At 48.0% G+C, this 144,179-nt stretch overlaps 2 protein-coding genes across 4 annotated transcripts; both read right to left on the bottom strand.

Annotated features, from left to right (window-relative positions):
* Positions 1-27,427: 27,427 nt before the first annotated feature.
* Positions 27,428-95,782, bottom strand: LOC127056494 (BTB/POZ domain-containing protein KCTD8-like). The gene is made up of 4 exons (XM_050964400.1): positions 95,707-95,782; positions 71,985-72,041; positions 49,491-49,616; positions 27,428-28,556 (listed from the first exon to the last, which is right to left on the bottom strand). Exons 3-4 carry the CDS (start codon positions 49,597-49,599, stop codon positions 28,039-28,041), a joined length of 627 nt encoding a protein of 208 aa, XP_050820357.1. The 5' UTR covers positions 49,600-49,616; positions 71,985-72,041; positions 95,707-95,782; the 3' UTR covers positions 27,428-28,038.
* Positions 95,783-121,765: 25,983 nt separating this feature from the next.
* Positions 121,766-128,114, bottom strand: LOC127056487 (BTB/POZ domain-containing protein KCTD12-like). Of its 3 annotated transcripts, none has more exons than XM_050964389.1 (2): positions 128,018-128,114; positions 121,766-123,777 (listed from the first exon to the last, which is right to left on the bottom strand). In XM_050964389.1, exon 2 carries the CDS (start codon positions 123,751-123,753, stop codon positions 122,875-122,877), a length of 879 nt encoding a protein of 292 aa, XP_050820346.1. In that variant the 5' UTR covers positions 123,754-123,777; positions 128,018-128,114; the 3' UTR covers positions 121,766-122,874. The 3 variants fall into 3 exon arrangements, with proteins under 3 accessions (XP_050820346.1, XP_050820344.1, XP_050820345.1); XM_050964387.1 differs by lacking the exon at positions 128,018-128,114 and adding an exon at positions 127,897-128,011; XM_050964388.1 differs by lacking the exon at positions 128,018-128,114 and adding an exon at positions 127,440-127,862.
* Between the last annotated feature and the right edge of the window lie 16,065 nt (positions 128,115-144,179).

Raw genomic sequence — 144,179 nt, forward strand, 5'->3', positions numbered from 1 at the left:
CCACAGCTCCCATTGTCTACGAACAGCGAACGACGGCTACTGGGAGCTGCGGGGGGCCGTGCCTGCGAATGGGCAACGTCAGCAAAATTTCTCGTGGTCTGCAATCAGCTTACCCTGATGGGTCGCATGTGGTCCACGGGCTGCAGGTTGCCAACCACTGCTCCAGAGGCACATGCTAGTGAAGCAAACAGATGCACAGACAGAATATGCAGTATTCTAAACACAATTACTCTTTACTTGGGTAGCATGAGAGATGCACAGACCTAGGCCAGATAATAAATGAACCTGCACACATTACCCTGCCTCAGTTTCCTCACTGCAGAGTTCTTTGGGCTTGGGCAAAGTCCTCTGGGGTGCCCTGGATTCTTCCTCTCTCCCCTGCTGTCCTGCACTTGGCTTCTTATCCAGAACATGGAGTCTCTGGTCTCCTTGTCTTTTCTTTCTCTTCAAAGTGGCTGATGAAACCTTCTCTTGTATAACATTTGCCCTCTGTCAGATAACTCTCTGATCAGCCTTATCAGGTGATCCATTGCATAGTTACTTTTACCTCCCCATGGAGTTCAGACTTGAAAAACTGGTGTGCCCTGGGCAGCAGCCGACTCATGGTCTCAGGCTGCTCCATTTGAATGGGCGCTCATTCAGGTTAACAGGGTCAGCCCTGTGTCATCACTCCTTGGAATTTCAGTTCAGCATGGAAGGCTGTGCAAGGCACCAGAGAAAGCAAACCAGTGGCATGTTCAAAAAGGAGCTTGCAGCTTGATAACAATACATACAGAATTCATCAGCTGACACAGAATTCATAAATTGTACGTAGATTCCCCAAATTACCACACCACGGCTGTGAAAACACCTACTTCCTCCTGAGCCCACCCAGAAGCCTGAAGCCCAGTCTATCAGATAAAGATCTGGCCACAGAGGGTTACCCATTTGAGTCCTCCAGGCACAGCTGTTGCCATTTATTATATCTGGGAATGAAGCCAAACAGCCTAAAAAAGTTCCAAAGGGTACAAAGCACAGCAGCCCATCTGCTCAACAATAACACAGGTTGTCATGAACATATCACCTAGTGCTCTGTGTTCTGCTTGCTGGCTCTCCAGCAAATGCAGAGCGTAGTTTTCGGTGTGTTGGAATGTCCACAGGTACTGGTTTTGCTGTGATAAGTACAATGAGTCCTGCCTTCTTCCATATGACACAGAAAGGTGTTAGTGGAATGAGTCCAGGGCTCCTGCCTCATTGATTATGTCTGGGACAGTTCAGAGACCTGGATTCTGCCAAGATTGGATGATAACATGAATAATGTAGCTGGAAATGACGTACCTTTGGTCGTCTTATTGCAGTGTCTACACTGCGCTGGGTTAATGAGAGAAACTCTCCCATCGACTTACCTTACACTTTTTGTTCTGGTGGAGTACCGGAGTTGATGGGAGAGTGATCAGTGGCTGATTTAGTGGGTCCAAGACCTGCTAAATCAATCCCCGGTGACTCAATTGCCATGCATCGATCCCCTGGTAAGTGGAGACAAGCCCTAAGACATGATCACACAGTAAATACTGAGGATGAAAAGAAAAACTGCCCATTTGCTTCATTCCCTAAGTATGATCTATCCAGGGCACTCAAAAAGGGAAAAAATAGTATATGATCAAGTAAGAAATGAATAAATTCATTATTATGCAAACACAGTAAGGGCACAGATAAGGTTATGTGGGCAACCTTAACTGCTCTTTCCCTAACATATGAGTTCTTCTCCTTCCAATCCTAATACATTTAATTAGTGTTATTATTAATGCAGATAGTGACTTATCATAGCACATGGAACTTTCCAGTAGGTAAAATGTGCTAATCAAAGAACACAGGGCTTGATTGTCTCTTCTGGCTGCTCTATAATTGACAAGGGAAAGGAGAATGGAGTGGTTCAAAGGTGGTTTTAACCCACTTGGGCATTCCCCATAATTGCAGTCCAGGCTGGGGCTAGCTCCCAGCATAAATTAGACAGGTGGCTAGGCTGCTCTAATTTACACCAGATGTGCACTGTCTGCAGCTGTTGTGCACCTCCAGCAGCATAAAGGAGTAACAAAGGATCATGTCCAGAATTATTGCCAGTCCCAAACGTTCAAAATTATGAGTCAAAGCTCAAAAACCACAAGATTTGCTTTCTCATTTCTGAGCCGTTAGGTCACCCTCAGGTCACATTTTCAAGCTTTTCTCTGCAACCAAAAGAGCTAGAAAGTTACTTTAAAAAATATGAACACTGAAATTTTTATGTAATCACTTGACCCCAAGAACTTGGGCTTTAATGCAATATCACAATAACTAGCAGCATGACATCTGCAGGCAGCCTGTTCATATTATGCTTGATGGTGGTTGCAATTGTCTGTTTTGTGCACGTTAGCTGTGGCCCTCAGGCTCCTGGCAAACTAGGAAGTTGGCATTTTAGCCCTCCTGTGGGCAATATTTGGGATGATGCACTGATGTTGTGCTTGAAAGCCACAATGAGCACCTCCATATTAAATTTCCCTGCCGCTGGGTCATGTCAGGGAAGGTATAGGTATATACAGATTATATATAAAGAGAAACAGGAATAAAACATGCTGGGGAAGCAGATAAAAACACCATGCTGCTGAGGTTGGCCTCCAAAAGATCAAAGCTGTTTATCCATAACAAGTGAGTATGGAAAGAGCATTAAACAAGCAGAAGAGAAGCTTAATTTTCCTGCAGCATTAAGATCAGCTCTGCCCGTAAGTAATGGCGGGTTAGTTACAGGCCGTAATACATTTTCCTTATGTAGGCAAATTCCCTCTGGGTGTTAATATAATGGGAGCTAAATTGTTTCATTCTTGCCAAGCAGGAGGCAGGAGATGGAGATGAACATACCTCTTGACGCTCCCTCTTATGAGGTGCATCCATCATTCTAGAAGCCATATTTACCTCTGTCCTCACGCCCCCATGCACCTGCTAGGGCCTCTCTGTTTATCACCATGAGCTACTGCCATTGGAAAGGCAGCCTGCAGAAACAAAAGACACAGGAACCTTTGTACCTGGGAAAGGAATGAATGCTCCATTCTACGCTCACCCCTTTTCCTCTTCTGGCCTTTTACGTGCCCCCCTGTTTGGAGCCCAATCCTTCCAAGTGCTTCCACCCTCAGTTCCCACTGACTCGACCTTTTCTAAGTGCTCCACTGCGCAGCCCTACAGTACTTTATGATGATGGTCCAAACCACTAGGGCCCAGGTTCTGGCCTCCGCAGCATGCCAGAGATATTAGCTCTGTGTGTCCAGGGGTCTGCAAAGCTCATTTACTGGCTGCTGGGGAACAGCACTGGTTTTTAGAAGGTTACCAGGTGGCACAGAGCTGGTGTAATGCAGAGGTGGGGCAGGGAGCTGCCCAAACCCAGCAGGCAAAAGGAGTGGAGGACCAAGGTGGGGCTGAACCAGGCACTCCTTCTCCCCAAGGAGGGGAATGTTAGGGCTGAAGGATTTCCTACCCCCGAGTGGATCTCCCCAGCACTCAGGGGCATGAGTTTGCCCTTTACAGCTGGGTGTTCTCAGAGAGGCATTCAGCACCTTGCAGGATTGGGGTGTGGGGTCATTGCCACATGCGATGGATCTGCAGAGCTGAAAGCCAGGGCAGGATTGCAGTGATGGAGGAGTTACCATCAGAGATGAAGCTACAGTGAACACACAAGCATACAATATACACAGGGGGGCTCAGGCACCAGGGTGGGGAGCATGGAATCAGGACCAGCTCCAGCTCCAAAATTGGACTGATTCCCATGGAACTGGATCAGATATCATGACTGGAGAGGCAGAATGAAACCTATGGCTGGGTTTCCCAAGGACAACAAGCTATACCTGGCGTTCGATGTGTTGTGCCTCCTTCCTAAGCCTTTTTGAGGCCTCTTGGTTAACTCCATGGCTTGGCTGCCTGGTTGGCTAACTTGGTGGCCACTGCTAATGTGGCACTAAGTCCCCAGTCTTGGGGAGTTAACTCACAGCCTGTGCATGCAAAGCAAGGTGGTATCTTCTGAATGTAAATGAATCCTGTGGTCGTGATACAATTGCCAACTCTCCAGTACCCAGATGGAGCCGAATTTCACAGTGAGCACCTGATGTTTTATATTCTGTGTGCAGATCAGTCAGGGCCAAATGTCTGGTTTTTCACATAAAGCCAGTTGAAACAGATTTATCATCAGCTGATGGGAAGAAAAGAGGTTATCATTTGCAGTCAATACATTTTCTCCCTTGACTTTTTTCTCCTGACAGAACTAGGTACTGCATTCACCCTTGTGGTGGGAATTCTCATCTAAACAAGACTCATTCAGGGGCAAAGAGGTAAGGAGGGAGCCCTGATGGAAAACAAGAGAGAGGCTGCAGATTATAGACATGTGGGGAGCTCAGGTGTGGAATAGCAGGGAAGGTTGAGGGTGCAGGTCAGGACTGCGCTGTGGCTGTGAAAAGCATGTGGTGCTGTGGCAGGTCATAGCTGGGGGATGTTAGCAGAACTGCATGGGGGAAACTCGTTTGAGCACCAGACCCAGCTGCAATCTGTGCTCTCTCCGGCTGAGATTTACAAAGCTGGCTGGCTGATTTAAACACACAGCTTTGTTCCTAAATTCCTTAGGCACCTTGGAAAACCTCAGCCTTGGGCGCTCTCTTTTCCAGAGCAATCAGCTTCATTCAGACATTTTTTAAAAGGGAACAAGCTGGAGGAGAAGGCAACATGATCCAGGCCTCATTGCCCCTGCGCGGGGCGCACACAGACTAGCCTCTGGCTACTGTATTTACCCTCTTTTGCAAGCCCTTTGCTGCTGTCGGCTGGATTCAATCCCCTGGAAAATTCTCTGAGAAGGTTAAAATGCAAAGAGCAAGAAATAGCTCCCCCTCCCCCTCCCTGACCAGCTCTTGATTAAGATGGGAGGATCTCCTTGCCTGCAACATCTTTCACTGAAACAGCTTATGGATGCCTGCGGAAAGAGGAGGAAAGTGAATTCATACGCAGTACCACGGCAGAGATATCCTTCCTAGATGGACCAGGAGTGGGAGCGGGGCTGATGGACGGGCAGATTAGGAGCAGCTCACCATAACCTTTAAAAATAGAGATATTTATATAGGAGGCTCTGGCTGGAAGGCTAATTATTTCAGCCTCTTCCTTTTGCATTAACATAGGTCTCCCCTCCCCCCCACCTGCCTTTTGTATCCACTTCTAGTTGTGCTGCTAGTTTAAAATAAAAATATAATCCATTTAAAATCTCCCCTTACAGCCATTAAATGCTACTTTGAGAAAGGCTATTATTCATGCTTGGCTGGTAGATAGTTCAGAGGAGTGAGAAGGTTTAACTCCTTCATGGCTGGGCAGAGAAGAGGGCACCGAGCAGCAGAGAACCTGCTCTCCCGGGTGTGCGGGTTACATTGGGTCTGAGCAGCGCCTGGCACGAGGGGGTCCTAGTCTGGGGGGGGAGAGCTGTTCTCACATCCTACAGCATTACAAATAAATAACATCGTCATCATTCTTATTAATGACTTGTATTATCGTAGCACTGAGAAGCCATAGTGCCAGGCACTATGCACAGACAGAAAAGAGGCGTGCGGTCTAATTTGGGTTTCTAGCTTTGGAGAGGGCATGTGATGAGAGCCAGTGGAGAGTTGCAGGTCCACATTTCTCAGAAAGACTCAGCACCTGCAGCTGGGCCCAGATTGTGTAGCCTAACCTAGTGGGAACCATTGCAAGAAGCCGCCAGGCAGCCCTACCTGCTTCCGGCTGCAGACAGCAGAGCATCACTGTAAATCTCATGCACACACAGAGAGCCAGAACGAGAGCCCTGCTCCCTTAGCTGCCAATGCACAGGCAATGGAGAGTTCCTTTCGGGGAGCCCAGTGCAGCCCTAGACCCTAGGTGGTGCCATCACTCACAGAGTTAGCTAGTAACTACTTAGGCATACCCCACCCTCCCCCACTGGAATGGAGAGCGCCTACATCGCCACAGGGAGAAGTACTTTGGGGATGCAGCATGGGCACACAGTCAGCATTCCAGCTGCTCCACTCCCATGTGATGTTCAGCTTCCTGTTCCCAGCTGGGCAATCAGTTGCACTGGCTGGTTCTTCTCACCAGCTCAGGTAAGGAAGCAGCTGCCCTGCTCTTGGGAGCCCTCTACAGGTCAATAGGGGTAAGCGCACATACTGTATAGGGTGCAGCACCTCCTAGTTAGCCTGACTGCATCCAGGAAGGAGGGGGAAGAAACGGCAACCACAGAAAGAAGAGACCAGAATCGCCCATGATCGGATACCCCGTGGGGCCAACATGGCAGATATGGAAAGCATCTGTGGTGCCAGCCCGTTCATTCTCAAACCGTCAGAAGAGGTGATTTCTTTATACACCGAGGGCCAAATTCATGCAGGGAGTAACTCCATGAAAGAGAACTCTGGAGAATGAAATAGTGGGAGGTAAGAAACCTAGAGCATACGGGAGGTGAGAGAGCTTAGTTCCCAATTAGCTGTACCCGTCATTTCCCAGGCCACACGCATCATCGTCCATTTTTGGATTGATTCTCCAAGGATGAGAATTTCACCTACTCGGCAGATGATTGCTACGCATCGTTATTAGAAACGTGTACTGGGTGTTCAATTATTTGGTCTGAAGTAGCTCATGGCATTTGTTACAGGTCATACAATGGTCTTGATAATTAATTGGCATTTAATTAATTAAGGGAAAATGGCACTCAATTATGCCATATCAGTGTGGCAGGGTAATTAATGGTTGTCTGCTGCTGCGCAAGTGCCCACTCAAAAGGGAGGCGTTCATGGAAAACAAACACTGAGGAGAGATAGGTGTTTATTTCCACAGCAGGACATTGTTCTGTGCCAGTGGCCTCTATTCCTCTTGCCCTGTGCAACTGATGTAGTCGTGGTATCTGCTGGACATTGGGGCCGGAGCGGAACAGTTGCTAGTTATACCGTTCTTGCCCTGTGGCACTCAGATTGGCTCAGGGAACAGCTAGTGTCTGACTGGTGGAAACATTTTCTGTGCAGCTCAGCGGTTATAACATTCATCCAGTCCAGGGAATGTCTGGGGCTGCTTCATTTATCTCCCACCATCTTTTTAAGGATCCTGATGGGCCTCATTTGCCCAGACTCTAGGCAGAAATCAGAGGGGAGATTATGATCGTTTCAGTAATAGGCAGCCCTTTTCATCAGTAGGTCTCAAAGTACTTTTCACCATCCCAGTTTTACAGCTAGGGAAACTGAGGCACGTTCATCATGTTCCTCCAATGCTTGGTCTTCACAAATATAGCACAAATCTTCTTTTCTCCTATACCCCTTTACATTTATTGTGTTCCACACATTAAATTTCTGCCAGGCCCATCTGTTTAGGATTTCTGAAGACTTGCCCAAGATCAAACAACAGGCCACTGGCAGAGTGAGGGATAGAGGTCAGGTCGCCAGAGTCCAGTGCTCTAAACACTAGGCAACATATTTTTAGGGACATGGAAAACTCATTCAAAAGATACAAGCATGCTTTAAAAAGTCCTGTTGTCACCACTGCCAGATTCTTTCTCAGCAGTGACACATATGCTTCTCTCAGCTGTGGGGATTTTTCCCCTCCAGGACCTTAATGTCTGAATGAGTTTATCACGAAACATTGTCATTAACATCCACTCTGAGCAAAAAAGACCCAACTCTGACAGTTTGCACTCCCTGTTCATCACTCTGAGCACTTGATCCACTGGGCTGCTTGCTCCTGGAAAAGGCAGAACGAGTTCTGCTCGGTGTATCTATATGACCTTGAACATACATAACTAAACCCCCAAATTTGGATTGATGAAATAATAAACTGGGACATTTAACATGTTCCAAAAGGAATTCCTGGGATACTGAGACATTACAGGAAAAGAGAGACTGTGCAAATAAACCCACAACAATCACTTTACAGAGAGGAGGACAAAGCCTGAAAGTGTTTCCCTGGTAAACAGATTCTAAAGAACGAGTAATTTGGCCAGTTATGTCTAGCTGTCCTATAGCTGGATAATGAATGTGGAATGAGCATACATATTTCAAGTTTTAGTGTCTATCTGTTCCTAGAATTTAGTGAAAAGACAAGATCAGCAATGTGGATATTCATAGCTGAACCCAGCAACCTCCTCCAGCAACACTGGTTTTGGTGGCTTTCTTGGTACAGACATGGATGGAAGACCAATGAATTATGCAGCATGTTTTCCAAGGAATGCTGCTACATGGCCAGCGATCACCTGGTCTCCAAAAAGCTTTGATAGTGCAGTAAGATCACCAGTGACGGACACAAATGAAATAATCAGCCAGACCCCCTTAGGGACTTAGCTAGAGATCCACCTGAAGGAGGGCACTAACTCCCTTTGGCGTTTGCCATGGTGACGATGATGAATGAAAAACCAGGAGCAACATTTCCTTCTTGATAGGAATTAAGCTTGTAAGATCTGTGGGGAAAGGCCCATCTTTTTGTTGTGTGTGTATACTGCCTAGCACAGTGGGGGGCTGGTCCATACCTAGGCACTCTCATAATACTAATAATAATGAACTTGCCTGCTAATAGCTGTAAGAGCCTTCTGAGACTCTCAGAGACAATTTGCAATTTACCACCCAGCTGCTGGCCTCATCGTTCCTTCATTTAGGAACTGGACTATTGCTAGGAGGAATGGGTTAAATGCCCTTGTAAAACTAATGGGCAGCAAGAAGAGACCTTGGGGTGGAGGAAGATGTTGTCTCTAGGGAATGGGAGATGAAAGCCATCATTTGCTTAGGACACAATGGAGGGGAATGAGAGCTTGGCTGAGCTCTGGAAGGGTGTGAAGTTTTCCACACTTTGTGTTCTCCAGCAGGGTCACAATGGCGAGACAGTCAAGCAGTGCATAGGGTCACCAACCCCAAATGCTCAAAAATCATGAATAAGCCCCCAACCCCATCACGAGGTTAGCTTAAAAATCATGAGGTTTATTTTTAAGAACACATTAGGGGTTCTTTTGTCTGCTGATTTTTCAACCTTTAGGTCACACTAGGATTATATTTTTTGTGCAACTATGAAGGCTAGAAACTTTTTTTAAACAATGGAACTTGAGAGTCTCAATAAATAACATGACTCCAGCAGTGGGGTCTTGGAGAAAAGTGCCAAATACCATGACACTCAGGATAAAAGCAGTGAGAAGCCTTATATTACAAGATCAAATAGTCATTGATTGATGTATCATGTGGTAGGGGCACAGTTTCTAATAGCATGCAGAGCCCTTACAAATGGACCTGTCTATGGGTGTCACAGATCAGTAGGGGAGATGGAGCATGAGTTAGGATCACAATGCCAGCGACAAAGAGATGGCTGTCATCAGCTGTGGTCAGCCCCTAGTGCCCTTTTCTGCTCACTAGAGCAGGACAGAGTGCCACTCCAAACAGGCATGGGTTACCCCAGCATTCTCTGCCTCAGTTTCCTTCTCCGTAGTTGGTCTCCTCAGCTCTCCACCTGCATTCAGTGCTGGAGATGTCGCTTGGCTCTCCAGCCAAGTCTCAAAGAAACTTAGCAAAAACCCAGCTAACAAGTCTCAACAGACAAAAAGACTCTTCTGCCCTTTGGGAGCATCTCCTCAGCCCACCCTCTTGGATCTCTATTCCTTGCGTCTTTTCTTGCTCTAGTACAGAGCACTGGACCCCCAGGCTGGTTCCCCTGGGGTATCTGGCCTCTGGCAGACCCTGGCCATCCCTAGCCCTCAGGACACATCCCCGTTTCAACACCCAGCATCCAAACCCCAGAGGGAATCTGAATCCTGCCTGGCACATTCTGGGCATGTCATTCCACCCCCTGGCCTGGAGTATTTAATGGGGAGCAATTTCCATGGGGAAGTTTGTTTTCCCCTGGCTGCACCTATGCTTCATCCTAGGAAATCTAAAGCCAGACAGGCCCAGACTCCTGAATGAGGCCAGATCCGTACCTGGAAAGGGGACACCACAGGAGAAAGGCTGGCAGCCCGAGAGCTTTCTCCAAACATCTGCTGCACCAACCCACAGAAAAGCTCAACACCACTGTCCCTGCCCCCAAGAAGCCTGAATCCCCTTTGGATGACATGAGTGCCTGTCTCTGGCTCAGAACAAGGGGAAGGAAGCTGGTGAACACAGCTGGTTTGCCCCCAGTGGGCAAATCAGTGATCATCTCCAGTGCTCCATGGGATGCGGGGTGGAGGATGTGACCCCCTGCTCCTGGATAGGGTATCAGATCTCTTATTCAAAGCTGCAGCCAAAATACCTCCCAAGAACAGACATACTTCAAAGTCTCCTGCCTCTCCCGCATCAGAGCAGTGTATGCGTCGATGTCCCTTTAAGGGCAGCTCTCCAGGGGGTGCCAGCACCAGATTGTAAAGATGCAGAATGGGCCCCCTCCCCACCAACATAAATAAATCATATTTCCCTGCAGACACTGTGGCCTATATCTGAATATGCTTTTAATTGCCAATCCGCTGTTTAAATGCTACCAGATGGAACAGGAGGAATGCTCACCATCCCGCTGAGCACCCTGGGGGCAGCATGGGATTGCCACTTCTTTTACAGCCAGGGGATTTGACTTATTTAAAGTGGGACACTGCAAGCACGGAAGCCTTGTGATTAGAGACGGGCCTGCCCAAAGTTCTGGATCGGAGCACCACTGAATGCTGCCAGAGCTCAGATCAGGGGTCCAAGCTCCTGGACTTCCAGATCCTCAAAGGTATTTAGGTGCTTAATTCCCATGGGCTCTGGGGCCCAATGAATTATGGATGAAGCAATGAGATGGTAGTTCAAAGCCCATGGGAGTCTTTCCATTGACTTCTATGGGCTTTGGATCAGGCCTTAAATCTTGCAGGGAAATGGACAGCTCTGGGAATTCATGGCAGGATACAAAGCCTTTTGTGCCCAGCCTGGCTTTGTAGAGACCCACCTCCCAGTGACAGTCAGTGAACCAGATGCAAAGCCTGTGGAATTCACAAACACCTGACATTCTTAGGCTCCTTTGACAACCCAAGCCACAATGATCAAAGGTCTCGTCTACCTGCTGCCTGCTCGGTAGCCCAGGCCGTCAGCCAGGCATCTCAGCCCACTGCTACTGGTCAGATGGCACTAATTGGCACAGCCTCCACCCGCCCAGACTCACACATGGGGTGCAATGTGTGACAAAGATGCCAAATGAGAGGCACAGAAAAAAATCAGTGAGGCAAGAGACTGAAAATGCTGCGGGATCCCTTCCTTTACTGCAACCAGCTCCCTCTCCGATCTCTGCACAGTGATCCATTGCTTCTCTTATCACCAAGTCCCCCCAGGCCTCTGAGAGTGAGGGCAAGTTCAAGCTGGTTCTAATTCTAGCCAGCCCAGTTTGCCCACTCCTCCTCCTTGATGCCACCTGCTCGGGGGTCCCCAGGGCACCTTAGACCAAGCTCGGACATCAGGCCGCTAGAGAACTTAGGGGGAGGCCTGACTGTGAGACACTCCTTTGTCCTGACAGAGGGGAGCACGCAGGGTAGCTCTGTGACTCATTGTGAGGTGTGCCATGCAGATGGGCTTTGAAAGACGTCCGATCCTGCCTTCAGTAGCTGGAGGACCATGACCACAACTTGGGATACAGAGGTGGGAGGATACATGTAAGGGAAAGGAAGGGGGGAGGGAGATACTCTACTTTTCCCACAGGATTCCCCCCTTGGAGGTACCCAAGCAGATCAGCCCCTGCTGAGTTATTTCTGTCTCAGTACTGAAATCAAACTAATTAGGGGAGGACAGAGAGGAGGAGCAGGGAGGAACATACAGAGGATGGAGGTGGAGGGAAGGGCACAGACAGATCCTGTTGCAGTTTCTTGTTCAGTGCAATGGACTGATCTCAGTCACTGGCCCCTGCCTCTTCACCCCCTCCCCCTCCTCAGCCCTATCACAGAAATACCATCCAAGGAGGTGGTATCAGCACTGCAAAGAGGAGCTTCTTGGCCAAAGACAAGTGCCTCCTGCCCTTGCAGGTCCCCAGAAAGGAGAGGTTTGGAGCAGCTGTCTTTCCCTTCACTGTGGCAAGGGCTTGAATTCTTTCCCTGGGCTCACTGTGTCCCTCTCAGAAGGGCTCAGCTGCCCAGCTACGAATTGTTTGGCCCAGAGTGACTCTTTAAACACATGGCTGGGAGAACGTGATGCTCAACGAATGTAAGAGCAGGTAGGGCTTGCTAAAGCCAGCAGTGGGGTAAGTGGGTGCTGATTGATCAAGGCAGCAGCACACCATTCTGCTGATGTGCCTCAGCCCTGACCCACAGCCCCCCTTCTAGGCTTGTCTTAGGCTTGCCATACATGCAAACAGTTTGGTCACTGCACCTTTATCCTGACTTGCCTCCTCTTCCCCCCACTACTTCCGTCCCAGGCTCCTGCCACAAACACACAGCTCTGCCAATGGACCTGAATGCTGATCCCCAGCCCTGGTGCTATTCCAGTCCTAGGCTGGCCGGGCACACCCACAGAGCTCTGTCAATGGACCTTGATGCTTCCTGACCTGCAGCCCCTCTGCTGTTCTAGTGTTGGGCTCCTCTACACACACAACTCTGACCGTGTGCCCACATCCTAGCAAGCATTCACAAAGCACCACAGCTGCTGTAAATCCTTCACTTCTGCTTCAGCAGCTGCTGGGATATGAGGCGTTAACAGTTTGGTGAGCAACCAGAGGCAGGGCCGGCTTGATGACCCATGGGGCCCGATTGGAATACTTGGCGTTGGTCTGGGGCTTCAGCAGCACTTCAGAGGCGGGGAGTCCACTCCAGGTCTTCAGCAGCACTGAAGGACCCCCTACTGCTGAAATGCCACCGAAGACCCCCAGAGCGGACCCCCCGCTGCCGAAATGCTGCCAAAGACCCCCAGAGCAGGGCCCTCTTAGGCGTGGGCACGGGGCCCTCTTCGGCGTGGGGCCCAATTCCAGGGAATTGGGGGAATTGGCGTAAAGCTGGTCCTGGCCAGAGGAACAGGCAGAGATCTGGGTTGCAGACTGGAGACCATCAGCACACTTGGTAAGGAGAACTGCATGATATGAGAGATCTAGATGGCAGCTGCTTGTTAATAAGCCCCTCCACATGCTAGTCCCTGTCACTGCTCCCCATAGCACATGCAAGCCCAGCAAACAGCTCTTGATTTGGTCTTTTGGGCCATTGTGAGGAGAAGGAGGAAAGAAAAGGCTGCCAGCCTCAATCAGTCAGGGAGTTCCCAGGTGTGATTTCCAGACTGGCACCTGGGAGTGAGGCTGCGCTGCTCTGCAAGAGGGATTCTTGGGGCAGGTTTTCTGACAAGCGCCAAGCCAGACTGACAAGGGCTCAGCACAGTCACAAGCAGGGCAGGTTTTCTACAGGGCTCCACTTCTCCCATGAACGCAGCCTGCGGAGCACTTTGGAAAAGTCTGTGCTGGAAGGGATGGATCCTTCCCAGTGATGCGTTGGGAGTCTTGCCATTGACTAAAAGAGGAGCCTAAAAGCAAGAGAGGGAGTTGCATTCTCAGCTGACTCTCCTACTCCTGCCTGGGGTTCTCATGCATCAACCCCTCTTCCTTCCTTTCCCTCCTAAAAACTCACTTCTTCCACAGAGTTTAGTTGCCCTCAAGATTGTCCCTATTCGGCAAAGCACTTCCACATTGAGGGACTTCAACCTGTTGAAAGCAGCATCTGCTTAAGGCCCTGATCCTCAAAGGTATGTAGCCACCTAATTCATGTCAGTTTCCACGGGAGTGAGGAACTGAAATACCTTTGAGGAGCCAGGCCTAAGTGCCACGCTGGATCAAGTCCTAAGGGAGGAGCAGAAATGCTAATGATCTTTCACCTTCTGCATTTCCCCTTCTCAAATAAGATGTGGCCAAGCCACTTCTGTTCACCACACTCTAGAGGAGGAGATGAAATATCAGCTGCAGTTAGCTCAGGACAAGAACCCAGAGGCTGTTTGGATCTGTAGTTGTTTGCCATGGGGTACAGTTAGAGCTCATCATGTGCTGTGCTAGAGCCCAGGGGATTTCAATAGATTGGAGTTAAAAGTGAGCTGATGTTTATCTCAAGTCAGGGTCAGATGGCTATACCTAGAGAGAGATGAAAACTCAGCACTCCATGAAGCTTGAATCAATCAGGGGTCCCAGGTGGTGGTAGTAGCTCAGGATCTGGAGTGCTGGAGACAGAGAGAGCCCCCAGCATGATCAGTCAGGAGAGGATGAAGTCCCAGTGGAACTGATGCAGATTTTGGATCCAGACATCAGAACCCTTACTTGAGCATGGGTAGGGGTTTTTGTAGAGAAACACTGGTTCAAGGGAGAACACTAGATTTGTTTATATGTAACGTTCAAGGTCGTATACCAAAGTTGTTTTGTTCAGGCTAAGACAATAGGAACTGATCATTCCTGGCTATGGGCGGTGTTCCTTCCAGGGAGCTCACAATGCAATTAGGCAGCTTCAGTATTTCAGATACCAGTAAAGGATTTATTACTGGAATTGGTCTGATAACTACTGAGCTGGGTGTGTATAGGTGTGGGTTGATTAACATCTGGAGCAGAGATCCCCCATCATGCAGTGCTTCCCCGCTTTTTTGGTCCCAGAGTTTAGTGCAGTTCTTGTGTTGGATTCCCTGTTCTCCATTCTGTATGCTAATACAGATGCCTTCCTGTCCCATCTTCGATGCAAATGAGGCTAGGAGAGTTTCCTGAATCCTGTCACCCTTGTCCGGAGGGGTTTAGGTGTGTCTCCCACTGTCTTTTCATTGCTTTTTGTAAGTCTTTCTTTGGTTCAAGCAGAGGCTTGGGGGGCAGGAGGGAGGTGTCCTTCGTGAGTCAAACAGGTTGGATACTGCACCCTGTTCCCCAAGAACAAGGAGCTGACAGGTAACAGTTACATACTGACTCTAGCTGAGGAAGAACATCCCAAGCTTCAGAGACTTCCCAGTTGAAATCCTGGACAAGGCCCTACTTGTAACCCCAACAGACCCTGCTCATCAGCGGGTGGGATTGAACCTGGGACCTCTGGAGCTTAATGCATGAGCCAAAAGCCAATTGGCTGTTAGCTAAGCCGGTAAAGCAAACTCATTAATCTCTCTCTCTAAGTAGTTTCAGTGCCACTAGATGGGGCAGAACACCATGTGACGTGCAGTCTATACGGGTTTATAAAAATATGGTAATAAGTGAACATAATGTAACTGGAATATGCTTCATGCAAAAGGTCTCCTGTAAGATATCATTACAAAGCTTATAATCTACTAAGTGTGATCATCCTATTGGTATAAATGTACCACTCTTGTATCTGGGAGTAGAAATATGAAATATAACTCTGAGGGCCTATTGTAATTATGCAAAGTGTGGGCCATTAATGGTGGTTTGGAATCTTAATGGCTCTCATAAACCAGGACAATTAACTGGGGCTCTGTTTGCAAGCAAGCCTTTCTGTGAGTCAGGCTGGGAGGAATGAAGGCTTGGGGGTCTTATAGTGACATGTGATCATGTCACATGAACTGGAATTCATCTTTAACCTGGTGCTTTTCCAGTGAAGGGAGGTGGAAACCCAGAGAGAGACAAAGGATTCCTGCCTTATGCAAAAAATATATAAAGGGGTGGAACAGAACAAAGGGGAGAGAGGAGCCATCATGAAGGATCCCCTAGCTATCACCTGAGTTGGAACAAGAGCTGTGCCAGGGAAAAGAATTGTGCCCAGGCCTGGAAGGTGTCCAGTCTGAGAAAAAAAAACTTACTGAAGCATCTCTAAGGGTGAGATTATTTGTATTCAGTTTGATTAGACATAGATTTGCACATTTTATTTTATTTTTCTTGGTGACTTACTTTGTTCTGTCTGTTACTACTTAAATCCTACTTTCTGTATTTAATAAAACCACTTTTTACTTATTAACTAACTCAGAGTATGTATTAAAACCTGGGGGAGCAAACAGCTGTGCATATCTCTCTATCAGTGTTATAGAGGGCAAACAATTTATGAGTTTACCCTGCATAAGTTTTATACAGGGTAAAACAGATTTATTTGCGTTTAGACCCCATTGGGAGTTGGGTATCTGAGTGCTAAAGATAAGCACACTTCTGTGAGCTGTTTTCAATAAACCTGCAGCTTTGGGGCAGGTAATTCAGACCCTGGGTCTTTGTTGGAGCAGATGGGAGTATCTGGGTCAGCAAGACAGGGTGCTGGAGTCCTGAGCTGGTAGGGAAGACAGGAGCAAAGGTAGCCTTGGCACATCAGTTGGCAGCTCCCAGGCAGGTTTCTGTGATCCAACCCATCACGCACCACATCCAGGAGGTGTGTGGGTTACATACTTCCCCTAGCTGAGGAAGCACATCCTTAGCTTCAGAGACTTCCTAGTTGAAATCCCAGATGAGCTTCCACTTGTAACACCGACAGACCCTGGTCATCGTCAGATGGGATCGAACCTAGGACCTCTGAAGCTTAGTGTATGAGCCTCTACCGCATGAGCTAAAACCAAACCGGCTGTTAGTTAAGGCTGTAGAGCAAATTCTCTCTCTCTCTCAGTTAAGGGTCTGTCTACACTGCAGTTCAAGGGGTGATTGAATCACAGGTAGATAGACCTATGCTAACTTAACCCATGTTAGCATGGCCCAAACAATAAGGTGAGTACATACCCAGTCTCCGTCATACTCGTACAGCCCACACTGAAGCCTGTACCACCCCGTCTACACAGCTATATTTTAGCCGTGCTAGCACGGGTGGAGTTAGTGTGAGTATGTCTACCTGGGCTGCAATCACATCTCAGACATACCCACAGTGGGTTTAAATGACTCTTTCTAGATGCCAGGCTTTGTGCTGTCCCTCTACACAAGGATGAATTTACTCTCAGCCCAGATCTTCAAAAAACAGTTGGCCAAGGACAGGGTAAAGGACAGGATACACGCTCTAAATGCCGTGGCTAAATGACCAGTGGCTTGTTTAGCTTTCATAGCAATTTGCTGCATATTTTTCCAGAAAGTGCGAATCCATTTTTGCTCAAAATTGATGCTCCCAGTTGAAAAATGTAAATCAGTTGAGAAAAAATGCAAATTGGCCTTTCACAAGTTGATGTCTGGTGCCTCCTCTGAAGGAATTGCTTGCTAGCTCTAATTGTTTTGCCCAAGAGTTTAATGATGCCATTAATAATTAATTGTTCCTTACTCTTGCTTATTTATTACATTGCATTTTAGCTATTTTTGGCATCTCCTGTATCACCCTTCTTCCCCTCCCCCTTCAGCCTTTACCTGGCTGGAATTTGTAAGAAAAGCAAAATGCAGAAAGCTGTTAACTGCCCTGCCTTGCTAGACTTTTGGTCTCATTTCATTGTCTTGAAAAATGTCAGATCGCTTCCCAGTGCAGATCAGCAAGTGGCAGTTTTCACAGGGAAGAGGCGATCATGATGAGTTCAATAATGCATCAGCTTCCTCAGTTCTTTCCCAATGGTGTTATGCAACAGGACAAAAGACGCAAGGAAACTCCTGGATATAAGAAAAGGGAGGAAGCATTACACTAAGAAGTTATGTGCTAAGCATTGATGCTAATAATTGTTTCTGTGCCCATAAGCTTTTAAATATATAAAATATTTCCACAATGTCATTCATGTATTTCACAATGTCATTGTTCAGAAAGGCCCTGATCCTGCAAAGCACTTTAGCATGTGCTTGAGTATGTGTGCTCCCATGCTTTCTCTTGTGTGTAATTCCATTAATTTCAATAGGGCTACTCACATGATCGATGTTACCCACATACTTAAGAGCTTTGCAAGATCTGGAGCTAAAAGCAAGTTGTGTTTAACAATGTTCTGAATTATTGCTCAGCTGTCATGCTCCACTACAGTAGGATAAAGCAGATGGGTCTTGTCTTGCTGTTATGTGTGGGGAAACAGTCATTGATGTGGGGATATCATAGTATAATTCCCAAATCTGGACCTTAGCGTCCAGGATATGGGTACTAGCATGAATTCCCCTAAGCTTAATTACCAGCTTAGGTCTGATAGGCTGCCACCAATCAGGACTTAGAGTAGAGTGCTTGATAGATTCTGGTCTCCCACAAAAACCTTCCCTGGGGGTCCCAAGACCCAAATTCCTTGAGTCTCACAACAAAGGGAAATAAATCATTCCCTTCCCCCTCCATTCTCCCTCCCAGCTCCTTCCCGCCCTGGGAACAATAGGAGATCGCCTGATTCAACTTTTTGAATCACCACACCGAGAGGAGTGTTACCTTCCCCCTCCCTTCTTCCCCCTCACCCAGAGGCCATACAGATTCAAGCTGCGTGAGTCTAACACAAAGAGAAAAGTTATCCTTCCCTTCTCCCCACCAATTTCCTGGTGAATACAGAAACAATTCCCTTGAACCTTAACTAGGAGAAAAAAAATTAAACAGGTCTTAAAAAGCAAACTTTTTATAAAAAAGAAAGAAAAAGTAAAAGGTGTATCTCTGCACTTTAGATGGTAAAAAGGTACAGGGTCTTTCAACTTATAAACAATAGAAAGAAACTTTCTCCAGCAGAAACACAATTTAAGCTACTTCCAGCAAGTACACATATATAAATGAAAAAAAAAACAAATTAAAAGACTATGACCACCTTTTCTTACTTACAATTCTGAATAGATAAGAGATTGTAGCAGGGAGATTGGCAGAAACCTGGTTGCACCTCTAGTCCCATCCAGGACCTAGAGAGAACAAAGCCAAACCCAAAACCCACAAACAAAGGCTTCCCTCCCATGAGGTTTGAAAGTATCTTGTCTTCTGATTGGTCCTCTGGTCAGGTGTTTGGGGTCCCTGTTTGTTAACCCTTTTCAGGTAAGAGAGACATTAACCCTTAACTATCTGTTTATGACAGGGGGCAAGAGCCCTAATAGTCTGCCCCACACACCTCTGCCCTGCTTGGCCTTCTGTTGGAAAGTTGCAATGAAAGAGGCTGCTTTTGACTTTTCAAAAGTGGCCTTGTAAAATCTCCCTTGCTGCAAATGCTACAGCCTGATGCATTGGTAACTTGGGATCTCCTGCAGGGGGAAAGCAACTCTGTGGTGTGGGGGCATGAGTAATGCTTTTTGGGGGGACAGATTGCAAAGTGGTCATGGGAGCCCTCTACTGCTTCTGGAGCATTTCAGGTTGGGGTTAAGCTCTCAGCATGGGAGGATGATGTGATTGGAGTCAGTGCATTGTAACAGGATGCCGTGATCTCAGCTCCAGAGCCTCCACACCCAAAGAATATCATCTACACCAGGGCCGGTGCAACTATTTAGGCAACCTAGGCGGTCACCTAGGGCACTAGGATTTGGGAGGCGCCATTTTCTTCGGCAGCGACCGGATCTTCGGCCGCCTCAGTCGCTGCGGTAGGGGAGCGTGGGAAGGGCCGCCTGCAGCAAGTATGGCGGGAGGCTGCATGCAGGGGAACTCCCCGCTCCAGCTCCCCCTGCCCCGCCTCCTCCCCGACCATGCTGTGACTGCTTCACTTCTTCCGCCTCTCAGGCTTGCAGTGCCTAAGCTGATTGGCGCCGCAAGCCTGGGAGGCGGGAGAAGTGAAGCAGCAATGGCATGCTTGGAGAGGAGGCAGGGCAGGGGTGAGCTAGGGTGTGGGGGGGTGCCTCAGGGCAGAGGGTGGAGGGTTCGGAGCTGCTACGGGGGGGCACCTCAGGGTGGGGACGCGGGGGGGAGGGGAGGGAGCAAGGTGGAAGTTTCGCCTAGGGCGCGAAACATCCTTGCACCGGCCCTGATCTACACTAACTGAAACACTTAATGAAAACCAGATCTTGACAAATTAGTGAACTGGTCTGAAATCAATACAATGAAATTCAATAGAGACAAGTGCAAAATAATACATTTAAGAAGGAAAAATCAAATGCACCACTACAAAATAACTGGCTAAGTGGTAATCTGCTGAAAAGGATCTCGGGGTTATAGCAGATCACAGACTGAACATGAGTCAACAGTGTGATGCAGCTGCAAAAAAGGTGACTATCAGTCTGGGGAGTATTAACAGGAATGTTGCGTGTAAGACATGGGAGGTAAATGTCCTACTCTACTTGGCACTAGTGAGACCTCAGCTGGAGTACTGCAGCCAGGTCTGGATGCCCACTTCAGGAAAGATGTGGACAAATTGAAGAGAGTCCAGAGGACAGCAACAAAAATGATTGAAAGTTTAGAAAACCTGACCTATGAGGAAAGGTTAAAAAAATTGGGCATGTTTAGTTTCAAAAAAAGAGACTCAGGGGAGGGGGGTGATAATAGTTTTCAAACATGTTAAGGAGTGTTGAGGATGGTGATCAATTGTTCTCCATGTCCACTGAAGCAATGGGCTTAATCTGCAGAAAGGGAGATTTACATATTAGGAAAAACTTTCTAGCCCTAACGGCAGTTAAGCTCTGGAACAGGCTTCCAAGGGAGGTTGTGGAAACTCTGTCAATGGAGCTTTTTAAGAGCAGGTTAGACAAACACCTGTCAGGGATGGTCTAGGTTTACTTGGTCCTGCCTCAGCACAAGGGGACTGGACTTGATGACCTCTTGAGGTCCCTTCCAGCCCTACATTGCCCTCATTCTGTGATTTTACCTAAATGAACAGAAATCATTCAAGCTAAAGACCTGAGCATCACTGGGGAAAGTTTCACAAGAAGTTATGCTCAGCCTGACATGTCTAGCCACTCTTATTCAGCATGCAAGAATAAGGGGCATTCAACAGCACTGAATGGCAATGCATTTCACATTTGAGACAAGGGAATTTTTTTTTACACATGCATACGTGACCTGGGGAACTTCCTGCCACTTGATGTCATTGAATCAAAGTGCTGAGTAGGACTTTTAAAAGGCTCAAGCAGGTACATGGATAATGAGAACATCCCATTACAATAAATTATTATACTATTAAACTATTATAAGGTATTTAAACCCGCCTGCTTCAGGACATCACCCAACTGGGGTGAGGAAGCCACTTCACCCCATAGGAAGATTATTCCATAATTATCTACTAGAGGAGTTTCTTGCAGCTTCCTCTGTAGCAGCTGGTGCTGTCCATTTTTGGAGACAGAGGGCTGGACTAGATGCACTTGGTCTGATCCCCTCTGGCAATTCCTGTGCTCTTGTGCCTGGGTCTGGCTCCTCCCTGCAGCTGAATAGCCTGCCCTGGGATTCAGGGTGGCATGATTTCCCCTGCACTGAGGCTTTTGCTGTCTTCCAGCTCCACTGCAATGAGCCCATAGTCACAGGTTCATCCTGCATTCCTCTAGCCGCCTGGGTTCTTGTAAACATGCTCCTCCCACCCAAGGCCGCTGCTTATAAAAGGAAGAAGAATGCAGCTAAACACCCTCCCCCACCCCCAGTTTCCTGACAAGCCAATAAATGCCTCACTCCCAACAATGCCTCAGCAAAGCCAAGAGTTTAGCTGGTTGGTTTTTTTTAATTTAAAAAGGGAACCACTATTTCTCTGTGTATGTCAGCCAGGCCAAGGAAGCAGCTTTGGTGTGGACATGCTTGATCTTTTATACTGAAGAGTGCAGCCTGGGTAAATTGTTTGTAATGAGGCTGGAACTGCTAGCAAAATTTGGGGCAATTCTTTTCTGGCTTGCTGTGATCGCCCCACCCCCTGCTTCCCCACAAGGAGTTGCAAACACAAGCTGTTGTCCAGGAGGGTGGTGGGGGAGGCGAGGAGGGAGGAAGCAAAACTGTGCTTTCCATTTGGGAAGCATGCAAGGCACAGTATGACTGCAAGGGGTCACTGATGAGATGTGTGTTACTTCAGAGACTTCTCCCATGGGGAGAAGAAGTGGGTATTTATTTTCTACCTCCCCCACACCCCGCTTTATATGTCAGATAGCCCTCCTCCCCAAAAAAGTATCAGACATGACACAGACCCTGCAAATACACCACTCTCCCTTATATATGCTATGACCCTCACTTGAGCAAAAGAGATTTTAAATATGTAAGCAATAAAATTCATGGCAAGGTGTAAGGTCATCAATATTGTCAGCCCCAAGAATTTGTAAATCCTGAATCAGGCTATGAAAAATCCTGAGATTGGCTTCAAAATCATGAGATTTTTTTTTAAAATATGATATGTCTTTTTCCCTTTACCGTCTGGTTTCTGCACCTTTAGGCTGAACCTGAACCAGGTTTCTAAGATCTTCTCCATAACCATCAGGCCTAGAAACATACTTTGATAAAGTAAACGAAAACAGTCTCAACTAATCATGTGACTCCCGGAGCTGGGGCTTGAACAATAACTATTGCAAGAGCTGGCAGCACTGGGTTGTAGCTGTTCATCAAATAACTTTGCTGAGTTACAAGGTGAGAGGCAAAGCTGCCTCCAGCTGCATGGAGTTCCAGTGCAGTTGCTCTTATTATCCCAATCCCCCCTCCGATCCACTTCCTTTCAGTCTCTCATCAGCATTTTCCTTAGACTGCACCTGGGTCCCTGTGCAATGCTTTCTAATAATACCATTGTACTGCAAGGTCCGACACAACAGGCGGACAATACCAGCCTGTTGGTGTAGCAGACAGGAGATGCTACACAGGCCTTCTCTTGATCCTATAAGAACTTAGATGTGCATCATGGAAATTAGATGATAAAACTCTCCTAGGCGGAATGCTGAAACTTCTACACTAAAATGAGAAACACTCTTAAGTCATTGCCAAGAGGCTGGAATATGTTTGATAGTTTATACCTGGTGTCATTCTTGGCTCTTCTTAACCAGAGACTGTCTAACATCCCAGTTCCCAACCCCAACCCATCTGTCTAAAATCCTGTGGAGAACACCATGTTTCCTCAGATACATCATATTCCTGGAGGAAAAAGAGGTCTCACTTTCATGATCTACTGAGGGTATATTTCTGACTATAAAACTTCTTCAGCTGAAGTAGCATCTGTGATGCTGTCTACTCAGGTGCCAGCTCAGGATAGGACTGTAGGCTAATTAACTCATATGCTAATACAAATCAAAGGAGTGTCAAGAGATAGTGTAGTGTCTGGCCAATTCACTCGTGTGTTAGTTTAGTTCAAAGGAAATGTTAAGGGTATTATCTTCACTTATTATAACCTGTTGATTGCGGTCACATTATATTATGTATACCCCTGTAGCTAGTTAACCCTAGATCAGAAGTGTGTGCTAGTGTTCCAATGAGAATGTGCATGATATGTAAACTTCATGAAAAGTAATGGAGGATTGTTGTTCGCTATTACCTTTCACATTGTGTCTATCCCTGTAATTAACTTACCCATCAAATGTGATTAGAGCCCTGAAAATGTAAAGGAAGAAGAGTGCTAACTTCAAAGCAAGGGCCATTGTGTTTGACAATGGAAATTCACCAGCCCACATGTGTGAAGACTGTCAGATTGTCTTCTGTGAACAGAAACGATAAATACTGATCCAAAGGACTGTTTGGATTATAACAGGGTGGAATAGCTAGACAAGACAGAGATCCCTAGACTTATACTGGGTAACCTTGAAAGACTTTGGGGAAACTAGCAGATTACTACATCTCTGCTACCATTTTGGACTTACAAACTTTCATTCACCTGTTAATATATTTTACCTGCTTTAACCTCTCAATAACCTTCATTTATTTTCTTGGCTAATAAATCTTTAGTTGACTAAGAATTGGCTGCCAGGGTTGATTTGGTGTGAGATCCAGAGTACCAAATTGATCTGGGGTAAGTGACTGATCCTTTGGGATGGGGAGGAACCTGATGTGGTGTAATTTTTGGCTTATATGACCTTTTATCATCAAATGCAGTTTGTCTGGGTGGCAAGATAGGCTTGAAAGCCAAAGAAGACTGTCTGTGACTCTATGGTAAGACTGGTATAGTGATGCAGTTCATGTGTGTTGCTGGCTTAGTGAAATCTAAGAACATACCATAAGTTTGAGGTGCCTGTTTTCTGATCGGAGATTGGCACTCACAGCTGTGAGCCACTCCAGACAGCGTGACAGCATCCCCAAGTCCCATGGTCCAGATGGGACTGCTACATAGCAACACAGGGAAAACAGTTTTCAAAATGGAGAGAGGTAAATAGTTGTGTCCCCCGGGGTCTGAACTGGGACCTGTGCTGTTCAACATATTCATAAATGATCTGGAAAAAGGGGTAAAAACAGTGAGGTGGCAACAGAGGTGAAAGTAAGCCGGTGCGGTCCGGTACGGCATACTGGCAAGAGCCAGTACGCCGTGCTGGACTGCATCGACTTCCACGGCGGGGATTGAAAGGGCTCTGGGCTTCCCGCAGCTGCGGGCAGCCCAGAGCCCTTTGAATCCTGGCCATGGCTGAGATTTAAAGGGCTCAGAGCTCCCCACCGCTGCGGGCAGCCCAGAGCCCTTTGAATCCCGGCCGTGGCTCCGGCGGCTGGACAGGGGCGGGGATTTAAAGGGCTCAGAGCTCCCCGTGGCTGCGGGCAGCCCAGAGCTCTTTGAATCCCGGCCACGGCTCTGGCGACCGGGCTGGGACCAGGATTTAAAGGGCTTCGGGCTTCCCTCAGCGGCAGGAGCTCTGGGCCCTTTAAATCCCTGACCCAGCCCCGCAAATCTCGGGGTTCCCCCTGGTGGCCAGAGCCCCAGGCCCTTTAATTTGTCCCTGAGCCCCGGGGGCTCCCAGCCACCTCTGCAGCTGGGAGACCCTGGTTGATTTAAAGGCTCTGGGTCTCCCAGCCACAGCTGGTTCCCCGGGGCCTTTAAATCTTGAGAAGCTACGCCTCTTGCAGATGAGGCCACGCCCCCCCTCAGGACTCCGGCAGTACCGTTAAGTCTTGTAAGTTACTTTCACCCCTGGGTGGCAAAATTTGCAGATGGTACAAAACTATTCAAGATAGTTAAGTCCTAGGCAGACTGGGAAGAGTTACAAAGGGATCTCACAAAACTGGGTGACTGGGCAACAAAATGGCAGATGAAATTCAATGCTGATAAATGTAAAGTAAACCACCCTGTAAAATATAATCCCAAGTATACATATAAAATGATGGGGTCTAAATTAGCTGTTACCACTCAAGAAAGAGATCTTGGAGTCAATGTGGATAGTTCTCTGAAAACATCCATTCAACGTACAATGGCAGTCAAAAAAGTGAACAGAATGTTGGGAATCATTATTGCTACTATATAAATCCATGGTACACCCACATCTTGACTACTGCGTGCAGATCTGGTCACCTCATCCGAAAAATAAAAGGTATATTGGAAAAGGTTCAGAAAAGGGCAACAAAAATTATGAGGGGTATGGAATAGCTTCCGTATGAGGAGAAATTAATAAGACTGGGACTTTTCAGCTTGGAAAAGAAATGACTAAGAGGGGATATGATTAAGGTCTATAAAATCATGACTGGTTAGAAGAAAGTAAATAAGGAAGTGTTATTTACTCCTTCTCATAACACAAGGACTAGGGGTCACCAAGTGAAATAATAGGCAGCAAGTTTAAAACAAACCAAAGGAAGTATTTCTTCACACAATGCACAGTCAACCTGTGGAACTCTTTGCCAGAGGATGTTGTGAAGGCAGGGCCGACTCTAGCAATTTTGCCACCCCAAGCACGGCGGCACACCGCGGGGGGCGCTCTGCCGCTCGCCGGTCCTGCAGCTCTGGTGGACCTGCCGCAGGCATTTCTGTGGACGATCAGCTGGTCCCGCGGCTCCGGTAGACCTGCCGCAGGTGTTTCTGTGGATGGTCCGATGGTCCCGCGGCTCCAGTGGAGCTGCCGCAGGCGTGTCTGCGGCAGGTCCACCGGAGCTGCCTGCCGCCCTCCCAGCAATCGGCAGAGCGCCCCCCCCGCGGCATGCCACCCCAAGCACGCGCTTGGCGCGCTGTGGCGTGGAGCCGGCCCTGTGTGAAGGCCAAGACTATAACAGTGTTCAAAAAAGAACTAGATAAATTCATGGAGGATAGGTTCATCCATGCCTATTAGCCAGGATGGGCAGGGATGGTGTCCCTAACCTCTGTTTGCCAGAAGCTGGGAATGGGCGACAGGGAATGGATCACTTGATGATTATCTGTTCTGTTCATTCCCTCTGGGGCACCTGGCATTGGTCACTGTCAGAAGACAGGATACTGGGCTATATGGACCTTTGGTCTGACCAAGGCCTTGGCTACACTGGCGCTTTACAGCGCTGCAACTTTCTCGCTCAGGGGTGTGAAAAAAACACCCCTGAGCGCAGCAAGTTGCAGCGCTGTAAAGCGCCAATGTAAACAGTGCCCCAGCGCTGGAAGCGTGGCTCCCAGCACTGTAAGCTAATCCTCTCAGGGAGGTGGAGTATCTGCAGCACTGGGAGAGCTCTCTCTCAGCGCTGGCACTGCGACCACACTCGCACTTCAACGCGCTGCCGCGGGAGCGCTCCCGCAGCAGCGCTTTGGAGTTTCGAGTGTAGCCAAGCCCCCAGTATGGCATTCTTATGATGAAATGGAATCTGTGCAGGATTCCAATCAGTGCAGAATATAGCCTGCCCGCCTTCTCATCACTCAAGGGGGTATCTGGTACTTCACTGGTACTGCACTTGATCATTGCTGAAAGACTATGTGGTTATACTGGATACCTGCATGTTTGTGGCATGTTGGGAAGTCACAGTGATGTAAGCCACAGCTTAAACCACACAGGAAGTGATAATTTACCTGGGCAATGTCACAGCATTAAATGCTCCAATGCAACCCAATGAAAATACTCTGTAATATGATGAGCTCTTTGTGCGTTGTGAATTTATATCAGATACACATACCATTCGGGGGCCAATTTTAGTTTTCCATTCTCTAACGTCTTATTTATAGATCTGGGCTGAGGTTCTCAAAGCCGAATCTAGAACTTGTCAGAACTTTGGGTTTTTTAGGCATGGAAAATTTAAACTTACCAAAAAATTCAAAACCAAAATATTTAGGTCTAAATCTGAAATATTTCAGTTTGACAGCTGCTGTGGTGTCTCATGGGAGTTGTAGTCCAGGTGCTTCATGCTCCTCTTCTCCTCTATAGGCTGGGACCTTTGTTGGACTACACCTCCGATGATGGACATGGTCTTCCCTCCTGGTGAAAGGAAGTGGTATATTGTGGGATTTCTATGGCCATGGTGTATCATGGGAGAAGTAGTCTGCCAAGGGAGCCCAGCCCATAGCAGAGAATGAGAACATGAGGCAACCCCAACTACAACTCCCATGAAGCACCCTGAGGAATTTCCAAATCAAAAAATTTCAGTTTTTAGACAAAAAAGCAAAATCTTTTCAGTTTTTAGCATGTAGTTCTTTGACCAAAAACATATAAATAAACTCCATGGAAAGCAGAGGCTTTTTGCAAAATCATTTGTTTAGTCAATAATGCAATTTTCTGTTGAAAATCATTTTAGATGGAAAATTTTTGAACAGTCCAGCTGAATCTAGGGGATTTAGATGCACAGTTGCCATTTGCTTCAACAGGAACTATGTGTCTAAATCCCATGTTCAGCTTTGAATAGCTCGGCTCTAATACTCAATCATTTTGAAAAAAAAGAGCTGGGAAGGGACTGGAATTAGGTTTCATCGCTGGCTACATTTATTAACCCCGGGAGCTCCAATCAAAGTCATGCTGTCATAAAGGCAGGAATGTCCATGTTGCTTGTGCGTAGGTTTATCCCTACAGACACAACCCGAACCAATATCAGTTTCTTCCTTCCCATCCTGACTCAAATATTTTCACTTCGAGGATTTGTACAGCTCCTTTCATGCACATTTTGCCCTTGATTGACCTGGGAACAAGCAGGCCTCTGCCTGTGGAGCACCAATTCCTGGAATGACGCATTGACCAAGAAACCACTGCTTTTTGTTTTGAATACATGGACCAATCCCTGTTGTCGACTACCCCTGAGTGACCTAGGTAAAGTCAATGAGGTCAGACAGGATGCAAATCAGTTAGTCCCAGTGGTTTAAAGTAAGAGGCTCTCACAAGTCCCTCTTCAAAGAGGGCTCAAGCCTGCAAGATGCTGAGCTGCTACTGGCCATCAATGAGGGCCGAGGACACCCAGCACCTGGAAGGCTGGCCCATCATGGACAGGATGCAGAGGAAGGTGCCTCTTGTGGCTGTGGAAGCCAGTGGGAGGCTTCAGTCCTGGGTGGTGGGAGGCTTCAGTCCCAGCCCCTCCCCTCAGACGTGGTATTTTTTCAGTAGTTCGCTTTGCCACTGCCGCTTCTTGTTGGGGAAGGAGACGGGGATCTTGAGCTTTCTGAAGTCTTCGATGCACTTCCCCAGCTCCGACTCCAGTGCCCTCCTCTCCTCGCTGATGGGAGGTGCCTCAGGGCATCTCTCCACCCCGTTCTCCTGGATGTTCAAGTGGTCACTGTTCCTCCTCTGCCCCATCTGCTTCACCTCCTCCAGGAATTTGAGGGAGTTGGAGAAATCCAGGGTGTTAGGCCGAGGCGGACATTCCTCTGGCAACTCTGGCCAGGGCAAGGAGGCTGTGGGGCTGGGGTCACCAGCCTCTGACTGGGGACATTTGTCTGGGAGACTGTCTCCAGTGGCCAGAGCCAGGTCAGGTTCACAATGGCTGTCCAAGCTGGAGGTCGAAAAGTCGTAGCTGCTGTCCAAGCCGGTCGAGTCCTTGTGTGTCTCCAGGGTTGGGTTTGGCTCTTCTGTCACCGTTGGGGCACTGTCTGCTGCTGGCACTAGAGGGGAAAAATCAGAGACTGACATTAGGGATAGGTGGCTGCCATAAGGGCACATTCAACATTATGGGCCAAATTTGGTGCCCCGATATGCCACACAACCACACTGAGCTCAGTGGAAGCCCCAGAAGCCAGCACAGAGTTTAGCTCTTTTGCTGCCATTCCTTCAGCTACTGCTCTGAGGGGAAGAGAGCACAAGGAAAATGCTGACGTATGGCTAGCTGTCATCAATGTACGGTGTTTAATCCTTTATTTAACCATTTCCTTTGGCTTCTCAGTTCATCCCACCTCCCTCCCACCTCCGCCTTTTCTCTCAACTGCACACAGAAAGAGACCAATCCACATGCCCCCCGTGCTAGGTGGATCACAGCTAGGGAACCACTGCTGTAGGCCAAACACAACCAAATAGCAGCCGTAGCATGAAATCCAGACCCAACTGACAAAACTCTCATTTACCTCAGTGAGGACTGAGTTTCACCCATAATCCTTGCTGGGAGGGGAGATTCAGTTGGTAACAGAGCCCCGTACAAGTGCTTGGCTGTTTTTCATTTTCTATACCCTCTGGTCAAACCCCACAAGATGGGACATATTCAGCATGGTGTGTAGAGCTGGGCTCAGCTCTTGCTTTGAAACAGGATTTGGGTTACATATTGGGCCATTCATGAATCATTCAGCAAGCCTGAGGCTAAATACTGGGCAAACCTGGAAGCTGATCTATGGGTTAGGGTGGAAATTTTGTAAAGCTCACTGGTTTCAAAGGTTTTGGGACACTGAACACTGCCATTGTTAGGAGCTGAGTGAAACTTGTTATAGATTGAGTTAAAACACCATTGAGATTGGTAGGGGAGTACTCACCCTTCAGTTAACATAACTGTAAGCATAAACTCCCACTTAAGAAAAAAGATGTGGGTGAACCCACCCAGGAGCTTTTGGCTGAATATTGTTTTGGGTAAGGGTGTTGGGGCGGGGTGGGGGGAAAGAGATCACACAGAAACTGCAATCAGGCAAGAACAGAGAGAGAGAGAGACTGAGGCGAGTTAATAAAGCCAAGTAGGACCCTGTAAGCACAGTGTGACTCTGGAAATAACTAGAGCGAGAGCTTTGGTGTTGACTAACGAGGCTTGGAGGCTGTAAGCCAAAGAACTGCTGCTTTGTTCTTGGTTCCTTCTGCATTCAGAGACACAGGACTTTGTACACTCTTTGTAAATAAACAAGACTGCATCAAAGAAAACAGCAGCTGCCATCAACTTCTATTTCCAACTGGAATGTCCCCAGGGCCCCAAACTTTGACTAGCTGCCCAGGTCGAAAAGTGGTAACAATATTCAGCATGATGCGCAGAGCTCAGCTCTTGCTTTGAAACAGGCTTTTTGTTACACACTGGACTGTGTTTGTGAATCATTCAGCAAGCCTAGGGCTAAACTTTGGCCAAGCCTTAGGGGCTGATCTATGGGTTGCAATAGAAATTGTGCAAATCTTGCTGATTTCAGGCTGAGCTTTGGGGTGATTCAATCATGAAACCAAGATGAATGGAAACTGGAAAGTGAAAAATAAGTTGCATAGTTTCCTACATCGCTAGCTGCTGAGTTGGTCTGAAACAGTCAGGGTGCATCTCTGTTTGCTAGCATTAGTGGAAAACAAGCAGTGACTCTGTATTGGAAACAGCCACTATGTTTCAATTTCTAGCCACAGGAACAAATCATGCAAAGGAACTTTAATAGAAACTGATACTAAACCATTTAGCAAGGTCAGCCCTGTCCCCTTGCCCTCAGTTAGTGAAAAACAGCATATGCAGCCACAGCAGAACCCAAGGGAGTAGGTCTTTTACTGATCCCTGTGCCCAGCAAGGCAGAGAGATTACAGGGCTAATTCCCTAAATGCATCTAACGGCTGCAGACTGCAGATTATCATGGCAGTGCCATCCCTGAGGTTCTCTTGTGGGTAGAAAAAACCCCATGGGCAACTCATTTTGCATAAGGAAACATTTTTCCATCATGCATGTATCTAGTCCAACTGCATGCTGGTGTGTGCATGCAGGGCCGGCGCTACCATTTAGGCAGCCTAGGCAATCGCTTAGGGCGCCACAATAATTGGTGGGGGTCATTTTGCCGGAGGGGGTGGCAGGCAGCTCCAGTGGAGCTGCCGCAGTGGTGCCTGCGGAGGGTCTGCTGGTCCGCGGCTCCGGTGAAGCCGCTGCAGTCCTGCGGACAATCGGCTCCTCGTACGGCTCCGGTGGACCTCCCGCAGGCACCACTGTGGCAGCTCCACCAGAGCCACGGAGCACCGGACCCTCCGCAGGCACCACTGCGGCAGCTCCACCAAAGCCGCAGGACCAGCGCGCGGGGCACCGAAATGGCCGGCTGCCTAGGACACTCAAACCCCTAGCGCCAGTCCTGTTTGCATGAAATATCACCGCTACCATGTGATCATCTCAAATGATAAAACGGGATTATTGAGACCACTTACCAGTGAGCTGAGCATTGTATGCAGGGCGATGTCTCTCTCTAGCCACATATTATTATAGTAGCAATATAGAGCTGGAAGGGATGTCAAGAGATCATCTAGCCCATCCCCTCACTCTACGGTGGGATTAAGTATGATCTAGACCATCCCCGACAGGTGTTTGTCTACCCCTGTTCTTAAAAACCTTCAATGACAGGGATTCCACAATCTCCTTGGGTCACCTGTTCCAATGCTTATGTTAGAAACTTTTTCCTAATATCTAACCTCAGTCTCCCCCTTGCTTCAAACTAAATCAATCACTTCCTGTCCTACCATCATTAGACATGGAGAACAATTGATCACTGTCTGCCCTTAGCATATCTGAAGAACTCTGATCAACCCCCACCCCCCAGTCTTCTCTTTTATTCTCTAGACTAAAGATGTCTTTCAACCTTTCCTCAGAGGTCACATTTTCTAACCATTTGTCATTTTTATTGTTTTATTGTGACTCTCTCCAATTTGTTCACATCTTTCTTAAAGTGCAGCGCCCAACATTGGACACAGTACTCCAGCTGAGGCCCCACCAGTTACCTCCCGTGTCCTACATACGATAGTCCTGTTAATACACCCTGGAATTACATTGCCTCTTTTGCAACAGGATCATGTTGTGGACTCATATTCAATTTGTGATCCACTATAACCCCCAGATCTTTTTCTTCTGTACTACCACCTACCCAGCTATTCCTCATTTTGTAGTTAGGCATTGAGTTTCCCTTCTAAGTATAGTACTTCACACTTATCTTTACTGAATTTCATCTTGTTGATTTCAGACCAATTCCCCAGTCTGTCTAGGTTGTTGTCAATTCTAATCCTGCCCTCCAAAGCGCCTGCAACTCCTCCAAGATTGGTATCATCCCCAAATTTTATAAGCATACTTCCACCCCATTATCTAAGTCATTAATGAAATTATTGACTAGTACTTGACCTAGAACTGACCCCTGTGGGACCCCACTAGATATGTCCTCCTATCAAACCATTGATAACTACTCTTTGAGTATGTTTTTTTTCAATGAGTTATACATTCATATATAGTAATTTAATCTATACCAGTGTTTTTCAACCTGGAGCCGCAGACTATCTCTAAGATTTCCAAACGGGTCAGCATCTCCATTCAAAATTTTTGAGGGATCCGCAAATGATTCTGACTTATAGCTGAAGTTCAAACAACCTTTATAACTTTCAGACAAAACCCTTTTTGGGGGGTGTGTGGAAATTTGGCCATTTCTCAAAATGAGAATTTTTTGCAAAAACTTTCTTTTTTCTTTTTCAAATCCCTTATTCCAAATATTTTCAGTAGAAGTTTTCAAGGGGGAAAAAAGAAGCCTGCTAAATATTCTTGTTTGTTTTTCCATTTCTGTTGTCATTCTGCATTGCCAATTTTAGATCAGTTGAATCACATGGAGGGAATTTTTGTTCCCCAAAGTGGAATTTTTTGAATAACACTGACGGATCTCGAAGTAATTTACAAAGTTCAGTATCATTATCCCCATTTTAAATATGGGAAAACTGAGGCTCAGAGCAAGGCAAAGACTTGCTCAAGGTGACCAAGCAGGGCCATGGTTAAGCCAGGACTAGAACCCAGAGTCCCAGTTCCATGCTCTATCCACAAGGCAATACTGCCTGCGTGTTGTGGAATGGGTGAGCTGCAAATAAAGGCACATTAGATACCAGCCTTCAGGTTTGCAAACCCCATCCTGTCTGGAACCGCCTGCTCCTGTGCCAAGCTCATCCTCACATCCATGCCCATTTGGGGGTATGTCACTGACTCCAGTGCCTGGGAGAACAATCCACAACAAACAGAACATCAGCAATCGGAACAGGTGATTGTGCATGTAAAAGATGGGAGGGTCATTAAAGTGCAGGGTATCGCTGAGCAAAGGGAGGTATAATGTAGGCCAGCTCTGAGCCCACACACATCTGCCAATGCATCAATAGTGGGCAAACTGTGAACTCTCTGCAATACTGACCATTGCTCCTGTAGCTCTCTCTGTCTCTGGCTTTGCTTTGTCCTTTTGGATTGGACTGGATGCAGAATAACCCTACTTCTAGAAAGCCCAGAGGGAAATTAGGGGTTTAAGGAGCATGTCTCCAGAGGGGATGCATTTGGAATGAGATGAACATACACTGATCCTGGTGAATGCCGTTGCTCTGCTGTGTAGTAAGGGGAGATCTTCTAAAGCACCTAAAGGAGTTAGGAGAACAAGTCTCATTAACTTTCAATAAGACCTGTGTTCCTAAATCCCAGAGGTAATAATATATAGAGATATACCTATCTCATAGAACTGGAAGGGACCATGAAAGGTCATTGAGTCCAGCCCCCTGCCTTCACTAGCAGGACCAAGTACTGATGTTTGCAGGGGTGGCTCTATGTATTTTGCCACCCCTAGCATGGTAGGCAGGCTGCCTTTGGCAGCTTGCCTATGGGAAGTCTCTGGTCCTTTGAATTCTGTGGCAGCCTGCAAGAGATCTGCTGAAGCCGCAGACCCTCCACAAGCATGCTGCCGAAGGGAACCTTCCTGGTGGTGACCAACAGAACGCCCCCTGTGGCTTGCTGCCCCAGGCATGTGCTTGGCATGCTGGTGCTGCCCATGGATGTTTGCCCTAGATCCCTAAGTGGCCCCCTCAAGGATTGAGCTCACAACCCTGGATTTAGCAGGCCAATGCGCAAACCACTGAGCTATCCCACCTCCCCTTTTGAAAGGCCCTCATCAGAGCTATATTTCCTGATCAGAGGGTGCATTTCAGTGTTAAAATGGCTGGGAAGGTGCTCTGCAACATACTGTAGCAAACGCCACAGTGCAGTACCCAGCCCTGCTGCACAAGTCTTCCCCACATAACTGTATACGCACATACACACGCGCATGCTCAGGGCTAGATCCTCAGCTGCTGTAAATCAACACCACTGACCTGGGTTACTTATGCTCCACAGAGGAACTGCGTCTCGGCTTGCACAGCACAGGCTGTGTGCAAGGACGTCCTCAGCGTGAGGCGAATGACAGGATCTCCGGGTGCCTGAGTGGCTTTGCATTTAGAAACAGGCAGATGCTAATCACTGGTCCTTGGAAATGCCTTAGCTCAGTAATAGCACCTAGATATCAGCTTAGCCTGTTTTTATCCCTTTACTGAGGGCATGTCCTCGCTTAGCCCATCCAGCAGGGCCCTTATGCTAATGGCTGTAATTATCTGTACTCTGCTGCCAGTGCAGCTCTCAGCAGGTCTTTGCTGTCCCCAGCCACTGCTGTCCGCATGCCTGCCTACCCTGCAAACAGGGTTCACGTGTGTTTCCTCTGAGTGTAACATCCAGTAAGGCCATGGGGCACAGAGGCTGTTCTGTCCAGAATTGATCCCAAAGGATACAGTCTCCTAGCTATGCAGACCAGGGGCGATCGTTTGAGCCATCCAGGCTGGTATCACTGTGCTTTACAGACTCTTTCTATCACAGAATGTAGGAATTGCCATACATGTCGAACCTGTGGCCAATCCAGCCCAGTATTCTGTCTCCATCAGTGGCCAGATGCTTCCATGAAAGGTGCTAAAAACCCAGAAGTGGGCAATTGTGGGATAATCAACTCATCAACCCCATCAGTTGGAGCTTGGTGCTTGCTGTGAAGGATGAGAGTTAGATCCCTTCTGCATTGAGCCCTAGAACACAGACTTAGCCTGGACTAAACCCTGAGACCAACCCCCTGTCCTGATTTTGGGACAGGTTCCACCTCAGCTTTTATTCCTTCCACTACCTATCTGGGCCTCTGACCTGCTGGGTGACCCTGAGCAAGTCACATCCTCACTCTGTGTCTGTCTTGGCTATGTAGACTGTAAGTTCTTTGGGGCAGAGGTCGTCTCTTCCTATGTGTTTGCGCAGCACCCAGCACCACGGGGCCTTGATCTCAGCTGGGAGCTCAAGACATTATTGCAGTACAAACCATAAATAACACTAGCTAATCTGCTCCTAGACACACCTCCTGGGCCAGTTGCTCCATCAGGAAAAAGTCCCAGGTGTTTGGCCTGAATTTTTCATCCCTCATTTTTCTTAAGCCTTTGCTTCTTGCCTTGCTCATCTATCTGTTTCAGTGAATAAGGTAGAGCGCGGAAGTGACATTTACCAAGTGTTCTTCTGCGCCATTCTGTTTGTCAGAATCCTGCTGGGTGCTATTAATACGTTCCCTGCTTCTGTTATGTTCAGAGTTTGGAGCGGGAGCCATGCATGAGTATCCCGGCCCTTGGATCTCGTCAGTCAGCATTTACTCCCAAGATGAATTTAACATGGGCTGGGAGCCCTGGACCTCCCTGGCATTGCTAGAATATTCAGCGCACTCCTTTGTCTGATGCCTCCGGCTCCAGGTCTTTCACAGCATCCAAGATCCAGGAAGGGACCCAAAGTCTCTGACATGTCCTCAGGTTCTCAGTGCACTCCGCAAACATTTTGGAATAGAAGAGGAAGATGGGGGAATGTTCCTATTGGGAGGAGGCCAGCAATGGCCTGGCTGCTCTCTCTGCAGGGTCCCAGCACCTAGGAATGAAGCTGAGCAATGCACAGCAATGAGCAGAATGTAGCAAAGCCAGCCCCATGGCAGGTCGAGGCAGCTCCTCCAGGCGGATCTCTGTCTTTCCTCCACTCCAGAGTCCACGATCTCCCTCCCAAGCAAGGCAGCTGAGCCAGCTCCGTTCCACCCAAGCTGGCTGAAATCAGCCCTGGGCTTTCCTGCAGATTCTGACTTCCTGATGCATCTGAATCCTCTCCAAGTCAAGGGCTGCCTAAAATGAAGCATCTTGCTTTAATTGCCCCCGAGTGGAGACCCAGCCCTGGTGGGCAGTGACCTCTGCTCATTGCCAAGGGGTGAGGAGACTGGTTTGACTCTCCGGTGTTTAGAGGGCATTGGCAGTGTCCGGAAACACTAAGGGGGCTGCCACCATGTGGTGATGCTGTGTCATGACAGGCACATCTCAAAGGCCTTCAGAGATGTCAGAAAAGCAAAGAGGACGCTGAACACAGCACTGTGTTAGCAGGAGCAATAATGCGGCTTCCCAAGAAATGACTGTAAAGGGACCCAGGAGTCTGTGTGGGATGGGGAAGAAGCAGCTAATTCACGTTCCTCCTTCATAACCAGCCTGGGGACTTTTACGCTGTTGTAGGCTCAGGGACTCTGCTAGCCTCCAAGCATGGTTTGTTTACACTGCTGCCCCCTTTCCCTCCATTAGCTCAGAGAGAGCAAAGCTTCCCACAAATCGGGGGCCAAAGTGTCTTCTCCTTCATCTCAGCCAAAGGGGACCAGGCCAGGGCTCTCCATCTCAACCATGCTCTCCAAGGGTGTCCTCTCCTTCATCTCTACCAAAAGCATTCTCTGAAGGCATCCTAGGCCAGGGCTCTAGTCACAGGCTCATAGCTAGAGGGACTCCTGTGCCCACAGTCAGGAGGGAGCCTGAATGGAGAGCGAGAGCAGCAGGAGGTGTGCTGTGATAGATGATGCTGTGCATTGACCTTGTGATGGTTACCATCACCACGTGTCACTGGCAATGCTTTCCACCAGGATTGCTCAGGCTACATTGACAGAGAGGTTTTACCTCATGTGAGTTGATTGCCAGTGAACTCAAGGTAGTTAATGTAATCTGAGAGGCTACTCTGGTCACACTCTAAATGTTTATTCCAGGTGACAAATGGGACTGATACAGAATGATCATGTCACACGAATCTCAACTCTGCACTTGTCCAGACTGCATACAGGAAATTCAACTTGTGCTGCTTCTGCATGGCTTTGGTCCCTGATACATCATCAGAGACAAGCAAGACTTTGTGTAAATGTGCATCAGCTCCCTGCTCACTAAGGCTGGCTGCGCCAGCGAAGGCCATTTGTTAAATCTGCAATGTAGTTAACACTGCAGCTGGATTAACTGCCATGGCAACCCATCTGTGCCACCAGAGTGCCTGCACCAGGTTAATCAAACAACAGAGAGCCTGTAGTTTTGAACCAGTTTATGGCTAGCAATCACTACTCAAGTTTTCAGCTGTGCCAATGCACCTCACTCCTGACCTGCAGCACCCAGTGCTGTTCCGATCCCAGGCACTCACACAGCTGTGTCAATGCACCTCCCTCCTAACTTAAAGTCCCCTTGCTATTCCAGTACCTGGTTCCTCCCCAACAGTTCTGCCTATGTCAATGAATCCTGACCTGCAACAGCCGTTGCCAGTCCAGTCCAGGGTCCCTCAGGTTGGGTCTACATTGCAAATGAAAGACCTGTGGCATGGCTGTGGCTGGCCTGGGTCAGCTGACTCAGGCTCATGGGGCTATAAAATTGCAGTGTAGATGTTCGGATTAGGGCTAGAGCCGGGCTTTGAGACCCCACAAGGGAGGAGGATCAGAGACCAGGCTCCACACCTCCATACTGCAATTGTATAGCCCCACAGCTCGAGCCCCAGTCAGCTGACCTGGGCCCTGAGACTCAGTGCAGCATGATTTTTATCACAGTGTAGACCTACCCTCACATGGTATGTCTTATACTGCATTGTAAACCCAAGTTTGTGGGACCTGGGCTTGTGGACTTCGTATTTCCAACCCTATGCTTAAGAATCCATGCTGCACGGTAAATCCAGGGTTTCAATTGCTGGACCCAGGTCTCACAGCTGTGCTAATGCATCCATACTACGCTACCCAAACCTTCTGACTCAAGACTGGCTAGAACTGCATCCACACTCCAAAATGACAGGGCTTGGACCCGAGTCCCAGCAGGACTCGACCTCTGACCCACCCCCCAGCAGGGTCCTGAGTGCTTGCTGATCTGAGTCAGGCTGTGGTCAGGAGGGCTTGGGCTCAAACCTGTGTCAGAACCCGGGTTGTGTATGAAGTGTAGACGTACCCTGAGGAGCAGAGGCTGCTAATCTTGAGATGAGATGCTACATCATGTGGGTGTTTGTCATGTACACAAACAGAGATCAGCTTCAGACAAAACTCATTTCACCTGTGACCCAAGACAGGCTCCAAACAGGCCTCCAGAGCTGAAAGTCAGGAACTCCTGGACTGCTCTGAGTCCCCTTTTGTGTAATGCAGCTTTTCATGATCAATTCCTGCAGCTGCCGCACCAAAGTGGGGGATGGGGGTGGAGAGAGAAGCCTGAGCCCTTGAAAGAACTAACCTTGCTGAGTTTAAATCATAGTTCTGACTTCCCTCTGCCACTCAGCTTGTCCTTCGCTGTAAGGGGGATGCAACATAGACTCAGTGCTCAGGAATGGTAATGCAAGAGGCTGGGGCCACGCAGCATCAGATGAAATAAAAATAAAAGAGTAGCTGAGGGGGAGCGCAGACGCATTTTAATTAGCTATCTGGGACCTGGGCTGCTGGCCTCCCCACTGGACTCACCCCTCAGGACTTTGAGCTCTAGAAGCAGAGGGAGGACACGTGGATCAATGGTTGCTTCCATGGCTAGGTCTGAGCGCCTTCAAAATACCTGGGATGGGGAAGAGGAGAAATTATAGTGGGGGAAGAATTAGATGGAAACATCCTGGCTAATGAGGCGTCTCTGATCCTGGTTTAGTCTTTGCATAGTCTGTTAATGCACCAAGGCTGTTCAGAACCAGCTCCAGAACCAGCTCCAACCTTAGATGGATGTTGCTGAGCAGTTTTGCTATGTTGACTCTAATGTTACCAGCAATAGAGATGTTGATACTGAGCTCACTAGTTGAATTGCAAGACAGAGCCTGAAAGAATAACAAATTGTCAATTCAAGTGAAAAGCCATATTTATGAGACATGTGTTTTGCCCACTCTTCTATATGGCTCAGAAACGTGGATGATTTATGCCAAATGTACCAAAAGACTAAAGATCTTTCATATCAGATGTTTGCATAAAGTTCTTTGAATAAGATGGCAAGACAGGGTGACAAATACGGATGTGTTAAATCATGCTGGCATGTCATTCATGGGAATGTTAGTAAGAAAAGACTCAGGCGGCTTGGACGTGTCACGCAAATGCTGGATTACAGGATCCCGAAGAGTGTGCTGTACTCTGAAGCTTGCAAAGGGCTAGAAACAGAGGCAGGCCACGGCACAGATTTCAGGATGCTTGTAAAGAAGACTTAGTATCCTTTGGAATCTCTGTGGATGATTAAAGGAGTGTGGAATGCTGCTGTGGCTGGCAGAGCCAGCATGTAGATGGAGCGAGGTAGACTGGATCAAGCTTTGAGATGTCTGCATTAGAGGAGGAAAGAATCTGCTGCATTAGAGGAGGAAAGAATCTGCTGCTTGGATTAATAGCATTGCTAGCACATGGGTGTGCCCTACAGTGGTTGGGACTGTCACTCATGCATCGGACTCAGCAGCCATCAATGAACTCATTGGCGTATATGCCATGCTCTGTAAAGAGCGACGGTGCCCTTGACTGAGTCTGTTCATAATGCTTGTGTAATCCCCTGCTCAGTGTTATACAGTCCCTCTGTGCCCGATTGTGATACATGGCCAGAAAGGGTTAAACATCCTGCAAAATAAATAACTCTCAAAAGACATGTGGGGAGATAATGTTTGTGTTTTTGTGTATTTACATATGTATGAGTAGGGTGGACAATGTAATCAACAGTCCCAGTCTATGCTGTAGTCTGATAATTCAGAGATCAAAAGAACATCCTAGCATTTAAATGAATTGTAAATGCGGGATATCTCAGTATTCATCTCTCTTTGAAATGTATAGCAAATAATCTGTGAATGGTGGAGGAACAAGCAAATTGCCTTATGTTAATTCTACAGCTAAGTACTGGTAATCGACCTCCTTCAAAGTCATGCTAATTATCTGTTGAACTCCAACCTGTCAAAAGACATGAAATTGTATAAAAGATCCTTGGGTCCTGATTCTGTCATCTCAGATCTGCTTAGGCTTCATCAGGGGAAGTTTGAGTCGCAAGACTGAGGTCCCAGTTATGCTGGTATGCCCTGAATATGAGATTTGGACATTGGACTATAACCTATGAACTATTTCTAAAGGAACTCATTGCAACTACAAAGCTCACCACCTCTGCTATGAATCTGCACCTCAATGAATTGAACTCATGTCTGTATATATATTGATCTTTTAACCATACTCTCTCTTTTGTTTTTTAATAAAGTTTAGTTTAGTTAATAAGAATTGGCTGTAGTATGTATTTGGGTAAGATCTGGAATATTCAATAACCTGGGAGGTACTGTGTCCAAAGCTTTGTGATTGATAGTACCTTTTCCTTTATATTATGAAATAAGATATACAGAAATTTTCATCATATTTGACGTGGGTATCTGGATGGAGGTCTGAGGCTGGATCACTTTAAGGGAACCGTGTTGTTTGGATTTATGAGTAACCAATAAGGTAATAAAGAAGCTGTTTTATGCTGGCTTGGTAAATCTAGGTATTGGAATATCCACCAGCTTTTTGGGGTTTGTCTTCCCCATTTTTTACAGTTCACCCTAATTGAGTGACCACAGCTGGCTCCAACTGGGACCCCGGTCACACCAATCCACAGAGGATATCAGTCTGGCACAGGTGTCCCAGTGATGAGCATGTCTCTGTAGTTCAACCTGTAGAGAGATCATGCTTTCAGCTCTAGAAGTCCCTGGTGTAGCCCCAATTATAATGGAAGATTTAAACTCATCTATCATGCATTGGGCTGAGAGGGTTCTGCCTCCAAATAGGCTGCAGTGGTGAGGTTGTCATTAGCATGAAGCCCTTGAGGAGCACACATGAAGCAGTCCTCTGTGTGGTCTCTAATAGTAATGTTATCAACTGTATTAGCAGGAGCATTGCCAGCAGATCAAGGGAAGTGATTATTCCCCTCTATTTGGCACTGGTGAGGCCACACCTGGAGTATTGTGTCCAGTTTTGGTTCCCCCACTACAGAAACATTGTGGACAAATTAGAGAGAGTCCAGTGGAGGGCAACAAAAATTATTAGGGGGCTGGGGCACATGACTTATGAGGAGAGGCTGAGGGAACTGGGGTTATTTAGTCTGCAGAAGAGAAGAGTGAGGGGGGATTTGATAGCAGCCTTCAGCTACCTGAAGGGGGGTTCCAAAGAGGATAGAGCTAGGCTGTTCTCAGTGGTGGCAGATGACAGAACAAGAAGGAATGGTCCAAGTTGCAGTGGGGGAAGTCTAGGTTAGATATTAGGAAAATCGTTTTCAGTAGGAGGGTGGTGAAGCACTGGAATGGGTTACCTAGGGAGGTGGTGGAATCTCCATCCTTAGAGGTTTTTAAGGCCCAGCTTGACAAAGCCCTGGCTGGGATGGTTTAGTTGATGTTGGTCCTGCTTTGAGCAAGGGGTTGGACTAGATGACCTCCTGAGGTCTTTTCCAACTCTAATATTCTATGATTCTATGATTAGCAAAATAGAATTGCAAACACTGTAATACAGCAAAGGAGATCGCCAATACAGCATGTCCAATACTTGCGCTGTGTTATTCACCTCATCCTTTGCGAGAACCCTGAAGTAGATGCAGTGATCCCAACATGATCATCAGGCCAATGTGTGCCAATGGGTCCCACTGCCCACAGGCTGGGTACCACCTTTCACACTGGGTTAGGCTGACACCCACCAGGCCTTATACATATTTAATGATAGGTTCAATCTCCTTTCCTGAAATGTAATTCCACCCCTCAGTAACACTGTGGTCCCTAGCTTCAATAGGTCACTTGGTCATTTATGACATATTCATTAGCATTTATGTCAACTAGTTGCCATGGTATATCTAGTATGAAACATGAGACTGGTATGTGAAAGTTTTGGATAAGCTCAACATCCTTTAAATTTGCCCTACATTTCCAAAAGTATATTCTCGTGGTTCCATATGTCACCTTTTCCCAACTTGTAATACTTTCGGTTTCTGTCATACTAAGGTTGTGACTTAGGGTCTTTTTATCAGTTAGCTCCTATTCCAAGCTATTCATGTCAAGCTTGGCCTTAGTTATGCTAAGCTAATTGTCATACAGGCTTCAGGCCTGTAGGTTCTTGGGTTACAGCCGGTGGCGGCTTGTCTAGGTTCAGATTCTTGCAGGCCTCAGATGCTTGGGACAAACTTCTTCAATACATAACCCATGATCTGTGTGTTTGATCCAAAGATGGTGTGATTCTGTTACAGAGCCTGGATCAAGCTATGGACACTCACGCTCTTAGCTCTAGAGGTCCGCAGTGCCATCCCTAGCTTTGCACAAGATGGCAGCCCTTATACTTGCAATGTTCTATGTCGGAGCCCAATCTGGCACATATGAAAATCAGCCAAAGGGACTACCAATTGACTTTAGTGGGAACTGGATCTGTCCCTACATGTTTAGAATTATTAAGGTATAGCTATGAAAAAATCTCTGCACCTCTCACATGTGATCATGCATGCAACTGTCATAACTGCATATGCAAAGGACCCATACTCCATAGGTCAGATCTCAACAACAGCCCAAAGGATTACACAATATTGTGAGAACTGGTATATCAACTATGCATGTGGCTCAGTGAAACCACTGCTGCGGAGACTGGTAGAGTCAAGCCAATGATAACTTCAGCAACTAGTGTTTAGCCACAACAACTATGTAAAGCGAGAGCAGCACCGAAGAGGTGTTTGAGGAGGAAACAGAAAAGACCCTTTTCCTGATGAATCTACAAAGGAAGTGTAGGTAGGAACACCATAAGCACCCAATCTATGATTTGTCCAGGCCATCAATCTAACACCTCTCCTTCTACTGAGTTCCAAGTGGTTATGACATTTGTTGTAAGTGTCGTCTGAAAGACCTCTCCAGACACCCATCGCCACTCAACACCATGTTAGTGGCTCAGTGAGACAGAAACCTACAAAGACCTACCAAGAGAGGAAGGATGGGCCAGTGGTTAGAATACATCATGGGACTCTGGGGATTAGGTTTCGGGCTCCTCCTCTGCCACAAACTTCTAGTAAAGTCACTGGATCTCTCTGTGCCTCGGTTCTCCAGGTGTAAAATGCAGATAGTGGTACTTCCTTACTGCCCAGAGATGTCGTGAGGGTAAAGAGATTGTGAGGTGTTCAGCCAATCGGTAAAGACAGAAATGGATTCACACATCACACCTTGTACCACGTACTGGTTAGTGTTCTTCAAAGATTCATCTAGCCGAACCCTGCTTAGCTTGCAGGCTCCCAGAACAAGAGTATGTGATTAGAGGTAATGAAATTCTCTTGAGAACTTCCAGGAGAATAAAAACAAGAGTTAGCTGGAATTTGCCTGTGCCTGTGATTCCCCCCCTCCTCCCGCGCGCACACACACACACACACACATCCCTCACAGCGTCTTTCTTTGGCAAGAGAATAATATATGACCCAAATTGCCATTTGAGATAGTTAGGATTATGTTCTCCCTTGAGCTTTATTGATTTACAGGAACTGCTTGGTTCCATGAAATATGCATGGCTGCAGCCAAACTCTCAGCAGGTTCAGCGATCACTATAAATCAGAACTCATTACTCATGAGGCTCCATGGAACACTGTTGCTAATGTTCATCACCAGGCTAAGTGCAGTTCAAGTTCATCCCCAGATACTTTTTAATCCCTAACTTCCTCCTTCTTTTATCTTCTCTCCAGGGCTTCAGGTGTGGATGGGAGACACTGGTGCTGCACTTGTAGTGAATCTCATATTTAGTGCTAGTTGGGCAAGTTGAGTCAATCACTGGCAACTAGATAGGCTAGGGAAGAGATTAATGCATGTGTTTGTTGGGAGGAGAAAGGTTTTATGCTCCTTCTTCACCATAGTAACACAGCCCATCACTGCCTCTCAAATCCTGCTCCTGTGTAATCACTCACGTATACAAACCATCTCTGCTCAGGAAGGACGGTCCCTGTTCTGCTCGCTTGTATTTACCATTTCCCCATTCAAGAACACTCTCCTTGTTCAATACCATTCTGTGCAGTTCAGAAGTCTTGTCCTATCTCAGACAGTTCCTACTGGTGGATGGCAGATTATACCCAGCATGACAATTCCAGTAATTAGTGATTAGCAGCATCAGCAGCATCCATTGTTATCACAACATCAAGGAGATGGAAAGGGAAACCAGTGCAGTCAGAACCAGAATAAGTAGCCAACCCACTTTGAGGTTCCCTCAAGGGCAACCAGTTTTAACAACCTCTGTTCTCCAGCTGCTTTGATTTTCCAAGAGGCTGGGATTCCCCAGAGTCGATCTGAATGAAAGCAACCATTTTCAGGGAGTAGAAATGGTGGGCACACAATCAGCTAAAGAAGCTTTTCTTTGGAGGTACTTCCAGGGTGCATCAAACAACATGCCCAGCCTAGTGGAGGTAAATTTCCAACAAGATGGCAGCAGGAGTCCCCAGTAGTTTGCCTAATCAAGAACTTTAACAATCAGGTCACTGTGTCAGAGTCAAATGACTAGGGTGAGATGACGTGACCGGGGTGTTGAAGGAGAAGTTTGATCACTGCGCTAGTTGTTCAGCTTCATTGAAGACATGGGTCAAAATCATCATGAATGTCAGGTTTGAGGTGTGCCAGGACATTCCAGAATGCCGATCCAGCACAGTTTTTGGGGAGCTGTAACAGTGCTCCAGCACTTCTGGTGGATAGTCCTGCAAATACCAGGAGTGTGCCCCAGCATTTCTTTTTTCAAGATTTGAACATAGTCCTTATGTATCCATCCACTCACATCACAGGGTCCTATCCTCAGCTGGTGTAAATCAGTGTAACTCCATAGATGTCAGTGGAGCTGTGCTGACGTACACCAGCTGAGGATCTGGCCCACAGCATGTATGTGTCTCTGTCTATGACACTAGCGTGTAAATGGCATGACTACAGTGACAGCCCAGAGATGTCTCTGAGGCAGAAATCTTTACTCAGCTCCCTTATGGGGCATCAGGCACAAGAAGGTGGCAGGGTAGCACAAGGCAAATATTTTCCAGGAAAAGGTGTCCTGCCAACATGACAATTTCAAAGTCAACCCACTTCTATAACCACTTAGTCTCTTCCCTGGGTCAGAATCTACAGTGTACGATAGATCCAGCACAGTGCTGCTTAGATACAGGTTGGACACAGCAGCGGTCAAGTCATTGGTGTGCTGAATGAGACTCGCCCCTTTGTGTGTGGCTTTCTCTAGGCTGTGGCATAACCTTGGGAAAATGTATCCCTGGAGGAAACCATCTGTATCTGGCAACTCAGAAGTTCAGGGGAGATGATGAGAAGTGGTTAACTCTCTGAAGGGCCTCGGGCACACTTATACATGGATGTAATGGCACCTCGCTCATGGATGGGATGGATGCCTTCGAAATGCATATTGCAGTTTAATAATGTCAATTACTTCACATCTGTTGTTGTCCTTAAAGCATTGCCAGTTCTTCCTTAGATAAAGGTTACATCAATATTTTCACTATTTCCTAATCTCGCTCTGGGAATGGGTAAGGAATGATGCAAATACTGAGGAAATGCTGTTTAGCTAGCTGAAGCCACTGGCAGATTTTAAAGGGTGATTATTGTGGGGCTCTCTGCCTTTCTCCTCATCAAAAATCCCCTCATCCTGCCATTCAGGCAGAATTTGGCCCAGCGCATCTAAAGGTGTGTGTGTGAGAGAGAGAGAGAGAGAGAGAGAAAGAAAGGACAGCTCAATCCCCATGGTAGCCTCACTAATCAGGAAATGGTTTGGAATTTTGGAAAAGGAGGATTCACAGTCTCTCTTCAGTGCTGGATGCAATACTGTGTAAGGATATCATGCCTTCTAGGGTTACAAGCACTGGGGACAAATTCTTACCAACTGGATTTTTGTTTCCCCTCAAAGGAGCTGAGAAGAGCTGGGTGAATCCTGCTAAACACTGCACAAATATTCTTTCAGATTTCTAGCAGGTTTGCGTGGGCTCCATGTTCATCCCCCTTTCTGAAGCTTCCAACAAATGGATTTTGTTAACACAAAAGTTAGGTGAACAGCTGTTAACTCTTCAGGAGGTAAAGGTTGTTGGTGTATGACCAAGAGGATTTTTTATCGTTTTCTATTTTCCTTTCTAAGAGGTTTGCCATCCAATCAGAGAGAAGAAACCCAACCATATCTACATGCACCATTTCATCTTAGTCTGCTTGGGTCATTACCAATTACTTGCTTCCTGGTAAATTGATTTCTTGATATACCTGAGCGCGGACAATTCGTTGTGCATGTGGAGAGCCTGCAGCAGCAACATCCAATATATTGTGTGTATCAATGACATGCATAAATATACAGTGTGTATACAACAGATTAGTTATGTACGGGTATTCATTTAGCTGTATTTTCTATGTCATGTCAAAGACCCCTCCAGTGTAATAAACATTCTTTTTTAGTGGGTCTATAAATATGAATATATATGAGTGAAAGAGAGAGAGAGAGAGAAAGAGAGATTAATGCTCTGAGAGTGTATGCGCGTGTAGGTATAGACAGAAGTTACCTAAACCATTTTGTGTGTGTGCAGGTACAGGCTGAGATGGCCTAACCCACTGTGTGTGCATATGCATGCATAGTCAGATATTGCCTAACAAATAGCATGTGTGAGTTGGCAGCCAGAAATTGTCTACAATGCAATGTAGGTGTGTACATGCATCCATAACTGTAGGGAATAGGGAATTCTTCATTTAGCTCCATTTTATTGCTCAGTCCTCAAAAGAAACAGATGAGTCATAAGCTAGACTCCTCTGTCTCCAGTTTTTCCATATGTCTCTTGTGAGTTCATATCTCACCTCTGCCAATTATACTTGGGTCATGTCTCTGTATCTCCCTCACATCCCCATTATAACAGGCCCACAATCCTTCCATGAAACAAAACAATACACCAAAAATTCTACAGTGGTGGCAAGCCATCAGGATGGGGGAATCACCTCGCCCTGAGCAGTGATGGACACAAGAGTCCTGGAAAGAGGCCCAGAAGTTTAAGTGGGATTGTTGTTTCTGTCCAGATGGTATCAGATGTGTTCATAAGTGTGAAAAGAGAAGATCACACATCATCACACTCAGAGGAAACTGAATAGGGTCTGAACCACAATCATAAAGAAAAGATTCAGCTTCTAATAGAGAAAATTACACTGGAAGCTGCCAGGCATAGAACTACTAATAGAAATACATGTTGATTTGGTGTAGGTTCTATATAAATACTGTTTATTTTAATTGACAGGTTAAAAATCACACATTTTTCTAAAAAATCCTTCTCTCTGTTACAAATAATGCCTTAGGTTACTTAAAAAGATTTTTTTTAACTCATTTACCTTTACTCAGTTTTGCTGCCTGCCTCTTTCCCCCTCCCCCTTCTCTCTCAGTCTGAATACTGAAAATAAGACTGGTCAGTTTCATGTTTATTATAGCCAGTTTCAAGTCAATTTCACTTGCAAGGGCTCATGTGCTAACACTATGCTGCAAAATGGAGAGTGCAAACAGTAGAAGGCAATGTTTGTTTTTTAAAAAGATAAACTGCTTACACTGGAATGAGCTAAAATACAAGTATTTGGGTTGTTCTTATAGTTTTTAAATGCTTGGTTTTTACAAAAATCTAAATTTGTTTTCAGATTTGCCATTTTAAATCAGGAATAGTATGATTAAATGTAAACATATAGAGGGGTATTGCTATATTTTAAATATTTATGAATAGATATAGATATATTTCAGATAGATAGAGAGAAGGAGATTAGAGAGAGAGAATCTAGATAGAGATCTAGATACATTCGAGAGAGAGCTATATTACAACAATTATGTACATACAGATATTAGATATAGAATTAGATATTTAGAGTGAAATACTGGTCCATATGTAGTACATAGAAGTTCTTCCATTGACTCCAGTGGAGTCAGGCTTTCACCCTTAGAATCCAGATGTTATTCTCCATTTACAGCTATCAATTTTAAAATACAGTGGTTGCCATTACAAGATCAGTATTTAGCATTAGTTAATTTGTAATGACCATGTGAGAGACCTCATAGCTCCCCCACACATAGAACAGGAAATAAGTGTGGTTACCGTATGAGATCTGCTGGCAACCAAACTAGGCCACATAAATGACCTGACCTACTGGGCACAGGGGTAGGACATCAACTGGTATAGATCAGGGTAGCTCCACTGAAGTCAACAGCTTTTATGCCAATTTACATCATCTGAGAATCTGGATCAAGGTTCTTTCAGGGTTTGTCTACATGGGGAAGTAGCCCAGAATAGCTAGTATGCATTAACTACTCTTCATTACCTCCCCAGGTGGACACTTACTGTGCACTTCAGAAGTGCATTAAGCTAAACCACCAGAGGGTGCTTTTAGTGAGCCGCAGGAGTGTCCACACAGGGAGTTAGTGCAGAGTAGCTAGTGTGTTTAAATTCACAGCCTAGCTTACTCTTCACTAACTCCTCTGTGTAGACAACTCCTCAGTTGTTCATGTGTCCAGAGCCTCCCTAAAAATGTTTTTTGCTGTTTGAAAAACTCTGGAGACAATGAACTGTGAAGATGTTCTATTAATCACTTGAGTGCTGTACAACACACATCAGACATGGTCTGGAAAAGTACTACTCCCAGATTGAACCTTGGTGAGTTACATCTTCCCTGAAGTGCAACATAAGTGCTTCGGATACCACAGGTAAAATCCACCATCGCTCAAAGGGTGCAGCAGACAGCACTAGTGAAAGGTTTAACAGAGTGTATTGTACATGAATCCATGCTCTCGGCAGTTGGAAAGGGAACCTCTTATGGTAAAAGGTTTCCTCTCATTGGTGTACTGCAGCCAGAAGGGCTGAGCTTTGTTGCTTTCTCACTGTCACTGCCTGTGGGGTGATAGAGGAAAAAGACCACAGAGTCTGACTGACTCACCTCTTATCCCTCCCTTATGTGAGCAAAGCTCTCACTTGAAGGTCCGTGGGAGTTTTGCTGAGTAACGATGTTGGGATTTGGACCTGATGAAGTGACACTCATAGCCCAGTAAGAGTCCTCTGGAATCTTAGACCATCATGGGGCAGAAGGATGCTCTCTTGGTTAAGAGTTTGGACTAGAACTTACAACAGCTGTGTTCAATTCCCAGGGCACCAGACTCCTTGTGATTTAGGGCTGGGAATGTAGGCACCTAAATTCCTTTAAAAACTTGGCCTTTAATCGCTCTGTGCTGCAGCTCCTCATCTATAAAATGGGACCAGTTCTACTTCTTCTCTCTGCCTCAGCTCAACAGGCTTTGAGCTTGGAGTCAAGAGCTATGGGTTTGTACAGCATCTAGCACAGCAGAGTCCTGATTCTGGTTAAGGCTTTTAAGTACCATCACAAGAGGAATAATCATATTCCTACCTGCTAACTGCATGATTTATAAAACCCAGGTCTGTGTTAGAGGTGCTGCTAAGCAAGGCTGCCGATGCGATGCCAAGTGAATTAATTGTTCTGCTTGTGGCAATGAGACCCTGAGATGCTGCAAAGAGTCTGCATTTGACCCCATGTGCCCACCCCACATGGCATGTGGAACCCAAGTGGCAAACATTCTCACCTGGAAGTAATGTAGCTTCATCTGCCCTGAGGTCCAACATGGGCTCTGAAGAAGAGGAGAGATGCTCTTTAAGATTCTGCTTGAGTTCTGCAGGTGGGGGAGCAGCCATGCTGAGGCAGGAGCTACCTAAAAAGCCCCAACCCAAAGAGAGTGATTAAGGTGAGATTCCTGACCAGAAAACTTGAAGAGACAGCAAGGGTTATATGTAGCAGGAGTGCAGCGACCATCATATGAAATCTCTCCCATTCTAAGGGCAGTGCTGCCCACCTGGATACAGACAACATCAGATGCTGCTTCTCCTCTAGCATATTCTAAGCTGTTAATCTGCATCTTCCCCCACATGAAAGTACCTTCCCTTGGGCAGTACGTGAAGATCACACCACAGGATTTCCCAGCATACACTCTACAGTCAGGGAGAGCATTACAATTTTCTTTCAGTTTAAAGAGATCTGTCTCTTTCCTTCATTCTGTTTCCCACTCTTCCTTTGTCCATAGAGCTGGTCTGGAAACAGACTCTCACATCCTGTGAAAAATGTCAAGATTTCAAAATCCTTTTATCCCGATTCGGGACAAAGAGCCAACATTTTGAAATTTTTCATAAAATGAAATAATGAAAAAAAAGTCACTTTGAGTCAATCCAAACTTTTCATTTCAATGAATTCAAAATACTGTTTTGATTCCAACCCTCTAAAACACATCAAATAAAGTAAATATCCAAATAAAAAGTAATTTCAAAATGAAAAATCTAAATTTTTCATCAGAAAATTTCTAAATGGAACAACATGTTCAAACTATTTTCTGTTTCTTTAATGACATTTCATCAGAATTGAAGCAATTTCACAAAACATTTCAGTTTTGTTGAAATAGGCATTTTCTGACAGAAAACTCTTTCTGCAAAAATTTTCCAACCAGCCCTTTTTGTCTGCTTTCTCTCCATTCCTATCTCCACCTTTCAAGACTTGGTCTGGCCCCAAAATATACTGACACAAGCAGAGAAGCTCTGTGCAATTGTGTATCATAGAATACAAATAGCAAATCAGTCTTTCTCCACTCCACCTACTTCCCTCCCTTCTAGAAACCACCCTGCATACTGTAAAGAGGTAGCTAAATAGATACTTCTTTATAATAGGATTGATATAACGTAATGGCCAAACTCTAACCACTCCCCTACCCATACAGGGCCAGTAGATCCATTCAGACAGTGCATTTTCCACACTGTGGTATATTTGTAACAAGATACTTAAACCAACAGTAACAGTAAATGCCCTCTTTCGATCTTAGGGCTGAACCAAGTCCAGGCTGTTTCATTTCCATTGATCGCTTTGTGCTTTATGTGAGATTGTTTCACCCTTTGAGGGCTGCTCTCCAGCATCATGCACTCCCAGGGGTGTGGCACAGACACACTCTCATTGGAGAATGGGCTACTGTGTTCCATCTCTGGCCTACTCTGATATAGAGGCAGGGTGTGTGGGGTGGAGGGTGAGATTTGGTATCAGTGAAGAGGGGTGATGGACAGACAGACAGACAGACATATGCACACATTTTCTCTCCTACATTCTCATCTCTGTATATACTCTCTCTCTCTCTCACACACACACACATGCAAATTACTCAGCAATTGTTATTTTTGTCTGCACTGGTTTTGGGCAACTCATTTTCTAAGCTATTTAGCCTGTCTTTGCTAGCCTAATTTTCCTCCCTCTTGCTGGCTGCATCTCGCCTGACAATCTCCTAGTCTTCCCTTAGTTTCTTGCACACTGTAGGCAAGAGGGCTATTCCGGTTGCTCACTTGCTGTTTTATTTTTCCATCTTGATCTTGTTTTAGGTTTAAGCTCTTTGTCAGCTCTCTTATGTTATTGCTTAGTGCGCTAAACAAGTCAGGCAATGCACTGCAAATACCATTTTGCTCCTTATCTTTCCCTTTTCTTCTTCCCCTTCCATTTCCAGGTTAAACAAGTTACACACACGGCCCCAAGGGTCAAGCTTTACAATATCAGGCCCGAACAACAGACCAACATGACTATTTATAAATTATACAGCAAAGGGTGCTAATGTCTCCGGTTTCTCACTTCTAAGGCCATGGTGTTAAGTTTGTTGGCCAAGAGAGAATTCTTTTCCTCTGTGGCTAACATCTAGCCAAGAAAAGTACCTTAATCTTTATATATACTTAAAATGTGGTTTTACACTTTTCCAGCCACTTGAGACCAATGCCCAATGCCAGACCCTTTGTGCTAGGAGAATGTAAAATGTTCCCACAAATGCACTCACTTTGCACAGAGCCAACACAAAGGGCAAGGTAGTGGGGAACTGGGTCCTGTCATAAACATACAGCTAAGAGTAGCATAAAATCCCCTTTTACCCTGTAAAGGGTTAATTCCTCTTTTACCTTGTAGTGCGGCTCAGCCGCGGTTCGTCCCTCAGTGGGGCTGTGGGGTAACCCACCGCCTCGCTCTAGTTCGCCGGCCGATGGCTCCACTGTCGCGGGGGGTGGGAGGGAACAACGCACACTCGGTTAGGGGGTTTCAGGCCCCAGGGTGGGGCTGAGTCACTAGCCCGAAGCCGGCCCAGGCCCTTGGTCAGGGTGGGCAACAAACACTGCGTCAGAATGCTCTGGCCCTCAGGCAGGGCTGAGCAGTACGAGTAGTCTTAAGCCTGACCCTAGATCGGGGCAGGGCACCAAACACTGAGTCAGATTGCTCAGGCCCTCAGGCAGGGCTGAGCAGTACGAGTAGCCGGCCCTAGGTCAGGGCTGGGCACCAAACGCTGAGTCAGATTGCTCAGGCCCTCAGGCAGGGCTGAGCAGTAATCATAGGTTTCAGCCTCCTCAGGCCAGGGGAAGGGGGAGTCTGCCACCCCTGGAGGAGTGGCGGGGGGACGCAGGCCCTCCCACTCCACTGCATCCCGGCCCGGGGCCCTAGCAGCGGCAGAAACTCGCTGCTGTCAGTGGGGATCCTGGCTGCAACACACTGACATTGGCTCTGGCAGTGTGGCAGCAGACTGGGGTCGGCTGCCTCCGGGCTACTTCCACACTCCCCCTCGTAGGGTACCTGAGTCGTCGTAGCGTCACCGGCGGTCTCAAACACCATCGGTTCCTCTGGGTAAGTAGCCGATGGTAGGTTCAGCTGCTCCTCGGGGTAGCTGGCAAGCAGCACGTTCGGCCGTTCTTCGGGGTAGCTGGCAAGAGGTAGATTCGACCCTTCCTCGGGGTAGCTGGAGCGGGGTAGTCTCAGCCAGTCCTCCCCGGGGTAGTGAGCACGGGGCAGGCTCGGCTGGCCTGGTGTGAGCTCCGGCTGGCAACAGCCGGCCGCTGGCTCCCCAGAGGGAGCCCAGTCGCAGACGTCTGGCCCCTGCGGTGGCTGGGCCTCCACTGAGCTCTGCAGGCGAGCTTTCATACTTCCAGGTCTGCGCCATGACCTCTGAGGGGCGGGCACAGGACCCAGTGGCTCCGCCCACAGTGGTGGTAGGGGAGGTTCGTCCCTCAGCGGGGCTGTGGGGTATCCTACCGCCTCACTACACGCCCACCCCTCCTCAAGGCTGGCTTCAGTCCGTTGGGGACAAACCCATCCACTTCCCCCAGGTGGGACAAGAAGTCCACGTTGGCATGGTCCTTACCGGCCCTATGGCGGATGGTAAAAGCATACAGCTGTAGTGCCAGATACCACCGCCTGAGCCGCATATTATTATTTTTAATTTGAGCTAGCCATTGAAGCGCAGCATGGTCAGTGACAAGTAAGAAGGGCGCCCCCAGGAGGTAATACAGCAGGACATCACAGGCCCACTTTACTGCCAAGGCCTCCTTCTCTATCATGGTATAGTGCCGTTCTCGCGGCAATAACTTCCGGCTGAGATATATAACAGGATGTTCCTCACCCTCCACTTCCTGGGACAGGACTGCTCCTAGTCCCACCTCGGAGGTGTCTGTTTGGAGGATGAACCCTCGGGAAAAGTCAGGACTGTACAGGATGGGTTCGCAGCAGAGGCAGTCTTTGATGGCCCGGAAGGCACGGTCACACTCTGGGGTCCACTCCACCCGTCGGGGACTGGTTTTAGTGAAGAGTCCCGTTAAAGGGGCTGCGATGGAGGTGAAGTCGGGGATGAACCTCCGGTAGTAGCCTGCCAGCCCAAGGAATTGGCGTACTTGATGCTTTGTAGTAGGGGTTGACATACGGCTAGGGCTTGGACCTTTCCTATGAGCAGTCTCACTTGTCCCTTCCCAATAGTGTACCCCAGGTAGGTGGTCTCCTGCCACCCGATACGGCACTTCTTTGGATTGGTGGTCAATCCTGCGGCCCGTAGGGACCGCAGGCACTCGCTCCAGGTGGTTCTCCCAGCGGTCGCTGTAAATGACGACATCATCTAGGTATGCAGCTGCGTACTCTTGATGAGGACGAAGGAGGTGATCCATGAGCCGCTGGAACGTTGCAGGGGCACCATGGAGACCAAAGGGCATCCGAGTGAACTGGTAGAGGCCCGAGGCTGTGGCAAATGCGGTCTTTTCCCATGACACGTGATCAAGGGGATTTGCCAGTATCCTTTGCTTAGGTCGAGGGTCATGAAGAAGCGGGCCTTGCCTAAAAGATCCAGCAGCTCATCGACCTGTGGTATCGGGTACATGTCAAATTTCGAGATAGGATTGACACGGTGGAAATCGATGCAGAAGCGCTGGGTGCCGTCCGGTTTGGGAACCAGGACTACGGGGCTGCGTCATTCACTCTGTGACAGTTCGATAACGCCCAGCTCTAGCATCGCCCGAACTTCCTCCTCGATGACCTGCCACATCCGATATAGTAAGGGTCTAGCTGACTCTCGGATCACCACCCCTGGCTCAGTCTGAATGGTATGGTATTCAAGGGTCGTGTAGCCTGGCTGGGCGGTGAATGTCCTACAGAATGCCTGCAGGAGGCATCCGGTCTCTTTTCATTGCTCCTCAGTTAGCGATTCTCTGAGCTAAGGTGTCGTGGGGTCCTCAGGTGGGGTAACCCGGGGCCCTAACTCAGGCTCTGGTGGACAGGGATTGATCAGGAGGCCTTCTCGTTCTCGCCAGGATTTCAAAAGGTTGATATGGTACCTCTGGGTTTTCCTCTGGCGGTCAGGCTGGTTAATCTCATAGGTGACTGGCCCGACCTTCCGAACCACCTCATAGGGCCCCTGCCACAGGGCCAGTAGCTTGGATTCGTTGGAGGGCAAAAGAAGTAGCACTTGGTCTCTGGGTTGGAACTCGCGAGCCCAGGCCTCTTGGTTATAGGTCTGGGCCTGAGCTTCCTGCGCCGCCTTCAAATTTTCTCGAGCGAATGTTCCGGCTTGGGTGAGACGGTCCTGAAGCTGGAGGACATACTGTAGAAGGCCCTGAGTGAGTGATGGGGTCTGCTCCCAGATCTCCCTCATGAGGTCCAGGAGCCCCCTCGGATGCCTGCCATACAACAACTCAAAGGGGGAGAATTTGGTGGAGGCTTGGGGTACTTCATGGAAGGCCAGGAGCAACAGTGGGATCAACTGGTCCCATCGGTGCAGATTCTCGGGAGAGAACTTGCGCAGCATGTCTTCCAGGGTGCGGTTGAACAGCTCCACCAGGCCGTTGGTTTGCGGGTGGTACACAGAGGTGTGCAGCTGCTTAATCCCGAGAAGTTCACAGACCTGTGCCTCAGCAACCGGGAGGTAAAATTGGTACCCTGGTCGGTGAGGATTTCCCGGGGCAGGCCCACGCGAGCAAAGACCTTGACCAGTTCATTGGCAATGGTCCTCGCATTGATGCTCCGGAGTGGGACAGCTTTGGGGAAGCGGGTGGCATAGTCCACGATGACCAGGATGTATAGAAACCCGGCCTGGCTTCTTGGGAGGGGTCCCACCAAGTCCATCGCTACCCCTCAAACGGTGTCTCCACGATGGGCATGGGTATTAGGGGGGCCGGGGCCATCTGTGAGGGAGCGGCCAGCTGGCACTCCGGACAGGAGCTACAATAGTTCCACACCTTCTGGTACACCCCGGGCCAGAAAAACCGGGACAGAATCCGGGCGAGGGTCTTTTCCTGGCCTAAGTGCCCGGCCGCTGGGACGTCATGGGCAAGTCTCATTACCGCTCGTCGGTGGCACCGACGCACCAACAGTTGTGTCTGGACCTCCCCAGTGCGGGAATCTCGATCCACCCGATAGAGGCGGTCGCGACGTAGCTCGAAATGGGGCCAGCTCTTAGCCCGGGCTGGATCAATCAGGGCACCGTCGACCGCTGCAAGCTGTTCATACGCCCGGCCCAGGGTGATGTCCTTCCTCTGGTCCTGGCAGAAGCCTGTGTCAATTGTGGGGCTGTCAGTGGGTGTCAGCAGGAGGTCATCCGACGTGCCTTCCTGGCTCTTAGGCCCCGCCTCTTCAGCCTGCTCTGTAAGGTCCTCGGGGAAGTCTCCCTCCAAGGTGGGGGTGACCTCAGGGCTTTCCTGCGGATGTGACCTCAGAACACCCGGAAACTCTGGCCAGTCCAGCCTCAAGATCACGGGGTAGGCAAGTCGTGGGGCCAGGCCAACCACGATGGTTTGCGTGACTCCATCCACGGTAAGTGGGACTCGGCACTGGTGTAAGGTCGAACGTCGCCATGTATACACTGTAACTGGATAGTTCCCAGTCGAGGATCTTCAGGGAAGCCAAGGCTTCGGCGGACCAGTGTCTGCCCACAGCCAGAGTCAACCAGGGCCCACGTCTGGCAGTCCCCGACGACTATGGGCACGGTGACTTTGGCAGCCTGCGGCAGTCGGGCACGGTTTTCTCTGGTGCAGACAAGACCAAAGCTGCAGTCCATCTCCGTGCAGTCCCGTTGGAGGTGCCCATGCTTCCCACAGGAGAAACAGGGCCCGATTTTGGATCGTCCAGGTCAGTTCGAACCACCCTTCTGGCTCATAGCGGGACTCCAAAGGGCGCGGCCAGTCCCGGTTTTGGGGCCCATAAGTGTTTGCCGAGGGGGACCCTCGAGACGCCTATACCGGGGTTCCTGACTCCGCGGGGGAGTCCGTGGTTCGGCCCGGGTGCTCACCCATCTTTCGGGGTTGGGGCGCTCGAGCCCTAGAGGGTGACCCTGCATGCCTGGCCGAGCGGAGTTTCCACCGCAAGGAAGTTCTTCATGAGGGTGACGGCGGCCGCTACCTTCGGGGGCCAGTGACGGAGGACCCAGGCCCTTCCCCGCGACAGGAGGATGTGGAGAAACTGCTCCAGGACAATTTGCTCCATGAGCTCTTCAGAGTTCCGCCTGTCGGGCTGTAGCCACCTCTTACATAGATCTCTCAGCTCCTGAGCCACCAACCAGGGGTGGGTGCCAGCATTGTAGGCCAGACTCCGGAACCGCTGCCGGAAGGTTTCCGGGCTGATGTCTAAGGCGTCCAAAATCGCCGTCTTCACCCTGGTATAGTCCCGGGCATCCTCCGTGGATAAACCCCAGTATGCTGTTTGCGCTGTCCCTGTCAAGTATGGGGCCAGGAGGGTGGCCCACTGGTCAGGGGCCCACCCGGCAACCTGGGCCACCCTTTCGAAAATCACCAAAAAGGTTTCTGGGTCATCCAGTGGGCCCATCTTGGTCAGTCTTATGGGCGGGCTTAACCCAGGGCCTCCCGGCTGGAGGTCCAGGCCTCCCGGCTGGAGGTCTGTGGGCCGGGGCAGCACCGTTGCTAGCTGCTGCAGACATTGTCACTGGCACTCTTGGTTCTGTGCCGTCAGGTCCTGGATCAGCTGCTGCTGCTGGGCACCCAGCTGCTCGACAAGCTGTTGTTGCTGCTGGAGCTGGGTGGCCTGTTGCTGCTGCTGCTGCTGCAGCTGGGCCGCCTGCTGTCGCTCCTGGCTCTCTATCAGAAAGGTGAAGAGCTTGGCCAAATCCATGTCTCCTGTGGGGGATCGCTTTCCCCAGACTCTTTCTCACAGGGGTCAAGGGCTCGTGCCCACATTCTGGGCAGAGTCCCCACTTCTGGTACGTCTAGTGCGGCTCGGCCGCGGTTCGTCCCTCAGTGGGGCTGTGGGGTAACCCACCGCTTCACTCTAGTTCGCCGGCCGATGGCTCCGCTGTCACGGGGGGTGGGGGGGAACAACGCACACTCGGTTAGGGGGTTTCAGGCCCCGGGGCTTGGCTGAGTCACTAGCCCGAAGCCAGCACAGGCCCTCGGTCAGGGCGGGCAACAAACTGCGTCAGAATGCTCCAGCCCTCAGGCAGGGCTGAGCAGTACGAGTAGCCGGCCCTAGATTGGGGGTGGGCACCAAACGCTGAGTCAGATTGCTCAGGCCCTCAGGCAGGGCTTAGCAGTAATCATAGGTTTCGGCCTCCTCAGGCCAGGGGAAGGGGGAGTCTGCCACCCCTGGAGGGGTGGCAAGGGGGACGCAGGCCCTCCCACTCCACTGCGTCCCAGCCCGGGGCCCTAGCAGCGGCAGAAACTCGCTGCTGTCAGTGGGGATCCTGGCTGCAACACACTGACATTGGCTCTGGCAGTGTGGTAGCCAGACTGGGGTTGGCTGCCCCCGGGCTACTTCCACACTCCCCCTTGTAGGGTACCTGAGTCGTTGTAGCGTCACCAGTGGTCTCAAACATCATCGATTCCTCTGGGTAAGTAGCTGATGGTAGGCTCAGCTGCTCCTCGGGGTAGCTGGCAAGCGGCAGGCTCAGCCCTCCCTCGGGGTAGCTGGAGCGGGGTAATCTCAGCAAGTCCTCCCCCAGGTAGTGAGCATGGGGCAGGCTCGGCTGGCCGGGTGTGAGCTCCGGCTGGCAACGGCCGGCTGCTGGCTCCCCAGAGGGAGCCCAGTCGCAGGTGTCTGGCCCCTGCAGTGGCTGGGCCTCCACTGAGCTCTGCAGGCGAGCTTTTATACTTCCGGGTCTGCGCCGTGACCTCTGAGGGGCGGGCGCAGAACCCAGCGTCTCTGCCCACGGTGGTGGTAGGGGAGGTTCGTCCCTCAGCGGGGCTGTGGGGTATCCCACCGCCTCGCTACATACCTGTAAAGGGTTAAGAAGCTCTGATAACCTAGGTGGCACCTGACCAAAGGACCAATAAGGGGAGAAGATACTTTCAAATCTGTAGGGGAAAGTTTTTTGTCTGTGTCTCCTGGAGTCAACAAGGAATCAGGGCATGGAAAATACATCTTCCTAAGCCATATCTAAGCTAAGCATCTAATATTGCAGAAATAGTAAGTAATAGCAAAGAAATTCATTAGGTTATCTTTTGTTTTAGCTTGTGAATTTTGCCTGTGCTAAGAGGGAGATTTATCCCTGTTTTTGTAACTTTAAAGTTTTGCCTAGAGGGGAAATCCTCTGTGTTTTTGAATCTTTTGTTATTCTGTAAAGTACTTATTATCCTGATTTTACAGAGGTGATTCTTTTATCTTTTCTTTATTTAAAATTCTTCTTATAAGAACTCGATTGATTTTTCATTGTTCTTAAGATCCAAGGGTTTGAGTCTGTGTTCACCTGTACCAATTGGTGAGGATATTATTCTCAAGCCTTCCCCGGGAAAGGGGGTGCAGGACTTGGGGGAATATTTTGGGGGAATAGGACTTCAAGTGGTCCTTTCTCTGATTCTTTGTCTAAATCACTTGGGGGTGGCAGCATACTGTTCAAGGCAATGTGGAATTTGTGCCTTGGGAAAGTTTTTAACCTAAGCTGGTAAAAATAAGCTTAGGGGGTCTTTCATGCAGGTCCCTACATCTGTACCCCAGAGTTCATAGTGGGGAAGGAACCTTGACAGGTCCTATAGCCTTTTCCCTTGGGGCCAGCGAGCAGCACCCTTATTTGCCTTGAGCAGTGCCTCACACCTTGGGCAACCTGTTGACATCTGTAGCCCTGATTATCTTCTCACATGGGGGTAAACCAGGAATAACTCTACTGGAATCATAGGCATGATGCCAGTGTAAAAACAGAAGAGAGTCAGGCCCAAGGTGACTACTTGAGCAATGAGGTACTACTCCACGGCCCAGATCCTGCCTGGTTACACTGGGGACAATCATGAACAACTGTGCTTGATTTACATCAGTTTAACTGAGGTCAGGATCTGGTCCCCTGTGAGTTAAGGTGGCACAAGCTGGGCATTTGTGACTAGATCAGTGGTTCTCAAACGATGGGGCGGGTCTCCTAAGGGAGATGCGGGAATGTGTCCAGGCAAGTGTGAGCTGTGTGCTTTTTTCTTTTATTTTGAAGAACTCTGGTTATCAGCCCAGGGTGGCCGGGGCTCGTACAGAAGGGCTGTGCACACCCGGGAGGCTGGGATGAAGGGGACAGCCGGAGCCCTGTTACCTGGGCTTTCCTTCCCCACACCCTCATAGCCTCGCTGGGAGGCAGCTCAGTCTCTCCTCCCTCCCCCAGGGTGGCAGCAGCAGCTGCTGCTCTCTGCTCTGCCTTCAGAGCTGGGCACCTAGCTAGCAGCTGCTGCTCTCTGCTCTGCCTTCAGAGCGGGGTGGCAATATATATACTTGGAGGGAAGGGTGCACATAACTACAGACAAAAAGAAATGGGGCCCTATCAAATAAGGTTGAGAACCAGTGGATTAGAGCAAAGCCAGAGATTATTCTGTGTATGAAATCACTGACCACAGCCATAGCCCACAGACAGCATTAAGGGTGTCATTCTTAGCCCTATCAGAACTATGCCATGAGCAGAAGAGAATATTATTTCCTCTGGAAAAGTTACATTTTAGAGAGGCTTCTTTCCCCACATCAAAGTAGAGCCCAAGATGTGCCCCATCCGGCTGGCTCATGAGGAGGTCAGGGGAACCTTAACAGAGAGTGATAAATACCAAATACTGCTATCTAGAACTTCAAAGCTGGCAGAGGGATTACCCAGAAGAATGCACTGGGGAAGATGAGAGAGGATGCTTTAGGGAGGGCTGCCCTGCAGCAGGAAAAAGCCCTCCAGAAAAACAAGAGGATATGAATATGATAAAGCTGACATCTGAGGGAAAAGTGCTGGGAGCACAAAGACATGCTGGAATGGATTGGGCAGAGGGACATTCCCCTTCTCTGCCAATGCCCCCCACTGCCCATCAAGGTCTAAAGTGGACACATTCCCCGGAGGCACTGCTCCAGTTGTCAGCTGGCAAAGTCATTGCAGGTGTGATATGTCACTGTCAGGCTCTAGGCAGCCTATTGTCAAGGGGGCTGACAGAACTGGAGAGACAATAGATGCCGCTGTCAGTTATGGAGCACTCAGAAGACTACTAGCGGCCTGAACTATGCTAAGCAGCACCTTCTTATAACTCCACAGACAAACTCCCCTGGGGAAAGGGGACTCTCTCTGGGCCATTGATGCCCACTGCCTGCAGAGCGAGAGATGTGAGGTCTATGGGAGCCGCTGGAGTATTCCACCCCTTTGATCTCTCCTGGCTGGAGTTCCTCACCCTTTCTGCCTGAGCTTTCTTGTGGAATCCACTCCCCTCCCCATGATGCTACTGATCTGCTGATGAAGCTTACGTCAGGTCTGTCATACTTCTGAATTTTGGAGGTAACGCTCTATTTTGTGAAAAATTCTAGGCTCTTTGACCTTTATTTTTGTTCCAAATCAAACCAAAACCCCCAAATTCCATAATTTCCCACCAAAAAAAATTATTTTGTGTCTACCAAAACTTTTTGTTTTGATAAAATGTAAATGATCCATTCTGGATTTGGTTTGTTGATTTTATCTTATAGTAAATATATTTATAATATGAAATAAAATTTGAACCCCAAAGTAGTTTTGAAACAAACAAACAAACAAACAAACAAAATAATAAAAGCATTCCCCTCCTGATGAGGTTGAAATGACCTCACTGACATGCTTGGTTTTGATTTGTTTTCCTAAATGATGTTTCACCAAAATCAACATGTTCCCGCAGAAAGTTTTGATTTCAACAAAACAGCATTTTCTGATAGAAAAAAGTTTAGTTGGAAAATTTCCAACCATCTCCACTCAATACACAATCAACAGCTGAACTATCTCCCCGTCACTATCAAATAAAAATATTTAAATCTTTCAGAGACCTGCACAGTACCAGCTCAAGTGATATAATTAAGGGAATGCTGCTTAAAAATATCAATCCAGCTTTCTGAAAAGAACCCCTATGGGGAGCCCTCCTTATGCCTGATTCTTTGTAACACAGAGGGTTATTTTAATTGCCCTTTTTTTTGTGTGTGTGGGGGGGACATGTTCACAAGACCTGGGCTATATGGGTAGCAAAGGAAATGATATGCTTGGAATATAAGCCATCAGGTGTGAAACAGATCACTTCACTGCTCAATGTACACAGCTTGGGCTCTGAATGACACCTCTCCACCCCATCGCCTGCAGCAGAAATGTCCTGTGAGTGGCAACACCATTCATCAGGTCTCTTTGGAGCTCCATCCACCTGCCCCTGCCTCCCTTCACTTTCCTTTTCCAGATAATTGGCCAAAAAAAAAAAAGACTTCTGTAAACAGCAAATTAAGACTCAATTACTGAAGAAATCTGGAGTCTCAGGCTCTGGCTGTTTGCTGATGAGGTGAAGTGATGTTGAAGAGAGCATTCTGCGCAGCCAGAGCAGTACTCAGTAAGTTGCCATGGGGAGAAGTGATTTGTGCTGCGTACGTGCTGTAGGACAGAATGGGATCTAGTTTTCCGTAACATCTCTCTTTCTCCCAAAGCACTCCCCACTTCCCCACCCAGAGTCCACAGCCTAGTGAGTTAGTGGGCAGACAGATGGAAAAATGATCTGATGGTTAAGAAGTCAGACTGTAACTCAGGAGATCGGAATTGGCTTTGCCAGAGAAGACCTTGGACAGGTCATTAAGGGCTGATCTACCTGATGCGGTAACGCACATTGGAGGGGTGTGAATTCTAACGCGTACCAATGTGCTGCACACTAGAATTTCCCCAGTGCATGTTTCACAGATTCTAAGGCCAGAAGGAGCATTGCGGTCATCTAGTCTGACCTCCTGTATAACACAGGCCAGAGAACTGCCTCTCAGTAATTCCTAGTGCAGAGCTTTTAGAAAAACATCCAATCTTGATGTAAAAATTGTCAGTGATGGAGAATCCACCACGACTCTTGGTGAATTGTTCCAATGATTAACTATTCTCACTGTTAAAAATGTATGCTTATTTCCAGCCTGAATTTGTCTAGCTTCAACTTCCAGCCTTTGGATCATGTTATACCTTCCTCTGCAAGACTGAAGAGTCCATTATTAAATATTTGCTCCCCATGTTGGTACCTACAGAGTCTAGACTGTGATCAAGTCCCCCCTTAACCTTCTCTTTGTTAAGTTAAATAGATGGAGCTCCTTGTGTCTATCACTATAAGACATGTTTTCTAATCCTTTAATCGTACTTGTGGCTCTTCTCTGACACCTCTCCAATTTATCAGCATGCCCCTTGAATTGTGGGCATCAGAACTGGACACGGGATTCCAGCAGCGGTCACACAAGTGCCAAATACAGCGGTAACGTTTCTACTCCGACTCAAGTTAATGCAGTACACAGTGGAACACAGTACTGAAAATCAAGGGTGAAAAATGACAAATTTTACATCAAAATGAAAATTGGAACCAAACATTTCCCAGTTTTGGTTTCCATTTTTTAAAATGAAAAATAGAAAATTCTGACCAAAGTGAAAATTTCCACAGAAAAATTTCCTTTTGAACAAAAAGTCAGTTTCCATCATAAGAAAGGTCTTGACAACAAACCTTTGATCTGCTCTAAACAGATTTGCCCAAGCAAGTGTTAAGGGTAAGGAATAAGGGCTACATAGATACGGACATCCTGGGTGCCAGCAGGGATGGAACCTGGGCTATTCATCTGACCTGTTTCCTCCCCAGAGAGGCATGCTGTATGAGCAATCCACGGCTGCCTATATACAGACTCCAAAAGCCATCAGCTGACCTGTACACATGCAGCCTCAGTGGGAGGACAATGATCATAATCTTTGGCTCCAAAACAGATCTCGAAGGAAGTAAGTGGTCCCTTTAACTCAGCCAACAGAGGGAACTCTTGCCCACATGAGTGATCCTGAAATATTCCAGCCATCTGAGGGCTCTAGCGTGCACACACACACACACACACACACGCACACACTGCTCATCTTCAGTACAGATACCTGAGGCCCACAAGAGTTCAATCCAGCTGCTGACCCTCACCCTGTAATGACCTATGGCCACATCCACACATAGACTTCACTGTCACTCAATGCCACCTGTATATGGTCCATCGAGAATAGGACTCACAATGATCTTGAGTTCCAATCCAACAGACCTCCACTTGGCAAGCTAACGTAGCAGCTAATTAGCAGCTATGAGCAGTCCTGAGCACTTGCCCTCTCTAATGGAAGTCAATGGGAGTTGCATGTTCTTGGGAAATGGCCCTATATTAGAATCTTTCCCCTTTTATGGAAAATCTCTTGAAGAATATTCCTTGAACTGCAGCCAGCCCTGCTCTAGGAGAGGGAGGGATGGGTTTGGTCAAGAACATCAGAAATCTCTTAGGAGACACATCCAGGAATCCTCCACACTCATCTGCACCAGCTAGACACAAATGCAAATGGAAAGGATGGGATGGGACTCAATGCTCTATCTCCAAAAGTCAATTAGGACTTCTAGATGTAAGAAGCATGAATATCACGAGTATGACGTGCAGACGACTAAGCCTCAGCTCAACCTGTAGGAGCCAGTATGGACATGGGCAGGAATAAAATAATCCATCCATTAGAGGGCAGCAGAGTACAAATTTGCTCAACACCTATTGCCAGTGACACTGGGTGCAAAGAGCAGCGCTTTTAGAGTCTATTTTAATTAATCTAATTTGCTCTGTCTACGAACTCCTCCCTAAGCCATAAATATGGCTCTTATGCCTCCCACGTCACTGATCATCCATGCAGGCTCGTAATGTTTGCATAGCCACCATCTGTTCCTCAATCTCCGTTTCAAATGAAAAGGGTCATTATAAATTTCAAGCATGCAAACTAAACGGTTTGAGGTCCCAAATCCAGAATAGAATGAAACATTAAAGGGCTAGGTAATATCACTGAAGCCCAGCTAACTCTTACGGGAATTGAATGGGGTGGTTACCCCCTAGAAAATTAATCTCCAAACAACAGCTTTGCAAATCAGTTCCTCTTTTTATTGCCCTGATGTCATGTCATTGTGATTCCTGGGTGGATGGCAATGATCTCAGAAGGCATGCAAGGAGCACAGCGGAAAGCAGCTGCAGTGATGTCAGCTCTGGAAGGGAAACGCGGCCCCTGAATTCAGGTCATGGCTGATACGTGAAGGGAAGGGTTTAAATGGAATTGTAGCTGCCGGCCATGCAGAAATACTGTGCTCAGCCCCCCTAAACACTTGTGAGAGTAACTGAGCTTTCCTGTCTACTGTTCACACATCCAGCTACCTGGCCCCAGCCCATTCTCAGGAGCTAAACAGCAAGGCACACTGGTTAGGCTTCCACTTCTATGCCTTTCACCAGCATATCGGAGCTGCTGCTAAAGCTAATGCTTATTAAAGATTTAAAAGGCAAGCCGTCAGCCGTGCTGCTCCAAGATGGGCTTTTTTCCTGTTCTAGCTCTATCCACTCTCTAATACTAATAGGATTGGAGGGGGAAGGAAAAGAGAGGTCCCTGCCGCGGCTGTACTGACCTACTGAGTGCTAGGCAGGGGCCTTGCTATTACTGAATCTGTAATAGAGGCTTTGCACACTTTGGGGAAGAGGGAGGAGATCTTTCCTACAGCTCTCTCTCTCTCCTCTCCTCCCCCCCAATCTCATCAGAGATGTCAGGTTAATAATTCAGTGTCTGCTGCAGGTAACCGGGATTGAGAGGCAGCCCTGTCTGAGAGCCACAGCAGAATTTAGTCGATTAGGTCAGTCAGTTGATTGCGTCCTGCCAACTCAGCCGTGCCAGGGGTTGTTTAGATAATCCTGCCAATGACTGAAGCTGGGACATGCCGTCCTAATTTGACAATGACCGTGATGGAACACTGTGATAGTACAAGTCCACCGTGATTCCAGCATCACATTGTGATACTGGATCTTGACCAACATGGAAGAGGACGAAACGCAGTGACCCTCCTCCCAAATCCAGCTGGCTGAACTTGCTTCCCTGACCAAATGCATTCATGGGAGAGGCTACCACAGTTGTGACATGGGTGGTCTTGTAGCTAAGACACCGGAATGGGAGGCAGGAAATCTGAGTTCAGTTTCTTGCTCTGCTCCAGGTTCCCTGTGTGACTTCAGGGAATTCTCTTCATATCAGAGCTGAGTGGAGGGTGGAAGTTCCAGTTGTCAGAGGATTCTGAGTTTTGGTTATGAATTGGAACAAAAACCAAACACTTCCTAATTCTCTGAAAATTCCCCCCAAATTTCTTTTTCGGTCGGTGTCTTTTATTTTGTAGTAGTACCTGATATATAATAATCTTAATGAGCTATTTCAGCATTGTCAGAATTCCCACAGAATACTGCTTTGCTGAACTTTCTTTGATCAGCTCTACTTAATAGATCCCTGCCTCAGTTTCCTATCTGTAAAATGAGTCTCATGCTTTCTCACTTCCCTGAGGAGACTGTGTGGGTAAAGTCGCTAATGGCTGGGGGCCGATCAGATATCTGGGGCCATATACATGGAGAGAAAAAGTTGGGCTTAATTGCCATTAGAAATCAACCTGGAAGAAATGGCTTGATGAGCAACTCCAACCCGGCTCCTCATACAGGTTTCACCTCTGGAAAATATTCCTCCCCTTGTTCAGGCCAGGTTCAGAGGAGATGCTGGCGCTGGAACAATTTTTACAGTGGGGGGTGCTGAAAGCCAGTGGTCCCCAAACTTTTTACCTCATACCTTTTTACCCCTGTCTGTGCCCCCTATCCCCAGAGCTGGCTTCGGGAGCGGGGGGGATGCAGACAGCAGTAAGGGGGCTGAGGCTGAGATCACAGCTGAGGGCGGGAGCAGAGCCCCAGGTTTGGGTCTTGCAGCTGGGACCCGGCATGCAAGGCCAGGAACAGAGCCCTGAGCGCAATTCCGGTGGCAGGTCCAGGACTGAGCTGCCACTTCAGCTTTTGAGAGGAAAAGTCCTCTTTCCAAAATCACCAGACAACTTGCACGTTAGGGGGAGCAGGTTTATCGCTGTAAGACACTTCCACTTTCCATATATGTTGAAAAGAAAGCTGTTAAGCCCAACAAAAAGAGAAAGAATAATCGAGGCCCTTCGTCTAAACCCTGTATAAGTCATCTTGTAGGTTTCACTTTCTCTGAATTTAACAGGAAACCTGTATGCACTAGTGTCCACCCCACAAGTTTCTACCCCCACATTGCACAGGGCAGTTCTTGGCACATTCTTTTTGCCATCCAATTAGTCAGCCTGAATGACCCAGCCTGCATTGCAGGGCGGTAGGAGAAAGTTTGGAAGTGAGGAGATCACTGGCCAGGTTTGTTCAGATTTGCCTTGCAAGAGAAGCTACTATTCTCATAGTATTTCTTACCTGACCAGAACAGTAGAGCTTCCCACAAGCATTTCCAATACCCCATGGCAAGCATATCTTGCTAACTCTGAGGGGAAACAAAATATGCAAGAGGCTGAACTGTGACACATGTTGTAACTTTCATGGGTTCCTTGCTAGTATGGTGGTAGGAAATGGAAGTGCTCTGACAGCTCAGATCTGGGAGCAGAGCCCTGGGCGTGGGTCCAGCAGCAGCCAGGATTCCGTATGTGGGGCCATAGCAGATCCCAGGGTGCAGGGCTGGGACCCTGCACAAAAACTGGGAGTGCTGCAGCATCTCCCACACCCTTAGTTCCCACTTCTATGGAGGAGACTGGCATACCATCTGCCTTGCTTGGCTGGAACTGCCCTCCCTTTGCTCCACTGATGTCCCAGTGCTCTCCGTATATTTCTCTTGCCACCCAGGGTATGCTGCACTTTCTGTGTTACTCCCTACATTTTAGCTTGCTCAGAGTTACCATGGCTGTGTGTGCAAATCTGCAGTCACTGTAATTTACACTTGAGCACAATTCTGACATACACAGTGGAGCGAAATTCACTGGTGCACCAGAGGACACCTGTTAATGCAGTTGTGCTGATTTACTCGTTGTTCTAAAGGGGACTTTCTGGGTATGGAGATCTGGAAAATCCAGCTCCTAGGCTCAGGTCCTCAATGGTATTCAGGCACCTAACTCACAGTGGTTCAGGATCTGGGCCACTGCAGCTTGCCCATGTCACAGAGCGAGTCATGGTAGAGTCAGGAATTCAAGCCACATCTCCTGTGTTCCGGGAAAGGGACCTCAACCTCAAGAACACCCCTGCTCGCTCGTGTCCTGGGATGAAAGGTGCTATAGACACATAAGCGATTTTGTGCATAATGACAGCGATTCCGGCACCATTAGGGAGCCTTGCAGAGGCTCTGCAGCCCTGCTTTCCCTCTTTAATCAATTCCTTGTGTGCAGCCTACATGTGGGCTGTAGATCAAATCCAATTTACTACTTGATTGGGAGTGATGGCCTTGGAACCGTAAAATGCTAGTTAGCGTCTTCATAATTCATGGGCTGCCCTTTTGCCTCCTGTGCTCAGGATGTTAAGAGCTGCTGGGTCGCTCCTGCTGCTAGCTGTGGGAATTAGACTTTCCTGACAGCATTTTCAGTAGAGGGCCATCAAATGCCAGTGGGTTTGATGAGATCCAGGGCCCAGTGTGTGGGTTTGGCCAAGGTTCTGTAATGGGGAACAAGGATGCTAACAATCTGTAACCAATCTGTTTGTGTTTAGGTAGGACTCCCAGATGCTGTGTCCCTGGGTACCAAATGATCGTGCTTACTTAAAAATTCAATGCACCCAATTCTGGTCTGACCAGTACTGGTGTAAATGAGGAGCAAGTCCGCTAAAGCAGTGTAAGCAAGATAATTATACTTAGCTCTCATAACGGCCCTTTCCTACATATATCTTATAGCACTCAACAAAGGCAGGTCAGTAATAAGATCCTCACTCTACAGAAGGGGAAACTGAGGCAAGGAGGGACCATTTATCATACAGCAGGCCAGAGTCAGGGACAGAACCCAGCTTTTCTTATTTGTAATCTCATTCCCTGTCCACTGGACTGTGCTTCTCTAGTTGTCTTCTCTGCACCCCCTCTGAGCTGACAGGTGCTTCTTGCCTCGTTTTCAAAGAGGTGGTTAGAAAAATGTTCCTTTTGCTGCACGGCCTGGATGGTCCATGGGTGACACTTTATTGCTAGTTCTCCCTTGTGCTTGGGTATTGTTTAGTCCAGGCCATCCCACTCTTCAGATGTTCTATTACAATGAGCCACATTTTCAGCTGGCCTCTTCTTCATTAAAGATTCAAGGGCCAAATTCTCCACTGGTATAAAGTGGCAGCATTCTGTTGAAATCACTGGAGTCACCAGAGCTCTGTCAGTTTGCGCCAGCTGAGGATCTGGCTCTTAAATATTTGCTCCGTCTGGACAAATAGAACACTTCATTTTTATTTCAGCAGTGCCTCGAGGCCCCAAATCGAGATCAGGGCCCCATTGTGTTAACACTGTACAGAGGAGGAGACAGGCCCTAGCTCAAGTGAAACACACAAAGGAAGCATTATTATCCCATTTGGTCACTGGGTTCTGTGAGACAAAAGGACTTGCCCAAGGTCACATAGAACGGCGTAGCATAGCCAAGAATCGAATGCAGACATCCGGAGTCCCAGGGCACGGCCTTCACCATCAGACCATCCTCCCTCTCATTTTCTGTGTCTCTCACCCCATTCTTATTCAGAGTCTGAGATCTGGACTGCAGATTGACAGTAGATTTTGGACCAGGTAAAGCCTGACCAAGTCAGGTCCAGCGCCGGACAGCCTCCCTTCCAGATAATGGATGTATCTTTTTTCCATCTCCTCTTTGCATTGTTTCAGTTCTTGGAACCCAGTGTCTTCTGTGAGTGCCTGGGAACTTGGGGTTAGACACTCCTGAAATGGCAGAGATCTTGCAGTGAAGGGTTTGACAGAGACTGCTCTTTGTAACGGGAGTCAAGCACTGCGTGAGCCCAGCCCTGGGGGGCGAGTCATGTCAGCGCGCTGGGATGCTGCCAAGTGGGAGACAAGTTAATTCAAAACAGATTCCAGGCCATTAGCCAGTGCTTCCAGTCATAGATATAATCATGCATATGCTCTTTGTGTTCCCCACTCATCTTTTAAAGACCAAGCAAGAATGCTGCTCTTCAGCTGTCTCTAATTCTCTAGCTGGCTTGGCTAGCAGCCAGCAAGCCCCACCTAAGTTTTGGAGTCATGGAATTTTTCAAGACGTCTGCAGCACAGTAACTGGTCTGACTAAGACCTCTGGTGCCATGACACAGTAGTCATCCTCATGGCTCCAGGATGCTGTGTTCACCACAAACCCAGACCCAGAGAGGACAAATCTGCATTGCATTCTCTTCCAGGCTCAAATGCAGGTAAAATCACTGCAATCAAAATCCTTTGGCTGTGTTCACTTCATCTGGGAATGCTGAAATGAGACTAATCTGGGCACCCCCATGTGACTGAGATCCCCACCCTTTCTGGAGATCACAGAGCACCTGGGACCCTCCTTAGCAGAGATGTTGGCAATTCCGACAGGGGAAATCTACCACCCATCCATAACATACAGTAATATGACCATCACTAGAGTACCCATCTGAGAGGCAAGAGATCTTGCATGCTACCATATGGTAGCTAACCTTCCTTTCCTAACTACGCTAATCAAGAAGCAATCAAAACAGTCTCCAGTGTACTATGTCAGCCTGTCTCCCCAGTGCCACCTGCCTGTACCCTGAGTCCCTCTCAGACAAACTTCAGGGCTGAGACAAAACCCAACTTCCAAACTTTAGTGGGGAAGTGAGGGCAGGTTCAAAGGCTGGAGCCAAATGGCAGTTTTGCAGCTCTGTCCCATCTCTGGTTAAATCTTTCATCTTTCCTATCTGGAGAGTGGAGCTCACACCCAGTCCGTTTTACAGGCAGAACAAGTGAGATGGTCTCAGTCTAGCCCAGGGGTGGGCAAACTTTTTGGCCGAGGGCCACATCGGGGAAAAGAAACTGTATGGTGGGCCATGAATGTTCACAAAATTGGGGTTTGGGTTGAGGTGCAGGTGGGGTGCAGGCTCTGAGGTGGGGCTGGAGATGAGGAGTTTGGGGTATAGGAGGGTGCTCTGGGCTGGGACCGAGAAGTTCAGAGGGTGGGAGGGGGATCAGGGCTGGGGCAGGGGTGGGGAAAGGAGTGCAAGTTCTGGCTGGGGGTGTGGGCTCAGGGGTTGGGCTGGGGATGAGAGGTTTGGGGTGCAGGAGGGTGCTCTGGGCGGGGATCAAGGGGTTTGGAGAGTGGGAAGAGGATCAGGGCTGGGGCAAGGGTGTGGGGAGAGGCTCGGGGTGCAGGCGCCAAGTGGCGCTTATCTCAAGCGTGGTGCAGCCCCGGCCCTGTGCCCCAGCTGGAATGCCAGAGTGGGGCTGAGCTGCATGGTGGAGTGCTGGAGTGGGGCCGAGTCATGTGGTGCAGTCCTGACCCAGTGCCCTGGCCGGAGCGGGGCCGAGCTGCATGGTGGAATGCCGGAGCAGGGCTGAGCCACGTGTTGCAGTCCTGACCCAATGCCCCAGCCAGAGCTGGTGTGGCCCCCAACCCAGTGCCCCGGCTGGAGCAATGGAGTGGGGCCGAGCTACATCGTGTGGCTCATGGGCTGGCTTAAATCGGCTCACGGGCCCAATTTGGTCATAGTTTGCCCATCCCTGGCGTAGCCCATGGCTTATGTTTCTACACATCAAAACTACCAACCCCACTTATCCCAACTGGAGGAGACACCTCGGACTGTCTAGCAGGTGACAGAAGCATCAGGAATCCCTGTCCTCACGTCCACACCCCCCTGCATGCCGACAAACTCTCTGGGTGAAATTCTGGCCTCTCTGAAGCCCATGGTAAGACTCCCCTTGACTTCAATGGAGCCAGGATTACACTCTCACACTCAAGCCACAGAGGACAGCTGGACAAACACCACCAGCAAAACTGCAACCAAGTTACTCTCTTGTTGACAGTCTAAGCAAAGAGGCCAAAGAATGAATGATCCTCCGTGAGTGAGACGGAGAAACCCTTTCATACTCCCAGAGAAGGTCTTGCCAAGTGCAGTCCAGGTTTGCTTAGTTAGCGATAAGGGATGTGGCAGGTTGAGTTGCAGGAGAGAGATCTTTATTCTACATGCTGAGAGGCCAGGGTTCCATGCTCAGAAGCCTGTGTTTGTCCAGGAGCTTGCACTCCAGACCTCCAGGTCCAGGTGTCACACCAAACCAGGTCCTGCTTGGAACCTGACCCTCTTTTTTCAGCCCCCTCATCAGAGTATGACAATGAGGAACACAGCTAGGGAAGTTTACACTGCTGCCACTCACACGGTACCTGTCATGTAGCGACCCAGAGGAGCTTGGTCTCCAGCCATGGCCTTTCACCTACATGAAATTAACAACAAAAACCCAAACCTACATCCCAAGCCCTCTCCATACTATAGCTAACCCTTCACCCCCCTCCAGTATCTTCCTCCCAGAACAATACCAGTCCTTTATGTTGCACCTTACCTGGGAAGCTGAAGTGTCCAGAAACCTGCCTTGAGCCTTGCCCTCGGGCTCCAGGACCTAGAGGAAGAAGCAAAAAGATTGTGTTGCTCTGAGTTGCCACCAGCATCTCTCTATAGCTCTGGTTGTAAAATCTCTTTGTATAGGCTCCCAAATTTGGCTAGGAGTAGGTAAAACCCCAACAATTCCACAATGATCCCATCCCATTAAAAATCATTTTCAGGGACAATATTTTCCCATGAACTTGCAGCAGAGTCAGCCATGTTTTATGTTTCAAGAACCATGGCCTTCTTTTGAAACATCTCTGATAATCTCTCTGGAATATGCTCACCTCCAGGAGTATTCAGACCATTTAAGTAGTGAAGCACAAACCAAGGACCCACATGGATCCTGACTGGAATTCTGCAGCTCAGACCCATCTCAGCACTGTAGTTAAAGTGATGTTCATGGACCCCTTCCAAACACTGATTTTCAAGGCTTGAGTTAATGGACTTTTATTTGGTGTCTTTAGATAATGGCTTTGCTTGACTGTGTGCCACAGATCTAACTTAATTTGTAGCTAACTTAATTGTTACCAATAGGATTGCAGTATGCAAATGAACTGAGGAGGAGGACGGTAATGAGGAAGGTTATAGCTCGTATCAACTAAAGGTGTTATTGCCCTACAGGGAAATGTCTTTATGCATGAGCCAAAGGTAAGTTCTTTTGCAAGACTCAGGCCTTGGCTACACTTGCAGGTGTGCAGTGCTGGGAGTTACAGCTGTCTTTGTACAGCTGTGTAGGGAAAGCGCTGCAGTGTGGCCACACTGACAGTTACCAGCACTGCAGTGTGGCCACATTTGCAGCATTTGTAGTGCTGTTGGGAGTGGTGCATTATGGGCAGCTATCCCACAGAGCACCTCATCCCATTTTGGCGCCGTGGGTTGTGGGAAGGAGGTGGAGGGTGCAGGTCATTCTGTTTCCTGTCCCAACACCCCATGATGCATCGCTTCAGATCCCAGCAATCCCTGTTTTTCCGTGCACGTTTGGCGCCATCTTGACTCTCTCAACGGTTTCTGTGCAGCGCGATTTCTGTGAGAAATGGAGCCCGAACTGCTGAGGAGTATGCTGACGAGTCTCGCCAGCACATCACATTTGGCAGTTGAGCTATTCCTTAAGATCCAAAGTGATGAGGAGTCCGACGATGATAGCGAGTCGCCTGACGTGTACGACACGAAATTGCTACTGGCATTCACAGAAATGCTCAGCACCATGGAATGCCACTTTTGGGCTCGGGAAACAAGCACTGAATGGTGGGATCACATCGTCATGGAAGTCTGGGATGACGAGCAGTGGCTGCAGAACTTTCGGATGAGAAAAGCCACTTTCATGGGACTCTGTGCTGAGCTCGCTCCCACCCTGCGGCTCAAGGATATGAGATTGAGAGCTGCCCTGCCAGTGGAGAAGCGGGTGGCTATTGCAATCTGGAAGCTGGCAACTCCGGACAGCTACTATTCGGTCGGGAACCAGTTTGGAGTGGGAAAGTCGACCGTTGGAATCGTTTTGATGCAAGTTTGCAGGGCCATTAATCGCATCCTGCTAAGAAGAACCATGACTCTGGGGAATGTGCAGGACATTGTGGATGGCTTTGCACAAATGGGTTTCCCTAACTGTGGAGGGGCGATAGATGGGACACATATTCCTATTCTGGCACCACCCCACCCAGCTTCCGAGTATGTTAATCGGAAGAGGTATTTCTCTATGGTTCTCCAGGCGCTTGTGGATCATCGTGGGCGTTTCATTGACATTTACACAGGCTGGCCTGAAAAGGTGCATGATGCATGCATCTTTCGGAACTCTGGCCTGTTCAGGAAGCTGTAGGCTGGGACTTTTTTCCCAGACCGGAAGATCACAGTAGGGGACGTTGAAATGCCCATTGTGATCCTTGGAGACCCCGCTTACCCATTAATGCCTTGGCTCATGAAACCATATACAGGGAAGCTTGACAGGAGCAAGGACCAGTTCAACTACAGGCTGAGCCGGTGCCGAATGACTGTGGAGTGTGCTTTTGGCCATTTAAAGGGGTGCTGAAGATCTCTGTATGGGAAGCTAGACTTGGGGGAAAGCAGCATCCCTGCGGTTATATCCGTGTGCTGTACCCTCCATAATATTTGTGAAGGGAAGGGTGAAACATTCAGTCAGGCATGGACCTCCGAGGTTCAATGCCTGGAGGCTGAATTTGCACAGCCAGAGAGCAGGGCTACTAGAGAGGCCCAGCACAGGGCTTCAAGGATTAGGGATGCCTTGAGGGAGGAATTTGAGGCTGAAAACCAACAGTAATGTTTGGTGCCTTGCACGGGAGTGAAGTGCAGTGGTTACAATGTTAGTAGGAATCTGTGTTTTCTAAGCTGATTTGCAGTGCCTGTTTCTTTCCTGGGCTAATGTATCTTTGACTTTCTGCAATAATAAAGACTGTTTTCAAAGCCAAGAATTCATTTATTGAAAAGAAAATAACTTTTTTGACAGACACACAACATTTTGGGAACCTAAAAGGGCAGGGGGATGCATTGGGGAACTGTACAGTCACAGGTTTGAATATGTCCTGTCTGGAGTGCTGTGCAATGACTGCTGCACTTCCGGATGAAAATGCTGCACGGTGATGGGGATTGAGTGCAGAGGGTAAGGGTCGTAGTTCTCAAGGCTGGTTGGTGAATGTACAGGTGTGGGAGGCAGCTGGTGGTGGTAAGAATCTGGATACTGGGGAAGGGAGTTTTGAGCTGACATTAGGGCACAAGGGAAAGAGCTTCGGGACGGGGCGGGGACGGTGCGGTAGTGCTCTGCCTGCATGGCTACGAGCGCCTGGATAGAGTCTGCTTGGCACGCCAGGATGCTTATCAGCTGCTTTGTGCTTTTCTTCCTGGCCACTGCGTTTTTCTGGCAGATCCTGCTTTCCCTTTCCCTCCAATGCTGCACTTTTTGATTCTCTCTGGCAGAGTGATTCATAACTGCTTGCAGCAGGTTGTCTTTGCTTTTTAGTGGCTTCTTTCGGAGGTTTTGAAGTCTTTCAGCTGTTGATAACACAGTCATCCGAGAACTCAAGGTTGCTTGTAGAAAGGCAAAAAAAGCAACAGTTAACAGACGCAGCATTGTTTATATCACATCAGACAGTTATTCCCAAACAATGAAGGAGTTTACAGTCTTCACAATAGCATAATTTTCCCATACCAAAGAGAGCACACATAACCCACAGGAGCCCCGAAATGGTGAGTAAGGGGGACTGAGTGCTTCTGGGCTGTACTGGGGTTTCTGTGCATTGGGGAAAGCAAACAGCTGCAGGGGGCACCTACACTGAACAGTCTCCCAACATTTTCCACAGGAGCTGATCCTGGAAGATATCTCGCTGCTGCGGGTCACCTGGGAAGAGTGGGAGGGTCTTGTACAGCAATGCGGATTCCGCCTTGGCCCCTATGCAGCTTGCCTGTGTGCAGCAATGGTCCCCCCACCCCTCGCGGCATAGTGGCATGGACACGTTAGCCTGAGTGGGACAAGGACCACAATGGCTCTCCCAATAAACTTGCGCAAGCGCATTGCCCATTCTCTGGCTGAAACTTTTGAAGAGATTACCGAGGCCGATTACTGTGACGTGATAGACCACATCAATGGGCTATTCCACATCTAGGCATGCATGCATGCAGCCCTAAACCTCCCTCCTCTCCCAAAACATTTCCATCCTGAAAATAAAAGCCGCTTACCAGGAACCCACTCCTCTGCTTGTCCTTCACCAAGTACCGGCTGCTGCGACTGGCTACCTTCCTCCTGGCTTGAGAAGAGCTCTTGGCTGCATGCTTCCTGGGACTCCGGGGTGTCTCCCCCCACCCCAGTACCCTCATTCTCGGTTTCCTCGTCCTCCCTCCTCCACTTCCATCTACCCTCCCGCCCCCGCTCTGAAGTGTCCATTGTGGTCCTCGGATTGGCAGTGGGGTCATCCCCAAGTATCGCTTCCAGCTCTTTGTAAAAATGGCAGGTTGTGGGGGCAGCACCAGAGCGGCAGTTTCCCTCATGGGCTTTGCAATAGGCACTCTGCAGCTCCTTCACTTTAACCCTGCACTGCAGTGCATCCCAGTCATGGCCCCTTTCCAGCATGGCCCTTGATATCTGCCCATAGGTATCGTAATTCCTACGGCTGGAGCGCAGCTGGGACTGCACAGCTTCCTCCCCCCAAACACTGATGAGGTCCAGCAACTCGCCATTACTCCATGCTGCGGCTCGTTTGGCGCATGGAGGCATAGTCGCCTGGAAAGATTCACTGATTGCACTCCACACCTGGCTGAGCAAACAGGAAGGGGATTTTTAAAATTCCTGGGGCATTTAAAGGGAAGGTCACCTGAGGCCAAGGCAGCAGAGTGCAAACTGATGAGCAGAGTGGCTGAACAGGCATTCTGGGATACTTCCGAATACCTCTGGAGGCCAATACCTGTGCTTTTGGTGGCCACACTGGCGAAACAGCGCGGCATCACCAGCACTGCAGTCGTTATTCCCCAGGCAGAGGTGGAGTAGAGCCAGTGCTGTATCCAGGGAGATACAGCGCTGGATGTGCCTTGCAAGCGTGGACGGTGTGTGAGTTGCAGCGCTGTAAAGCCATCACCAGTGCTGCAACTCTCCAGTGTAGCCAAGCCCTTAGTCTCCTGTAGTTCTAAGAGCATTAGGAGAGGATTTTTATTCCACAGTTAGGGATGGAGAAACATGGCAAGCTACAGTTACCTGCTGTTACTGTAAACATGTTATCTGTGAGGCAGAGCTGGCAGAATTGTTTATAACAAATACATTCAGCTGTATGATCAGCCAATTAGAGTTTGTTCCCATGATGTCATGTCTTCTAACTTCATAACTGAGACACTTTGGTATAGTCCAGGAGGGGGTGGAATTTGTCTAGCCGTGGAGACAGAACCAGACCACCCTGTTTGAGTCCAGCTTTGAATGTTTGTCTGTAGGGTTTTGCTTGGGCTCATCTCACTCAAGAACCAGACAGAGCCAGAATGACCTATGACCTCCTCTGCAGACCCTGGTTCTCTCTCATTCCAAGCTTATCACTCACAAGGGGTAATAAGACCTGATAGGTGACTCCAGTCCATGATGGGTTGGGGACTCACTGAACCCCCCCCAACCAATTATATCTGTCATGATATAATGACAGTTGAAGAGTAACTTCACCAGCAGCAGCATCATTTATCACCAGGAGAATTCATCCACAACATGCCCTGGGTGAACAGGGGGATTAGATACCTTTGAAGACTGGTGAGGAAAGTGGGGGCCTTTCACCTGTTCAGGTCTGGCTTGGGTTGGTGGTGTCTGAAGTCACCATCTGACATACGGGCTGGAGCTAGGGGTGCTCCAGTGGTTTCCATTATATACAAGATTTACTGTTTGGTTCAATGGCTTACAGCACCCCCACTATACAATTTGTTCCAGTACCCCTGCCACATAATGGCCCACAGAAAGGGCTGTGAGGACTCAGAACATTTCTATTCTATAGAAGCTCTTATCCTGCCACCATCATTGCTGTATCTCAGTGCCTTCTGGTCACACATTAAGTGACGTTGCTAACCCCACTCATGAGTGGTTCATTCTCTCGCATCCTCGCCCCGGGGGAAGAATTGTGTGTTCAGTGGAATGGTTTGTTTCGAAAGGTGTTTTTCTTGATTTGTGTTTTAAATATCCATTCTGTTCCGTGTTTGTTAGCCTAGGCAGGTCAAAGATGCATACCTTGCCCTTGGAACTGAAGGTGGTGAGGTTTGTGGTAGCTCTTAGTTCCTGGAGGAGTTGGTTCCAAGGTGTCAGACGGGCCTTGGGAAATCTCCGTCTCCTGCACAAGTGAACTTTACCCTTGTGGTAGAATTCTATTGCACCTGAGGCGGGGAGCCATCGACCGCAATCCTCATACCAGAGCTGCAAGCAATCTTCTAGGTACCCTAGGCCAGGGGTTCCCAAACTTGGTTCGTGGCTTGTTCAGAGTAAGCCCCTAGCAAGACACTTTGTTTACCCATGCGTCCACAGGTACAACTGCTTGCAGCTCCCAGTGGCCGCGGTTCGCCGTTCCCAGCCAATGGGAGCTATGTGAAGCAGTGCAGGCTAATCTGCAAGCAGCCATGCCTGCGGGCACTTGGGTAAACAAAGAGTCTCATGACCTGCCAGGGGCTTACCCTGAACAAGCCGTGAACCAAGTTTGGGAACCCCTGACCTAGGTCCAGGCCACAAAGTGCCTTAAAGATAAGGATCAAGGGCTTAACCCAGCATTCTCTGGGAAGCCAGTGTAGAGCACTGAGGACATGGCTGATGGGCCTACATTAGCCAGCGTGGCTGAGGTGCGCTGCAGCATTCTCAACTAGATGAAGGTCCCTAAAGGCTGGTAGTTTCATACCCAGGTAGAGAGCATTGCTGTAATCCACGCGAGAGATGTGTGTAACCAAGGTCAGACCATCATTCACTAGGAGGAGAGTCTCCTAGCCAACTAGTGGCGGTAGATAGCCACTTCAGTGTGTAAGGCTATGAGAGCGCTCAGCATCAACAGCGAATTTAGGAGCACTCCTGAACTCCAGATTGAATTGATCAATTGCAGGTGTGCCCCTCCACCAAAATGAGACCGCACCGAAGCTGCAGCGTGTTTCCTGCACCTTGTCTAGTAGACTAATATCAGTGCCACAAAAGCTGTTGGCACAGCTGGGCCCCTTGTGCCGGTGTCAGCAAAGAGGCTGAGATGTGACTAGGCCCCAGAAGTTGGCCTCCTCTCAGAGCCTCCAGGGCAGGGCTGAGGACATTGGCAAGGACACTCTGAAGCTTGGCCTGCCACTGGCGCTATCCTTTTGTCGGATGAACTCTGTCTCCATGGCTGTTAATTTAGTGCCTTGCACTAGCAATAATTTCCTTCAAATATGACGTTGGAGAAACTTCCCTACATAGATATTCCCAGAGCAGCACAATCTGTTTTAGCGGAAAAGCTAAATATTAGTCCTTTCAAAGCCCTCCCTTCATATGTATTTATACAACGGGCTCTGGCTGCTACAACCCATCTGGTCACTAATCCATGTTTTAAACAAACCCTCTGACACATAACCCATGTTCTCAGAATTATTTAGATAGCATGGACCAGATTCCCAGCTGGGGCAAACTAGCATGGCTCCACTGAACTGAGTGGGTCTCCTTCAAACTACACCAGCCAAGGATCCGGCCATATGTGTTGGAAGAGTCCATGGGCCTCATTCTCTGCTGGGTTTTAACAGTTTTCTGTCAGTGCACCTTCATTGAGGTCGATGGAGACTCCACGGAAGTCTGGGTCCCGCAAGTGCACGACATGTCATGACAAAGTGAGACAATGTCTATTTTTTTATAGTCTGTGTGACTCAGTTTCCCTGCCTGTCTGAACGCAGAGAATTAAATCGGGGAGGGGGAAGGGGTGGCAGAAAGGGGTTTTAACAGAAAGAAGCAGGAAAGGTAGTACAGTGACATCCTCAAGTACAAAGCTTCAGAGGAGTTCAGATAGCAGTGAGGGGAGAAACTACCAATATGGCTCCATCTGGGTTAGGATGGGTTACCTGTCCCAGTGCTGAGCCTGGGATAAAAGCCCATACAAGAAGGAGGGGGTTTGGGTGAACTACAAAGGACGCAGCAGTGGAAAAACTGACAGCCTGGAAAACCATACTCCTAGAGAGGGATCAGGCTGCAGGCAGCGGTTTGCCCAATTCAGAGATGGGAAATAACAATCCAGGCCTGCCTGAGCTATGGACACAGAGGTTAGGTTAGATAAGCAAATATGAACATAGAACTTTTTGTTTTATACTTTGGCCCTGCACACTTCGTACCGTTGGATGAAAGAATAAATGCTGCTTTGTTCGGAAGTAGTTGGTTTTGAATCATTTTAATCAGCTGCTGTCACAAGCTCCCAAAGGGAAACCGACATGGATCTGGTGAATTAGCCACGGTTGGTAGCCGGGGGGGGGAGTGGGGCTGTGACCCAGGTCCTGGTCTGAGAGTGGGTGAATTGCAGAATTCCACCCCAGAAGAAAGGGTCCTGTTCCTGTACCAGATCTGTACTGGCTACAGAGCTTGCTTACACCAGCTGATGTATTCATCATAAGATCCTTCAATGCTCTGCCAGGCATGGCTGAGGTTTGTTTAAAGCAAGTATTTTACACACAGTGCCACCAGTATATTACAGTTTAGCATTCCATTACACTGCCCCTTTAAGTTCTACATTCCTGCCATATACAATAGTTACACTATCACACGGTCTTTGAAGTTTAGTATAGATCAGGCTGTCAAGTGTCTCTGAATTGTACCGGTTTTCTAATTATACAACCCGAACGTATAACAACTTGGTCATCTGGCTGTCCATTAGTTGTATTGACTGGCTGTGGTTGGGTTGGAATTTTTGAGTCTTCTTGTTCTTCATTCGCCATCTCTGGATTTTCTCTGTTGATTGTTCTTTCTGAGGAACAAACTGTAGATGTCGACAGTTTCTGTTGAGCTCTTCGTTGTCAGTCTCAATCACATATGATCTGGGCATAAAATTATTTTTCTTAATGACCGCTGGAGTTGTCCATCCATTTTCTCTAGCCAATTTAACATGAATATGATCACCAGGTTTGAGACTGGGTAATTCTCTGAGTGACATCTGTTGCAAAAATGTTCATAAGCTTTTTTAAGCCCTTTTATCCATTTTGGCTACTCTCTTCATGTCTGTCCAATAGGTTATTTTCCAAAGTTGGAACAGTAGTTCTGAGTTGTCTCCTCCTCAAGAGTTGTGCTGGACTATAACCAGTAGCTGCTATTGGTGTTGATCTGTAACTCAGAAGAGCAAGGAATTGAACTTCTTGCTGTGGGATTTTCTTTCATAGAGCTCTTGCAGCCTCTCCATTCGCTTGTGGGTAATGTAGGCTGCTAGGAATAAAATCAAAATCATATTTCATTTGGAAGGACTTAAATTCTGCTGCAGTGAATTGTGGTCCATTGACCATGAATAGTTGTTCTGGAATACCAAAGTAAGCAAAAGTGCACTTCAGCTTTTCAGTAACAAGTTCACTATTTCTATATACCTGGAAAAATAGTCCACAACCACCAGCTAATGATTTCCTCTGAATTTGCATCAAATTTCTAGCTAGTTTCGTCCAAGGTCTGCCTGGTAGAGGTGTTGTTATTAAAGGTACTTTGTGTTGTGTTAGTCTGTTAGTTCTGCAATATTCACATGCAGATACTTTATGACCTTGCTGATGTCTGGCCACCACACTGACTGGTTGACACATTCACAGCATTTAGTTACTCCCTGCTGCCCTTCATGGGTGTGGTTTAGGGTTTCTTCTCTCATTTCATTTGGAATTACAATGCAATTGCCTTTAATCATGAGTCCATTTGACTTGCTTAATTGTCTATGCACTGCAAAGTAGTCTCTTGTCACTTCCTTAGTGTCCTTTAGATACTTGGGCCAATGTAACTTAGAACGTCTTGAAATTCCATGTCTGTTGAGGTTGCTTTTTGTAGCTGGAGCAGTCTTTTTTCTGTATGTCCACAGCATCCACATATGCCTTCACATCATCTTCAAGCTCATGGGAAGTTGAGTGCTATGCTGTGCTCCATGACAGAGCGACTGCTTCTAACAGATTTTTTCCCAGGAACATACTCAGCAATTGGGTTAAATTGCATTAACCTTTTCAATAGACGTTGGCATCATAGTGGTGCTGGATACAAGTCTTTTCTGTTGATGAAGGTTATAAGTAGTTTATGGTCTTTTATCCATGTAAATGAATCCAGTTCACACAGATATCTGTAAAAGTTCTCACACGCCTATATGCTCACCAGGCACTCCTTTTCAATCTGTGCATGTTCTTCTGTGTCTGTGTGTGACTATGTGTTGGACTTTAACAGTTCATTCAGTGGTTTTGTCACTGTAGAAAGGCCTTGTAGATATCAGCTAAGATAATTTACCATCCCCAGTATATGTTTCAGTTCTGGTACATTAGTTGGTGTATTCAGTTCTCTAATTGTTTTTACTTTCTCAGAGCTAGGATGGATTCCGTCCTTGTTTATTGTCTGTCTCAGAAACTCAATTTGGGGTCGATGGAAAATGTATTTTTCCTTGTTTCGCTTCCATCCAGACCGACTGATTAGGCTTAGGACTTCGCTGACGGTTTTGTTGTGTTCTTCCATCAAAGATCGATATTGTCCATGAAAAGCTCCAACTCCATTTGTGTTTGTTAGCAGTTTTGCCATCTTTCTTTGGAAACTTTCAGGTGCACTGGGAATCCCAAAAAGGGCTCTTTGAAAGCAAAATCTCTCAAAGGGTGTGATAAATATAGTCAGCTTAGCACTTTCTTTGGCTAATGGAATTCGTTTCAGAATCTGCTCAAAGCCTCCAGCTTGGAGAATACTGTAGCTCCTCCTACTTTGGGGAGGAAGTCATCCATTGTTGGGAGGATATATTTTTATCTTGCGACTGCTTCATTAAATCTTAAGATCCACAGAGATTCATATTTTTCCATTTTTCTTTATAACTGGTACCATTGAGGCCTATCATGCTGTTGGCTCAAAGGTTTTCTCAATTATACCAATCCACTTTATTCTCTTTAACTCAGTTTCCACTCTATGAAGTAATGGGACAGGAATCCTGAGAGATGTACATATACGGTATGGTTCCATGTTGTCTCTTAAGGTTATTTGTACTGGATCTCCTTTCAAAAGTCCAATATCACCAAATACTCCATCAGGTTCTTCCACCTTTCTCACTAGGCCCATCATGGCTGCCACACTGCAGCTGAGAAGGTCTTTGATCCTTTGATTACATACAAAGCTATGCATTTAGAGTATAAGGTGAACTGGCCCTGAAGTTCAGGGCTAGTCAGAGCTGGGGCAGGTGATTTCTGCTTTGGGAGGGGTTGAAGGTCACTGTAAGTCCCTTTTGAGATGAGTCCAAAAGAAGAGGATGAACTGCTAACAAAAATATGCGCTATACGGAGAGTACTTGAGAGCAAAAAAGTGTCATGTATCTCTTTGTTAGGGGTGATCTGGGAAATCACTAAGCCTTATTCTGTATCTAGTACGTTAATTGAAACAATAGTTAACGAGAGAGTTAAAAGACACCTAATAATACCTATCTCTTTATATATTCATAGATTTCAAGGCCAGAGGGGACCATTGTAATCAACTAGTCTGATCTCCTGTTCAGCACCAGCCAGAGAACTTCCACATACTAATTCCTAGAGCAGATCTTTTACCAAAGCATCCCATCTTGATTTTAAAATTGCAGTGCCCCTGGTGGCTAGAGATGACCTCACAGGAATCCCAGCCTCAGCATGATCCCTCGAATTTTTAGGTCAATAATGCCATTGCTGCCAGCTAATTTATTGTCATAAAATGCTCCCAAAGCCACCAGGTGTTGCCCATTACCATAATATCAAAACCAGGCTCTTCTTCAGACTCCCTCTTCAATCAGAGCAGGCAGGTTCGCAGGTTACTCTCTGGTGGCCCCCAGCTGACCTCAAAGCCCAAACAAAAAGCACAGAATAAACATCATCCACCCACACTGGCTTAATGAAGATGCAAAGTAACCAAGGCCCACCCACCTGGGGCTTAAGGTCTTCGTCCCTCCTGAGTTCTGCCCCCAGCTCATGACTATTCCCTCAAGCCTTCCTTCTCTCTGAGCTCAGAGAAACCAGTGGGCAAACTTACCCCCACGGCCCTCCTGGCCTGGAGCTTTCCCAGCTCTTTTCCCCTAGCAGCTCTCCACTACTGCTCTCTGGGAAAACTCCAACAGCTAGATCACTGTCTCTCAAGATCTTCCCCCACATCCCAGCCGCCCCTTCCCACCTCTCTTTCCAAACCACGGCCTATTGTCTTCTCTTCAGTCCCCCGTGCTGTCAACAAGGCACAGCCGGGCTGGACCTGCTTCCTCTTAAAGGGGCCTGGACAGTCTCATCTAACACTTTTCAGCAGTAGTTAAAAATCTGAGGGCTCCTATTTACCCTCTTTCTTAATACATGAGCAAGGGGACATTCAGTGAAACTGAAAGGCAACACATTTCAAATGGCTAAAGGAAATCCCATATACAAGGCACAGTTAACCTGTGGAACTCACTGACACAAGGCACCAAGCTGAGTAGAACTCAACAAAAGGGTAGACATTTGTCTAACTAGTACTAAGAGCGAGCCAGCTCCGCCACTTGTGTAATTCCGTATAGCTCCACGGAGCTTGATTGATTCACACCCGCTGAGCATCTGCCCAATACCTAGAATTATATTAGATAGGATAACATTTTCTAAGGGTGCTTTGGGACACTAGCCAATCACTAACTTCCTAGGAGTAGATAGAAATCTCCCCACAGGCCCCTTAATGCAAAATTATCAGTTATTTTATAGGGCTGTCTTGCATCTTTCTCCAAAGCATCTGGTATTGGCCACTGTCAGAGACAGGATACTGGACTAGACAGGCCATTTGTCTGTTCCTGTCTCACAAATCCTATGTTCCTTCCTATTTTGTTTGCTAAGGTAATTATCTGCAGTTTTAGGTCTCCCTGTGTATCATTTCTGGATAGGCTGTGGCTCTTAATCTCTATTTGTTTATTCATTTTGCTGGAAAGCTTTTCAGTTCACCTTTAACATAACTCACATGTAATTTAATTACAAGGGATGTTCAGTAGTGAGTTCATCTTATCAGAAAGGAGCATTAATTAGATCATGAGCAGTCTGGGGGGAGGAGGAAGAAGCGGGAGATACATTGCGGGAGTGTGTGTTATGTCATCTGAGCAGTGATTAAATTATTATTATCCCCACCTCTTGAGTATGAATTTCTCACACAAATTGATGACTTCACATAGCAGAAATTCACTGTCAAACATTCATTGCAAGTTTGATTTTTAAAAAGCCTATTTTATTTGATGAGGGTTTATGGACACACCTCCAAGGACCCAGTGGGACATTCCACAAGAATGGGACTGACCAATCCCATTCCCTGCTGGAGGATCAAGTGCTTGACTGTGTGTCCTAGGGCCTATAGTGAGTGTGAATGGAGATTCCCCTTTAGCTCAGAAGGTAGGCATGTTTGTTTTGGAGCAGGAAGATCAGTGTCCCCCCCACACACACACACTGTTGCTGTGATGTTCTTAGTGACCGTGGTATGCAGAATGGTGACAAACGGGAAGTTGTAGATGGCCATGAATTTTGTTGTATTAAAGGTACACAGAACAGACAGGGTGGTGGGGATGTAAAAAAGAGCCTATTTCCAATACTTGCAAGGGAGTGATGGGGTGAAACGGAGCAGCAGTTTCTATTGCACAAAGTCCTCACCAGCTGTGGCAGAATTACGGTTTTGTGGGACCCTGGGCCTGAGTAAGTGGGGAAATGGGGGTCAGTGCATGGGGGTGTCTATTTTTCCAGGGGCCCTGGGCACGGATCCCCATTGGCCCAGTGGCTAATCTGCCACTGCTCACCAGTAAGTTTGTTCTGGTGCTCCTTATGCTCTGAGAGCTGTTTATGAAAGGCAGAAAATGTGCATTTGATACACATTTTTCAAAAGTCACAGGCTGATCCCAAGTTTGGTGGCAACATGACATACCCTGTGCATGGGCAGGCAGCGAAGGTGCTGACAATGCTCACTTCACTCTCTAATGCCCCCTACTGGCTGGAAGGAGCCATGCCTAGCATAGCTTAGCCAGAGAATAGGAAAACCTGACACAGAAGGCTTTGATGCAGCTGGAGGCTTCAACAGAAACTCTCCCCTGGCCAAAAGCCTTTGGGAATTAAAGAGCAGTCCCATCAGCCTGAACTCTGACTGCTGAGTATATGCTTCTCCTTAATTACAATGGAAGGATAATCTCAATTTGGTTAAACCCCAAGGGTCTGATTCTCCTTTCACTCTGGTGTAGATGGGCAGTAAATCCACTGCAGTCAGTGGTGTTCCACCCACGCGGAGCCAGCATCAGGAACAGCAGGATCAGGGTCAGGATGTTTTGCCCATCATTTGTGGAAGAATTAATCAGAAAATTGCAGTCCGGCAGACTTCAGAATGGGAGTCCAATCCCTTTAAATCGTCTGTGCCCCGCCACCGAGCTCTCAGCCATGGATTATTTAAATAATGGCTCTGTTTTGATTTTATTCTATTTTTTAAAAGTGCCCCAGGATTTTGTATAAAATCAGATATAAAATGATATTAATCATCCAAACATGGCTCTGCGGGATTTCCCAAGCCTCTGGAAGGTGGAAGAGGGGCAGGCTGACGGGTTCATGTCCATGGCCCAACCTGGAATGAAATAACAGCCTGGGAATGATGTCTGGAATAGTGCCAGGAGGGATATTGCTGTCAGCCTTTCACTTGTGCAGACCTGATTTAATATTAGAACTAGATCACATGTGAAATGAGCGTGGTGATCTCAGCCTAATCCACTATAACATTCCAGCTGGTAGGTCAGGGGGCTGCTGCGGAGAGCTTTTCCCATTGCTCCCAATACCCCACTGGGTCTCTCTTCTGCCTCTGTGTGTTTGTCCCCTACAAATACCCTACACAGCACTGACCCAGAGGCCCTTTCCCCTCACCTTTCCTTGAAGCAAAGCTTCACTTCCCAGAGTTACTTTATGTTTTTTAGTCTGGCTCAAATTCAGCCCAGGTGTAGACTGGCACATCTTCATTTGAGAGGAGTTGTAATCGCACCCTCTAGTGCCATTACTGAATTTGTTCCTTTGACTCAGAGGGCCAAATTCTGGATAGATGATGATGGACAGATAGAGGGGCGTGGGGACAGACAGATCCTCTGTCTATCTTACAGCAGAATTTGCCCCAGTCTTTGGAATCTATATGCTGCTCCAAAGAAAAATAGACAGAGAACAGCCTTGAAAAAAATACAGCATGGGGCAGAACCCCTGATCAGTCCAGATCTGTTCTCAGCCTGTAAACATGTCTGCAGGAAAGGTTGTCCTAAGACTGAATGCAGTTTTGACCTTGACTTGTTCTCACAGAAGCCCAGTACAAGGGCTGACTTTCCATGTGAGCAGGAGTAAGAATTATTATATGCAGACCAGGGCTTGACAAAATACAGTGCAGGAGTCTAGAAAGGCAGGACACAGTGCAAGACCCCGAGGAGGGAGGAGCTTGGCATTAGTTTTTGTAGCACTATTAATTCACTTCCAGTGGGCAGCAAAAGAAGCAAGGCTTTAAAGGGGACTGGACTGAGGATTGGGTGGCGAGAAAGCTGTAGGAGCAGCGCTAAGGCAAGGACAGAGAAATGGTGTCACTGGCAGAGCACAGACTGTGAGGGTGGAACATGGCGAGAGCTGAGACTGCAGAGATGGTGGTGAGCCTTCCCTTCTATCCAGTAGGATGGTGAGTAGCGCACTCACACGCCAGGTGCAAGACTTGGTTCAAATCCCCACTCTGCCTAATGTGGAGCAGGGATCTGATCCCAGGTCTCCTCGCTAAGTGCCTTCACTGCTAAGCTATAGGGACAGTCCGGAGCAGGCTGCTCTCAATCTCCTGGTGAAGCTGTTCCACTTTGTAAAAACTACTTAAATATATGGGAGCAGGGACTCAAACCTGACTTTGCCACAGCCCAAGGGGATGCCCAAACCACTAGCTAGAAAGTCACTCTCACCCTCTCTCTGGTACAATACCTCGAGGCTGTGGATTCCACTAGGCAGCTGTGTGCCTAAAGTTAGACCTTCAAAGGCTCAGCCTAACTCCCCTTTGCGGATCTAGCCCTAGCTGTCTCCCTGTTTAGCATTGCATTTCATGGATGGCATGGTCTCTGGTCAACAAGAGAGACAAAGGGGGGACCCAAGTGATGTGGAAACTTGTATAATGCCTGGTCTGCACTTCACAATTAGATCAACCTAGTTACTGCCTCTCAGCGAGATAGATTAACTATGTCGATGGAAAAACCTCCTGCTGTCAATGTGGGAAGCACCCAGGCTATATCGGCACAGCTGCTGCAGTGGAGACATGCCCTGGGTCTGTAGCCAAGGGTCTTTTGTTTAACAAACACCTCCTGTTCAATAAGATCAGCGATTCCACATATTGTGCTAGAGAGCATCCAGAACAGTCATGGATGTGCGGTGTCTGGGGGCGGCTCATGCACCCAAACTGGGTGGGACCTGGTGTGATTACTTCCTGACCTCAGTTTTTAAAATATCCCTGCAAAGTGATCCGGCAGGTGTCTGAATAGCTCCAAACCACAGGCCCGGCTGGCTTTCAGTTTTAACTATCATATAGGAAGGCTCCAAGCCTTTAGGGGCAGGGAGAAGGGATGCTGTAGATCCTTCTGCATGACTTGCCCTGGGGAGCTGAACCTTTCTGACAGGGCCTTTGTGTAACTTCAGCATTTAATGTATAAATTTAGCCCTGCTTTACATCCTACCCAGAGTAATTCAATTTGGCTGTCAGCAGACTGGCAGGGAGCCCAGGCCTTGTGGAACCACCCAGGGAATAGCACATCAGGCTACAAGAAATACCTTCCCCAGGCAGCAGACTGGAGCCTGCTCTCATCCTGGAGCTGCCTGGAGCCAGGCTGAGGTTATTTGTGGGGAGGAAGGAACTGAATCACTTTTTAAGGGGAGTTAACGCTGGGTGCTGGATAAGGTGCCAGGCTGATGGACTCAGGAGATGCATACAGCACAAGCTGCCCTGCCGGTGAACATGAGCCATACCCTGGTGGGACTCTGCCTTAAGGAGGTAATTCAGCCTCTATGCCCAGGCAGGGCATCCTGTTTCCCTGTGTGCTCCAAATAGGCCACACAGGGAACCACTGGTCCTCTGCAGCAGCAGCTGTGCAGAGACCAGGCCTCAGGGCACTGGACTGAGATGGGTGGGGACACACAGGAAAGGCCATGGTGGCTATCTGCAGGGTCCTCCCTCAGCCTCTGCACCGCCCAGTAGAGGTACTGTGCTGCCGCTCACAGAGTTTACTAAGCAATGCTCCCCAGCACACACCTCTTGGTTTCCCACAGCCAAGCGAGATGGAGTTACTGCTGCTCAGGGTAGCAGGAGTTATTACATTCCACAGCCCTGAGAGGAGAATGAGCCATACAGCAGCTCCCTACACAGCTCTGCCCTCTGGCTCCATACCCCTGTGCCACATAACCCAGCAGCATGGAGAGAAGCTGGGAGATGCTTAGTTGGGGGTGCCTTGCAAGCTCCTGTACCATCCTGCCCCTCCCTTGTCCTGCTCCCTGGTGAGCTATCATTTTAAAAGTCTTGATCTGCTAGACATTAATATCTGGTTGGATTGTATGTGCTGTCGTTGTATGTGAAGTTATGAAGTTTGGCTGTGTATGTGTTATTGAAACACGTTATGAGGTTGAAAAACGCCCACAAGCAGCCTTTCAGGTACAACAGTAAAAAGGCCAAACAATGTTAGTGGCTTATTGAGGAAATGCACAAGGATTACCCCAGGAACAGTGTACAACAGAAACCTCTCAGAGATAGCACTGCACAATGGGAACTGTTTGACCCAGGTCACAGCAAAAGAGCTTTCCAGCAAGTGGGAAGAAGATATAAAAGGGGGGAAATGACATCATGTGGGTACCTCACTCCCCCTACAACAACACACTTGGAGACACACAAGGAACAAAGACTGAACTGGGGGAAGGTGATGGTCCCAGGCCAAAGAGATTTCTAGCCTGCGTATGAAAATCTGGGAAACCCAAGCTGCAAAGCCAAGGCAGCTTGTGCCTTAAGAATCTGCCATCCTGTTTATCAGTCAGGGTGAGAATTTGCTAATTCATATCCTGCCTATCTAGTATGTTAAACTCAGTCTGCGGTTTTGTTTTTTAAAAGGTCATCTACTTTGAGCTGTTTGCTATTACTTAAAATCTATTCTTTTCTAGTTTATAAACTTATTTTATATTTTAATCTAAAACAGTGTGCATTTGCCTAAGGTCCCTGGGGAAAATCTCAGCTTGGTTACCACAAGTGTGCATGGTCATCTTCACACTGAGGGAGAGGCAGACCAGGTGTAAACCCATATGCTGGCCAAATTTTCACCAGGCAGGACAGTACTGCTCTGGGATCCTAGGCTGGGAGGCTGGTGGTTAGAGAGCCTGCATGTGACTGCAGCTGGGTGTGTCCTTACCTGTGGGAATGCTGGTGAAAGTGCAAGGTTGGAGGGCTTCATAACTTGTCACAGCAGCACTGTGTGAGAAGGAGCCCAGGCTGGTGGGTCAGAGGGCTCAGTGGTACCCCAGTTCCAGGTATCACCCTAGGGGGACCCGTCACAGGCACGTTACAGGAAACTGAGGCTAAGGCTACGCTGGCACTTTACAGCGCTGCAACTTTCTCGCTCAGGGGTGTGAAAAAACACCCCCTGAGTGCAGCAAGTTACAATGCTGTAAAGCACCAGTGTAAACAGTGCTGCAGCGCTAGGAGCCGTGCTCCCAGAGCTGTAAACTAATCCCCTCGGGGAGGTGGAGTACCTGCAGCCCTGGGAGAGCTCCCCCGGCAGCGCTTTGGAGTTTCGAGTGTAGCCATGCCCTGAGAGGGTTTGCACCGATTAGCATCAGTTAGTTACAGGAAGGGCTAGTGACACCAAGCTAGCAAGAGACAGACATAGGGCAGTACAGGGAGGCACAGAGAATTCTTCAGGCCTTCCCCCCCCCCCCCCCGCTTCCCTCATAGACTCTCCAGGCCCTGCTACCCTGCTGGTGTTGCAGTGTCCCTCATGGTGCACATGGGATGGCATTGGCTGCAATGAATATAAAAGGAATTCTTTAAGGAGGCTGCTGGACACAAACTAACTTTGGGGTTCTCTCTCACCCCTTGACTGATTCATACAGCTGCTGCTGCCACCCTCTGGGCTGGCACTGTGGGACTGGAGTGCGCACCTCCACATGAACTGCTACAGTGTGAACTAGTGCCAGAACTGGCAATGCAACCACTCATATCCTCTGTGGATCAGCACAGTGGGGGACTTGTAACACACTCACCACTGGCTTAGCTCATCACTCAGGGAGCCTTATTGCCAGGCCTGGCTGAAGCAGCCTGGGAAGGGCTGTTGATCTACATGCCTGGTGGACTCCAAGCTCTGGAAAGCCCCAAGCCCTAAATAGCCTGTGCTTAGCAGCACACAAACACACATGGCCTAGCCCCATATGCACACGGTTGCTCTGTTTGGATCTGGAGGCTTCTGCAATAGAACACACAGTGAGGCCCCCACTAAAGGGCTCCCAAACTATTTAAAGGGATACTTCCCAATTCCTACACATTGCACGCTCCCTGGGCTCTGTTCTGGGGATAAAAGGGGGAAAGCTCAGGATGGCAAATCCAGAGCTAAATAAGTGTAAGTTTTTAAAAATAAAGTATTGCCAACCCCAATAATTCAAAAGTCACAGGACTGGCTTAAGAATCTTGAGATTTAAATACACACCCCATTTGGGTTCTTATTTAATTGCTGTCATTTTTTTTTTTTTACCTTTTAGGTCACTCTAGAGTCACATTTCTAAGCTTTTATCCAGGATCACGGGGGCTAGAAACATACATTAAAAAAAAACAAAAAGAAAGCTAAGTTTCTCATTGACATAAACAGATGGTTAAGGGTAAATGTCTCTTTTACCTGTAAAGGGTTAAGAAGCTCAGTAAACCTGGCTGACACCTGACCAGAGGACCAATAGGGGGACAAGATGCTTTTAAATCTTGGTGGAGGGAAGTCTTTGTTTGTGCTTTTTGTTTGGTTCGTTGTTCGCTTTCGGGACTGAGAGGGACGGGACATCATTCCAGGTTCTCCAAATCTTTCTGAATCAGTCTTTCATGTTTCAAAATTGTTAAGTAGTAGCCAGGCAAGGCAGATTAGTCTTATGTTTGTTTTCTCAACATGTAAATGTGTCTTTTTGCTGGAAGAATTTTTACCTCTGTTTGCTGTAACTTTGAATCTAAGGCTGGGGGGGGGCGTGTCCCTCTAGCCTATATGAATCTGAATACCCTGTAAAGCATTTTCCATCCTGATTTTACAGAGATAACTTTTACTTTTTTTCTTTCTTTAATTAAAAGCTTTCTTTTTAAGAACCTGATTGATTTTTCCTTGTTTTAAAATCCAAGGGATTGAGTCTGAACTCACCAGGGATTGGTGGGGGGAAAAGGAGGGGGATGGTTAATTCCTCCTTGTTTTAAAATCCAAGGAGTTTGGATTGGTGTGAAGCCTCTCAAGGCAACCCAGGGAGGGGAAAGTCTGGGGGGAAAAGGAGGGGGATGGTTAATTTCTCCTTGTTTTAAGACCCAAGGGGTTTGGGTCTGGGTCCCCCAGGGAAGGTTTTGGGGGAACAGAAAGTGTGCTAGACACTAAATTCTGGCTGGTGGCAGCATACCAGATTTAAGCTAGTAATTAAGCTAAAAAGTGTTCATGCAGGTCCCCACTTTTTGTACCCTAAAGTTCAAAGTGGAGGAAAAAACCTTGACACTCATGTATTCACATGACTTCAGGAGCTGGGACTTTCAGAAATACAACAGATAGTACCAGTCTCATCATTAAGTCAAGAGAGTTAGCAACACTGGAAATACAAAGGGAGGAGGAAAGTTGCCTCCATATGAAAGCTTTTCCTTGGGATATTTTGGAAAGGACTCAGCAATAAAACCTAGCTCTCATATTGTGCTTTTCAGCAGCAGATCTGAAAGTCCTTTAGGAAGGGAGGTAAGTACCATGATCCCTATTGTACAGATGGAACTGAGGAAGGTAACTCCCAAGGTCACCAGTGGTGGAGTTGGGAGTAGGCACTCTGTCTCCGGAGTCCCAGTTCAGTACACTACCTTTTAGGTCACACTGCCTCCCTACAGTATTCAGGTCACCTTCCACCTAGCCAGATCAAGGGGGTGAGGGAGCCCCAGTTCAAATGCAAAGTTATTTGGTGAAAAAGCTCCAGTGTGTTTTAGCAGAGATTCAGAAAAGCTGCTCTCCTAGTGCAAGTGGCTTTCTCTCCCCTCCCCTACCCCTTAGGGACAGAGCACCCACAGTCAGCCATCTCCATTTCCTCGGAGACAGGAAAGGCCCAGTCAGGCCTCGCTGAGCCAAAAGGGCATTTTTTCACATAGCACCGCAGAACCGCAGGGCTCCCTGCAAACTTCAGCAGTTCTCTCTCCCCCTCCCTCCCGACCCACTGCCATGAAAACCCCAGAGTGTCTGACAAAGAGGAAAGATGAATGGAAAATGTCACCCTAAGCAAAAAAAACCCTGGCAGGATGCATTGCAGAAAGAGGGGGCCATGGGCCATGCAACACCGTTTATTCAGTAATGCTGGCAATATCAATATGGACACAAGCAGGGCACCCCAGTTCCAGGGCCTGGCACATCTTGGAGCTCCGCAAACTAACTCCCTCTTGCTGAGATGTAAGTGCCACCCCAAGGGAAAGAGATGAAACAAAGTTAGCCAAGCAGGCGGGGGTGGTCCCTGTTTAACCCCTGCCTGTCTTAAGGGGGCACAATTCTTGTCCAGTTAAACAGACCCTACACAGATATCCATCACCAGCTGTGTGCAATCTAACACCACTGTATCCTTTTGAGGCCCACAGAAGAGTTATCGGATCAGATCTGCCTTCAGATTTCTCCATCTGTGCGCAGTTGCAAGTGTTGTTTGGCTGAGCGTTCTCCCCTAGGATTTCCCAGCCAAGCCTCCTCATGGCCTGATCAGACAAGACAGGGAGTCGTACAGGGCACAGGACAAAAGACTGTTGTGTTAGGAGCAACAGGAATTACTGGGGTGAGAAAGAAACAGCGGAGCTTTTCATAAGAGGTGGGCTGAGCAGGATAGAGAAACTTCTGAGCACCCAGCCCTTGTGATAGCTGTATCCTTTCACCACTGACCTAACCTTGTCCTTTTCCCCTGTTCTGACTCGTGTCTAGCTGCCACCAGAACTCACTTCCCTTTGACATTTACCTTCCAAAAATAGACATTTATCTAGCACTGATCCAAAGCAAAACCTTCCACCTCCCAGATTGGGTCCCGAACAACAGCTTTCCTTTGTTACTCCCATTCTCACACACGATGAGTGGATTCCAGAAACTGAAACATCATTTTGGCAGGCACTTCTGTCCTTTAACCTCCTTATCTAGATCTGAGCCTCAAACCAGCAAGGTGACGCAGACAAGCAGCAGGGGTCAGGGCCAAAGGATGCAGGCAGCCTCCCGCCCCCACAGCTCTGCCAATCATGATAGTCCTAGCTTTCAGCATACCCTGAGAAGCCAGTATCAGCAGCCACATACAACCCCAGCTCTCTTGATTTTATTATTAATCTCGCAATAATTGGTGTTTAAAGCCCCAGCTGCTGGAGTCATGGGAATAGATAGGGAATCTCAGCTTTCTTTCTGAAAAATAAGGAAGTTTCTAGCTCTCAAGGTTTCAGAGAAAGATATGAAAATATGACCCCAGTAAATTTCAAAGCTCAGAATCAGAAGGCAAAGAAAACATATCCAATATATCTTTTGAAAGCTCATGATTTTTAAGCCAGTCTTGTATTTTGGGGGAGCTGACTTGCGATTTTTGAACACTCGGGGTTGGCAGAACTGGGAATGCATCTCAGGTCTTATCTGCATCCCCCAACATCTATCATTTTGCTCCTAGGACCTCAGACAGCTCTGCCAATGCACCTCAGTGCTAACTTACAACATTGCCTGGTGTTCCACAATGCTCCTCATCCTGAGGTCAGCCCACACTGATACTCCAATACCAAGCTTCTAATACAGCTCTGCCCATACCCCTCAGTCCTCAGCCACAGCAACCTGGAGCTCCTTCTAGGGGGCAGGCAAGCAGAGTGGTCACCCTGGGTGCCAACCTGCTGTGCCACTTGGCTCCCCTGCTCCTTGGCCACTTGGGAGGGGTGGAGTGGGAGAAACATTTTCTTCCCTGACCAGCAAAATGGCTAGGGCCACTTCTACAGCATCTCCTCCCTGCTTTCCAGTGCTGGGCCCCCAAAGTTCTGCCAATACACCTTGTCCTGATATGCAGCCCTCTGATTTTGCACTACTAGGCTCTGCTGATACCCCTTAGTCCTCACCTGCAACCACCCACCCCGCAGGACTCTGTGTCTAGACAGAGACTCCCAATGGCATGGAGGTTAGCAGTCAGCATTGCAATGCGTGACCAGTCTCCGGGGATTAGATGCAGACCCACAAAATCCATGCCATCTGTGACAACCTTTGAATTCAGGCCATCAGATTACAAAGGGCTCAGCTAGCATTGAAACCTGCTAGGCAAAGCAGCTTTCTTGGATTGTGTCTTCTTGGAACACTTGGCTTCTCTCAAAATAAACCTTTCTGACCAACAAGAATGACACAGCCTGCAATTTCATGTTTGCTGTCTGGAATGCAGAAACCAGAGACAACAGGGCTCACACTGTGTTTTCCAAAGGTTAAAACACAGGGTACAGATGTTATCTTAGTCGCTGTCTGAGCCCTTTAAATCTTTCTGATAAATGGATACGTCCCTCCCTCCAGTCTCAAACCAGGTTCAGTGTCACCATTGATAAGAATGTCTCCTCCCACGAGAACGTTGCTGTGCTGGGGGAGGACACAGAGGGGCTGTTTTGCGGGGGACACAGTATTGCTCTGGACTCGACCCAGAGCTCCTCGGCCCTGCTGCTTGTAATAACTCTGCTCATGTAGATTTATTTGCTGGTGCACAACATTGTCTGGGAAATACGGTTGGGAAAGAGAGTCAGGCTGCAGCTGAACTCTCTCTGACCCCAGCGCGACCAAGTTTTGTTGATGCAGAACAGACCGCCAGCTCCCAAGGTTTACCTTGGAACAGATGCGGACAAATATCTGGCGAGGAGGAGAAATGAACCGACTTTGCAATGGAATAAATCAGCCGCAGGCGCCCAGCGCTGTCCCAGCATAACCAGCATAGGAACCAAGGCCTGCAGCTGCCTGGAGGGGGAACCTGAAGGGTAGAAGCTAGGCTGGGTGGTCCCTCAGCAGAGCAGGGAGGAGCTGTCACATGGCACAAACTTCTGCTGAAGCTGCCAGTGCTGCCATCCACTCCCTGGCAGGCTTGACCCCAGCCCTCTGCATTATAACGCGGCCCATCCATTGGGATGCCCTGATTGGGCTGGGATGTAGGGAAGCTGGGTTCAATTCCCTTCTCAGCCACAAATGTCACACGTGACCTTGGATGGGTCATTTAATTGACCCTGGGCTTCAATTCCCCCATCTATAAATAGGACCATCCTTCCCTCCCTCATCAGGCAGTTGTGAGGAGAACATCCAGGACTGACTGTGAGGTGCCCAGACACTACCTTAATGAGAGCTGCAGAGGTATCTAGAGTGATTGACTCTGTTATGGGTCAGGGCATGTATCTTAGAGTCTCTGTACCCCTCCACCCATGCTAGGTCCCTTCTTCATGAAGGACGCCTTTGGACTGAGACCCAGAAGACCGAGTCAAATTGTATGAGGGGGTTGCTTGTGATGGTGGGCTTACTTCCCATTTAAATGTTATGTTCCTAAAGTTCATGCTTCAGGGCTTCAGCCAGCCACCTGCAGGGGGTCAGGAAGGGATTTTGTCCACCCTCAATGCATTCTGAGAGGGTCTTTTTGAAAAATCTCCTTTATTTGAAGCATCAGGGATAACTACAGCTGAAGATGGGATATTGGACAAGGCAGGCCAGGCATCTGCATTGCACCTGCTATTGTCTCAGGTGCTTGGCTGCCTCATTCTTGCTCACACGCCATGTGGGGGGCCCGGAAGGAATTTCCCCCTAGGCAGATTGGCAGTGATCTTGGGAGTTTTCACCTTCCTCTGCAGTGTGGGGTGTGATTCACTTGCCACGATTATCTGGGTCTCTCTCACTTCATTTTTTCCCTGCCTTGCAGGGGCCTCAGGCACTGGTATCTCTCAGTTCCTCCTTTGCTCTGTCTGTGGCACAGAACAGTCTGGTTTCCTGAAGCTGGTCTCCTTTCTGTGGTTTGATTTCAGGGGCAGGTGCTGAGTTGTGGTGGCAGCATCCTCAACTATAGAAGAGGTCCCACTGCATGATCTACTGGTCCCTTCTGCCTTATATCCACCTTTATGAATCCTGGCTCTGCTTCAGCCTTCCACTGTGATTTAATCTCTCTGGGTCTCAGTTCTACACTGGCACCGGCACAGCTGATGACTGTAATAAGCAGCAGCCACATTTTATGGCTCATGGGCACCTTGTGTTCCCTCATCTCTGTGGTATATCCACCTCTGCCGCGTTTCTCATGATAGACGCAGGTTGTAAATGCTTTCGAGTAGTGACTATTAGGGCTCGTCTAGACTAGGGGGGAGAAATCGATCTTAGATACGCAACTTCAGCTACGTGAATAACGTAGCTGAAGTCGAATATCTAAGATCGAATTACTCACCCGTCCAGACGGCGCGGGACCGATGTCTGCGGCTCTCCGTGTCGATTCCGGAACTCCGTTCGGGTTGATGGAGTTCCGGAATCGATGTAAGCGCGCTCGGGGATCGATATATCGCGTCTAGATTAGACGTGATATATCGATCCCCGAGCAATCGATTTTAACCTGCCGATACGGCGGGGTAGTCTGGACGAGGGCTCAGAGGTAGGTGAACAGCTGATTTTTCAATTTGGCCACTGCTCTGATAAAAAGTGGGTTGTGGGGGAGCGGGAAGAAGTTTTCTGTATCAAGCCAAAATTATTTTTTTCCCCAAATTTCTTGGTAAAGCAAAGAAATAAAAAAAAATTAGTTTTAGGTGGAATTAAGTGTTTACTTTAACCTACATTGAAACATTTCATCGTATTTGCGGGGGGGGGGAATGATTTACTGAACACCTCCCCCCAAAAAACCATTAGGGAAATTCTGAAAAGAAACGTTTTTCTGAAAATTCAAACTGCTTCAATGTTTCTGAAAAGTGTATATTTTTAATTTACTGAAACTATTCACCATAACGGACCTGAATTCATGAATAGTCTTTGTCGCCTCAAACCTGCATTTTTGATGCAAAAAAAAAAATGGATGAAAAATGTCACCCAGTTCTAGTGACCATCCTTTTGTTTATATGTTTGTACAGCACCTAGTGCTATGGATCACACTGTCCCTAACTCAGGCCACTAGTTCTCAACCTTTCTTCATTTGTGGACCTCTACAAAATTTCAAATGCGGGTGCGAACTCCTTTGGAAATCTATTGTCTGTGTATATAATTGCATTCTGTTCAGTCAGTTTGCAGACTAATCTATTGCAGACCCCTTAGACATTGTCCATGGACCACAGATTGAGAACCACTGCACTAGGCAATACTATAATAATGATAATATCACAGGGGAATGTGACAGAGCCCTGGGTATTTGGTGCTTCTGCAACTATGGAAATTGCCACATTATTCCCCCCTTGCCACAGAACTTTGCTTTAGAACCTAAACCTACCTTTAAAACAGAGCTCAAATGCTGGCAGCAAAGAATACCTTCAAACGTGGCTGCAGCATAACTGATGCAATGATACCTACCTCAGCCTGCAGCCAGCCTGAAACAACAGCTCTGAAAGCGGCTGAACAGCTCCATGCATCTCAGTGGGGTAGGGAGATTGAAATGGGCATGCTGCCAACTATTTCACTGCTTATTGTTGTAGCAGAAATATCGCCATCCCAACCTGCCACCTCATCCCCCTCCCCAGGTGCCGAAAAGCTATCCACCAAAGCTTTCAACCATCTTCCCTCCCCCCACCCAACACAACTTAGATTGGGCAGTTTTACACAGTCGTTGCAAAAAGGAAGCGACACGTGCAAAACTGCAAATGTGACTAGCCCATTACTGCCAACACCCAGCATTCAACCGCTAGCTTGCTCCCCCTCCCCGCCAAAACCATGAGATTTTGAAGAATGAGAAGTCTGGGATTCTTTTATTTGCATTCTGGTAGCTGAATCTTTAAGAGTCATATTTTCAAGCTTTGCTCTGCAACAGCAAGCATCAGAAACTCTTCCCCCCTCCCTTTTTTTTCCTTTTTAAACAAAATCTGAGATTCTGATGACTCCAGGACCTGAGGCATTGAGCAAGAAATACAGAGAGCAAGCTGGCAATGCTGAATTAGCATAAAACAGCAAATGAAATATCACAGGGGCTGCTGTCCTGAGTATTAGGACTAGGAAAAGCAATGTGACCTAGTGGAGAAAGCCCAGGACTGGGGCTCAGGAGAGGTGGGTTCTATTTTGCAAGTCCCTTTGTGCCCCAGTTTCCCTATGTGTAAAACAGATAATGCTCCTGCCTTCCATTGGGAAGCCCTTTGAGATCCACTGATGAAGGGCCCTATGTAAGTGCTAGGCAGTATTAGTCAGCTCAATCTTTCAATTGAACCCTTCATTTATTCAGTTAAATGCAGCTGCCTTAGATGTCCCAGTCTGTTGCCCCAGGAGGGCCTTTGCCACAGTATTTCCGGCCAATTGTCCACAGTGAACATAGGGTCTTGACAAGAGGCATCATTTATATTTGCCCCCCATCCCAGACCTTGGTTTGCCCCCCTCTCCAACTTTGGACATGGTCATTAGGACAGCAATAGTTGCCTAGTTTCTAATTTGTGATGCTTCTGGGGACAGAGAAAGATCTAGATGCTGACAGTTTTACCCCCATGCCCCCAGCCTTGACTAGGGGCACTCATTCACTTTGGGATGTTTGTAACTTGGAAAGGAGGCATCTATCCTTCCCCGATTGCTCTCAGGGTGCAAGCGCAAACACAAGCATTACGGTACCTCGCAGGGAGCACCTTTCAAGGCTAGACCAAGGCCTGAGAGGTTGCAGCTGAGGAACTGCATTTCTCAAGGCCTTGCACTAGCGTATGGAGTGACATGCACGCCCATCACATTAGTTTGAAAAAAGCAGGGATTGGTTGAGTGGAGAATGCTGCACGGTTTAATGCCTCTGCAGGGCAGCCTGCACTCCTGTCAGCAGAGCTCTGGTTAACACCTCTGCTAGGGTCCATGTAGCTTAACTCCTATCTCAGGGCAGTCTGGTAAGAAGCTCGTGCTGCATGTAGCTAAGGAAGACAAAAAGCAGAGACACTTTCTGCCCAGCTCAAGCCCCCAGCTGAGAGGCAAACAACTCAGGGCCTCCCACTTCCTTTAAAAAGGAGGCTCTGTCAAATAGCTGTGTGCTCTCCTGCTGACAGGCAGCTTGGGCTGTGGCACAGGAGTGATTCCTGTAGGCTTAGGAAGGGAAAGTGGATGTAGAAGACGTTGACCTGGGGTAGCTGAGCTGAAGGGAGTACACTGATGGCAGTTAGATAGACAGATCCCGGTGAGTGGGAGAGGTTAGCTAGACAGCCTGGTGGCTCACTATGGTTTGCTCATAACTGCCAACACAGAGGCCCTGTAGCTTCGTCCTGACAGGTCCTCTTGGCATACACACAGGCACCTGAGGCAGAGGAAAGACAGTTGAAGTAAAAGTGGTGAAAGACCCAGGCTGAGTCCAAACCCCTGTAGCAGAAAGCGGGTTTAAATCTTATACCATGATCGTGCAGGAAGCAAAGAAAGGTCAGTTTGTTTCCATGTAGTCCCAAGGGGAGGTGGGATGCTTTGCGAGACCTGGCTGTCTGCACTGGTAGCATAGCTGAGTTTCTGCTGTTGTGGGGAGTTTCAGCTAAGACCCCTCCCATTCAGAATGAGCTGTCAGCATCCATGAAGGGGACAGCTGTCAGGGCCGGTTCTGGCTTTTTTGCCGCCTCAAGCAAAAAAAAACAAAAAATCTGCGGGGCGGCTGGAGCCAGCATGCAGGGGGACTCCCTGCGTTGCAGACCTGCCCCGACTAGCGGGGGGGGGGGGGGGAGAGCAGGGATAAGAGAGAGAAGGGGGGTGGCCAGGGCTTCAGTGGGGTGCTCACCACGAGGTCCCAACCGCCACGCTGCCTGCTGGGAGGGCTCCGTGCCGCTCCGGTCAGCGGGCAGGGAAGGACGCGGGCCACCCTGCCGGGCTTGCTACAGACCTGGCACTGGCTATGGCAGATGGAGCGCACAGCCCACTCCCAGCAGGGCGCTCCCCTCCTCCGCACTGCTGCCCCCTACAGGGCAGCCGGATTGGCGAACAGAACAAAAAAAAGCGGCCTTGCTGCCCTAGGATTGGGCGAGATGCCACCCCATAGAATCTGCCATCCCAAGCACGAGCTTGCTCAGCTGGTGCCTGGAACCGGCCCTGACAGCTGCAAGCTCTTCTCTGTTTGAGCATCAACTCAGATTTGCTCTAGGAAGTTCTGGTGGTCGCTGCTTCAGTTTGCCACATGCAAAGTTAGTCAGCACAGGCAGCAGCCAAGCGAACTTCTTCCAAACCATATGTGCCACAACCCTGCTGTGGAACGGGTCACCTGTAGAGAGCAGAGGGAGTGCCATCTCCAATGCCCAGTCAATACTTGGCCTCCATGCTGAGATTGCTAATAATGGACCTGTGGTGGTGGGTCTTGTGATGACCATTGGGAAATGGACTGAAACAAAAAAAAATGTGTTAAACCTTCAATCATTCAGTGTTTTGAGCATCTAAACCACGAAAATCAAATAAAACTTGTCAAGTGGAGTCATCATTGTAGGCAATAATTCATCAGCTATATGTGAGCTGTGTTGGGACTCTGTCCTCTACGTCGTTTCATTCTGCGACTGATGAGTCCACAAAATGGATTATTAACCCCAATTTTCTGATCAGTTTTGTTAACAGAAAGACAATCAATTATAATTACAAGGGAAACCCTATAAATAGCTCGCTATGATGCACCAATATTTTATCCTTCTGATCAGGGCTCTTCTCAGAGTGCTCTGTTATTCTGGTCTGGCACTCCAAACTTTTGTTAATTTAATGGTTCTCTTTGTATCTCCCCTGGTGTGGCACTAAAACTGAGATCACTTTGTGCTGCTACAGCACCCTCCAGCGTCACTTTGCAGATGCTCATTGACTATCTCCACATGGCTGTGAGGGTAGAAATGTAAGATTATTCTCATGATAGAAGTGGGGAAACTGAGGCACAGAGCTAATGAGTGGCTTATCCAACATCACACAAGAAATCAGTGGTAGAACCATAATGAGATCCCAGGCCCATCCTCCTACAGCACAGAGTTTGAAAACTGCAACCTCCACAAACAGGACATATTTCTATTTCAATCTCCCCTGAGCAAGTTTGGCTCCAGGGGACAAAAGGGAAGAGTTCTTCTGCCAGCATGGCAAGCTATTCCTTTAGTGGGTCTGGAGGAAGGACTCAGAGGATGAGGAGGTCACATCCTTCATTAAAAGGATTGATAGTGACCTAGAAGTTAGAGATAGAAACGTCCTCCTAGGTCAGTGTTTCTCAAACCGGGGTCACTGCTTGCGTAGGGAAAGCCCCTGGCAGGCCGGGCTGGTTTGTTTATCTGCCCCATCTGCAGGTCTGGCCGATTGTAACTCCCACTGGCTGCAGTTCACCGCTGCAGGCCAATCGGGGCTGCTGGAAGCGGCGTGGGCTGAGGGACTTACTGGCCGCTGCTTCCAGCAGCTCCCATTGACCTGGAGCAGTGAACCATGGCCAGTGGGAGCCGCGATTGGCCGGATCTGTGGACGGAGCAGGTAAACAAACCAGCATGGCCCGCCACGGGCTTTCCCTCCACAAGCGGTGACCCCAGTTTGAGAAACACTGTCCTAGGTGATCCAGTCCATCCACTGGGGCTGAAGTAGGCGTGGTCCCATGAGTAAGTTCTACATGACTTTGTCCCAGCTGCTTTGAAGTGACTGGAGCAATAAGATCACTATCATTTCCCTAGGGAAACTGTCCCATGCTCCAACCACTCTCACTGCTGGGAGCTGTCTCCTGATCTCCAGCCTATGTTGCCCCTTGCTTAGTTGTATCCCATAATGTTTGTAGCCTCCTTGAATGCCTCTTCTCCTTTTGCGTTGCTAGACAGTTATCTGCAAGCTTGGCAAAAGTTTGTGTCACTCTTTACGCCTTCCCTTGTCAATCAGCATCTCCAGCCCTTTGCTCCTCTCTGAACTCCCTCCATCCCCAGCATTCCTGTCCTCCATGGACTAGGCACAGATTCTGCTGGGGCACATGGTAAAGGTGATTCTTTTAGCAAGTATCCTCTGACTAGGGTTGCCAACTCCAGCAATATGTCCAATCAAAATTGGCAACCCTACCCCTGACCCAGGCTCCCCAGGCAGCCTGAGGGTTCCATTCAGCCAGAGGCCTCGCCAGCTTGATCGGTCCCCTCTCTGTGCAACTTTTGGCCATCTGTTCTCCTCTTGATTACAGAAGCAAAGAAAGGAGAGCAGACAGCTTTGGAAAATAAAGGAAGAGGAAGGAAAGCTGAGTGAGTCACAGGCTATTGGCCTGAGTGTCTGAGCTGCTCAATCCAGCATGGCTGCAATCCCCATAACTCAGGCCCAGATCAGGGGAGCAGTTCCTTTGTGGAAGTAGAGAATTCCCTGACAAAGCACGTACCACTGAGGCACAGATGACATCAGAAGGGGAGGCCAGGCTAGTGGAAGTAGGTGCTCAAGGCCTACTGGGATCCAATCAAAGATGGATGCCGAAATCCTCTAGGTTCCTTTGAAATTCCGCCCTTTAGTTAGTTAAGGAGAGGGAAGGAAGAAAAGCAGGAAGACCCAGCCCAGCTTTGAAGCGGTAGGTGAGGATGGGATGCAAAGTTAGAGGTTTCTCCACACTGCTCTGGACACTCCTTGTGGCATGGCACCATACATGGTACATGTCTCAGAGGAAGTGTGGAGGCTGGAGAGATGCGCTTGTGGCCCTCTCTGAATGAGACTTTGAATCTGGTCCCGCCCTTCGGGCCGTTGATATAACAGTTCAATTAAAGCCTATTAGTCCCACTGGAGACTTGCTTCCTGAAGGCTATGGCAGTTTGGCCACATGAGGTGGTTTTGTGGGGTTGGCTCACGTCCTGCGGGCCATTTAGAAGCTGGTGGTATTTAGAGTGTGGTGGATTGGAGGCATCAAGTTGACGCAGGACAGTCGGTGGCACGGTGAGGTGATTAGAAATAAATTACCTCCTTCATCCCATGCCTGACTCCTACAAACCCCCAACCCTGCCAGCAGCCATCTTCACCCCCCTCCTTCTCACAAAAAAGAGCAAACTTAATGCGTGTTGTGCATCTCCTACTTCCCCCTCCCCTCTGTTTGCATCAGTTTCCCTCCCAATATCATTTACTGCCACGTTACACGCTCTCACTCGTATATTGCAAACTCACCAGCAACTGTTCAAATCCCCATATGAACTGCCATTGGTGGCCTGGCCAGGGATCAAACTGGGGTCCTTGGAACCCTAACACATGGATCTTTTCCACTTGAGTGAAAACATCAGATACTTTAGCAAGGGCAAACTAGCTAACTCAAATAACTATATGTAGGCCTGCCACTAGTGCGGGACACATAGCCACATAGGTTCCCATGGGTTACACAAGTTCCTCATGCCAGGATCATGTCTTTAACCTCTGTATTGCACCATGCACAGCTGTAGGGCTATATTAAAATGTTAAAGGCAGGTCCCCCAAGGTGGGGTCTTTGGCTCCGAATCTCTCACAGCTGATCCCTGCCTCCCAGCAGTCCTCCCCCACCTGTCTCATCTCCTCCAAAAAGGCTCTCCGAGCCACTTAGTTTTCAGCAGTGGGCAGGTAAATCCCAGCATCCTTTGCATTGGCCACAGTGGTGCCTGTTAGCTCAAACCACTCTGGGATGCCTCTGGGCTCCCAACAGGCCACTTTCCTGCTGTCTCCCCTGCTGCCCCTCACCTGGGAGAGCTGCTCCCCATAAACCTCGGCAAAACTACCTCATTATCCTGTGAAGTCCCTCCTCAAAATTCCCCTTTGCCAAGAGGCCTCCAAAAAACTTGCCAGCCATTAGTCTGCTTGTGTGCTGAGATCACAGCCCAGCATGCTGCCCAACATTGTCTCGTTGTGTTCCCTTTGTCTGTGTCTGTCTGTTGTCTCTTGAAACACCTGACTTTAATGCTATAACCTCTGTTGCCTAGGTGACCTGAGAGTGCCGTGAGACCCCTTGAAGTCATCAGCAGAGCTGGCTGGAATTTTTTCTGACCAAAAGGACATTTCTTCCATAATATTTTCTTTTTCGTTGAAGTTTTCTGGAGTTTTGATGATGAGCCAGACATCGCAAAAAAAAACAAACAAATTTTGGGACCTACAAATTTTCAGTTTAGGGTGAAATATTCCATTTTTTCCCTTCTTAAAAAAAAAGGCATTTTTATTGAAATCAGTTTTTGAAAAGTTCTCCATTTTGGTTTTCCATTAAAAAAATTTCAGGACTGGTAGACTAGGCCACAAGGGATGCAGGGCAGAGGAGACAAAGACTGGAAGACAGGAGTGCTACCTTACTGTAGATCTACCCCTGAATTGGCCCCCTATTGCAAATGTACTTCAGCATATGGCTGAAGCCCTGGGCAGTTCTTGGAGACCCCACTCTAATCCTTGTGGGGACCTCCTGTGTGCAGTGCATTCTCTTATCTAATGCATGTTTCTCCCATTTCCTGAATTCAATGCCAGCATTCTAAGGGGGTGAGCATGGGAGGCAATGATCTAATTTCCTGCCCTGCAAATTTCATTTGTAGGCTTTACTCAGGGCTCCAGGAAGGGTTACACCCTTACAATTAATTGGCGGAGAGGGCGGAGTAGAAGAAGAGGGACTCCCAGATCCCTTTCTCCTACACAATAGAGTTTTAGAGCTTGTTTCAGTGCATGAAACAAATTGGAGGAGTCTTCTGTGCAGGTGTGCTGCATCCTAAAAGGATCAGGTAATTTGGCATTATCCTTCAATCACAATCGTTGATCCCCGCTCACAAGATGGCCAGGACTGAAACAGGAAGGGGGATGGTGCTGCAGTGTAGAGTCAGGAGCATCAACAGAACTCTAAGGGTCCAGGACTGGAAAAGCTGGGGATGATTTTGATCAGAAACGAGGGGCACTGTGCAGAGACTAAGACAGATATTGCAAGTAAATGGAGCAAGCCAAGACCAATGTGCAAAAGCAGAGCTTGGTTATGGGAGCCAGGACTGGAATACGCATGCTAGGAGTGAGTTACATTTGCAGAGCCGGTAGAGGTTGAAGCTTTCTCAACTTTTGCCACCCTCAGTCCGACTCAGGACAGGGCTATGTATCAATCATGTGTATAAACTAAAATATGAACTAGACTCATGCAAGCAGAGAAGCGGTAAGAAAGATGGAGAAAGATGCGTATGCTTGAACATTTCTCCATTGCCAGGAGCTCACCATTCTTGGAAGTCAGCTACTATAATGTTCTCCTCCATATGGAAAACTCTGTTTTCCAATGTCTGTAAAAGCCGTATTTTGATGGAATGTGGAGGAGCAACAATACTAAATACAGGGTAAGAACAATCCCAGAGACTCTGGTTAAGTGTGGCTGGAGGTATTTGACATAAAAACAAACACATGTTGATTGTAATGCTGATGCATTGGGTTGGTATGTCTTCAGTTTTCTGTCATTTTGAGAATGGTTCTGCTGTGATTTCTCTACAAGGCTGGGAATTCTTCCAAATTAGGACTTGGGGAATACTTTAATTCCACTGAAGGGGAAAAAAGCATAAATTTCAAGAGTTGCAGCTTGGAGTCTTCCTGTTGTTTTCCGTTCCTTTGCAATTCTGCGTTAAGTCAAATCCAGGAATTTAAGGGAGAGCAGCAGGAATATTGTGGAAAAGCCATTTAGAAAAATATAAGGCCAGATGCTCAGTTGGTGCAAATTGGAGAGGCTAAAGTGACGTTACTAGAGTCAGACCAACTCCATTTACAGCAACTGAGTTTGATCCCTTCAGGCTAAAATCAGAACTATGTTGTTGGAAGAGCTAGAAACATAAACAGAGTTTTGAAAGACAATTACAAACTTACAGTCCGTTCCTGTTATTCCTGCCCAGAGTAACTGGAAAGCCAGCTTCTCTTGCTATGCAGAAGATTCCTCAGGGGGACAGAGCTGTAATGTGGTTCAATCAATGCCAACCTATGGCCTGGTCCCTAGTGCAAGGAGTGTGGTGGGGATGTCTGAATCAAAAGGGGCAGGTGCCTCCGAAGCAAAGGCAAGATATCCCTGGCTTTCACAGCAGCTCTTTGGGGCTGTGGCCAGGCCACCACAAGCTAGGACAGCCTTGAGGCTATTCTAAATGATTCTGGGGCTTGGCCTAGTCCCTGACTGGGCACAGGATCAGGGACTGTAAATGGATTAAAATTTCCTTTGCTCCTGAGCCAAAGGCAGCCAGATTACATCCCAGATACATGGTTTACACAACAGATGGTTTGTTCTGGTATGTTACTTTTGAAACACAGCTCTCGGTAAAAGGCTGAGAATCCCAGGAGCAAGGAAAGCGGAGAGAGGCAACTAATAGTTCTCATGATCTTAGGGTGGAAGGAAAATCCACCCATTCCATGTGTGTAAGAGGTTCCAAGAGGAAACTGAGTGGGTAGTAGTGTATTTTCAGTGGGGTAGCTGGTGGCTTTGGGGAATGGATGAAGAGATGCCGTGCAGGGCAGGGTTGAAGTGCATGACCAGAGCTGTAAGAAGAGAGCTGAGGACTCGAGGCTTACTGCTAGGCAGAGTTAAGGTGCTGTAGCAGAGCTGTGGTGCATGTAGATATCTTGGTAATGTGTGTGTGTGGGGAGGAGGTCACAGAAGTAACAGAGAGCCCAGTGGTGTGTCCTTGGGCCTTCTCTGTCTTGCTGCTTCCCCTCCCACCCAGGGCCTTTGTTGTCTATTCAGATAGTAAGATCTTTGGGGAAAAGGCTGCCTCCTACCGTTTGTACAGGGCCTGGCATAATGGGTGCCTGCTCTCATCTGGGAGCTCTAGTCTGCAGAGCTCTCTTCAGGGTAACCCTATGCAGCACCTTCTCAGACTATACAAACTAGTGCACTTTGGGCCAAGCGAGGTCATTACAAAAACTCCCACGACTTCAACGGCCTTGGGATCAAGCTCTTGTTTGCAAGAACAGTGCATGGGTTTGATCAGAGCACAAATGACAATAAGAAGTCAGCTGAGCGTGGTGTAGGGCAGGCAGCCCTGTGAGACGAGGGTTGTGAAAGAATTTCCTGTTGACATGCAATTCTTCCTCTGTCAGTGAAGAACTCTGGGCAGCAAGCTGCTCCTTTTATAGAAGACGTTTTGGGAAACTGTTTGCAAAAAATCAGAGAACAGACACTCCCTCCCAACGCAAGATACACCCACAGGTGGATGGCACATGGGCTTTCCTTTACAGCCCCCTGATCATTTCAAGAAGTCCTGTAGCTTGTGTGCTACAGCAGGTCAGACTAGCTCCCGGTTGTCCCTTCTGACCTTAGGATCTATGAATCTCTCTCCCAGTTTGAGGTAAGGGGAGGAGGCTGTTGCAGTCTAGGGGGCCGTTAATGGATTTTAATCCCTTTGAGTTGATTAATACAGTGTATCAGAGCCCCTGAATGTAATGGGGATCTAATAGACACACAGACAATAAATGCATGGAAGGCCATACTTTACTAATGAGCTGTAATCCATTGTTCAGATGCAAAAGGAAGGATTAAGAGATTATGTATTTGTGTGTTTAAGGGTGAGAGAGAGCTTTACAGGGTCAGATCCTCGGATGGCGTAAAATTGTATAGCTTGGTGGAAGTCTGTGGGTATCTGCTGAGGATCTACCCTATTTTAAGGTAGGTGGCATTTCTAGCACATTTCCATGCTCACCTGATCGCTCTCCCAGGAGAAGAGAAAGTCACAAATAGGTCACAGGCCTGCCCATGCTGGCTGTGGCATTTGGTTAAAGGCTACGGGTTCCCTGCCCTTCTCCCGCCTTTTTTTCTTTTTTCCTGTTTCATCTTAACCAGCAGCACTTGGCCCTGATTGGCTGCAGAGCCATCCACAGATGTCAAAGCACTTTTATAAATACTTGTTAATTAGGGTTCAGGGCAGCCCTGCACAGTGGGAAAGCATCATTATCCCTATACCACAGATCTCAGTTTCGTAGCATTTAAGGCCAGAGAGAACAATTAGATAATCTACTCTGACCTCTGGCACCACAGAATTTCACCAAATACACCTGTGCTGAGCTCAGCAACTGCAGTTAAACATTTCAGTCCTCAGGAGGCTAAACTGATGTGTGATACTGGCAAGCAGGAGAGACTGTGGTACCACCAATGCCCACATTGAAATATGATCCTGCTGGCAATCCATACCCTACAGTCCTGTGCTGCAAAAGAAAGTGGAAAAACTCCCAAGGCCCCTGCCAGTGTAACCCAGGGGGAAATTCTTACCTGACCCCCCCGAAGCTGGTGAACGGAAGGGGAAGTGGAGACACAGAGATGGGCAGGGACTTGCCCAAGGTCACACAGTGAGTCAGCGGCAGAGTCACTAGCCCTGCTGGACACAGATATGAAAAGAGGAGCTTTGTTACTTCTATCTGCTCCCGTCTCTTTTCTTCAGCCACTCATGCTGTGCAAGTTAGAGCCTGGGCCTCACTGAGGTCCATGACTGGCTTGCTGGGTGGGCTGTATTCACTAGGCCAGTCGTTCTCAGCCTATTTACCATTGTGGGCAGCATATGTGACTCTCTCTGTGTTATGTGGACCACAGCCACACTACCTATACACACCACCTGTATGGCCCTGGGTCACCGTGATATTTAGTGTGCACAGGCACTGAGTTAATCCAATGGCAGGATTGTCAGGAAAAGCACCAAGGAAGGGGGAGGTGGAGCCAGATCTACCCATCTCTGCAGATACTTGAGATACAATGCAAGAGCCACCTGCTGGACCTGACAAGTTACCCCAGGAGGGATTGTAGGGAGGGGAAATCAAAGGATCCAGGAAGGTTTAGAAGACAAGGTTTTGAGCTAAGGAGACCCCAGATCCTGCAGGGGACAGGGGGCTGGAGAAAACACCCTACCAGGGCTCCCTCAGGAGGATGGTTAGACTATGTAAAAGAGAGGCATGTAGGTATTTTTAAATCCTTTCCCTCTTAGGCTATGCTTTGTTTCCATGCTTAGCGAGAAGGGGTGCAAGGTGCAGCTAGCCCAAGGTGCAGCTAGCTAGAAATGGGTCTGAACCAGAACCCCAGATGCAAGCCTCCACCCCAGATCTTTGGGAAAAGCAGAGCCACTAAAACTACAAAGAGAAAAATAAGAATGGAATGCACAGGACAGGCAGCCAATCTACCTCTTCAAACTTCACAATGCCATGCTGCAGCCTTCCCCTCTTCCTAGGTCATTTATTGCCCCTGCCCCTCTTATAGACTCACAGACTCATAGACTTTAAGGTCATAAGGGACCATTATGATCATCTAGTCTGACCTCCTGCACAATGCAGGCCACAGAATCTCACCCACCCACTCTTGTAACAAACCCCTAACCTATGTCTGATTTACTGAAGTCTTCAAATCATGGTTTAAAGACCTCAAGGTACAGAGAATCCTCCAGCAAGTGACCCATGCCCTACGCTACAAAGGAAGGCAAAAAACCTTCATCTCTGTGTCTTCCTTCCTGCCCAAGTTCTTTACATTTTATCTTTCATACCCAAACTGTAACTTAATTGTGACCTTCTCTATTTGTGCAGATGGTCAGCATAAAAACACTAGTCAGAGCTTATTTTACCACTTGTTGAATCTCTTTCTGTATCTCCCCTAATTTCCCCGCGTCTTTACCACCTGGGTGGTTACAACTCTCATTAGGGACATTCCTGAGGTGGAGGTGCATGATCAGCAGCAGAACATTCCTTTTTTCAATTTTAGAGGTGAACTCCCAGAGTTTCACTCAAGGTTGATTAATGCGGGGGAAGAGAGGAGGGGATGGGAAGGAGTTGATCAGGTCTCAGGCCTACAATACAAACATATGGTAAGAGACAGCCCCTGTCCTGAATGTCTACATTGGCAAGACAGAGGGTGGGAGGGGAAACAGAGATAGAGAGTTGAAGTGACCTTTCCTTGGTCATCCAGCTGGTCAACAGCAGAGATGGATATTGTGTTTCCAGTCTCATGTCCTATCTACTAGCTAATGCCACCAACCCACTTCCATGTGCACAGAAGAAAGCTTGATGGGGTGTGTGAATATTCTCCTGATCAAGGCTTATATTAAGCATCATTTTGTAGAGTAGACAGTTTATCATTGGTAAACAGCAGACACCGACAAACACTCTCGCCAGGAAAAAGAACAAGAAATGCACTGGACAGAGCATTTCAAAGAATTGCTGAACAGGGATTCCACCTAAAGAGGAAGCAAACATCCAGGAATCAGAAGAAGACCTTGATATCAACACAGACACCCCAAATAAGGAAAAGATCATACAAGCCATCAACTGCTTAAAAAATGGGAAAGCTCCTGGCAAGGATAACTTGAATGCAGAATTGTTCAAAGTAAATCCTAAATTAGCAGTGTCTATCCTGGCCCTCTATTTACATCAGTCTGGGAATGGGGAAAAGTGTCAGATGAGTGGACCAATGGGGTTATAGTGAAGATACCAAAGAAAGGAACTCTCAGTGATAGTAATAACTGGTGTAGTGTCACACTGTTATCTGAGCCAAGCAAAGCATTGTGTAAGAGCATAGTCCAGCATATATCAGAGGCAGTTGATAGTGTTCTCAGAAAAAAGCAAGCTAGTTTTCGGAAAGGGCGTGGGTGGACAGACCAGACTCTATGAAACATAACAGAACAGTGCTTAGAATGGCAATGGCAACTACATAAATTTCATAGACTTTGAGAAGGCTTTTGATAGCATTCACAGGACCAGCCTATGGCGCATTTTGCAGGCATATGGAATTCCTTTTCTGTATAATCAATGTCATCAGAAGCTTCTATTTCAACTTTACATGCAGTGTTGATCACAGTGAGCTCAGTACAGGAGTATGTTAGGGGTGTGTCATGTCTGCAGTCCTCTTCAACATTGTCATTGACTGGATAATGCGGCGTACAACAGAAGACATGCCAAGAGGCATTAAATGGACACTCTTCTCATCCCTTAAAGACCTAGACTTCGTAGATGATGTCATTCTCCTTTCACATACCCAACACCTGTAACTTGAAGTCTTTAAACCATGATGTGAGGAATTCGGTAACTTAGCTTGAGGTTATGGGGTCTATTACAGGAGTGGCTGGGTGAAGTTCTGTAGCCTGCAAGGTGCAGGAGGTCAGACTAGATGATCACGATGGTCCCTTCTGGCCTTACAGTCTATATGTCTGTGAAACTGAAAGGGCCTTCCTGAGTCATCACCCCCAGCAGACAGACTCCACTAGTTAGGTTGTTTGCCCCACTCCTTCTGCTGAGCAGCTGTTGCAGAACCTCCCTCCTCTGATGGCTAGAAACCTCATCTGCTGGACACATTTATTCCTGGCCAGTTGGTCCCCACTTGTTCTAGTGCCAACATTGCCCTTTAGCCTCCATAGCTCTTCTCCCCACCTGGTGTTTTCCCCCTGGCGTATTTATGGAGCACAATCACACAGCCTCTGAGCCTTCATTTGGCTAGGGTAAACAAGCCCAGCTCTTTCACTTTTCTCTTGTAAGACAGGCCCTCCATGCCCCTCCTTATCCTAAGACGCTTCTGGGCACCTGTCCCAGCTCCTTTAAGGCATCTCTCAAGTTGGGCACCTGAAAATGGAGGCATTTCAGACTCGCTAGTCACTTCGGAAACCCTCAAGCTCCCTTTGAAAATGGTCCTCACAGTTTTAACACATTTCTGCTTATTATTATTGTCCATTTGTCCATTCCGGTTGTTCAGAAGATACCTCTGCTGCGCAGCCCTGGGGAGAATGCATCATATTTCCTGGAAGGGAGGTAGAGAGATGTTTTTTTTCAGTCCTGTAAGTGGGGCTCCAGCTGCACTGGTTGAAGGCAGCAATGCTGCAGACATCCCAGCTCAGATGCCCCTGAAATGTTCTGCCAATGTCCCTCAATCCTGAGCTGCAGAATCCTGGTTTGCTTAGTCCTGGACCTCATCTGAACTTGATACAGGTTGAGGAAGATTTTCAAATATGCCAGAGGAATTTAGGCTCATCCGATCAACTGAAAGTCAGTGGGATACACTCCTAAGTCCCCTGTGGCACTTTGGAAAATCTGCCGTTATTGATTGTGCCAGAGTAAGATAGTTTTGAGATGTGGCCAAAAGCATGACACAGCTTAGGCTGAGACTTTCATACTCACATTGGTTGTCACACTGATCAGAACCCGCATTTCTGGGGCATGGCAATATTCCCATAGCTCTCCTGGTCTGGTTAAGTCAACCTTAGCTGAGGCTTGTAAGATGATGGGAAGGGGGCAGGTTTCTAAATTCCCTCTTGTTGCCATCCCCCCACCCTCAAACAGGTGATCTGGGTTTCTATACAAACGGTCTCCCGGCTTTCCTCATCCTGCAGGCAGAAGAGGCCTTTGATGTCCCTGATTAGAATTCGGGGTTACTATGGCACTCAGTCGAGCTCTACAAGGAGCTGTGTTTACTCACTGTAATTGCTGTGTATTCCTCTACCTCCTGCTGAACCGCATCATCCAATGCGTTTCACAGAGGCTTAGGAACCACAGGACTGACTTAGGGTTTCTATGCTCTAGTGCAGGCTGGTAACAAGCGAGGAAATCTCTAGTGTGGGCAACAAATTGTTGTCTAGCTATGGGCTTGTCCAGAAAGTCCTGCCACGCTGGAGAGGCTCAGTGGTTTAATGCACCAGCCAGGGTGTGGTCTCATTGGACTGTGGTGGTCTCATTCTTACCCCAAGGGAACGTGTCCATACCATACAAATGAGTCAGGGTGAACATAGGCAGCTCAGGGGAGGCCAAGCACTGGAATAGCAGGGAGGCTGCAGATCAGGATCCTGGTGCCACTGAAATTAATGTGAGCTGTGCTGCAGTTCTGGGATCACAACCCTAGTTCTAATCCTGTCTCTCCCACTCAGTCAATGTACGATCTCAGGCAAGTTGCTGTGCCTCAGTTTCCCCATCTATAAACAAGAAATAATGACAGTGAGCCAGATGCTTGCCTCACTTTTGTAAACTGCTTTGGAGGTGCACAGGCCCAGCTCTTTAAAATTCCCCTGTACAGGTGGGGGAATTCCAGTGAATAACATGGAGCTCAGCCCAGGTGGACAGCCTGGCTGCAGGTCAGGCTGAATTTTAAAAGGCCAGGACTGTAAGTATGATCACAGAAATCAGGAAGACATTAGGGGATGGAGAAGCACATTTCTTGCAGCACTGTGAAAGTCGAGTTGGCTAGATTGGCAAACTCTTCACTGCAGCCTGTGTCTCGGGGGTAGCTTTCTCCACAAGCCTTGCCCAGATGGATGGAGTGACAGGCTGCACCCGGGACACTTGCCACCAGGAGTGCTGGATTCACTCAGCTTCTCTCTGAGGCACCTAGAAAGCCTACTGAGGTGTGAATACCTTTGCCTTTGGAATAGAACAGATGGCACCAAGTGGTGGTGGGGGAATGTGTCAAGAGAGGATGCTCTGAGCCCACCCAACCACTCTCACCCCATTTCACAGCACACAGGGGAAGCACCCTGTTATATCGTCGCTATGTGCTGGACACCACCCCCTGCCCTCCAGGAACTGCTCCCAGCAGAGGTTTGTTTGCCCAGCGGTGCTGCTGCCTCCAGCCTGGCTTGTAGTTCTAAGAAAACAATTTGCTCTAACAGCCTATGGTGCATTGCACTAGGCATCAGGAGACCTGGACTCTATTTCTGTCTTTGATGCTGGGTGACCTTGGGCAAGTCACTTTCCTCTCTCTGTGCCTCAGTTTCCCCATCTGTGAAATGAGGATAATGAAACTGACCTGCTCTGTATAGTACTTTGAGATCTAGGGATGATTATTATTAAATGAACAAACAAATGAATAGATTACCCAGCCCTCTCACCTCTCCTCTCACATACCCTTGTGCTTTATCAAAGGCTAAGGAAACCCTGAGTTACAATGTAAGCAGCAGGTCACTGGAAGGGAGGTTTGTGCTACCTCCAGACATCTCTTTGTTGGACTGAGAAGATACTCTGTACCTAACCCATCTCCCTTGGGACCACAGCTGTGACTTCTGCAAGCAGGCAGGCAGGAGATACATCATCCATTGACCATCCCAGCAACACACCAGATTCAGTAGCCCCCCCTGTCGGTCTCTGGACAAGGCACTCGGTGGTGATGAAGGATTCTGAGAGGCCTCTTTCTTCTCCGGCTAATGTCATTTCTTCTAATCACCTGAGTTCACTTTTACAATGGTTACGGCCCTACAGGCTGCATGTGCAGTGCCTAGAAATGCACACCCGCTATCACAGGGGTGCCCAGGAGGCCACCCGTGGCCACTAAGGTTCTAAACTGTGGCCCTTGAAGGTGACTGTGGTCCTTGAACTGCCTTCCTCCTCCTCCTCCCCCCGCCTCTTCCGGGGCTTTTAAACTGGCATGCTTCAATCGGTTTGTCACCATGGGAAGGGAGATAGGGCACCAGACAGGACCATTAGATCATTGAGGCTGACCTCCTGTATAGCACTGACCTTTCCGTTTCACCAGTTACTTCTGCACTGAGCCCGGTGACTCATGTTTGGCTAAAGCATCTTCCAAAACCACATCTGGCTTGAGCTGAAGACATCAAGAGATGGCAAATCCAGCACTCCCCTGGTGGTTTGTCCCAATGGGCAGTCAGTCACCCTCATCGTTACACATTTGTGCCTTATTTCTCATTTGAATTTGGCTGGAGTCAACTTCCAGTCACTGGTTCTTGTTCTGCCTTTCTCTTCTGGTCCCACTAAAGTGCTCTTTAGCTCTGCCAATTTTTCCCTCGTGAAGGAACTTATACACTGTAATCAAGGCCCCTTTGACCTTCGTTTTGATAAGCTAACCAGATTGAAGTTTAGGTTCTCACTGCAAGACATTTTCTCCAGCCCTTGAATAATTTCTGTGGCTCTTCTCTGTGCCCTCTCCAATTTTTCAACATCCTTTTGAACCTCCCTTCTCCTGTTTATCCATCCAAGGATCTCATTAGGCCTTTTTGTGCTGAGCAGTTGCTGTGACTTCCCTCCTGCAGCTACTCGGCAGCGCCCCCACTGGCTGCCTGCTGCTTCACGGCAGAGGGAGGAGAAAGCTGCTCTGGCTGGTCCATTGCCTGTTTCACTGGCTGGTTGTGGGAGCCCCAGGTAGGGTATGTGTTGGAGCTCGACTGGCTGTGCCTGCAGCTAGGGAAACAGTGAAAGCATTGATTGTGGCCCTTGACATTTCTGAGATAACACGTTCATCCCTGAGGGTGGGAAGTTCAGACATCACTGCCCTGGAGCTGCAGTTCCAGCATGACTATAACTGTAGCCAACGATGTAACCCTTATAGAAAAACAATTGATAAAAACCTAAGCACTAGAACACATGGAAAGAACTAGTTATGGTAATGTACATAAATATGACCATTACTATACTTAGAGGGGGTTGTTGGCTTTCTAAATGGCTCCATTTTGTCATGCAGCAACCTTAATTTTAAATCAACAAAAATTTTGTCCGGAATGTCCAAACTTTTTTTTTTTTAAGAAATGCTAAATCTCATGCACTGCATTAATAATGTCAATCTCCTTCATCCACATACATGCCAGTAGAGGTTTATATGCTGAAAAGAGAGAGCGGAACATTCGAAGTTATATGTATAGGTCTTTAGCACTAAAATATTTATACATCTATAGGTACTTGATTGAAAGCCCATTGCAGTGAATAGAGTTCATGGAAGATAGGTCAATCAATGGTTATTAGCCAAGATGTTCAGGGACACTACACCATGCTCTGGATGTCCCTAAACCTGTCGCTGCCAGAAGCTGAGACTGGATGACGGGGATTTATCACTCGATAATTGCCCTGTTCTGTTCATTCCCTCTGAAGCACTGGGTCCCAGCCACTGTCAGAAGACAGGATACTGGGCTAGATGGACCTTTGGTCTGACCCTGTATGGCCATTCTCATGTTCTCATAGTCATTCCATTTAAATCAATGGGCTTTGCATCAGGCCCTTAACACATAAGGTTTTCTATAGTGCCAAAATGCCAGGAGTTTGTAGAAGAGCTTTATGGCCTGGTCACACAGCATTTTCTATGGCACCAGGCTCCCAGAAACTCACACTGAGAAGCTCCCCACAGGTACTTATCCAGTTGCAATGGAGGAACATTCCTGTCCTGCAGACACCTAAGATCTGCAGGGGAGGAACTGCTACTGAGGAGGAGGATGATAGCATGATAGATCCATGTGGCCTTGGGCAAGCTTCAATCCAGTCTGTCACCATGTGAAGGGAGATGGGGCAGAGGTGCCTGCCCGGTATATAGAGGGATTGCAAAGCCCTACAGAACCTTTGGGATGTGAGGTGCTGCAGCAATTACTATGATAACGCCCAGCAAGTAGACAGAGAGGCATGCAAACATTAGAAGACTTAGAACAAGTATGACTGTCTAGCACCTCCTCCCCTGCAGCTCTTACTTCTACCTCCCTCAAACTGTACCAGACCTACTGCCACCTCCCATCTCAGAGTCCAAACCCATCTCCAGCCTCCTACTCCCTGCCTGCAAGCTCTCTGCCACCAGCTCTATCTCCCTGCTTGATCCTCCCCTCCCCCTGGCCTTGACCTGTCTCCTCTCACTGGCTTCTGGGCTGATGGAGGAATCAGGAACTGGCAGGGGAAGCAGGGGAGGTTAGGAGAGGCCAGGCAGGGTGTGCCTGAGATTGCAACCCAACCCTGCCTTGCTATGCTCAGAGACCTCCTACCACAGTGCCCCCTCTGGCTGCCCTAAAATTCAGGACATCGTCCACTTCCCAGGTGTGTCTCTGTGTTTCAAATCTCGTGACCAAGTTCAGAAGGGGAACCTGCTGCCATGAGCAGAGCTCTCCCTGGAGACTAGCACCATGAGGGGTGCCCCGGGGCGCAAGGCAGGTGAGGGGAAGGGGGTTGGATTCTTCCTTGCCCTGAAGAACAGTACCGTATGAGAGGAAAGGTGGAGGGACGGAGGCAGAAAGGGGGAAGGGAGGTGCTGGCTTAGGAAAATAACCGTTTGATTGGATGACAATGAAAAAAATAACAATTAAAATGACCAGCCCCTCCTTTGGAAGTTGGATCTCTAGCTGCCCTTAGTCCTCAGACGCCGAACGCGCCTGCCATCTCAGCAAAATATCTGAGCTCTATGTCCACACTCCCCTCCAGTTGTAGGATAGGAAGGCATCATTCTGGGTCTGTCTGCATCAGGTGTGCATTAGTCTTTATCACCAGTCTTCTCCACCTTGCACAGGTCACGCTGTAATGGGGAAAGGCTCACCTTGCAATTATTAAAACTTCTTGCACTCATTGTGTTCCCATTCGCCAATGAGACAACAGTACTAACAAGGGGTGAGCATGGGTATTTGTATCTGAGTTCTTTACATGCCGCATTAATGGCTCAGGGAGTCGTTGAGGGAGGTGGGGTTCAAAATAACAAGAGATAATAATACTACCTCGATCTTTTCCTCAGTAGATCTCAAAGTATTTTATAAAGGAGGTCAGTATCATTGACCTCATTTTACACAGGGGGGAAACTGAGGCACAGAGTGGTGACGTGACTTTCCCAAGGCCACCCAGCAAAACAAAGGCAGAGCCAGGAATAGAATCCAGTTTGAACCAATAAAGGCACATATTTTTAACAGCAAGAGTAATGAACCAGTGGAACAACATACCAAGGGCGAACAGAGCTGGTCGGAAAACTTTTTTCCATTGACACTGAAGTCTTTCACAGAAATATATCAGTGTCAACAAATATTTAGTCAGGAAAATAGCTCAGGTTCAGGTTGGAATTACAGGTTAAAACAAGAGAGAAAGACCCACTCCAGAATAGCCTGGTGTATAGGGCTCTCACCTGGGATATGGGAGACCCAAGAACTTGAACGTCCCACATCCAAGCTGACTACCCTAACCAGTAGGCTATTGGCGGGTAGAGCTCGCTTTCACTCTCATTTTTGGCAAAACATTTCAAAAGGTCTCAGTTTTGGTGTGCAGCAGCATAAAAACAAATGTCAAAACTTCATAATTTTACACAAAATGGAACTGCTGTTTCCCAGCTAGCTTGAGTGGTGGATTCTCCATCACTGGCTGTTTTAACATCAAGATTGGAGGTTTCTCTAAAATATCTGCTCTACTTCAAACAGGAATTAATATAGAAAAGGTCCATGGCCTGTGCTATGCAACAAGTCAGTCTATATGATCACAGATATTGTCCCTTCTGGCCATATACTCTATGAACCCAGGTCTCCACGGATCTGTTAACATTCTCCTGGTATTTCACTTCCTGGCTGGTGGAACTATCCGGAGACCAGAATTCATTTTGCTTTGGCTCCGAAAGACCTTATTGGGCAGGAGAGGTGAAAGCTCATGAAAAAAAAAAGCAAACATGTCTAGATGAGATTTTCCAGGTTCTTCTGAAACAGCAGTCTTTGCAGGCCATCGACTAAATATTTAAAACACTGCATCAAAATGCAGGCACAAACCCTGTTAAAGGGGAATTGTCAATAAAACATTCATTCTGTGTTGTTGTTGTTTTTAATTACCTCTTGCCTCTGTGTCTTTTCTCCTTAGGTGATGAATATACTGAAATCATTTTTACTTTCATCTTTTATTTTGCTGTTTCGTCTTTGCACTTTGCTGAGCTTGGCCAACTGAATTTGCTCACTAAGAATTTAATGAAGAATGAGAATATTGCAATGGATTTTCTGAGTTCTGCTCTGGAATTTAACAGAGAGCTATTTACTTTCTGTAGTATCATTCAAAAAGCCTATAGAAAGGATCCCATTCTGTGTTACATCCTATAGGCTTGTAGAGCTGTTTTTATCAACCTTATGGGTTTTCAAACGTGCCCATCTCCTCTTGAAAGTCTCACCAGGGCCCACCCAGAGAGGGGGCAAGTGGGGCAATTTGCCTCAGGCCCCAGGCCCCGCAGGGGCCCCCCACAAGAGTTTTTTGGGGGCTCTGGACTGGGGTCCTTCACTTGCTCTGGGGGTCCCGGAAAACTCTCGCAGGGCCCAAGCCCCCGGAGCTTTTTCCACTCCGGATCTTCGGCGGCAATTTGGTGGCGGGGGGGTGGTCCTTCCATTCCAGGACCCACAGCCAAAGTGCCCCGAAGACCCATAGTGGGGGTTCCTTCCGCCCTGGGACCCGCCGCCAAAGTGCCAAGTCTTCGACAGCAATTCGGTGGCAGGGGGTCCTTCCGCCCCAGGATCCGCCGCTGAAGTGCCGGGTCTTTGGCCGCGATTTGGCGGCGGGAAGACCCCAGGCCCCCTGAATCCTCTGGGCAGCCCTGAGTCTCACTCTTCATCCCCATGAAATTCTATGGGAAGTCTACCTTATGGTTCTCTGCACTAGTAAGATTCTACTGTTTGAACAGAAATATTTTCAGTGGTGCAGTTTTTCCATTCGGAAATGCTACTTTGTTGAAATAAAAATATTTCATGGGAACTTGTCAATTTTGAAGAAATTTTTGACATAAAAGTTGCAAAATGATTCCAAATGAAGTCTTTTATTTTGTTTTGACATTCTCACTTGGTCTCGTATGTTGTAATATTAATTTTAATATGACATATATTCAATATTTCATTATAGAATAATGTTTCACCATTGTTGAAATGTTTCATTTCAATGCTTCCAGACTGAAATATTTTGGAATATTCTTTCCATGAAAAAATTGGAGATTTTGACTTTTCATACCAGTGGGGGACAAAAACAAACACCAAACGTTGGTATTTCCCACGAGATGGAAATTCCATTTTCTGATCAGCTCCCATCACCAGTGCTCTAGAAGAATGTTAAAATATTACAAAAGCAACCACGCATGGACATATCTCTATTCATTTCGATCTTGTGCCCCCACTCCTGCACATGGCCCCATCCCTCCCTTCCCTGCACTGCACACAAACCCTTTTGATTCTGGGATTTTTTTCTAAACAAACAGAGCTTAAAAGTAGATGACTGTTCCCCTAAGCACAATTCTGGAATCATGAAGCGCTCATCATTTTAAAAACAATTCTCATAGCTGCCCTTCTTCAATGAGTTTTCAGGATGGAGAAGATTTTGTTGTTATTTTTGCCCCAAATCCCTACTCTTTTTCTTCTTTCTAGAACATTTCTCAGTCCTCTCCCACCCCAACTCTTAAGAAAGAACTAGTAGTCCCCCAACATCTGTACCCACACCAGTCTCCATGTAGTGTGATTATCTGACCCATACACCACACACATTCAACTGGCAGCAGCTGCCCTGAATAGCAGGGTGGACTGCAGGTCTGGTGTCTTGGCAGAGCTGTGTGGGAGCCCAGGACTGGACTAGCAAGGAGCAGGGGCTGTGGATCAGGATTGAGGGGCAATGGTAGAGCTGCCTGGGGAAAGCCAGCTCTGGAATAGCAGGGGCTGAACCTCAGGACTGAGGTGCTCTGGCAGAGTGGTGTCAGGACTGCAATCACAGGGGGTGCTTCAGGCATTAAGCACATTAGCAGAAGCTTGCACAGTGCCTGCCTGCACAATGAAGTTGGATCCACAGCCTGTTTGCTGGCAGTCAATGGGAGAATTTCCATTGACTGAATGCCTCAGTCCAGAGCCATTGGTATCTCTCTCATGAGCAGTAACACTCTTTCCTGGTAATAGTTTAACAAGTGCAGTTGCAGAAAAGGGGAGGTTCAAAGAGGAGGCGAATTGGGCTGAAGCAAAACACAAGGGAAGCGGCCGGGTAGGAAGGGAACTCTCTAATTGCGGAGATCTTCAATATCTGCATTCAAAGGAGAAGAAAAAATGCCCCAGAAAACAGACCCTCATCAAATGCCTTTTGCTGATTCTTTTACTCTAAGATCCCTGCACTCTAGACAAGAATCATTCCCAGCTCCATGTGCTTTCAGTCAAAAAGGGGCACCTGCTTTTCTGCCTTTCACCTCAGCCCAGTAACACAAAGCAGGTCTTTTTTGTTCCTTTATTACATGTGGCCCAGGCATGGTAAAGCAGCAGCCAGCCAGCCTCAGGCCCGCGAACAGAGAGCGGAGCGCCACAATTAGAAAGAGACCTAGCGAGAGGTTGCCAATGAAGCGGCAAAGATTTTTTCCCCCTCCTTTTCAGTTAAGATTCTCTTTAATCTATAAATATATAGTCATAGCTGTGGGCAAACCAGAATGTCATTCGCTGTAGCAATCAAAGCCGGTCCTCCTGGAGTCTGATTACCTTCTTCCTACTCTAAGTGACTGAATGATGAAGGTAAATTTGACGCTGACATCAAACAGTTCTAAAGGTCTATTATACACCCCGTTGTGTGAAAATACCAGATAGGCCTTCCCCTCCATCCCGTCCTATCCCAGGTATATACACAGGGGTATGTGTCTCTCTCCCATATCGAAGAATCAAGAAGCATCTCAGTTAGGAGAGCGAAAATGTTTTGAATCGAGAGCTGCAAACACAAGTGGCACGACTCTATCTCTCTAACCTTTCCAAGCACTGGCAGTCTAAATGCTAAGCTGCTTACATAGGCTATTGGCAATATATCTACAGTATCAGGATCTCTTTCCCCTTTGCTCCCTCCACCAGCCATAACATGGAACCGAGATTCCCCTTGCACTAGTTACCCAGCAAATCTGGTACAGCATACACAGTGCATTCCTTGGGTATACACATAGTGAGGCTGGGAATTGGTTCCGATTACAACCTGGCTGGAGCTCTGCTCGGCGTCTCTTCACTCATTAAGTCTGGTGAGCTTATCCAGCAGCAAAAATCCCCGAGCAGTTCTCCCCAACACAAAGATATTTGTTTCCCCCCTCTTCCCTTGTACAAGAACTGCCAAGTCCAGGATCTGGGGAGGATTGGGAGCTACCGTTGGAAGTTGGAGAAAAGAGGGTTGGTGTTATTCAATAACCAGTACAAGAGGGAGCCAGAGAGGGTTCGACTTGGAAAAACAAATGTAAAGGAAGGAGGAAAAATACCAAGGTTCAAGGGTGTGATGTCTAAGTTCTACAGAAAACAGCCAGCACAGCAGGTGGGGAGGGAGAGTTGGCATTTGGTGTTTGGTTTTTGATAACTGTCACTCACGATAGAAAACATATTCGGTGTAAGAGGTCCAGATCTTGTCGTCTGTCTGGTCATGGGCAAAGGCGCAGGTGCCCGTGGAGTTGCATGCCACCATGTGGAAGCCAGCGTCGGCCAGTTTGTCAAAGGCTTGCTCCAGGAAGGTGAATTTGAGGTAGTACCTGGAAGTGTACCTCTCCGGAGGTCGGTCAGGGTCCCTGCTCTCATTCAAGGTGTCCCCAAAGACTTCTTTGGCCAGCGAGGTCTTGCCACACACCATGATCCGCGCCACCCTGCGGAACTTGGCATCCGTCTGGCTGTCCCTGCCCAGCGTGTAGGTGCCCCGGTAGCCAATGGTGATGAAACCTGACCTTCGGATGTCTGGGCCAGCACCAACCCCGCTGGAGGCAAAGGAGCCCACGGGGGCATTAGTCAGGGCGGCGCTGGCAGAGGCAAGGTTGCGGGCCGTGTCCGCATTGGGAGACAGCTCCTCTGGGTCACTTTGGCATGGGTCATCCCCGATGGAGTTCTGCTTGCTGAGCTTTGGAGACAACATCTTGACCAGCTCCGGTAGCTTGAAGTACTCAGCTTCCCGCTGCAGGCGGTTCCTCTCTGGGAAGTGGTCGGGTAGCACCAGCTGCTGGTCCCTCATGTAATCCAGGATGTAGCGGAAGAGGAAACCATCTCGGTCCACGAAGAAGCGGCCCTTGCTGTCCCGGGCCAAGGAGCGGATGTTCTTCTGAGTGAACATTTCCCAGAGCAGTGAGCCGGGCACACTGACCAAGGTGGGGTGGCGTGTGATGTAGACCTGCCCACCCACATTGAGCTCAATGATCTCTGGGAAAAGGAAGTCATCGCTGGATTTGGCACAGCTTGCATTGTCCGCCAAGGCCATGATGAGCCACCTCCTCCTTCCCACCTGCAAATGCAAGCAACAGTCCACAGTGATGTTAAACTCACCAGGCAACACAACACAGTTCTCTTATCAACACCAAGGCCTGCAGTCCTCACCCAGCTGAGCTACTTCTATGGGGTAGCTCAGGTGATTAAGCACTGCAGGATCAGGAACATGCTTAAGGTCCTAGCTGCCTGAGATTCCACCTCTCTTCCCTTTGCCTCTGGGACCCTGAGGTCAGCTGGGCAATTTACTACAGTCCCTGGATCACAGCATCTGGGCCACGATAGGTGGGATATCTTGGCTTCCCTTCCATGGTCTGACAGATTAGGGGGTCCAACCTGTTGACCTTCAGGACATATTCTAAGTCCATCTAGTTCTTCCAGCTGTTACCCAAAGGGGTTATTGTGGCTTACTCCATGGGCGGGGAGTTTAGCAGTTTTGCTGACATTAGTCAATTCAATTCTGTATTATTTAAACAACAGGAACAATAGGAGTTGCCACATGCCGCATCTGATCTATGGCCCATGTGGCCCAGCACCACGCAGTGGAAAATGCCAGCTACTTCAGAGGAAGCCGTGAAACACCCATAAGGGTGCAATAATATACCCATGGGGTAGGGTTCCCCACAGCGCCAGGCAGTGAGTGGTTGGTTTGTGCCCTAACGCAGGAGGGCTGGTGGTGTTCCTTATAGGTATTTATCCCAGGCAGTGTAACTGCTGCCGATGTGCCTTGGGTTAGTAGAAATAGCCAGTCCTTTTGGACTCCTCATTCTGCTCTGGGTCCAAAGAGGATGTGATGGAGACATCATGACCAAATTCAGACTGAGTGGAAAGTGGCACAACTCCATTGAAGTTCCTGAAGCACCGACTCCCCCCAGCTCGGAATTTAGCCTTAGGAATCTAAACACGTTCTATTGCCCAGAACATGCTAAAGCTGCAAAGGTTTAAGTGGATTTCCATATCAAACTGGATGACTTTTTTTTAAAGATCCTGGCACCAAAACCCAGCATCCAAATACCCTCGAATGTTGGGGGAGGGGTTTGAAATCTAAGTCTAGATCAAAATTTGCCAACAGACCTTAGAGATCTGATGATCAGTTCTGGCTGAACTATACTCATTACATGAGCTTGTGGAGAGCACAACCTTTGTGCCTCTCTATATTCTGGGACTGGCCTTAGACTCTGCCCAGGCCCTGAGGTAAATTAAGAGCAGCCTCAGGGATGCTCTAACCAATAGCAGCCTATTTATAAGTCTGAAAGAGCCATTGTGGCAGTCAAGAGTAGACATAGCTCAGCAGTACTCTAGCAGTGCCCTGCCCTCACCCACACCCCCAACTACAGGGGCTGCGAGGGGGTGTGACAGACAGTTGTCACTCTGGTCTTATGGCACCCATGGAATTACCCTGTGTTGGGTATAATTCGCAGTGGCTACTTCTGCTGTCCAAATGGCTCCAAGAGTGCTGCAAAAGACAGTTGGATCCCCCCTCTCTGAAATGGGCCAAAGAAAATCTCTCACTCTCTGGGCCCCCTCACTTTGGGAATCCAAATCAAGCTCTGAGATTGGCAGCGTGCTTCAGTCTCTAATTGTTTTCTAACAAAATTATGCCAAAACATTGTTTAAATTTCCTTTGGCTCCTCCATAGTGCAAAGCCCAGTGCCACAGCCCTTAGCCTGCTCTCCGACGGGTAAGGCGACCTCTGCAATAACACCTAGCTACGGTGAGAAAGGTGACCAGGTAAAAATAACCAGCCCCCTTTTACTTTCCAGATCTGCACCCCTCATGACTTTGAGTGACAGCTGCTGACACCCACCAAGTTACTCCTCTTAGCCTCGCACAGTCGATGGAGCTACGGGAGAGTAAGCAGGAGTCTGCCTCACATTTCATTCAGCAACAAAAGCAAACCCTGCCAGCAGAGTGCCAGTTACAGACTCTTTATTACAGGCGATGGCAGTAGCGGCAGAAGGAGCACAGCTGGATTCCTACTGCACAGCTGGAGCTTGCAGCGATGGCATGCCAAAATAATATGCTTTTGATTTGTAAAGTGAGCACATTTGCTATGGAAGTTACAGAGACTTTAGGGGCCGAATCCTGCTCTCAGCCCAATGTAAATGCTGTACACTTGTGAGGCAATGGAGCTGCTCTGCATTAACGTGGCTGTGACAGAAAGCAGAGTTTGGCCCTTTTTACAGTCACTTTGCTGATTGCAACCACACTGTAACAGTTTGATCCCAAGCTCCCTGATGTCAATGGAGCTGCACTGATTTACACTAGCTGAGGGTTTGGCCCCCACTGACTTCAACCGGTTTTGGAGCAAGCCTTAAGAGGATGCTTTTCAATTAGAAGTGGTCAGACAAGCACAAAATCCAGAGCATCCCAGCCCCACTCCAGGATCGAGATGTTTGGAAAACAGGGGGAGGGGTAAAAAAAAAAAAAAAAAAGCTCCTTTAACCACAAGTGAGAATTCCTTTTAACAGCTGCTTTCCAGCCTAATCAGAAACTTGACCCACAGGCTTCTAGCTCTGGCCAGGTCACTCCAGTCCCTCTTTTTGCCAGGGAGAGAGGAGAGCATTAGTTAATGCCTTTACCAGTTTGTGCAATACATACATCTCCAGAGAGGAACGCATGCACCACTGGAATCTATGGAATCTTTCCCTTCCCCCATGCGAACACTTCAAAACACTCTTGCCCTGGGCCCTATCCTGCTCCCACTGAACTCAACAGCAAACTCTTCTCCTGAGCAGGATCAGGCCCGCTGCTCTGTTGCCAGCCAGCTGCAATACATAAATAAAGAGTAATAACCACCCGCTTCAACAACTGGAGCTAAGATCTCTGCTCCAGTGAGGCTGGCTGCGACTCCAGCCCAGTCCAGGCGATCCTGCCCTGAGCCCCACGCTCGCCTGCCACAATGGCAGCAGGGGGAGGTGGCGCCCCGGAGAAGTTGGAACAACGCTGCTTCTGACAACCAGGCTCTGTTCAGTGGCGGAACTGTTCCCTTTACACTAATGGAAAGTAACTTCAGTGCTGTGGAGCGTTAAAGATCCTGATTAGGGAGGACATGCGGTCCCAGCTCGGGGTCTTTTTATAAAGCGGCTGCCTGCCAGGGCGTTCAATTATTTAATAAGTATTTTTAAGGCGATCAGGCGGCTTACAAATGACCCGTTAGGATAATTGGGGAGCGGTTCCCTGCTAAAGCAACACTCTCCCTCTGTTTGTAGGATAGATAGCTATATAGATAGATAACGTGCTTTCTTGTGCCAGGACTTGCCAGGGCTGAACTCCGGCACCTCTGGGCTTGGCAGTTCATAACCCTGGCACCTCTGGGCTTGGTAGTTCAGAGCCCGGGAGCCCTGGGCTTGGCAGTTCAAAGCCCTGGCACCTCTGGGCTTGGCAGTTCAGAGCCCCGGGAGCCCTGGGCTTGGCAGTTCAGAGCCCCGGGAGCCCTGGGCTTGGCAGTTCAGAGCCCTGGCACCTCTGGGCTTGGCAGTTCAGAGCCCCGGGAGCCCTGGGCTTGGCAGTTCAGAGCCCTGGCACCTCTTGGCTTGCTGCGTCAGTTATGAAAGTAAAAAAATTGCTGGAGTCCTGGCACCTAATTGCTTGAGCCTGGCACCTCTTTCATTACAAATTAAGCTCGGGCTAGCGGGACACTCATGCATTACAAATGACAATATAGAACTTGATCCCCACCTTTCCAGCTGCTCCCTTTCAAAGCGATAGTGGCCACAGACCCAGCCAAGGCTGGCAAGGGAGGCAAAGGGCAGAAGCAATGAGAATGTCTTCGGGCTCTTTAGTATTTCTCCTGTTACGTGGCTTTCATTCCTCCGGGGACAGACAATCCCTCCTCGCCAGCGGGTCCCTCAAGGAGCCTAGCACGGCAGCCTTGATCTGCCCTCCAAAAAACGACCATCCATTCCCAGGCAAGAGGAAAGCCACCCACGCGCACACAAAACTGGCGTGCCGGGGAAAGGGCAACCTGCCGCCTTCAAATCGCCAGCCCCTGGGGGTGCTGTACATCAACATCCACTGGCACGCTGTCCTGGAAATGAAACCAGCGAGCGCCTTCCTCTCTGACTGCAGCAGCCACTTAGCATTAGGGAAGCAATACACTCAAAAGGGAAGGCAGAGAGATTAGGAGATCAGTTACCTTTTAATCTTTCACTGTAGCCAGTGCAGTGTCCCCTTCTAGCGCCTCTGTATTGTGGCTGCCCTCCCCTGCTCCAAGCCTCTCTTCCTCCCTGTCCTGCTCTCTCTCACACGCTGCTTACCTTTTTATTGCTGGGAAGCAGAGCGAACCCTCCTCCTCCCCTTTTACGACACACTCGCTTCACTCACTGCCAGCATATTACAAGAGCTGCATCCTGTACAGCTAGAGGGAGGGGGAGGAAGGGCAGCACGTGCAGTGTTATTCGCTCTCTTTGCTACTTTTACTTCCCGCAGGAATTGGGATGGACAAACTCTTGGTGCTTGGACGGTGCAGGGCCACTGGATTCCAGCAGACCCTTTAGGATGTGCAGGATTTTCTATTACCGAGCAATTTCGTGTAGCAGGACAATAGGACATCCAAGCTTCAGGGGTTACACTCTAGCCCTCACCAGGCAACCCAGGGGAATACGGTCCCCATTCAGGGCAGATGAGGTTTTTCAGCCACCCCACATGTGTCCCAAGGGGTGGGCTATTGGCAAGAGAAGAAAAGAAAAGGAGAGGCGTTTCTGGTGGTAACTCTCTCCAGGTGGAAGATTTCCATTTACATGTCATGTTGTATTAAAATATTTTACGCACAACGGCGTGTCTGCGGGACATGGGAATAGAATGCACTGGCCCAGTTTCTGAGAGCACTCAGGGATGCACAGCCAATCAGCTTCCCAGCCTGGCTGAAAATGCCCTACCCTATTATATTGCACATAGCCTCAGGCTGTGGGGTTAACTGCATTTAAATTGTTCCAGGCTAAGAGCTGGGACACTCTGCAGGATGTTCAGCACCTATACAGGGCCTAGCATCTGAGGATTTCAAAGCCCTTTACAAAGATGGGTATTATTTTGTCCATTGCCCAGATGAGGAAACTGAGGCCCAGAAAATGTTGGCTCAATCATGAGAATGGCTGAGCATCCTAAGCTCAAGCTACCTTGTGCAGTAGATATCACTGTTCTCATTACACTGATAGAGAAACCAAGACACAGTGATGAAATGATTTGCTCAAGGTTAGACAGAGACACAGAGGCAGAATCAAAGTCTTTTGACTCTCTGTCCCTGTTCAAATCACCTCAGCCCATGCCAATTAGATAAACACTGCAATTCAGCTACTGATGTATACTGTCTTTATTGAATTCCACAAAAGAAATTTTTTGGTGCTGAAGTTAGAGTTTATTTCCCACAGGCATCTAATACCAATCGTGGTGTGAAAGAATTAGGCCTGTAGTAATTATAGTGGCATATTTGTTAAAGCTGGTACAATAATGTGGGGGAAGTGGGTGACTTGCAAAGAATAAACATACTTTTTAGTTGAATTTTCAACGTTTTTGTCAAAAGACAGGGGAGGGGGGATCATGAGAAACACATAAAAAATTTCATGATTAAAAGAAATCTTTTAAAATTTGAAAAATGCCAAACCAGCTCTCGTATTTGTGCTTCTCATTTTCCGTAAATACAGATCACATCAACCCAGCCACATAATAATAACTGGAGAAAGAGCAGAGAGTCTAGCTTAGGCTTTTGGTTTGGCAAAGGCTTGTCCATCAGATTTTGAAACAGTTTGAGATCCAGTTTCTTCTTTCTCTACAGCATCAAAGCTCTGAATTGGGCAGGTCAGTTCTCCAGTTCTGGATTTGCCCATTTCCAGGCAGTAATTTTGTGCAGTAAGTTTCTCCACAATATGCAATATCCCCCTGGGAAGATACACTTCAGTGCCAGTAGCTGAGCTGTGTGCATGTGTCCAATGAATGAGCAATGTTATTAATGAGGTCTCTGGCTGTTTCTAAGAAATCAGTCCATAGCAATATTAATAGTGTCAGCCTTGCCATCACAAACCAAAGGCTCTCAGAAGCAATGCATCTGGCACTGAATAGCAAACACAATGTTGCTACGTGGGGAGAACCCACAGAACAAGACAGCATTAGCAGTAAAATTGGCCGGCAGATTGGGATTGCATTGATCCATATCAGCATAGTTTGTTTCTTCACTTTTCATGGATTTTCAGGACCATGGGGATGTCCGTCAGTAGTGTTGTTTACAGCCCTAGATAGTGGGAGCTGCCTGAATACGCTAGGACTTGGCAGACTCAATGTTCAAGTATAGTAATTTCTCAGCTTTACTGATCACATCTGCACAACATGGGTATTTTCATAGCATGAACTAAACTCCCAAAGTTCTGCCCAGCATGGACTGGGCCTGATGTAAAGCCTGGGATGGATTATTTGGAATATAGCTCAACATTTTCAAAAGCACCTTAGGCTCCTAAGTGCTTAAGCTACTTTTGAAAATAGGATTTCGGCTTGGTGCTGCTGTGACCCCTGCTGGAATCCTGTGTCCAGTGCAGGTGCTCATCATTTGAAGAGAATGTGGATAAAACTGGTTCAGAGAAGAACTACAAGAACGATTAGAGGATTAGAAAACATCCTTTATAGGGATAGACTCGAAGAGCTCAATCTGTTTAGTTTAACGAAGAGAAGGGTAAGAGATGACTGGATTACAGTCTATAAATATCTACTTGGGGAACATATTTAATAATGAGCTCTTCAATCCAGTAAAGGTCTAACACAAACCATTGGCTGGAAGTTGAAGCTAAACAAATTCAGACTGGAAATAGGGAATAATTTTTTAAGTGTGAGAGTAATTGACCATTGGAACAATTTACCGAGGTTCACCGTAGAGTCTCCATCACAGACAATTTTTAAATCAAGATGGGTATTTTTGTAAAAGATCTGCTCTGGGAATTATTTTGGGGAAGTTCTCTGGCCAGAGTTTTATAGGACATCAGAGTTGATTATCACAGAGGTTCCTTCTGGCTTCTATAAAAAACACTTAAGCCATTTTGAAAATTTTACCCATGGTCTCTTTGATTGTTCCAAAGTGCTGGCCTCCCTAGCATCTCCTGCTTCATACTTCCCATTCAGATAACTGGATACTTCTCCTCACAACTGGTACATTTAAAACCACCCAGTTTCTGAATGTTCCCAACACATTCAACTCTCCTATAATCCTTCTCATATCACTCCAGCCTCATGCTACACCTGACAGATGGCACAGGCCTGTATGACATCAGCTGACTCCATCAGTAACAATCCTCCTCACATCTAGATCAAGGGTGCCGCTGCAAGGCATGTGGTAAGTCCTAGGACTTTGAAGGCAAAAGTGCTGGAGCATTAGAATGCTGTCAAGAAATGGAATTCTCTGTTTTCACAGATCCTAATGTAAACTGATTAGTATAAGTTGGCTATCAGACGGAGGCCAAATCCTGTTTGTATGGGACACAGCCCTAGGCACACAGTTGCCTAAAAGACAAAAGAGAGGAGCGGGGGGGGGGGGGGGGTGTGTGAGAAGCTGCTGGCTTCCTCAAGACCATGACTCTAAAGAGAACTACATTAAGCTCATTTTACTGAAGGGGAAGCTGAGCCATAGAGACGGGAAGTATCTGAGGTCACACGAAGTTAATGCCCCAGCCTTCTAAATTCATAGATTGATAGATTTTTAAGTCCAGAAGGGACCACTGGGTGAACTAATGTGACTTCCTGTGAAACAGACCATAGAATTTCACCCAGTTACCCATGTAGTAAGGCCAACAGTTCGCATTTGACTGACACAGATCTTCCAGAAAGTCCTCTGGCCTTGACTTGAAGATGCCAAGTGATAGAGAATCCACCTCATCTCCTGGCAGTTTGCTCCAGTGATTAATCACCCTCACTGTTAAAAATGTCTTATTTCTAATTTGACTTTGTCTGGCTTTAACTTCCAACCACTGGATCTTTTTCTGCCTTTCTCGGATAAATTAAAGAGGCCTTTGCCACCTAGTATTTCCTCCCCATGAAGGTACTTGTACACTCTTGATCTTCTTGATAAACTAAACAAATCAAATGCCTTAAACATCTCACTGTAAGGCATTATCTACAGGTCCTGAGGAGTTTTTGTGGCTTTTCTCTGCACCCTCTACAATTTTGTTGGATCCAGGATCTTTTGAGCCAATAAACCAGGCTTCCCTTCCATAAATTATATTATGACAGAGCTGGTCAAAAAATAAGAAATTATTCTTTTTGGTGAAAATATCTGAGTTTTCAGAGAAGCAGGCCTGTATAGTTTTCCACAAACTATTCATTTAAATAAAAAAATAATAATCAAAGTTTGTATCGAAAACAGTATACAAGATATTATGGAAATGGCCATTGACTTTTTTTAAAATCCCTGAAAAGAGCACATTTTTCACACACATAAAAATCATGGTTTTGACAATTATTTGCAAAATAATCCATTTTTTAAAAAGCCATTTTGCCTTGAAAGAGCTTTTCATTCAAAAATTTAAACCAGCTGTAGATTGGGATCTGGACTGTATGCCGGGCCTAGGAGTAATGGGTGGGACACCCCCAGCCCCTGAGGGAGATACCAGGACTTTGAGAGTGGCTGCAGGGTCGTAACCACTACTGTACCTCGAAGAGTTGGGCAAGGGGGAGCAAAGACAGGGGAGAGCTTTAGCTCTGCTCCCGTGGCCAGCATCACATTACAATCCCCTTGGCCCAGCAAGGAGGAAGGATAGAGGGGATGTGCCTTGTCACTGAAGCACAATCTCTCCTAGAGCTACTCCTGGGGTGATGCTGCTTATGCATCTCCCTTTGCTCATGGCTTTGAGCTCAGCCAAGCTCCAGACCCAGACAGAAGTTAGGCGTCTAAGCACCTTTGAGGATCTGGGTCTAAGCTAGCAGTAACTCAGCCCTTCCAATTGCCCTCCTTCCTGATTCATGTCTCCTCTGGCCTGGCATCAATACCTGCTCAGTCTGACTCACCCTCCATCACACACCAGCAGAGATCTACTGAGCGTATAGAGCAAGGCTCATTCATTAGGGATTCGTACATATGCCAAGGACATGGAGCTGTCAGTTCAAATCCCTCTACTTCACATGGCCTGCACTCTCTCTCACCGCTCCCACCTCAGCAGCCACATATGGGGGGAACTTGTACAAGGAGTTGGGATTGTAGTGGGGCTCCGTGGCTACCTGACAGCAGTCTGAGGAGACTTACAGATAGTCAATTTCACGGTCATAGGATTTAAAAAATAGTAAATTTCATTATTTCAGCCATTTAAATCTGAAATTTCATAGTGTTCTAACTGTAGGGGTTCTGACCCAAAAAGGAGTTGTGGGGGGGTCACAAGGTTTTTGTAGTGGGGCTTGCGATACTGCTACCCTTACTTCTGTGCTGCAGCAGGCAGCGGTGCTGCCTTCAGACCTGGGCAGCTGGAGAGTGGTGGCTGCTGGCTGGGAGCACAGCTCTGAAAGCACAGCCGCCATGAGCAGTAGCATAGAAGTAAGGATGGCATGGTATGGTATTTCCCCCCTTCTGTGCTCCTGCCTGCAGAGCTGGGCCCTCAGTCAGCTGCCACAATTCTCCAGCCACCCAGCTCTGAAGGTAGCAGCACAGAAGTAAGGGTGGCATGGTATGGTATTGCCATCCTTACTTCTGCGTTGCTGCTGGTGGGATGCTGCCTTCAGAGCTGGGCGCCCAGCCAACAGTCACCACTCTCTGGCCACTGAATTCTGAAGGCAGCACAAAAGTAAGGGTCTCAATACCGCGACCTCCCATCTAAAATAACCTTGTGACCCCCTGCAACTCCCTTTTGGGCAGGACCTCAATTTGAGAAACACTGATCTCTCCTGTGACATCTGTATAGTGTAGGATGAAAGCACACAAAAGACCAGATTTCACTGTCCATGACGTGTTTTTCATAGCTGCGAATTTGGTAGGGCCCTACTTATAGGGAGCCAGGTAGCGGGGGTAGGATGAAGTTATGCTTTTTCATTAATGTCTCAATGATAAAATACAGACTGTGGATCTAGAAAGCTCCCTGGGTGTAAAAATAAAGTTTAAACCCATACATAAAATGAACGCCATTAAAGAGGCCTGTTTCCTGTCACTGCCAGCTGGCAGGGGGTACTCCTGGGCATCAGCCCCTACTGGTTTAATCTGATGGGAAGGACGGGCAAGTCTGCAGAGTGGTCTAATTTGGAGTCTTGCAGATTCATCATCCACAAAGCCACTAGTACTTCGATATACGGGTGTGGATCAGAGAAACCTGGCTGCCATGGATTCCACTGCCAGGGCTCATGGGACAAAACATGCATGCACAAACCGGAAACTCAGGACTTATTCCAGCTCCCCTTGAGTCAAAGGGAACTTTCCAGCAGGCATTGGGTGTGTGTGGGGGCAATATGTCCTTCCACACAGGCAGGGCCCATTCGAGACACACCCAGGAATGTCTGCGTCTCTATAATGGAGAGTGAGCGTTGGGGAGAGTTTGGTAAAAGAGGGTGTGACGCTAGCAGACCAGGTGCCAGCCCCTGCCAAAGCTTTAGGCCTCAGCCGAGCACTGACAAATTCATTACTGGAAACCAGTCTGTGTCACCTGTGTGCTAGTGTGACTAAAATGGGTATTGGAGTTATAACAACATGTTTAGCATTTAGACTTTATGAATTGCTTGTAAGATGCTGCCTGCATTAATCTCCCTTATCATTTCTTTATCCCCTGCTATAAGGTAATATTTAAGAGGCTACATGCAAAAGTAGCTTGAATTCTCTAACAAGGAAATAGAAATAGCTGACAAGAAATGTTCTCATCTCTTTTGCTGTTTGGATTCTCACCGGGCCAAAGCTACGAAACAGAATCAGAGATCCCCAGGGTCAACCTGGCTTAGCCCTAAAGACATTCAGAGCTGGCAGATTACTACAACTCTGTCACTTTTTAAAACCATACATAGACTGTAACTCATTTATGTATATATGTTTGCTTGCTTTAACCTTGTAACAACGCTCTCATTTCTTTTTCCTAGTTAATAAATCCTTAGCTAGTTTACTGCAGGATTGGCTACAAATGTTTTCTTTGGTGTGAGATCTAAGGTACAAATTGATCTGGGGTAAGTGACTGGTCCCTTGGGACTGGGAGCAACCTGAATATTTTGTGATTGTTGGTATAAAGCAACCAACTGTCACTAAGTCCAGCTTGCCTGGATGGCAAAATAGACTGGCATGCCCAAGGGGACGGTCTGGGAGTCCATGGTAAGGCTGTTATAGTGCTTTAGGAGTTCACATTGTTAGTGGGTTGGTAAAATCTAATTATAGAACATACAGGCATTTGGGGGTCTCTGCCCTGCTTTGTGACAGTCTGCCCTGAGGTAGGCACTCATGGCCGTGAGTTGCTCTAAGACAGCATGACAAGGGTATTCTTCACTTCCCGTACAACTTTTCTGTGCAGTGTTGCTACGTTCCTCTCCTGAAGTGGCTGCATTTTAGAGATGGGCAAACTGATTCCTGTGTTCTGGGATCCTTCTGCTCAGAATGAATATGGGGAAAGGCAGGATGCAGTCTGAGGAAAAAGAGCATCCCCTGCTGGCACAGGGGCATTTCCTCCTTAGGAAGGGAACTGTACTGCAGCTCTCTCTGCAGTGAAAAAAATGCACAGCTGCTGGCATGGAGGAAGGGACTGAGTAAATGGGGAAAAAAATCCCATTTGACCATTTAAATCCACTGACAATCCGTCACAGAAGTATCATCAGGCACAGCCCCACAATGTAATTATCCCATGCCAGTAGATAACCCCATGCAACCCTCATCCCACTCCCTCCCTAAATGCCTGAGGGGAAAAGTAAAGTGAGCCTTGCCATGCATCTGGAAGGCTAACAAATCAAAGGTCTGGCAATCTAACAGGGAAAGTGCATTCCAGTGCCAGGGGCCTTCCAGAGAGCAGCCTGTCAGCTGTGTGAAACCCACGTACTACACTGGAGATGCAGCATGGGGAACGGGTCACTTGCAGGTTTAAACTAGTGTAAAGGGTGTTTTATTTGTAAACTGAAGTCTTTAAATCATGATTTGAGGACTTCAGTAACTCAGCCAGAGGTTATGGGCCTATTACAGGAGTGGGTGGGTGAGGTTCTGTGGCCTGCGATGCACAGGAGATCAGACTAGATGATCATGATGGTTCCTTCTGGTCATAGGGCTTGGCTACACTGGAGAGTTGCAGCGCTGGTGGTGGCTTTACAGTGCTGCAACTTACTCACCATCCACACTTGCAAGGCACATACAGCTCTGCATCTCCCTGGCTGCAGCGCTGGTTGTACTCCTGCTCTGTCTCAGGTATAAGGATTGCAGCGCTGGTGATGCAGTGCTGCTTCGCAAGTGTGGCCACCAAAAGTGCTCTAATTGGCCTCTGAGGTATTCGGAGGTATCCCAGAATGCCTATTCAGACACTCTGCTCATCAGTTCGCACTCTACTTCCCTGGCCTTAGGTGACCCGCCCTTTAAATGCCCCGGGAATATTAAAAATCCCCTTCCTGTTTGCTCAGCCAGGTGTGGAGTGCAATCAGTGAATCTTTCCAGGTGACCATGCCTCCACGCGCCAAACGAGCCCCAGCATGGAGCAATGGCGAGTTGATGGACCTCATCAGTGTTTGAGGGGAGGAAGCTGTGCAGTCACAGCTGCGCTCCAGCCGTAGGAATTATGATACCTATGGGCAGATCTCAAGGGCCATGCTGGAAAGGGGCCATGACCGGGACGCGGTGCAGTGCAGGGTTAAAGTGAAGGAGCTGCGGAGTGCCTATTGCAAAGCCCATGAGGGAAACCGCCACTCAGGTGCTGCCCCCATGACCTGCCGTTTTTACAAGGAGCTGGACACGATACTTGGGGGTGACCCCACTGCCAATCCGATGACCACGATGGACACTTCAGAGCAGGGGGGGAGGGGAAAGGGGGGAGGAAACCAAGAGTGAGGGTACTCGGGTAGGGGGAGACACCCCGGAGTCCCAGGAGGCATGCAGACAGGAGCTCTCCTCAAGCCAGGAGGAAGGTAGCCAGTCGCAGCAGTTGGAACTTGTTGGTGAAGGAGAAGCAGAGGAGCGGGTTCCCGGTAAGCAGCTTTTATTTTCAGGATGGAAATGTTTCGAGAGAGGAGGGGGGGTTATGGCTGCATGCATGCATGCCTAGATGTGGAATAGCCCATTGATGTGGTCTATCACGTCTCGATAATCGGCCTGGGTAATCTCTTCAAAAGTTTCTGCCAGAGCGTGGGCAATGCGCTTGCACAAGTTTATAGGGAGAGCCACTGTCGTCCTTGTCCCAGTCAGGCTAAAGCATCCGTGCCACTGTGCCGCGAGGGGTGGGGGGACCATTGCTGCACACAGGCAAGCTGCATAGGGGCCAGGGCAGAATCCGCATTGCTGTAGAAGACCCTCCCGCTCTTCCCAGGTGACCCGCAGCAGCGAGATATCTTCCAGGATTAAGTCCTGTGGAAAATGTTCGGAGACTGTTCAGTGTTGGTGCCCCCTGCAGCATTTTGCTTTCCCCAATGCACAGAACCCCCTGCAGTGCCCTGAATAAATCATTCCCCCTTCCCAGGTGACCCGCAGCAGCGAGATTCATTCCCCCTTTCCAGGTGACCAGCAGCAGCAAGATATCTTCCAGGATTAATTAACTCCTGCAATCATTCCCCTTCACTCACCATTTCTTTGCTGCTGTGGGTTCTGTGTGCTCTGTTTGGTATGTGGAAAGTATGCTAAAGTGAGACTGTAAACTCCTTCACTGTGATTATACAAAATGCTGCCTCTGTTAAACGCTTCAATTTTTGTCTTTCTAATAACAGTGTCCTTGAATACTCGATGGTCATATCAGCGACTGCTCAGAGGTTACAAAACCTGAGGAAGAAGCCGCGAAAAAGCAAAGAAGACATGGTGAAAGCAGTTATGAATCAGTCTGCCAGAGAGAGTAAAAAACTGCAGGACTGGAGGGAAAAAATGCAGGACTGGAGGGAAAGAGAAAGCAGGAGAAAGGCAGAGGTTAAGAAGAAAAGCACAAAGCAGCTGATAAACATCCTGGCGCACCAAAGAGATTGTATCCAGTCACTCATAGCCATGCAGGCAGAGCACTACCGTGCCACCCCCCCCAGTCCCAAAACTCTCTCCCTTGTGCCCCAATGTCAGCTCAAAACCCCCTTCTCCAGCATCCAGGTTCTTACCACAACCAGCTGCCCCCAACACCTGTATGTTCACCTACCAGCGCTGAGAACTACGACCCTTACCCTCTGCACTCAACCCCCATCATCATGCAGCATTTTCATCCTGAAGTGCAGCAGTCATTGCACAGCACTCCAGACAGGACATATTCAAACCTGTGACTGTACAGTTCACCACCCCCACTGCCCTGCCCTTTTAGGTTCCCAAAATGTTGTGTGTCTGTCAAGAAAGTTATTTTCTTTTCAATAAATGAATTCTTGGCTTTTAAAACAGTTTTTATTATTGCAGAAAGTGAAAGATACCATAGCCCAGGAAAAAAACAGGCACTGCAAATCATTGTAACCACTGCACTTCACTCCCCTGTAAGATGCCAAACATTACTGTTGGCTTTCAGCCTCAAATTCATCCCTCAAGGCATCCCTAATCCTTGTAGCCCTGTGCTGGGCATCTCTAGTAGCCCTACTCTCTGGCTGTGCAAATTCAGCCTCCAGTCGTTGAACCTGACTGAATGTTTCACCCTTCCCTTCACAAATATTATGGAGGGTACAGCAAACGGATATAACCGCAGGGATGCTGCTTTCCCCCAAGTCTAGATTCCCGTACAGAGATCTCCAGTGTCCCTTTAAACAGCCAAAAGCACACTCCACAGTCATTCGGCACCAGCTCAGCCTGTAGTTGAACCGGTCCTTGCTCCTGTCAAGCTTCCCTGTATACGGTTTCATGAGCCAAGGCATTAACGGGTAAGCAGGGTCTCCAAGGGTCACAATGTGCATTTCAACATCCCCTAATGTGATCTTCTGGTCTGGGAAAAAAGTCCCGGCCTGCATCTTCCTGAACAGGCCAGTGTTCCGAAAGATGCATGTATCATGCACCTTTCCAGGCCAGCCTGTGTAAATGTCAATGAAAAGCCCACGGTGATCCACAAGCACCTGGAGAACCATAGAGGAATACCCCTTCCGATTAACATACTCGGATGCTAGGTGGGGTGGTGCCAGAATAGGAATATGTGTCCCATCTATCGCCCCTCCACAGTTAGGGAAACCCATTTGTGCAAAGCCATCCACAATGTCCTGCACGTTCCCCAGAGTCATGGTTCTTCTTAGCAGGATGCGATTAATGGCCCTGCAAACTTGCATCAACACGATTCCAACGGTCGACTTTCCCACTCCAAACTGGTTCGCGACCGATTGGTAGCCGTCTGGAGTTGCCAGCTTCCAGATTGCAATAGCCACCTGCTTCTCCACTGGCAGGGCAGCTCTCAATCTTGTGTCCTTGTGCCACAGGGTGGGGGCGAGCTCCTCACACAGTCCCATGAAAGTGGCTTTTCTCTTCCAAAAGTTCTGCAGCCACCGCTCGTCATCTCAGACTTCCATGACGATGTGATCCCACCGCTCAGTGCTTGTTTCCCGAGCCCAAAAGTGGCGTTCAATGGTGCTCAGCATTTCCGTTAATGCCAAAACCACTTTAGTGTCATACACGTCAGGCGACTCGATCTCATCGTCGGACTCCTCACTGTCACTTTGGAGCTGGAGGAATAGCTCCACTGCCAAACATGATGTGCTGGCGACACTCATCAGCAAAGTCCTCAGCAGCTCGGGCTTCATTTCCCACAGAAATCGCGCTGCACAGAAACCGTTGAGAGAGTCAAGATGGCGCCAAACGTGGACAGAAAAACAGTGACTGCTGGGATCTGAAGTGATGCATCACGGGGCGTTGGGACAGGAAGCGGAATGACCCGCACCCTTCCGTCCCCTTCCCACAACCCATGGTGCCAAAATGGGACGAGGTGCTCTGAGGGATAGCTGCCCACAATGCACCATTCCCAACAGCGCTGCAAATACTGCAAATGTGGCCACACTGCAGTGCTGGTAGCTGTCAGTGTGGCCACACTGCAGCGCTTTCCCTACACAGCTGTACGAAGACAGCTGTAACTCCCAGCACTGAACAGCTGTAAGTGTAGCCATACCCTTAATGTCTGTGTGGTACCTAAGCAGAGCTGTGAGGGTGGCTCAGGACTGGAAGAACAAGAGGTGCTGCCCATCAGAACTGGGATGCATTGGCAGAGCTGTGAGGGAAGCCCAGGAATAGCTGGGGTGCTGCAAGTGGGGACTGAGGTGCATCAGCAGAGTACTATGGGAGACCAAGACTGGAAGGGCAGGGGGCAGGGCCAGTGCTTCCATTTAGGTGACCTAGGCAGTCACCTAGGGCACCAGGATTTGGGAGGGTGGCATTTTGCCACCCTCGGTGGCAATTCGGCTGTGGGGGGTCCTTCCACGCTCTGGGTCGTCGGTGGCAATTCTGTGGCGGGTCCTTCACTCGCTCCGGGACCCGCCGTCAAAGTGCCCCAAAGACCAGGAGCATGGAAGGACCCCCCCTCCCCCCGCCGCAGAATTGCCGCCAACGACCGGGAGCACTGAAGGACCCTCGTCTAGGGGGCCAAAAACCCTGGCGCCGCTCCTGGCAGGGGGTGCTATAGGACAGGACTGAGGTGCACTGGCAGAGTGGGTAGGGGTTGAGGACTGGAATAGCAGGGCAGGGAGGGAGGCAGGGGGCAGACCTGCAGGTCAGGCCTGAGATGCATCAGCAGACCCTGGGGGAAGTTTTACTCTGCCCCAGCCTGCTTTATGCTTGTGGCTCAAGCCAGTGTTATTCAAAAACTGACGTTCATTGTTGTTGCACCAAGCATGTCAACCTCTGTTACCAGGCTGCTGTTGCATCTCTATCAGCTCATGAACGATAAAACCCAGCCCACATCTCCCCGGACCAGGGCTAAAGATGAATAATAGAATGCACTTTCATCTCCCATTGGTTGTCAGCTGAATTAGCCTCATTCTGTCCCCGAGAGCCTGTCTGCCTTAATCTTACTGAAAGTTCTTCCCTTTAAAATTCTTAGGCCAAACTCTGCTCCCAACTACAGTGGTGTAAACATGGAGAAACTCTATTAGCTTTGGGTGCAAACGAGAGTACAATATGCCACTCTGACCCCAATCATAATCATCAGCATCGTTACTAAATCTTGAACTGGAGGAAATATGTCAATGACCCACAGTGAAAACCTCCATCCCAGGACTGGGCTTTCTCTATGCAACAAAAATATAATCTCCTGGGAGGAGGAAAATGATGGCGACCTGTGAGAAAGGAAAAGGGATCTGGAGCCTCAGAAAAGGCAGCCCAGGAGATTTTACTAAGCAACTATAGAATAGCCCAAATAAGCCACTTCCAGAATTGTATGTACTAAGAACACAATTCCATCTGTGAGTTCTGATGACATCATCAGCCACAAACAGAGGGAGAGTCACCAGAGCCCCAAGAGAAGGACAAAATGGACCTTTTGGGGGAAGTTTTGGGGGCAATGGTTTAAAAACAAATCCACTCTGTTCCATGACAATGTAGTCTACTGGTTGGCTGCAAAGAATCAGCATAGCTCCTTGAATTCTATTTCTAACTCTGCCTTGGGACAAGTGTGACACTCTGTACCTCAGGGGAATACCCTGCACCCCCCATGTTCATCTTTATAATATGAGTGTGTGGTATCCAACTCAAAGTTGGTCATGTTGGGTGTCTTCAGAAGGCTCATGATGCACTGAACATTGTTGTTATAGGTTGTAATTTCATGTATATAGGTATGAAGCTGAAAATGTGTCCTCATGGTTTAAAACAAGCCCAGGCAAATCTCTCCAGGAAGAGAGGGGCAGTTCACACCTCATCAGGGCAGCTATGGCACAAACCCAGCCCAGCCTCACATGAACAAAAGAGACTAGCCTCGGCAACAACAAAGGATCTGTTGGACTCTTGAGTGAGTCACCCCACTTCCCTGGCCAGTCTGGGACTATGATGAGGTATTGTTCACCTGACCCTGAAGGAGGGGGCGCAGAGCCAAGAGGGAAGAAAGAACACGATAAAAGGGAGAGATGTTTGCCATGCTCCTCTCTCTTCCACCTCCACCTGCAGACATCACCACCAAGCGACTGAAGCACTGATCAAAGGGGAGAGCCTGGCTGAAGGGCAACCAGCCAGCCTGTGGTGAGAAGCATCTAAGTTTGTAAGGACACTGAAAGTGTTAAAATCAGCTTAGAAAGAGTTTTGCTTTTACTTCATTTGACCAAATCTGACTTCTTGTGCTTTGATTTATAATCACTTAAAATATATCTTTTGTGTTACTAAGTTTGTTTGTTTATTGTATCTGAAGCAGGCATTTGGTTTGAAGCATGTCAGATACTCTTCTTGGGATAACAAGCCTGGTACATATCAATTTCTTTGTTAAATTGACAAACTCATATAAGCTTGCAGCATCCTGCAGGTATAACTGAACACTGCAAGACAGAGGTTCCTAGGGTTGTGTCTGGGACCGAAGATATTGGCTAGTGTCTTTCGGTTGCACAATCCAAGAAGCTTACATGCCAGAGGCTATGCATGAACAGCCCAATAGTGGGGATTCTCATAGCAGAGCAGGGTAAGGCTGGCTCCCAGAGTCAAGGTTTGTAGTGATCTAGCAGATCACTACTCCAGATAACACCAGGGGAACATCACAACAAGCCACTTAGCCTCTCTCTGCCTCCTTCTCCCCATCTGTAAAATGGGAATAACAATGCTGACCGGCCATGCGGGAGAAGAGATACTTAGCAGTAAACATGTATATTCTGGTAGCACACAATAGCCTCGTGTATTCCTATTACGATTTTCTGTAGTACCCATCACTGTGGTATCTGAGCACTACAGAGACCAGGCCCTTTGAGATCTTCAGGGAAGGTTAAAACTGTTCCACTCCTTTAAAAAAAATGAGGTATTGAGTAAATGAAATACTTTCCACAGAAAGGGTCTATTTCCTCAAGTTTTCCTTAATTTATCATTTGAAAACCTAAAACTATTTTTTCCCAGTTTTTCAGCTGATTTTTTTTGGGGGGAGGGTTGCTAAAAACTGGGAGAAAAATGTTTTTGGCCAAAAAGTTTAAATTTTCAGTGGAATATTCTTTCCCAGCCTTTTCTATTAATGAAGCAATTCTAACTTGTATTTTGGTGCCTTACCCTCTCCTACGTAGTGGCATTCCTTGCATAGTAGATGATATGCTATGTCACCATGGCTTCCAACTGACAATACGATCCAGTCAGCTTGTTCAGGAACCTAATGCAAAGTGGTATTAAATCATCCTTGATCAGTGGGTGATCATTGCGACATTGTGACATATTGTGTTGCAGTAACAGTCAAAGAGATAAATGTGACAACATTTTCTATCTGTAAGCTATCACCATTTAGTGTGATGCTCTGTCTTCCTCTAGCAGTCACTCAACCACACAGAGGGTGAAGAGCCTGATACAGCTGTGGCTAAAAGAACGGGATATTTTAACTCAGGCCTGGTCTACATTAAGAGTTTAAATCGATTTTAGCAGCGTTAAACCGATTTAACGCCACACCCATCCACACTACGAGGCCCTTTATATCGCTATAAAGGGCTCTTTACATTGGTTTCTGTACTCCTCCCTGACGAGAGGAGTAGCGCTAAAATCGGTATTACCATATCAGATTAGGGTTAGTGTGGCCGCAAATCGACGGTATTGGCCTTCGGGCAGTATCCCACAGTGCACCACTGTGACCGCTCTGGACAGCAATCTGAACTCGGATGCACTGGCCAGGTAGACAGGAAAAGCCCCACGAACTTTTGAATTTCATTTCCTGTTTGGCCAGCGTGGAGCTCTGATCAGCACAGGTGACTACGCAGAGCTCATCAGCACAGGTAGCAATGCAGTCTTCTGAGAATTGAAAAAGAGCTCCAGCATGGACCGCACGGGAGGTACTGGATCTGATCGCTATATGGGGAGAGGATTCAGTGCTAACAGAACTCCGTTCCAAAAGACGAAATGAAAAAATATTTGAAAACATTTCCAATGCTATGATGGAAAAAGGACACACCAGAGGCTCAGTGCAGTGCAGAGTGAAAGTTAAGGAGCTCAGACAAGCCTACCAGAAAACCAAAGAAGCAAACAGAAGGTCTGAGTCAGAGCCGAAAACATGCCACTTCTACGCTGAGCTGCATGCAATTTTAGGGGGCCGCGCCACCACTACCCCACCTCTGTCCGTGGATTCCAAGGTGGGGGTTGTAATCTCAACCATGGCTGAGGATTCTGCGGAGGGGGAAGATGAGGAGGAGGAGGAGGAAGAGAAGGATGACCTTGCAGAGCGCACATAGCACTCCGTTAGGCCCAACAGCTAGGAGCTTTTTGTGATCCAG

The sequence above is a fragment of the Gopherus flavomarginatus genome, chromosome 8 (genome assembly GCF_025201925.1).
Source record: "Gopherus flavomarginatus isolate rGopFla2 chromosome 8, rGopFla2.mat.asm, whole genome shotgun sequence".
NCBI classification, from domain to species: Eukaryota; Metazoa; Chordata; order Testudines; family Testudinidae; genus Gopherus; species Gopherus flavomarginatus.

Coding starts and splice junctions, on each gene's coding strand:
- LOC127056494 (XM_050964400.1), bottom strand. CDS start 49,599: ATGGCTGCTCCCCCACCTGCAGAACTCAAGCAGAATCTTAAAGAGCAT. Junction 28,557..49,490: donor TGAAGCTACATTACTTCCAG/GTGAGAATGTTT, acceptor TTTCCCCTCTAG/TGCCAGCAGCAGACAGTGCC.
- LOC127056487 (XM_050964389.1), bottom strand. CDS start 123,753: ATGGCCTTGGCGGACAATGCAAGCTGTGCCAAATCCAGCGATGACTTC.